The sequence below is a fragment of the Pristiophorus japonicus genome, chromosome 7 (genome assembly GCF_044704955.1).
Source record: "Pristiophorus japonicus isolate sPriJap1 chromosome 7, sPriJap1.hap1, whole genome shotgun sequence".
In the NCBI taxonomy this organism is placed as follows: Eukaryota; Metazoa; Chordata; class Chondrichthyes; family Pristiophoridae; genus Pristiophorus; species Pristiophorus japonicus.
In genome coordinates, this window is record NC_091983.1 from 138188506 (window position 1) to 138310401 (window position 121896).

Consider the following 121896-nt stretch of genomic DNA (forward strand, 5'->3'; position numbering starts at 1 on the left):
TGTTTGCGACATATCTGCCCATTGTTTAGTCTGACCACTATGACCCTATTCCCCTCTTTGCCTATTTCAGTGCCCTCAAGCCACTTGGGTCCCAATGCGTGATTGAGAATGAATACAGGGTCATTGATTTCTATGCATCTCCCCATTGAGTTGCGATCATGGCACTCGATTTGGGACTGGTGCTTGCCCTCAACAATGTCCGACAGAGCAGGATGAATGAGGGACAGCCGCGTTTTAAGCATGCGTTTCATGAGTAGTTCCGCGGGCGGGACTCCCGTGAGCGAATGCGGCCGGGACCTATAGGCCAGCAGGAGGCGCGATAGGCGGTACTGAAGGGAGCGTCCTTGAATCCGGAGCATGCTTTGTTTTATGATTTGAACCGCACGTTCCGCCTGGCCATTGGAAGCTGGCTTGAACGGTGCTGTCCTGACGTGTTTGATACCATTATCCGACATAAACTCCTGGAATTCATAGCTAGTAAAGCACGGGCCATTGTCGCTAACTAGGATGTCTGGCAAGCTGTGGGTCGCAAATACCGTGTGCAGACTCTCCACACTGGTGGATGTCGTGTACGAATTCAATATGATGCACTCGATCCATTTCGAGTATGTATCGACAACAATCAGGAACATTTTTCCCATAAACGGGCCCATGTAGTCTACGTGAATGCGTGACCATGGCTTGGTGGGCCAGGCTACGGGCTGAGGGGGGGGGCCACCCTCGGGGCATTTCCCAGCTGAGCACACGTCGTGCACCTGCGAATTCAGTGTTCCAGGTCTGAGTCAATTCCCGGCCACCATACATGTGACCGGGCAATAGCCTTCATTAGCACGATGCCTGGGTGCTCACTGTGGAGTTCCCTGATGAAAGCTTCCCTTTCTTTCTGGGGCATGATTACCCGGCTGCCCCATAGCAGGCAGTCGGCTTGGATGGAGAGCTCGTCCATCCGTCTATGAAACGGTCTGACCTCCTCGGGGCAGGCTCCGTGTGCGGGCGCCCAATCCCCGGTCAGGACACATTTCTTTATCAGGGATAGGAGGGGATCTCTGTTGGTCCAGATTTTGATCTGGTGAGCTGTGATGGGGGAGCCTGCAGTGTCGAAAGCCTCAACGGCCATGACCATCTCCGCGCTTTGTTCCGACGCCCCCTCGGTGGTCGCCAGTGGGAGCCTGCTGAGCGCATCAGCGCAATTTTCGGTGCCTGGCCGGTGCCGTATGGTGTAGTCATACGCAGCCAGTGTGAGGGCCCATCACTGTATACGAGCTGACGCATTGGCATTGACAGCCTTGTTGTCGGACAACAGGGATGTTAACGGCTTGTGATCCGTTTCTAACTCGAACCTTCTGCCAAAAAGGTACTGGTGCATCTTTTTTACCCCATAGACACATGCGAGTGCTTCCTTTTCAACCATCCCATATCCCCGTTCTGCCTGGGAGAGCGACCTGGAGGCATAAGCCACAGGTTGAAGAAGGCCCTCATCATTACTCTACTGCAACACACACCCAACCCCATAGGACGATGCATCACATGTCAGAACCAGTTTCTTACAGGGGTCATACAAGGTCAACAACTTATTAGAACAAAGCAGGTTCCGCGCCCGATTGAAAGCCCGTTCTTAACAGTCCCCCCAAAACCATTCGCAACCCTTACGCAAGAGCACGTGTAGCTGCTCCAACATTGTACTTAAGTTCGGCAGAAAGTTTCCAATGTAGTTTAAGAGTCCCAGGATTGACCGCAACTCCGATGTGTTGCCGGGCCGGGGCACACGACGGATTGCCACCGTTTTGGTTTCAGTGGGCCGGATCCCGTCTGCGGCAACCCTCCTGCCCAAAAACCCGACCTCTGGGGCCAATAAACACACACTTGGGCTTCTTTAGTCGCAAGCCTACTCGGTCCAGTCGGTGTAGCACCTCCTCCAGGTTGTGGAGGTGTTCCTCGGTGTCTCGACCCATGATAAGGATGTCATCTTGGAATACAATTGTGCCAGGAATGAATTTAAGCAAGCTTTCCATGTTCCTCTGGAAGATAGCGGCTGCTGAACGAATGCCAAACGGACACCTGTTATATACAAATAGCCCCTTTTGCGTAGTGATCATGGTTAGTAGCTTGGATTCTTCAACCAGTTCCTGAGTCATGTAGGCTGAAGTGAGGTCCAACTTGGTGAACAACTTGCCACCTGCCAGCGTGGCAAAAAGTTCCTCCACTCTCGGAAGCAGGTATTGGTCCTGTAGTGACACTTGGTTGATGGTGGCCTTGTAGTCGCCACAAATCTTGACCGAGCCATCTGCTTTAAGGACAGGGACGATGGGGCTTGCCCAGTCACTGAATTCAACAGGCGATATTATGCCCCCTCTTAGCAGCCTGTCCAACTCACTCTCAATTCTCTCACGCATCACATACGGCACGGCTCTGGCTCTGTGGTGCACTGGTCTGGCGTCCGGGGTGATGCGTATCATTACTTTGGTGCCCTTGAAGATCCCGACCCCAGGTTGAAATAGCGATTTGAATTTCTGTAGGACCTGTGAGCATGAACTTCGCTCCACAAATGAAATGGCGTGCACATCCCCCCATTTCCAATTCATCTCGGCTAGCAAGCTCCTCCCCAAAATGTTGGGACCATTCCCTGGGACAATCCAGAGCGGCAGCCGGTTCTCTGATCCATTATGTGTGACCACCAAATTTGCACTGCTGAGCACTGGGATGATCTCTTTGGTGTACATTCGTAATTGCGTCTCAATGCGTTCTAGTTTGAGTCTGCTAGCTTTGAGTGGCCATAGTCTTTCGAATTATTGGACACTCATAAGTGACTGGCTAGCTCCTGTGTCCAGCTCCATGCGTACCGGGATGCCATTTAATAGAACTTTCATCATCATAGGCGGCGTTTTAGTGTATGAACTGTGGATGTCTGCCACGTGAACCCGCTGGACTTCAGCGTCCATGGCTGCGCTCCAAGCATCCAACTGCCTTGCAGACTCTTCGTCTGGTTCCTCTGCCTCGTAAACTAATCTCGCTATGGGTTTTCTGCACATTCTAGCCAAATGTCCCTTGAAATTGCAGCTTCTGCAGATAAAATGTTGAACCCTGCAGGTTTTCACATTGTGTCTGCCCCCGCACCTCCAGCATGAGCTGAGATTGTTGTGGACAAAGGGACTGTTACCAGGCATTCCTCTCTGATTGTTTCTTTGATTACTCCTGAGCGCTCTGTTGCTGTGTGTCAATGGTTCCATCCCGGGATGCATTGTCCCTTGTAATGGTGTGAATTGCCGATCCCCCTGCCATTGTCTCTGTTGCTGTCCCACCCTGGAATCTGTTGCTGTCTGGGCGGTGTCAAATTGCCCTTGCCTGCCTGCGGGGTTCTGTAACGCTTTTACAACATTAACTGCCTGGTTCATCGCCACGTTGAAACCAGGGCTGCTCGCGTAAATTATCTTGATCTCCTCTTCCCCTGCCATGAAGGTCTGAGCTATCAAAGTTGCCCTCTCCAAAGTCAAGTCCTTGGTCTCAATAAGCTTCCTGAAAATCCCAGCATGACCAATGTCCTCAATGAAGAAATCCCTTAACATCTCCCCCCTGCAGGCATCTGTGAACTTACAGAGGCTGGCCAAATGCCGAAGGTACGCAACGAAGTCCGGTATGCTTTGTCCCTCCCAACGTCTGTGTGAATAGAATCTGTGTCGGGCCATGTGTACACTGCTCGCCGGTTTGAGGTGCTCACCGATCAGTTTACTGAGCTCCTCAAAGGTTTTGTCCACCGGCTTCTCAGGTGTGAGCAGATCTTTCATCAGCGCGTATATCTTAGGCCCACAGCTGGTCGGTAGATGCGCCCTTCGCTTGTCAGCCGCTGCAGCTCCCAGCCAGTCCTTCGTAACAAAGCTCTGCTGGAGCCTCTCAACGAAATCGTCCCAGTCGTCACCAACACAGTACCTTTCAACTGTGCTACCGGTGGCCATTCTCGTGAGTCGTTGATTCCCGTTTCCCGTTTCCTGTCGCCAAATGTGGTGTCTCTGCACTGTACTATAAAGTCACACGAGGCATATACTGCAGACAAGGTCACGACATGACCTGCACCTTTATTCCCAGGACCAAGAAGTGCTGAGCCTGCGTGAAACCTCCCTTTAAGTACCTGGCTGACCAGGTGAGGAGTGTCTCCCACAAGTTCACCCCCTGTGGTCAAGGTGTGTATTTCACAGGTGTATACAGTGTACAGTGTTGTTACATATTGGTTACAGTTATGTGAAGGTTACAAACATGACACATTGGGCACTATTTCTTGGTGCAAGTACTAAGCTGAGCCTGCCCTTGATCATTGTCACTGTCATTGCTAAACTTCAAAAGATCTCATGCTTTAAACGTCTTTGACAGGCTAGGGGAGCAGCTGCAGCACCCAGCCCCTACGCACCCCCCACCTCCCTGCCCCCCCCCCCAGGCCCCCCACCGCCCCTCAGCCCAGGCTGCAAAGTATGGGCAAAGAGTCCTGGGCTAGGACATCTTGCAACTGCCTCTTGGCCTTTTTGTTGCCATGCTATCATTACCAGGCTCCAATACCAGCCTGGACCCCCAGGCGGGCCCTACATCCTCCCCTTAATCAACTGGAATGCCTGATCTAAACAGGTGTGCTAGATTCTATCATAAAGTAAGCCCCAACATATGTCCCTGCTTTAGGCTCTGCCCCCTTAAGGCCTTCCTAGAATATTGGGCAAAATATGTCAGCTTTGGCTCACAGTCAGATGGTTGTGGGTTCAAGCCCCATTCCAGAGCCTTGAGCACATAATCTAGACTGACACTTCAGTGAAATACTGAAGGGGTACTGTATGATCAAAGGTGCTGTTTTTCAGATTAGATGTTAAACTGAGGTCTTGCCTGTCATGTCAGGTGGATGTAAAAGATCCCATGGCGCTATTCAAAGAAAAACAGGGGAGTTCTTCTGTTGTCCTGGTTAGCATATATCTCTCAATCAACATCACTACATAGAAATATAGAAACATAGAAAGTAGGTGCCAGAGTAGGCCATTCGGCCCTTCGAGCCTGCACCACCATTCAATATGATCATGGCTGATCATGCAACTTCAGTACCCTATTCTTGCTTTCTCTCCATACCCCTTCATCACTTTAGCCGTAAGGGCGACATCTAACTCCCTTTTGAATATATCTAACGAACTGGCCTCAACAACTTTCTGTGGTAGAGAATTCCACAGGTTCACAATTCTCTGGGTGAAGAAGTTTCTCTTCATCTTGGTCCTAAATGACTTACCTCTTATCCTTAGACTGTGACCCCTGGTTCTGGACTTCCCCAACATCGGGAACATTCTTCCTGCATCTAACCTGTCCAATCCCATCAGAATTTTATATGTTTCTATGAGATCTCCTCTCATTCTTCTAAATCGGATTATCTGGTTATTATTTCATTGCTGTTTGTGGGATCCTGCTCTGTAAAAGTCAGTGATGTATTTCCCTACATTTCAACTGTGACTAGGCTTCAAAAATACTTAATTGGCTGTGAAGTGTTTTGCATGGACCTGAGGTTATGAGAGGCACTATATAAATTGAAGTTGCTTCTTCTCTGTAAAATATCGAGATACCAGCCTAGTTTTGGGCTGCTCTGGCAGATTCCCACCAAAGTTACATCAGGCCAAAGACCGCCCTAAGTGGAGGAAGTGCATCGTGGAGGGCGCTGAGCACCTCAAGTGTCATCGCTGAGAGCATGCAGAAATCAAGCGCAGGCAGCGGAAAGAGCATGCAGCAAACCTGTCCCACCCTCCCTTACCCTCAACGACTATCTGTCCCACCTGTGACAGGGGCTGTGGTTCTCGTATTGGACTGTTCAGCCACCTCAGGACTCATTTTAAGAGTGGAAGCAAGTCTTCCTCAATTCCGAGGGACTGTCTATGATGATGAAGTGGGACTCCACTGGAATGGATGCAGATTTTCAGCGCTCTGGAGTGGGGATTGAACCCACAACATTATGACTTAAAAGTGAGAGTGCTACCAACTGATATTTCCAATTCACCTTTACCATTTCATGTTAACTATTTATCTAAGATGTGGTATGAACAGAACATGTGATGACAAGCTGTGGGACCTGGTGACTCTGACAACAATTCAGATGTGACTTAATTACTGGTGATTTATCAGGTCAACCCACTCATGGGATATAAATCATTTCCCAAGGCTCCACGTCAAGTGTTCGTTCCCAGTTTTGTTTTATTGTAAGATTGTTAATAAAAGTTTGTTGTGTATTGTATTCAATATGACTACATTTGTAATATTTTATAGACCTTGTCATCCAGGACTTCAGATAAAACTGATACTTTTCAGTTGGATTTAGTCTGTACAAAGATTTAAGTGTAAATAAGTTTAAATGACATGTCTGAATAGATTATTTAAATTGTAAATATACTTCTGCTATAATCTGCCCAATTGTATGGCTTACCTCAGTATCCTTCAGTGTACTAAAGTAATTTAACCTAAATTAAAAACAAAACAGCCATTTATACAGAGTTCAGAAGAGTTGGAGAATATCCAAAGTGGCGGTAAAGCTGATAAATGAATCTTTATGTCTTCCAAAATTCCATCACCCAAATTCCTGGAAAATTAACAATTAACCATTGTTCCCACAAAGACGTCTTAATCCAGCATCATTTTTTTAAAGCCTTTTGACTGAGGGTGAATTTTGTGCTCATCAGTGCAAGAGAATTGATAAACTTTTCCACCATTGTCAACAAATGCCACCATTATGCACTTCCAAATCAGCTATCAGCACAGCCAGCTGCAGAGTTAGGGGCCTTGATTTTGATGGGTAAGCGGGTATGGAGCCTCGATGTGGGCGGCACATCTGGGAAGTCCAGTGTCATTGAGGCCCAGCCGATCTTAATAGCCAGACCTCATTTACATAAATGTTCCCGGAGGCCTGCCCACACCCAGCCAAATCAACTATCTGTAGCTAATTTTAGTGGTAGGAGGCCACAGCCGGGGACCCATCGGAAACAGTGCTTGGTAGTCAGTGGCAGGTCTGGAGGCGATCGGGAAGGGTTTTAGCTGCAATTTGGGGCGGGAGCCTCTGGCTGTGGCCTGGGGGAGCCCAGGGCAAGGAACCCTAAAATTAAAATTTTAAAACGTGCTTGCTGGACCTCTTCCGGCTCACAATCTCTCTTTTGGTAGGTCTGTGGAAGCCAGCACTGATCCCCCGCTCAGGCCTCCAGTTAAAATAGCAGATTGGGTGCCGATTACATCATTGGACCTGAGCTGCATATTTAAAGAAGGACTCGCTGCCTTCCTGCGGATGTCCCTCTCACCTTCTTAAAAGAGGTTAAGATCGGGACAGGGCGGGAAGGCAGTGGGATCAGAGGGGGTAAGTAACTGGCTTCATTTTAACTGCCCCATCCGGTCTCCAGGTGCTGATAAAATCGGGGCCCCAGGATTTCTCTACTCTGCCTCAACAACTTGCCTTAGCCTTAGAGAAGACACCTCTCCCAATGATAAATATGAATTTTTCAATTTCCCACATCAGCAAGTCCATGGCTTGCCAGAGTTAGGTTGCTGACTAGTGCCAAGTTAGAGTCAGTTTTGTGCTGTGGATGCTTGCCTCCCAGGAACTGGGTTGTGACTGGCTTAAACTCAGCGGGGATCATTTTGACCTCAGATGATAACGTAAAATGGGCGATAACTGCTCGGTCACTGATTTCAATGGAAGCAAAAGTCTGAAGAGGTCTTTAACGGGTGGCGGAGCCGATAATGTGCCATTTACACGATTGCACAAAGTGAAAATTATCCCCATTAATTTCACTTAATATCTTTGGAGAGAGATTTAGTTGCCAGCTGACTGTACTATTTGGCCTGGAATTGTCCAAGATGGACTAAAATATACTAACAAACAGAATATAGTTTTCACAGTGACAACATTAATTTCCTGTACTTCTTGGTGACAGAATATAATAAAGACGATCAATTCCCTTAGTGTGGAGTTGGGATGAGCATCCTGCTCCTCCTGGCTCCACATTCAGATAAGTTACTTACCTTTATGGTTGTATGCGATCCCAAGGGCTGGTTTCCCTTAGTGCAGCCAGCAATGGCACTGGCTGCATCAGGGCAATCCAATCTTGGAGAGGGGTCTCAAGCAGGCGTTATGCACCTTACTTGCATATGCAAAGGACCTAATGCCTACTTCAGCCATTGGCAAAGTTCATTGCCATGTATTCAACTGTCATTGTAACCCATGTATAAACTTACCTAAGTTGTACACCTTGAGAACACTGACCACAGGGGGCGAACTTGTGGGAGACACTCCTAACCTGGACTTTCCGGCATAAAAGAGGAAGCTCCACCCACCGTCTGCCGCTTGAGGTCTTGGTAATAAAGGTAACTGGTCACAGAATGCTTTTCTCTCAAGTATGGGCCTCGTGTGCATTTATACTGTATAGTAAAGACATATTATTGGCGACGAGAAACTGGAATTTAAACCACGCGAGCATGGCCACTAGCAGCACAGAAGAGAGGTACTGCATTGGTGATGATTGGGACGACTTTATTGAGAGACTACAGCAAAGTTCTGTCACGAAGGAATGGTTGGGACAGGATTCGACCGACAAATGCGGGCCTCATCTCCTGACGGTTTGTGGATCCAGAACGTACTCCCTGATGAAGGACCTTCTAGCGCCAGAGAAGCCGGCGGACAAGATGTTCGAAGAGCTCAGTAAGTTGATCGGGGAACAGCTTAAACCGGCGAGCAGCATGCACATGGCGAGACACCAGTTTTACACGCACCGGCGGTGAGAAGGGCAAAGTGTTCCAGACTTCGTGGCAGACCTCCGGCGACTGGCGAGCCTATGTAAATTCCCAGATGCATGCAGAGTGGAGATGCTGCGAGACTTTTTTATTGAGGGCATCGGGCACGTTGGGGTTTTCAGGAAGCTGATTGAGACCAAATACTTGACCTTGGAAGCGGCGGCTATGATAGCCCAGACAATTATCTCACGGGAGGAAGAGACCAGAATGATGTATGACAAAAATCTTGCTTCAAATGCGGCAAACAACCAGGGAGTCAACATTGTTAACGCGGCACATGGTTCTCTAGACAGACAAGGGCAATCGGACATGCCCCAGCATGCAGTCGAACCCAAAGGGGTAATTCAACAAGACAATGGCTAGCTGAACGGCAATTCATGCCATCGCAATGGCCAATGCGGCCAGTAATGGAGCCATCAACACCTGTTAATGGTGCGCTTAAGGACAGTTACAGAGACAGTCAGAGACGATCGACTGGTAATGGAACTTTTGTTCCAACAATGGGGCCTGAGTTCATGCTGGAGGTGTGGAGGCAAACACTCAGCCAGAGCTTGCAGGTATCAGCAATATACCTGCAGAAAGTGCAATGTCAGCGGTCACTTGGCGCATATCTGCAGGAAGCCTGCAGCCAGGTTGATGTACAAGGAGGACGGGCCCGATGTAAGCCCTACGAGGCCAAATGAATACTGGGGGAAATCGCTGGAAGCTGAAGTTCAGCGAGTTCATGTGGAGCACATATGCAGTTCATATACCAGGATGTCACCGATAATGATGAAAGTGCTCCTCAATGGCATCCCAGTATTAATTGAGCTGGACACGGGGGCCAGCCAGTCACTGATGAGTATCAAACAGTTCGATAGGTTGTGGGTGTCCAAGGCCAGAAGGCTAAAATTATTGCTGATTGATGCACTGCTACGGACATGTACAAAGAAGATCATTCCGGTGCTAGGCAGCGCCACGGTAGTCGTGACCCACAAAGATTCGGAGAACAGGTTGCCACTCTGGATTGTCACGGGGGACAGTTCCGCACTACTGGGGAGGAGTTGGCTTGCTATCATGAACTGGCAATGGGGCGATGTCAATGCAATTTCTTCTGTGGAGTGAGTATCATGCTCACAGGTCCTGGACAAATTTGACTCATTATTTCAACCCGGCATCAGCACTTTCATAGGGACCAAGGTAGTGATTCACATAAACCTGGACGCCAGGCCAGTACACCACAAGGCCAGAGTGGTGCCGTACGTGATGCGGGAAAAGATAGAATGCGAATTGGACCGCCTGCTGAGGGAAGGCATCATCTCGCCAGTCGAATTCAGTGACTGGGCGAGCCCGATCATGCCGGTGCTCAAGACAGATGGGTCGGTCAGGATATGTGGCGATTACAAGGCCACCATCAATCGGGTGTCACTCCAAGACCATTCCCCACTACCGAGAGCGGAGGACCTCTTTGCGACGCTATCCGGTGGCAAACTTTTTTCAAAATTGGACCTGACCTCGGCTTACATGACCCAGGAGCTGGCGAGTGAGTCGAAGAAGCTGACCACCATCACGACACACTAGGGGTTGTTTGAATATAACAGATGTCCGTTAGGGATTCGTTCGGCCTCCTCAAGTCGATTCCAAGGACGGTGGTTTTTCAATAAGACTTCCTCATCACGGGTCGCGATACTGAAGAACACCTCCACAATCTGGAGGAGGTGCTACGCAGACTGGACCGGGTAGGGCTGCGACTGAAAAAGGCAAAGTGCATCTTCTTAGCTCCAGAGGTAGAATTCCTGTGGAGGAGGGTAGCAGCAGACGGGATCAGACCTACTGCATCCAAAATGGAAGCGATTCAGAGAGAACCCAGACCCCATAACACGATGGAGCTGGGTTCGTTCCTGTGGCTCCTGAACTATTTTGGCAACTTTCTTCCCAAATTGAGCATGCTGTTAGAGCACGTGCTCCCACGCAAATGTCGCGATTGGGTCTGGGGAGGACAGCCAGGAAAGGGCTTTTGATAGAGCACGCTATTTGTTATGCTCCAACAAACTGTTAACGTTACATGACCCATGTAAGAAACTAGTTTTAACGTGTGATGTGTTGTCCTATGGGGTCGGGTGTGTGTTGCAGCATGTGAATGCCAATGGTCAGTTACAGTCGGTAGCTTATGCCTCCAAAAGTTTGTCCCGGGCAGAGAGGGGCTACGGGATGGTAGAAAAGAAGCGCTAACATGTGTATATGCAGTAAAAAAATGCACCAGTACCTGTTTGGCAGGAAATTTGAGCTGGAGACAGATCACAAACCCCTAACATCCCTTTTGGCCGACAACAAGGCCATAAATGCGAATGCATCAGCCCGCATACTGAGGTGGGCACTTACGTTAGCCGCCTATGACTACAAAATTCGGCACAGACCGGGCACTGAAAACTGTGCCGATGCACTCAGCTGGCTACCACTCGCCACCACTGAGGGGGCAGCTGAGCATGATGCTGAGATGGTCATGTCTGTTGAAGCTTTCGAAAGTGAAGGCTCACCTGTGACAGCCCGTCAGATTAAAGTCTGGACAAATAAAGACCCGCTACTGTCTTTAGTTAAGAAATGTGTCCTGAATGGGGACTGGTCAGCCACGTATGGGTCATGCCCTGAGGACTTTAAACCGTTACATAGGTGCAAGGATGAAGTCTCGATTCAGGCCAATTGCCTACTGTGGGAAAACTGAGTAGTCATGCCCCAGATGGGCAGAGAGGTGTTTATCAGAGAACGTCACAATGAGCACCCGGGCATTATCATGATGAAGGCAATTGCCAGGTCACACGTTTGGTGGCCAGGGATAGATGCAGACTTGGAACTTCATGTTCGCAGGTGCAACACGTGTGCTCAGCTGGGCAACGCACCCAGGGGAAGCCCCCCTTATCCCCTGGTCCTGGCCCGCCAAGCCATGGTCACGCATCCATGTGCACTTCGCAGGTCCTTTCATGGAAAAAATGTTTTTGGTTGTAGTAGATGCCTACTCCAAATGGATTGAGTGTGTCGTTTTAAATTCAAGCACATCCTCTACCATGGTAGAAAGTCTACGGGCAATGTTCGCCACCCATGGTCTACCGGATGTCTTGGTCAGCGACAATGGCCCGTGCTTCAGAAGCACTGAATTCCAGGACTTCATGGCAGGCAATGGAATCAACCATGTCAGAACGGCACCATTCAAGCCGGCCTCCAACAGCTAGGTGGAACGAGCAGTGCAGATAATGAAACAGGAGATGCTCAGTATCCAAGGGGGTTCCCTACAAAGCCGCTTATCACGCCTCCTGTTGGCCAATAGATCCCGACCACACTCGCTCACAGGGGTTCCACCTGCAGAGCTGCTAATGAAAAGGACGCTCAAAACCAGGTTATCCCTTTTACACCCTACTATGAAAGAAATTGTTGAGGGCAGGCATCAGTCACAATGTGACTACCATGACAGGAATGCGAGGGCGCGATGTATTGATGTCAATGACCCTGTTTTTGTCCTTAATTACAGTCCAGGGCCCAAAAGGTTTGCAGGCACTGTGATTGCCAAAGAGGGGAATAGGGTTTTGGTAGTTAAACTTACCAATAGACAAATCTGCCGCAAACACGTGGGTCAAACTAAAAGGAGGTTCAGCAACCCCATAGAAAAAGCAGAGGAAGAACACGACGTAGAGTTTACTCCACCACAGGTGACCGAACACCGGAACCAAGTGGAGGAGAGCCCAGTCACTGTGGGCAGTCCGGACAGATCTGAGGCACCGCAAACAGCAGATACTCAGGCCTGCGCCCAACAACCGGAGCCCCAACTCAGGCGCTCTACAAGGGAGCGTAAACCACCAGAGAGACTTAACCTGTGATCCCAATAAGACTTTGGGGGGGGGGGGAGGGGGAGGTGATGTCATGTATTCAACTGTCATTGTAATCCATGTATAAGCTGACCTAAGTTGTACACCTTGAGAACACTGACCACAGGGGGTGAACTTGTGGGAGACACTCCTAACCTGGACTTTCCGGTATAAAAGGGGAAGCTTCATCCATCGTCTGCCTCTTGAGGTCTTGGTAATAAAGGTAACTGTTCACAGAGTGACCTTCTCTCAAGTATGGGCCTCGTGTCCATTTATACTCTATAGTAAGGACATATTATTCATATTTTGTTTCCCGGAACTCCATGTTTGAATCCCTTCAATCCGGTTTCCGCCCCTGCCACAATATCGAAACTGCTCTCATCAAAATCACAAATGACATCCTTTGTGACTGTGACAAAGGTAAACTGTCCCTCCGTGTCCTTCTTGATTTGTCTGCAGCCTGTGACACAGTTGACCACTCCATCCTCCTCCAACGGGCCTCTCCACCGTCGTCCAGCTGGGTGGGACTGCATTCGCCTGGTTCCATTCTAATCTATTTAATCGTAGCCAGAAAATCACTTGCAGTGGCTTCTCTTCCCACCCCCGCATCATTACTTCTGATGTCCCCCAAGGATCTATCCTTGGACCCCTTCTATTTCTCATCTATATGCTGCCCGTTGACGACATCATCCGAAAACACGGCGTCAGTTTCCACATGTATGCTAACGACATCCTGCTCTACTTCACCACCACTTCTCTCAACCCTCCATGGTGTCTAAATTATCAGACTGCTTGTCCGTCATCCAATACTGGATGAGCAGAAATTTCCTCCAATTGAATATTGGGAAGACTGAAGCCATTGTTTTCAGTCCCCATCACAAACTGCGTTCCCTAGCCACTGACTCCATCCCTCTCCCCAACTTCTGTCTGAGGCTGAACCAGACAGTTTTCAACCTTGGTGTCATATCTGATTGAGAAATTAACTTTCGACCACATATCCGCTCCATAACTAAGAGCGCCTATTTCCACCTCCGTAACATCGCCCGTCTCCGCCCTTGCCTCAGCTCATCCCCTGCTGAAGCTCTCATCCATGCCTTTGTTACCTCTATACTTGACTATACCAATGCACTCTTGGTTGGCCTCCCACATTCTACACTTTGTAAACAAAAGGTGATCCAAAACTCAGCTGCCCATGTTCTAACTCGAACCTAGTCCCACTCACCCATCACCCCCATGCTCGCTGACTTATATTGGTTTCTGGTTAAGCAACACCTCGATTTCAAAATTCTCATCCTTATTTTCAAATCCCTCCATGGCCTCGCCCCTCCGTATCTCTGTAATCTCCTCCAGCCCCACTACCTGCCCGCCCCCCCCCACCCCCCGCTGTCTGCGCTCCTCTAATTCTGCCCTCTTGAGCATCCCAGATTATAATCGCTCAACCATGGGTGGCTGTGCCTTCTGTTGCCTAGGCCCAAGGTCTGGAACTCCCTGCCTAAACCTCCCCGTGTCTCTACCTCTCTTTTGTCCTTCAAGATGCTGCTTAAAACCTACCTCTTTCACCAAGCTTTTTGGTCACCTGCCCTAATTTCTCCTTGTGTGGCTCGGTGTCAAATTTGTTGATTCATAATACTCCTGTGAAGCATTTTGGGATGTTTCACTACGTTAAAGGCGCTATATAAATACAAGTTGTTGTTGTTCCTCAATATGGCGGCAGGTGCACTTCTGTTCAGAAATCTGTGTGTACTTTCTGCCCACCATACTGGGAGCTTAGTAGGCCTGTTAGTGCCCGAAAAGCAGTTGCTGCATGGCTGAATTTATGCTATCTGTCTTTATTTATTATAGTTTTCTCAGAATAGCTGGTCTCATCCAGTTCAGCTACGCCATAGATACAAATTTCAAACTGATTTGAAACTGCAAGAAGCATAATCTTCTGAAGAGTTGCAGAGTTTCACACTCAGGCACACACAAGTGAGGTGAATTGCAGAGTTTCACACTCAGACACACACACAAGTGAGGTGAATTGCAGAGTTTCACACTCAGGCACACACACAAGTGAGATGAATTGCAGAGTTTCACACTCAGACACACACACAAGTAAGGTGAATTGCAGAGTTTCACACTCAGGCACACTCACACACACATACACTTACTCTTCAAGTTGATCGAAACATCTAGCTGGAGACATGTAATAGAGCCTACTAGGGCCATGGAAAAACAAAACCATAATTATCTGAATGGGCAAAAGAGGAATTTGGGGCTAGACCCAGCTATGCCAGTTCATCAGTTCTTTTTGTGGCAAGTTCAAAATTCTGTCAGAAGTGGGGTTGCGTGGTTTGTGTATCTTCCCTCTTCCATGTGAATGTCACAGAAAGAGATGAGACTGATAGCATGATGTAACATCAGAATTCATGAGCTCTGACCAGTTACATTCCACAAGCTGTGAAAAGCTCTTAATGGCCCATTCCCACTTCTATCTCTTTCACCCCAGAGACACGTCTACACCCAAATCCCCAATTATTAACTCCAGTTGAACACTGGGAAGACAGAAGCTATCAATTTTGACCCCGACATAAAATCCACTCTCTCCTAATCTCTGGATTACTACCTGAGCCACAAGCAAATTTACATAGGATAAATAAGATCAGATAACACGTGGCTCAAAGACTGATGTGGGAGAAATGGGTTTTGGTTCAAAGGGCACTCGCACCAGTACTGAGATAAGAGGGAGCTGTTCCGTTCAGATGGACTCCACTTAGACCGTGCTGGGACTAGAGTCCTGGCGAATCAAATAACTAGGGCTTTAGAGAGGGCTTTAAACTAACTAATGGGGGGAGGGTTCAGGTGAGCAGAAATTTAAAAAGTCAAAGAACAAGGAGCAGGCAATAGAGCAGGGTAACACTCGGGGAAATGATAACCAGAATGTGACAGAAAGGGACAGAATGTATAAGCATAAAAATGCATCAGGAAGTGGGGTCAAAGCAGGAAAAAAAGGTAAAAAAAACAAATTTAAAAGCTCTTTATCTGAATGCACGCAACATTCATAACAAAATAGATGAGTTGACGGCACAAATATTTACAAATGATAGCCATTACAGAGATGTGGCTGTAAGGTGACCAAGACTGGGAACTAAATATTCAGGGATATTTGACAATTCGGAAGGACAGACAGAAAGGAAAAGGAGGCAGGGTAGCTCTGTTAGTAAAAGATGAGATCAGTGCGATAGTGAAAAATGATATTGGCTCAAAAGAGCAAGATGTTAAATCAGTTTGGGTGGAGATAAGGAATAATAATGGAAAAAAGTCACTGGTGGGCATAGTTTATAGGCCCCCTAACAGTAGCTACACTGTTGGACGGAGTATAAATCAGGAAATAATGGAGGCTTGTAAAAAAGAAACGGCAATAATCATGGGCGATATTAACCTTCATATTGATTGGACAAATAAATTGGCCAGGGTAGCCTTGAGGAAGAGTTCATAGAGTGCTTCCGGGATAGTTTTCTTGAACAATATGTTGCGGAACCGACCAGGGAGGAATCAGGGAGCCTTGAGGGGGAATTCATAGAATGCATACGGGATTGTTTCTTAGAACAGTATGTTACAGAACCTACAAGGGAGCAAGCTAAGTTAGATCTGGTCCTGTGTAATGAGACAGGAATAATAAACAATCTCCCAGTAAAGGATTCTCTTGGAATGAATGACCATAGCATGGTTGAATTTCAAATTCTATTGGAGGGTAAGCAAGTTGGATCTCAGTTTAAATAAAGGAGACTAAAAAGATATGAGGGCAGACTTGGCTAAAGTGGACTGGGACAATAGATTAAAGTGTGGGATGGTTGATGAGCAGTTGCAGACATTTAAGGAGGTATTTCATAACTCTCAATAAAAATATATTCCAATGGAAAGAAGGACTGTATAGAAGAGATAACCATCCATTGCTAACAAAGGAAATAAGGGATGGTATCAAATTGAAAACAATTGCATACAAAGTGGTCAAAACTAATGGCAGGCAAGAGGATTGCGAAATGTGTAAAAGCCAACAAAAAATGACTAAAAAAATAATAAGGAAAGTTCCTAACACAGATGAGACTGCACACAGGGAGGTTAAAGTAGCAGTGACCTCAGTCTTTAACAAGACACTCCAGAGTGAGGAACAGGCCTTAGGGGCCGGCTTATATACAGTGTTCCCAAGGGATGCTGGGATCCCTTGGGACTTCAGGAGATGAGCTCCCTGGTGGCGGACAATGGAAGTGCATGCTTTACAGATACACAACATCACTTCCCCCCCCAAAATCAAAGTGAAAACAATTTACAAGGTGAGGTGGTCGGGAGCCGTTCTTTCCCTGGTGGACCGCCTCGGTACAAATGTCTGTTCTGGTGTGTTGGCTGTGCCCTCGCTGGGTTGGCATGTTGTTGGCCCTGCAGGGCTGCCAGGGTAGCCTGGCCTTGCTGCTGGGCTGTTGGGCGTGATGGGTTCGATTTCCTGGTCCAACGTGGTGTCGTTGATCCTTTGGGTGTGTGTTGTGGGCTCGCAAAAGATGGTGTCTGCTGTGGGTTGTTCAGGGCAGTCTGTGAACCGCAGCCTCATTTGGTCCAGGTGCTTTCTGCAAATTTGTCCATTGTCTAGTTTGACTACAAACACCCTACTCCCTTCTTTAGCTATCACCATGCCCGTGATCCACTTGGGACCATGTCCATAGTTTAGCACATACACAGGGTCATTCAGATCAATTTCCCGTGACACAGTGGCGCGACCATCATTTACATTTTGTTGCTGCCGCCTGCTCTCTACCTAATCATGCAGGTTGGGGTGAACCAGCGAGAGTCTGGTTTTAAGTGTCCTTTTGATGAGTAGCTCAGTCGGGGAACCCCTGTGAGCGAGTGGGTCTCGTGCGGTAGCTGAGCAGTACTCGAGACAGGCGGGTTTGGAGTGAGCCTTCCGTGACTCGTTTAAGACTCTGTTTGATGGTTTGTACTGCCCGCTCTGCCTGCCCATTGGAGGCTGATTTAAACGGGGCCGAGGTGACATGTTTGATCCCATTGCAGGTCATGAATTCTTTAAATTCAGCACTGGTGAAACATGGCCCGTTGTCACTGGCCAGAATGTCAGGCAGGCCGTGGGTGGCAAACATGGCCCTCAGGCTTTCAATGGTGGTGGTGGCAGTGCTTCCCGACATTATTTCACATTCAATCCATTTTGAAAAAGCATCCACCACCACCAGGAACACTTTACCGAGAAACGGGCCCGCATAGTCGACATGGATCCTCGACCATGGTCTGGAGGGCCAGGACCACAAACTTAGTGGTGCCTCTCTGGGCACGTTGCTCAACTGAGCACATACGCTGCATTGCCGTACACACGACTCTAAGTCAGAGTCGATACCGGGCCACCACATGTGGGATCTGGCTATCGCTTTCATCATTCCTATACCCGGGTGTGTGCTGTGGAGATCCGAGATGAATGTCTCCCTGCCCTTTTTTGGTAGCACTACATGGTTACCCCACAACAGGCAGTCTGCCTAAATGGACAGTTTGTCCTTTCGCCGCTGGAACGGCTTGATTAGCTCTTGCATTTCAACGGGGATGATGGCCTAGCTCCCATGCAGTACACAGTTTTTTACTAGGGACAGCAGAGGATCTTGGCTGGTCCAAGTCCTAATCTGGCGGGCCGTGACAGAAGATTTATCATTTTCAAACACTTCCATGACCATCAACAAGTCTGCGGGCTGCGCCACCATCAACAAGTTTGCAGGCTGCGCCATTTTCACCCCCGTGGTGGGCAATGGTAGCCGACTGAGAGCATCCACACAGTTCTCGATGCCTGGCCTGTGGCGGATGGTACAGTTATACGCTGATAGCGCGAGTGTCCACCTTTGTATGCGGGCTGAGGCATTAGTATTTATCCCCTTGTTTTCAGCGAACAGGGATGTGAGGGGCTTGTGATCGGTTTCCAGCTCAAATTTGAGGCCAAACAGGTACTGATGCATTTTCTTTACCCCGAACACACACGCTAATGCCTCTTTCTCAATCATGCTGTAGGCCCTCTCGGCCTTAGGCAAGTTCCTGGAAGCATAGGCGACAGATTGCAACTCCCCGCAACGTTAGCTTATTGTAATACACACCCGACTCCATATGACGACGCGTCACATGCTAGCACAAGTCTTTTACATGGGTTATACAATACAAGCAGCTTGTTTGAGCATAAAATGTTTCTGGCTTTCTCAAAAGCAATTATTTGGTATTTTTCCCCATAACCAGTTCTCACCTTTGCGCAATAACACATCTAGGGGCACTAAGAGGGTGCTTAACACCGGTAGGAAGTTCCAAAATAGTTGAGGAGTCCCAGGAACGACCGCAGCTCCATGACATTCTGTGGCCTGGGCGCGTTCCTGATAGCCTCTGTCTTGGCATCTGTGGGCCGAATGCCGTCCGCCGGGATCTTTCTCCTCAAAAACTCCACTTCTGTTGCCATGAAGACGCATTTCGACCTCTTCAGCCGCAGCCCTACATGATCCAGTCGCTGGGGGACCTCCTCCAGGTTTTGTAGGTGCTCGGCGGTGTCCCGACCCGTGACCAATATGTCGTCCTGAAAGACCACCGTGTGTGTTACCGACTTGAGTAGGCTCTCCATGTTTCTCTGGAAGATCGCTGCAGCCGACCGAACTCCAAACGGGCATCTGTTGTGGATGAACAATCCCTTGTATGTGTTGATGCAGGTGAGGCCCTTCGAAGACTCATCCAGCTCCTGCATCATGTAGGCCGAAGCCAGGTCGAGCTTGGTGAACGTCTTGCCTCCTGCCAGCATCGCAAATAGGTCGTCTGCCTTAGGTAGCGGGTATGGGTCCTGTAACGAGAAACGATTAATAGTTACTTTATAATTGCCGCAAATCCTGACCGTGCCATCACTTTTGAGTACTGGAACAATCGGGCTGGCCCACTTGCTAAATTCCATTGGGGAGATGATGCCCTCGCATTGCAGCCTGTCCAGCTCAATTTTCACTCTCTCCCTCATCATATGAGGTACCGCTCGCGCCTTGTGGAGAATGGGTTGTGCCTCTGGGACCAAGTGGATCCGTACCTTCGCCCCGGAAGAGTTTCCAATGCCTGGCTCAAAAAGGGAAGGAAATTTGTTAAGAACCTGGGTACTTGAGGCCTCATTGACATGTGATAGCGCTCGGATGTCATCGCAGTTCCAGCGGATTTTGCCCAGCCAGCTCCTTCCAAGCAGTGTGGGGCCATTGCCTGGGACAATCCAGAGTGACAGTCCGTGCACCATGCCCTCGTAGGTGACCTTAATAATGGCGCTGCCCAGGACAGTGATAAGCTCTTTGGTGTAAATTCTCAGTTTCGTGTGGATGGTCTGAATACCTTGTTGCACCACAGTCTCTTAAACATCTTTTTACTCATGGTGGATTGGCTAGCGCAAGTGTCCAGTTCCATGGCTACGGGTAAGTCATTCAATTTTACGTTTAGCATTATAGGTGGACATTTCGTCGAAAATGTGTGCACCCCGTGTACTTCAGCATCTGCCTCCTCTCTCTGAGACTCGAAATTGCTTTGATCCATCATGGACCAATCTTCCTTTGCCACATGGTGGTTAGCAGGTTTTGCAGAGCTCGTTTGCAAGCTCGTTGGAGATGTCCCATTGTTTCACAGCTCTTGCAAACATACCCTTTGAAGCGGCATGCATAGGCTGAATGGAAGCCTCCACAACGCCAACAAGGTGTGAATTGCCTTGCATTTATCCTTTGTTGGGGACTCTTGAGTCATCTGGGTCACCTGAGGCCTGCTGGCAGTGCAGACTCGTGGTTTCTGCCCTGTACATTTCTGCTTGCAAACACAGTTCCAGTTAATTTATGAACCTTGCTAGCACTTGTGTGCTGAGAGATTTGTTTGGTGTTATCACTGGTGGACATAAACGCCTGTGCTATTGCAATGGCCTTACTGAGGGTCGGTGTCTCTACAGTCAAAAGTTTTCGTAGGATGGTCTCATGGCCAATGTCCAGTACAAAAAAGTCTCTGAGCATTTGCCCCAGGTAGCTATCAAACTCACATTGTCCCGCAAGTCGCCTTAGCTCTGTGACGTAGCTTGCCACTTCCTGACCTTCAGATCGCTGGCACGTGTAAGACCGATACCTCGCCATCAGTACGCTCTCCTTCGGGTTAAGATGCTCCCGCACCAGTGTACACAGCTCTTCATACGACTTCTCTGTGGGTTTCACCAGAGCCAGAAGATTCTTCATGAGGCTGTAGGTCGGTGCCCCGCAGACTGTGAGGAGGACCGCTCTCCTTTTTGCAGCGCTTCCTTCTCCATCCAGCTCATCGGCTACAAAGTACTGGTCTAGCCATTTGACATAGGCTTTCCAGTCCTCACCCTCCGAGAACTTCTCCAGGATGCCCACAGTTTGCTGCATCTTTGCGTTGGATTCGTATTTTCGTCACCAGTTATTGTGTTCCTAACACAGATGAGACTGCACACAGGGAGGTTAAAGTAACAGTGACCTCAGTCATTAACAAGATACTCCAGAGTGAGGAACAGGCCTTAGGGGCCAGCTTGTATACAGTGCTCCCAAGAGATGCTGGGATCCCTTGGGACTTCAGGGGATGAGCTCCCTGGTGGCGGAACATGGGAGTGCATGCTTTACAGATACACAACAAAAGGGAAGATAGATTATGAAAGTAAACTAGCATGAAATATAAAAACAGATAATAAGAGTTTCTACAGGTGAATAAAAACGGAAAGTGTGGCTAAAGTAAATGTAGGTCCCTTAGAGGATGAGACTGGGGAATTAATAATGGGGAACAGGGAAATGGCAGAGACTTTGAACAAATATATTGTATTGGTCTTCAAGGTAGAAGACACTAAAAACATCAAATAGTGGATAATCAAGGAGCTATAGTGAGGAACTTAAAACAATAACTAACACTAAAGAAGTAGTACTCGGCAAAATAATGGAATTAAAGGTGGACAAGTCCCCTGGACCTCATGACTTGCAACCTATGGTCTTAAAAGAAGTGGCTGCAGAGATAGTGGATGCATTTGTTGTAATTTACCAAAATTCCTTGGATTCTGGGAGGTCCCAGCGGATTGGAAAACTGTAAATGTAATACCCCTGTTTAAAAAAGGAGGCAGACGGAAAGCTGGAAACTACAGACCAGTTAGCCTAAAATCTGTCATTTGGAAAATGCTGGAGTCTATTATTAAGGAAACAGTAGCAGGACATTTGGAAAAGCATAGTTTAATCAAGCAGAGTTAGCATGGTTTTATGAAAGTGAAATCGTGTTTGACAAATTTGCTGGAATTCTTTGAGGATGTAACAAGCAGGGTGGATAAAAGGAAAACAGTGGATGTGGTGTATTTGTATTTCCAGAAGGCATTCGAAAGGTGCCACATAAAAGGTTACTGCAAAAGATAAAAGTTCACGGGGTAGGGGGTAATATATTAGCATGGATAGAGCATTGGCTAACCAACAGAAAACAGAGAGTCGGTATAAATGGGTAATTATCCGGTTGGCAAACAGTAACGAGTGGTGTGCTGCAGGGATCTGTGCTGGAGCCTCAACTATTTACAAACTACATTAATTACTTGGATGAAGGGACCAAGTGTAATGTAGCCAAATTCGCTGATGATACAAAAATGGGTGGGAAAGCAAATTGTGAGGAGTACACAAAAATCTGCAAAGGGATATAGACAGGCTAAGTGAGTGGGCAAAAAGTTAGCAGATGGAGTATAATGTGGGAAAATATGTGGTTATTCATTTTGGCTGAAAGAATAGAAAAGCAAATTATTGTTTTAAATGGAGAAAAATTGCAAAGTGCTGCAGTACAGAGGGACCTGGGTATCTTTGTCATGAAACACAAAAAGTTAGTATGCAGATATGGCAAATAATCAGGAAGGCAAAAGGAATGTTGGCCTTTATTGCAAGGGGGATGGAGTATAAAAGCAGAGAATTCCTGCTACAACTGTACAGGGTATTAGTGAGGCCACACTGGAGTACTGCGTACAGTTTTGGTCTCTGTATTTAAGAAAGGACATACTTGCATTGGAGGCTGTTCAGAGAAGGTTCACGAGGTTGATTCCGGAGATGAGGGGCTTGACTTATGAAGATAGGTTGAGTAGGTTGGGCCTGTACACATTGGAGTTCAAAAGAATGAGAAGTGATCTGAACAAAACATAGATGATAATGAGGGAGCTCGACATGGTGGATGCAGTGAGGATATTTCCATTCAAGGGGGAAACTAGGGAGTATAGTCTCAGAATAAGGGACCACCCATTTAAAACTGAGTTGGGGAGGAATTTATTCTCTCAGGGGGATGCATACCAGGTTGTTGAGCGAAGTAAAAGAGAAAATAGCAGAGACCTTGACTATCATTTCCCAGTCCTCTTTGGATTTGGGCATGGTGCCGGACTAGAGGACTGCTAATGGAGTATCCTTGTTTAAAATGCGAGACAGGGATAGGCCGAGTAATTACAAGCCTGTCAGCCTAACCTCAGTGGTGGAAAAATTATTGGAAAAAATCCTGAAAGACAGGATAAATCTACATTTATAAGGCAAGAATTAATTAGGCACAGTCAGCGTGGATTTGTTATGGGAAGATCGTGTTTGACTAACCTGATTGAATTTTTTGAGGAGGTAACCAAGGGGGTCGATGAGGGTATGATGTAGTATATATGGACTTTAGCAAAGCTTTTGAAAAGGTCCCACATGGTAGACTGGTTACGAAGGTTAAAGCACATGGGATCTAAGGCAAAGTGGCAAGTTGGATCCAAAATTGGCTTAGTAGTAGGAAGCAAAGGGTAATGGTTGATGGATGTTTTTGTGACTGGAAGGATGTTTCCAGTTGGGTTCCACAGGGCTCAGTAATGGGTCGCTTGCTTTTTGTGGTATATATCAACGATTTAGATTTGAATATAGGGAGTATGACAGTAAAACAGCGTATTCAAATCACAGATAGATAGATTTTTAACCAATAAGGGAATTAAGGGTTATGGGGAGCGGACGGGTAAGTGGAGCTGAGTCCACGGCCAGATCAGCCATGATCTTGTTGAATGGCGGAGCAGGCTCGAGGGGCTAGATGGCCTACTCCTGTTCCTAATTCTTATGTTCTTATGTTCTTATGACACAGTCCGGTCACTCTGGAACTAGCGTCCTCACCCACCCGCACCAGGGGCAAGACTGTGATACCACGTATGTACCTTACCTGTAAAATGTACTTGTTCCACTACTGCAGAATCCAAACAGTGATGTAATTAATCCTATGTTTTTTTGTTCTTTCTCTCTGTACATGTATGCACATGCAGGTGTTGAGCCACACACATAGTCTATGTATGGGGGTGTGCGGGGAAATGGATGTATGTAGCCATGGACACACATGAAGCACACCCAGTACCCACTCAACCCCCACTGCAACCTCAAATCGTCCACTGTTGACCATTTCCCAATGTTGTGACAATAAGGACTTGGGATTCAACAGGGAGAGAGCCAAGCCAAAGCATAGACAAGATGCAAAGGCTTTGGGCACTCAAGTCTAGGGCCAGAGCACACAATGCAAAGGCCAGTGGCACAAGACTTCGGGGAGAGTGATGTTGTGTATGTATACCATAAGTATACTCCCTGTACACTCAATGTACAGTTACATAAGACTACTGAATGTACCTTCACACTGTATACACTATGCTTGTACCACCAGAGGGTGCAACTGGTGGAGACCTAGGGGTCACCTGTACATGACAGGTAACCAGGTATAAAACTATGCTGTACCCTCACTCAGGAGCTGCAATAAATGGACTAAGGTCACCACAGTTCAAGTACAATATCTTACCTCGTGGAGTCATTACTAGAGTGCTTATAGACACAACAACTTTCCCACCTAGCTTTGTATCATCAGCAAACTTGGATAACTTGCACTTGGTCCTTTCATCTAAGTTATTGATATAAATTGTAAATAGTTGAGACCCAAGCACTGATTGTTGCGGCATCCCACTAGTTGCAGGCCACCAAGCTGAAAATGACTCGTTTATCCCTACTCTCTTTTAAAATTGGGGCTCATAAAAGCGGCGTATTTTCTTGCTATTTGCAGCATTGTATGTTGTAAAAATGTTGCAACAGCCTCGTCGTCTATCTCGGATATTGGGGTGAGACACGATTCTGATGGGTTTCCATATCATTTTACTTTCAGTTCATTTCCAATTCAGCTTGCTGACTCATTTATCTTTATACCCTAACTTTGTGTGAGAGCTCATTTACAGTTATGCAAGTCACAGGGATCGTGTAGTTGGGCCAAATCCCATAATGTGCATTGCCACTGCAGTCAGTGTTAGCGAGATTGGACTGTACAGCCACCTAATGTAAAGAGTGGAAGCAAGTCTTCCTCGATTCCGAGGGACTGCCTATGATGATGATGTTAGCGAGATAAAAGAGGTACGTCTGTTACCAGCATCATCTGATACTGGTGGAAGTGTTTCATTGTATGCAGTCTTCAGCCTGGAGAAGCTACTTAGGGATATATCTAGTTTTGAAAACTTTTTGTGTGTGTTGGTGATTTATGGAGGTAGACTTTCATCTGATAGACTGAGAAACATGACATTTTCACCCTCGCCCAAATCAAGGGCTTCTTGCATATTCATGTGGGTTTCCCTATCACAATTCCTTTGTTTGGCAGAGGAGGAAAACAGAAGGGAGGAAAGAAGACTGGGGCAGCAGCTAAGGAGGATGCAGCCCACCAGATATTAACCCACACGAAGGGGACAAATTGAACCTAACCCACCCATTGGGAAATGTGACAAAATCAGGTACAACGCTGGTTTTGCACCCCGTCTGATTTTAATCCTTCATTGAAGTCAATGGATAGTCAATTGGGCAGAATATGAACCAGCATTCCATCCGATCCCATGGGTTTCCTGCCCGGCATGTTAGGCTAAAATGATCTCAATTGAGTTTATAGGCCACACAAATCTTAACAAGATCCGAGTGAGGAGCTCTGCATGAAAAGATTGAGGTTTAATAGTGTCTACAGCTGATCGTTGCCAGCTGCTGCAAGAAGACCTACTGTCACAAACATCTGCCCAAACAGCTCTGCAACAGTAGCTGTGAATCTCACCACTGCAGTATTTTTTCCACTAATTCATTTTATGCTGAAACAGGGGACTTGGCACCAATACACAGGGTGCTGCCCGGTCATTAATTTGGCAGGTTATAGATACAATCTTCAGGAGAGTTGGGGCATTCATAAAATTCCTGATGATTACAGTTTTCTCATGTTGTGGGTTTCCCACAGTTCAGGGTGCAATAGCTGACAGTAATGGTCCACTGAACTCTCCACCAGGAAAAGATAGCACCCAGTTAATGTGCAAATTGTTTGTGACCAGCTTCAAAAGATTTCAGCATGTGAATGCCAAATATGCAGGTATTTTTCACGATGCTTTTGTGCTCAGGATTTCCATTTCCCTGATCTTTTCAAGGCAGAGAGCGACATGTCCAATGGCTTTTGGATGATAAGGCTTATCCTCTGCTTAAGTGGATCATGACCCCTCTGCACATGGCTAAAACAGAAGATGAAGAGTGCTGCAATGTGGCCCATTCATCAACTGTCAGCTGTGGCTCAGTTGGTAGCATTTTTGCCTCTGAGCCAGAAGCTTGTGGGTTCGAAGTCCCATTCTGGAGACTTAAGCATCCAAATCTAGGCTGCCGCTCCAGTGCAGTACTGAGGGAGTGTGCACTGCTGGAGGTGCTGTCTTTCAGATGAGATGTTAAACCGAGGCCCCATCTGCTCTCTGAGATGGATGTAAAAAATCCCAGGGCACGATTTTGAAGAAGAGCAGGGGAGTTATCCCCTGTGTCCTGGCCAATATTTATCTCTCAATCAACATAACAAAACAGATTATCTGGTCATTATCATATTGCTGTTTGTGGGAGCTTGCTGTGTGCAAATTGGCTGCCGCGTTTCCTATGTTACAACAGTGACTACATTTCAAAAATTACTCCATTGGCTGTAAAGCACTTGGAGACGGCAAATGGTTGTGAAAGGCGGCAAATAAATGCAAGTCTTTCTTTTTTTTCAAGTGGTTATGCAAAGAGGCTTCAAGGGGCTATAGACAGGCTAAGTAGTGAGCAAGAATATGGCAAATAGAATATAATGTGAAGTGTGAAGTTATCCATTTTGGTAGGAAAAATAGAAAGAGATGGTGAGATTGGGAAATGTTGCTGTTCAGAGGGACCTGGGTGTCCTTGTACACTAATTACTGAAAGTTAACATGCGGGTACTGCAAGCAATTTAAAAAGCAAATAGTATGATGGCCTTTATTACAAAAGGATTTGAGTACATGTGCAAAAATGTCTTACTGCAATTATAGAGGGCCCTGGCGAGACCACACCTGGAGTATTGTGTACAGTTTTGGTCTCCTTAACTAAGGAAGGATATACTTGCCTTAGAGGGAGTGCAATAAAAGTTCACCAGACTGAGTCCTGGGATGGGGGGATTGTCCTATGAGGAGAGATCGAGTAGACTAGGTCTATATTCTCCAGAGTTTAGAAGAATGAGAGGTGATCTCATTGAAACAAACAAAATTCATACAGGGCTTGACAGGATAGATGCAGGGAGGATGTTTCCCCTGTCTGAAGAGTCTAGAACCAGGGATTAGAGTCTCAGAATATGGGATCGGCCATTTAGGACTGATATGAGGAGAAATTTCTTCACTCAGAGGGTGGTGAAATCTTTGGAATTCTCTAGCCCGGAGGGCTGTGGAAGATCAGTCTTTCAGTATATTCAAGACAGAGATCAATAGATTTTTGAATATTAAGGGAATCAAGGGATATGGGAATAGTGCAGGAAAGTGGAGTTGAGGTTGAAGATCAGCCTTGATCTTATTGAATGGTGGAGCAGGCTCGAGGGGCCTCCTCCTACTACTAATTCTTGTGTTTTATGTAATTGATTGAACTATGTGGGTCCTGAAGAATAGGATTCCATGCCTGAACAGATTAGGAGCTCCCAAACATATCTCCCGCATAGCGGTCACTTGCTGTGCTCTGCATTGCTTTGTCATTCAGAAAGACTTGAACATGGAGATGACCGCAGTTGCTGTGAAGGCAGAGGAACATAAACTCAGTGATTTCTTTATCACTAGCTGCAAGGAGCATTCATATGCAGATTATTACTGCTGGATTCTTACATGTTTAAATATCTCCATTTGTCACTGTCATGTATGTACTTTTGGGATCACTAGCCACCAGATGGCATCACTGATGGAGGCCATTGGGCAGCCATTTTGTATATTAGTCACTTTGGGCCTTAATAAAGCAGAGCCAAGGGCATCCCTCTTGGAGTTAAACATTACTCAGTCTAACAGTTATTGCATAGGTAGAGTATGAGAGGAAGTTTGCTGGGAACATAAAAACTGACTGCAAAAGCTTCTATGATATGTGAAGAGAAAAAGATTAGTGAAAACAAACGTAGATCCCTTGCAGTCAGATTCAGGTGAATTTATAATGGGGAACAAAGAAATGGCAGACCAGTTAAACAAATACTTTGGTTCTGTCTTCACGAAGGAAGACACAAATAACCTTCCGGAAATACTAGGGGACCGAGGGTCTAGTGAGAAGGAGGAACTGAAGGAAATCTTTATTCGGCGGGAAATTGTGTTCGGGAAATTGATGGGATTGAGGCCGATAAATCCCCGGGGCCTGATAGTCTGCATCCCAGAGTACTTAAGGAAGTAGCTCCAGAAATAGTGGATGCATTGGTGATCATTTTCCAACAGTCTATTGACTCTGGATCGGTTCCTATGGACTGGAGGGTAGCTAATGTAACATCACTTTTTAAGAAAGGAGGGAGAGAGAAAATGGGTAATTATAGACTGGTTGCCTGACATCAGTAGTGGGGAAAATGTTGAAATCAATTATTAAAGATGAAATAGCAGCACATTTGGAAAGCAGTGACGGGATCAGTCCAAGTCAGCATGGATTTATGAAAGGGAAATCCTGCTCGACAAATCTTCTAGAATTTTTTGAGAATGTAACTAGTAGAGTGGACAAAGGAGAACCAGTAGATGTGGTGTATTTGGACTTTCAAAAAGCTTTTGACAAGGTCCCACACAAGAGATTGGTGTGCAAAATTAAATGACATGGTATTGGGGGTAATGTACTGATGTGGATAGAGAATTGGTTGGCAGACAGGAAGCAAAGAGTCGGGATAAATGGATCCATTTCAGAATGGCAGGCAGTGACTAGTGGGGTGCCGCAGGCCTCAGTGCTGGGACCCCAGCTATTTACACTAGATATTAATGATTTGGATGTGGGAATTGAGTGTAATATCTTCAAGTTTGCAGATGACACTAAGCTGAGTGTCGTTGTGAGCTGTGAGGAGGATGCTAAAAGGCTGCAGGGTGACTTGGACAGGTTAGGTGAGTGGGCAAACGTGTGGCAGATGCAGTATAATGTGGATAAATGTGAGGTTACCACTTTGGTGGCAAAAACACGAAGGCAGAATATTATCTGAATGGTGGCAGATTAGGAAAAGGGGAGGTGCAACGAGACCTGGGTGTCATGGTACATCAGTCATTGAAAGTTGGCATGCAGGTACAGCAGGCAGTGAAGAAGGCAAATGGTATGTTGGCCTTCATAGCTAGCGGATTTGAGTATAGGAGTAGGGAGGTCTTACTGCACTTGTACAGGGCCTTAGTGAGGGCTCACCTAGAATATTGTGTTCAGTTTTGGTCTCCTAATCTGAGGAAGGACTTTCTTGCTATTGAGGGAGTGCAGAGAAGGTTCACCAGACTGATTCCCAGGATGGCAGGACTGACATATGAGAAGAGACTGGATCGACTGGGCCTGTATTCACTGGAATTTAGAAGGATGAGAGGGGATCTCATAGAAACATATAAAATTCTGACGGGACTGGACAGGTTAGATACAGGAAGAATGTTCCCGATGTTGGGGAAGTCCAGAATCAGGGGTCACAGTCTAAGGATAAGGGGTAAGCCATTTAGGACTGAGATGAGGAGAAACTTCTTCACTCAGAGAGTTGTTAACCTGTGGAATTCCCTACCGCAGACAGTTGTTGATGCCAGTTCATTGGATTTATTCAAGAGGGAGTTAGATATGGCCCTTACGGCTAAAGGGACCAAAGGGTATGGAAAGAAAGCGGGAAAGGGGTACTGAGTGAATGATCAGCCATGATCTTATTGAATGGTGGTGCAGGCTCGAAGGGCCGAATGGCCTACTCCTGCACCTATTTTCTATGTTTCTATGTTTCTATATTTCTATGAACCCGTAACCTTTTGACTGAGAGCCGAGTGTACTACCCACTGAGCCACAGCTGATACTAGAATTACATACACCCAAAAATTTGCCAATCCACTTTAACGCCTGTGGGAGTCTGTTCTGCTGTCTTTGAATGAGGTCACATTGATGTGGCTAACCCCTCTGACCCATTGGCTCTGATAATAACAGGGAGACTGGAAAGGTGCAGGGGCAAGGTTGAGGGGAGGTTTAGTGACCGAGGTTCTGTTGAATTTAACGGCACAACCTGATTTTTGTTTTAAATTCTGTTTTTCGGCCAGAGCCCGCCATATTGAAGGCTGGCTGATAGTGAGGCGGGTAGTCCTGCGACTCCAGGCCATAGCTCGGCATCTGGCATTGGCAGGGGAGCAGTCATTGAATGAGGGGAAGTGATCGGGAGGGGGTTCAGTCATCGTGCATCGTGAGGAGGTCCAACAAATCGCGGAGGATGGGGGTTCAGACAGATTGTGGGAATTTATCTGTTTCTTTGTGGGGCCAGGGGATAATCACGCCTGCTCCTCCTGGTCTACAGGCAGTGCTGGAAAGGCACTTACCTGATGGAGCTGGCGCTTCACACTTTCCAGCAGGTGTGAAAAATAAAAGTTACATTAAAATGGAGGTATTTTGAACCCCAAGAGCGGGTTGGCTGACCGCCCCCCAAACCGCCTTCGTCAAAACCGAAAATAGGCAGCTTTGGGATTGAGTTGCCTCATTTTTAATTTTTAATCTCCCAGCCGCCCTAGGGGGGTTAAAATTATAACCCCCGCCCTTGTCTCCAACTTCCATCCCAAACCCAAATGATCACCAGCACCAGCATTGGTGGTATGAGCACCACTAAGGTGTATCTGAGGCAGTTTGAGGAGGCCATTTTGTTTGCTGGAACTTGAGGTTGGTTTTACTTTGTCTACATAATCTATTTGGCTCTGTACTTTGAAGGTTTCTGTCGGGACTTTTGTTGCAATTTTTAGTCAGCTGCACACACAGTTCAGTTTTGGATGGGGCAGCATGGATTTCCTGATGGGAATCTTGCTATTTCTATGTTAGGAAGAGGAGGAGGACAAGGAGAAATACAGTGAGACATCACAGAAGAAATATGTAGATTGCCACTCAAAAGGATTTACAGACCAAGAAGGTCTTACTTAGTCTTCTATGCTGGTCACTGCCTTGGAAGACTGCACTTCCTCCAGAGATCAATTAGGGAACTATGCCAGCTGCTTTTCAGCCCACTATCATCAGGAGAGCAGCATTATTTGTGTCTGGGAAAGTCACCACTGCTTTTCGTTTTCACTGGATCCTTCCAGGCAGTGTCTGCAGACTTTTAACATATTATTTAGGCACCGATGCTCTCTTCAGGAATGCTGTACAGTTCATTTCCTTCTCAATGGAACCAAAGAAACAAGAGAGAGACAAGGAGGTTCCCACAGGTGCAAGGTGCAATTACTGGAACGCATGTGACACTCGAAATCCTTTATAACAAACCCTTCAATTTCATGAACAGAAACTGATTTCATTCTGTTAACTAGTGCGTGCTGTCAATTATTTTTTTTATTTGTTCCGGGATGTGGGCGTCGCTGGCTATGCCAACATTTATTGCACATCCCTAATTGCCCTTGACAAGATGGTGGTGAGTCGCATTCTTGAACCACTGCAGTCCGTGTGGTGAAGGTACTCCCATAGTGCTGTTAGGGAGGGAGTTCCAGGATTTTGACCCAGCGACGATGAAAGAAAGGTGATATATTTCCAAGTCAGGATGGTGTGTAACTTGGAGGTGAACTTGAAGGTGATGGTGTTCCCATGTGCCTGCTGCCCTTGTCCTTCCAGGTGATAGAGGTCGAGGGTTTGGGAGGTGCTGCCGAAGAAGCCTTGACGAGTTGTTGCAGGGCATCTTGTAGATGGTACACACTGCAGCCATGGTAGGCCGGTAGAGGAGGGAGTGAATGTTGAAGGTGGTACATGGGGTGCCAATCAAGCGGGGTGCTTTGTCCTGGATGGTGTCGAGCTTCTTCATTGTTGTTGGAACTGCTCTCATCCAGGCAAGTGGAGAGTATTCCATCATAGTCCTGACTTGTGCCTTGTAGATGGTGGAAAGGCTTTGGGGAGTCAGGAGTTTAGTCATGATCTTGTTGAATGGTGGTGCAGGCTTGAAGGGCCAAATGGCCTACTCCTGCACCTATTTTCTATGTTTCTATGTTTCTATACACAACATTTGGCGACAAGAACCTTTGCATGCAAAAATGAGTACAATTGGATTGTTGGAGCAATTTATGGAAGGAGAAGATTGGGCAGACTTTGTGAGCCATTTGAGGCAGTTCTTCATGGCCAACAAAATGGAGGAGGTCGGCGACGCAGACTGGCACCGGGCGGTGTTCCTCACGGTTTGCGGTCCAAATATTTATGGTCTGATAAAGAATCTACTCCTGCCTGTGAGTCCAACAGAGAAGACGTATGAAGAATTGTGTACATCATCATCTCAAGATACAGATTTTACACGCACATTCGCTCAGAGGGCCAGAATGCGGTGGAATTCGTTGCCAACCTGAGATGTCTAACGGGACCGTGTATGTTCGGGGTTGTGTTTGCAGACATGCTGCGGGACTTCTTTGTAATTGGTATCAACCATGAGGTGATCCTGTGTAAACTACTGCCGGTGGAGACATTGGACTTGATCAGGGCCATCATGATCGCTCAGTCATGCATGACGATGGATAGAAGTCTAAAGCAGATATCAGTGAAAAATCAAAACTCAGCAAGTACTGTAAATATGATTGATTCGGCGTTCGGCAGAGCGGCACATGGTAGGGCCTACCCAACTGCATATGCGAAACCTGTGGTTGCCCAAAGTCCGTCAGCGGGAATGCATCCGATTTCTCCGTTTTGGCGTTGTGGGGGAAGTCACCGGCACCAGCGGTGCTGATTTAAGCAATATAGTTGCAAAGGCTGTCTGAGAGTGGGGCATCTCCAGCGCAAGTGTCCGCAGATGAGCAAGCGTGCTGCGACACACCACGTGGAGGATGATTGTCAGACTAGTGTGGATCCGGATAAACAATCCGAGATACCAGAGGAGGAAGTGTATGGACTGTACTCGTTCCTAACTAAGAGCAAACCGATAATGATCAATGTGAAATTTAATGCGGTGCCGGCATCGATGGAACTGGTCATGGGGGAGAGGGCATTCGACAAGCTGTGGGATACTAAGGCTGAGGCCCAGGCTGAGTCCAGTCAATGCGAAGTTGCACATGTACACCAAAGAACTCATAACAGTGATTGGCAGTGCCACAATTAGAATGTTGTATGACGATGAGATTCACGAGTTACCGCTATGGATTGTCCCAGGTAATGGCCCAATGCTGTTCGGCAGGAACTAGCTTGAAAAAATCAGATGTGATTGGAATGACATCAAGGCATTGTCATCGGAGCAAGGTTCATGTGCCCAAGTACTGTGCAAGTTCCCCTCACTGTTCGAACCAGGCATCGACAACTTCACGGGAGCCAAGGTGTAGATCCACGTGGACTAGATGTAAGACCCGTCCATCATAAAGCTTGGGCAGTTCCGTATAAGATGAGGGAAAAAGTCGAAATCAAACTGGACAGACTCCAGCGTTAAGGGATTATATCACCAGTTGAATTTACTGAATGGGCCAGCCCATTGTTCCTGTGCTGAAAAGTGATGGCACAGTCAGAATCTGTGGAGACTACAAGGCTACGATCAACAGAGTTTCGAAACAGGATCAGTACCTGTTACCGAAGGCTGATGACTTGTTTGCAATGCTAGCCGGGGGGAAGTCATTTCCAAACTGGACTTGACATCGGCCTACATGACACAGGAGCTGGTCGAGACGTCGAAGAGATGCTTGAAGTGCGTCTTCATGGCACCAGAGGTCGAATTCCTGGGGAGGAAAATTGCTGCTGACGGCATCAGGCCCATGGACGCAAAAACCAAAGCCATTAAGAATGCACCCAAGCTGCAGAATGTGATGGAGCTGCATTCATTCCTACTTCGGTCATTCCTACCTAAATTGAGCACATTATCAGAACCACTGCACATGCTGCTAAGAAAAGGCGACAACTGGGTGTGGGGTGCGTCTCAAGACAGAGCTTTTGAGAAAGCCACTAATCTGCTTGGCTCTAACAAGCTGCTGGTACATTATGACCCATGTAAACATTTAGTATTGGCTGTGATGCTTCATCATATGGAATTGGTTGCGTATTCCAACAAGCTAATGAGTCGGATAAACTTCAACCAGTCGCGCATGCTTCAAAAAGTTTGTCTAAAGCGGAAAGAGCCTACAGCATGGTAGAGAAAGAAACACTAGCCTCTGTATATGTGGTTAAAAAGATGGTCTTGGGTTTGAATTGGAGACAGATCACAAGCCGCTCATTTCACTGTTCTCTGAAAACAAAGGTATCAATACCAATGCTTCATCCCACATCCAGAGGTGGATGCTGACATTATCCGCTTATGATTATGTCATTCGACTTAGACCTGGCACCGAGAATTGTTCCGATGCTTTGAACCGTCTGCCGTTGCCCACATCGGAGGTGGAAACGCCACAACCGGCGGACCTATTGTTAAGTTATGGATGTTTTTGAGAGTGAAGGAACCCCTGTCACGGCTTGGACCAGCCAGGACCCGATTTTATCGGTGGTCAAGAGTTGCATCCTCAAAGGTGATTGGTCTGCCATACACAAGCAAATGTGTGAGGAGACCAAACCTTATATTCGTCGTAAAGATGAACTGTCTATTCAGTCGGATTGTATCCTGTGGGGCAGTCGTGTTATTATGCCCAAGAAAGGGAGAGAGAAATTTGTACGTGAGCTACATAGCACACATCCTAGCATTGTAATGATGAAAGCCATCGCCAGGTCTCATGTATGGTGAGTGGGAATTGACTCTGAGCTGGAATCACGTCTGCATCAGTGCAACACTTGCATGCAGCTCAGCAAAGCACCAGCGGACTCGCTGCTCAGTCTATGGTCGTGGCCGTCCAAACCATGGTTCAGGATCCACATAGACATTGCAGGTCCCTTCCTGGGGAAGATGTTTTTAGTTGTGGTGGATGCATATTTGAAGTGGATAGAGTGTATAATCATGTTATTCAGCATATCCACAGCTACCATTGAGAATCTCAGTATCATGTTCGCGACACATGGTCTGCCTGACATCGTTGTTAGCGACAACGGATCGTGCTTCACCAGTCAGGAGTTTGAAGAGTTCATGAAACTCAATGTATCAAACATGTAAGGTCAACACCATTCAAACCTGCATCCAATGGGCAAGCAGAATGTGCTGTCCAAATCATAAAGCAGAGTATGAGGCGAGTAACCCAAGGGTCACTGCAGACCCACCTGTCATGCATACTTCTTAGTTACAGGACAAGACCACACATGCTTACCGGGGTCTCGCCTGCTGAACTAATGATGAAGAGAGGTCTTAAGACCAAGCTATCTCTTGTATATCCTAACTTGAATAATCATGTTGAATATAGAAGACAAAGTCAGCAAGGGTATCACGATCGCACAGCTGTGTCACGCGATATTTCTGTAAATGATCCTGTATATGTTCTGAATTATGGTCAGGGTCCCAAGTGGATCGCTGGTACTATCATGGCCAAGGAAGGCAACAGATATTTATTGTCAAGCTCAAAAAAGGGCAAACATGCAGGAAACATATGGATCAGACAAAGCTGCGGCACATAGACGAACCGGAACAGTCGGAGGAAGAGACAATCGACGACCAACCAACCTACCCCCAGTCATCAGAGGACTCAGTGATCATCAGTGAATCGGGACTTTCAATCACTGACACATTCAATGAAAACGGACTTTCAATCCCTGACATGGACATTGCTATTCCCACCAGGTCAGCCACCTAGCCACCAGTCACAACAGACTCTGAACACTCACCCAAGGCTGGAGTTAAATTGAGATGATCAACCCGGGAGCGTAAAACACCGGGCCGTCTCAATTTGTAAAAGACTGTGTTAATATCTCAGAGAGGGGTATTGTCATGTATGTATTTTTGGGATCACTAGCCACTCAATGGCGTCACTGTTAACATAGAAAATAGGTGCAGGAGTAGGCCATTCGGCCCTTCGAGCCTGTACCACCATTCAATAAGATCATGACTGATCATTCACCTCAGTACCCCTTTCCTGCTTTCTCTCCATATCCTTTGATCCCTTTAGCCATAAGGGCCATATCTAACTCCCTCTTGAATATATCCAATGAACTGTCATCAACAACTCTCTGCGGTAGGGAATTCCACAGGTTAACAACTCTCTGAGTGAAGAAGTTTCTTCTCATCTCAGTCCTAAATAGCCGACCCCCTATCCTTAGACTGTGTCCCCTGGTTCTGGATTTCCCCATCATCGGGAACATTCTTCCCACATCTAACCTGTCTAGTCCTGTCAGAATCTTATAAGTTTCTATGAGATCCCCTCTCATCCTTCTAAACTCCAATGTATACAGGCCCAGTGGATCCAGTCTCTCCTCATATGTCAGTCCTGCCATCCTGGGAATCAGTCTGGTGAACCTTCGCTGCATTCTCTCAATAGCAAGAATGTCCTTCCTCAGATTAGGAGACCAAAACTGAACACAATATTCCAGGTGAGGCCTCACCAAGGCCCTGTACAACTGCAGTAAGACCTCCTGCTCCTATACTCATATCCCTTAGCTATGAAAGCCAACATACCATTTGCCTTCTTCACCGTCTGCTGTATCTGCATGCCAACTTTCAATGACTGATGAACCATGACACCCAAGTCTCGTTGCACCTCCCCCTTTCCTCATCTGCCGCCATTCAGATAATATTCTGCCTTCATGTTTCGGCCCCCAAAGTGGATAACCTCACATTTATCCACATTATACTGCATCTGCCATGCATTTGCCCACTCACCTAACCTGTCCAAGTCACCCTGCAGCCTTTTAGCCTCCTCCTTACAGCTCACACCACCACCCAGTTTAGTGTCATCTGCAAACTTGGAGATATTACATACAATTCCTTCATCTAAATCATTAATGTAAATTGTAAAGAGCTGGGGTCTCAGCACTGAGCCCTGTGGCACGCCACGAAAAGGACCCGTTGGAGGTCATTGGGCTGCATGCACGTGTGTGCAGCCCAAGTATAAAAGGCCAGCCATTTTGTATATTAGTCACTTTGAGCCTTAATAAAGCAGAGCTAAGGTCATACCTCTTGGAGTTAAACAGTACTCAGTCTGACAGTTATTGCAAACACAACAGTCACCACCACAATTATTGCAATTCCCCTGCCTTCAGGATAAGTCTAACCCACAGCACTCTTTCTAACCTATCCCTAATGCGTTCAAGACTGCCCTCCGTGCTTCTGTGGATGAGAAGGAGGCATCAGCATCACCAGCACACCGTAGATGCGCCTCGAATCTCGAGCACCTCGAGTCTCATCGCCAAGAGCATGCAGAAACCAAGCGCAGGCAACGGAAGGAGCGTGCAGCAAACCAGTCCCACTCACCCTTTCCCTCAACGAGTGTCTGTGCCACCTGTGACAGGGACTGTGGTTTTCTTATTGGACTGTTCATAGAAACATAGAAATATAGAAAATAAGTGCATGAGTAGGCCATTCGGCCCTTCGAGCCTGTACCGCCATTCAATGAGTTCATGGCTGAACATGCAACTTCAGTACCCCATTCCTGCTTTCTCGCCATACCCCTTGATCCCCCTAATAGTAAGGACTACATCTAACTCCTTTTTGAATATATTTAGTGAATTGGCCTCAACAACTTTCTGTGGTAGAGAATTCCACAGGTTCACCACTCTCTGGGTGAAGAAGTTTCTCCTCATCTCGGTCCTAAATGGCTTACCCCTTATCCTTAGACTGTGACCCCTGGTTCTGGACTTCCCCAACATTGGGAACATTCTTCCTGCATCTAACCTGTCTAAACCCATCAGAATTTTAAACGTTTCTATGAGGTCCCCTCTCATTCTTCTGAACTCCAGTGAATACAAGCCCAGTTGATTCAGTCTTTCTTGATATGTCAGTCCCGCCATCCTGGGAATCAGTCTGGTGAACTTTCGCTGCACTCCCTCAATAGCAAGAATGTCCTTCCTCAAGTTAGGAGACCAAAACTGTACACAATACTCCAGGTGTGGCCTTACCAAGGCACTGTATAACTGTAGTAACACCTCCCTGCCCCTGTACTCAAATCCCCTCGCTATGAAGGCCAACATGCCATTTGCTTTCTTAACCGCCTGCTGTACCTGCATGCCAACCTTCAATGACTGATGTACCATGACACCCAGGTCTCGTTGCACCTCCCCTTTTCCTAATCTGTCACCATTCAGATAATAGTCTGTCTCTTTGTTTTTACCACCAAAGTGGATAACCTCACATTTATCCACATTATACTTCATCTGCCATGCATTTGCTCACTCACCTAACCTATCCAAGACACTCTGCAGCCTCATAGCATCCGCCTTGCAGCTCACACTGCCACCCAACTTAGTGTCATCCGCAAATTTGGAAATATTACATTCAATTCCATCGTCTAAATCATTAATGTACAATGTAAACAGCTGGGGCCCCAGCCCAGAACCTTGCGGTACCCCACTAGTCACTGCCTGCCATTCTGAAAAGTACCCATTTACTCCTACTCTTTGCTTCCTGTCTGCCAACCAGTTCTCAATCCATGTCAGCACACTACCCCCTATCCCATGTGCTTTAACTTCGCACATTAATCTCTTGTGTGGGACCTTGTCGAAAGCCTTCTGAAAGTCTAAATATACCACATCAACTGGTTCTCCCTTGTCCGCTCTACTGGAAACATCCTCAAAAAATTCCAGAAGATTTGTCAAGCATGATTTCCCTTTCACAAATTCATGCTGACTTGGACCTATCATGTCACCTCTTTCCAAATGCGCTGCTATGACATCCTTAATAATTGATTCCATCATTTTACCCACTACCGATGTCAGGCTGACCGGTCTATAATTCCCTGTTTTCTCTCTCCCTCCTTTCTTAAAAAGTGGGGTTACGTTGGCTACCCTCCACTCCATAGGAACTGATCCAAAGTCTATGGAATGTTGGAAAATGACTGTCAATGCATCTGCTATTTCCAAGGGCACCTCCTTAAGTACTCTGGGATGCAGTCCATCAGGCTCTGGGGATTTATCGGCCTTCAATCCCATCAATTTCCCCAAAACAATTTCCCGACTAATAAGGATTTCCCTCAGTTCCTCCTTCTTACTAGACCCTCTGACCCCTTTTATATCCGGAAGGTTGTTTGTGTCCTCCTTAGTGAATACCGAACCAAAGCACTTGTTCAATTGGTCTGCCATTTCTTTGTTCCCCGTTATGACATCCCCTGATTCTGACTGCAGAGGACCTACGTTTGTCTTTACTAACCTTTTTCTCTTTACATATCTATAGAAACTTTTGCAGTCCGTCTTAATGTTCCCTGCAAGCTTCCTCTCGTACTCTATTTTCCCTGCCCTAATCAAACCCTTTGTCCTCCTCTGCTGAGTTCTAAATTTCTCCCAGTCTCCGGGTTCACTGCTATTTCTGGCCAATTTGTATGCCACTTCCTTGGCTTTAATACTATCCCTGATTTCCCTTGATAGCCATGGTTGAGCCACCTTCCCTTTTTTATTTTTATGCCAGACAGGGATGTACAATTGTTGTAGTTCATCCATGCAGTCTCTAAATGTCTACCATTGCCCATCCACTGTCAACCCCTTAAGTATCATTCGCCAATCCATCCCAGCCAATTCACACCTCATACCTTCAAAGTTACCCTTCTTTAAGTTCTGGACCACGGTCTCTGAATTAACTGTTTCATTCTCCATCCTAATGCAGAATTCCACCATATTATGGTCACTCTTCCCCAAGGGGCCTCGCACAACGAGATTGCTAATTAATCCTCTCTCATTACACAACACCCAGTCTAAGATGGCCTCCCCCCTAGTTGGTTCCTCGACATATTGGTCTAAAAAACCATCCCTTATGCACTCCAGGAAATCCTCCTCTACCGTATTGCTTCCAGTTTGGTTAACCCAATCTATGTGCATATTAAAGTCACCCATTATAACTGCTGCACCTTTATTGCATGCACCTCTAATTTCCTGTTTGATGCCCTCCCCAACATCCCTATTATTGTTTGGAGGTCTGTACACAACTCTCACTAACGTTTTTTGCCCTTTGGTGTTCTGCAGCTCTACCCATATAGATTCCACATCATCCAAGCTAATGTCCTTCCGAACTATTGCATTAATCTCCTCTTTAACCAGCAATGCTACCCCACCTCCTCCAGTCACCTAAGAACTCGTTTTTAGAGTGGGAGCAAGGCTTCCTTGATTGCGAGGGACTGCCTATGATGATGAGATGCAGAGAACAACAAAAAACAGTGGTGAGCCTACCAGTCGCTGAGCTGGTAAGTTACAAGTTGTGAATTCCCTCATAGCTGGTCTGGCTCCACTGCCATAACTTGACTGAAATTGTGGTGGAAATCCCGTTTACTGAGTATTCAAGACAACATTTATTTAACTCATGCATTTTTAGTTTGTTTTGAACCAGTTGTATTAGTGGTGTCCTCTTTGTACAAGTAGCAATTGTTCAGTACTGGCTATTGTTTTGTGGCATTGGAGAAACGCCACTCTATTGATTCAATTACTACAAATTAGCTGCATTACAACACCGACTACACTTGAAAATAAGTCATTGGCTGGGAAACGCTTAAAATAGACTATTAATTCAAAGGACAAATGTTATAAATGGTTAATGAGATTTATTTCTTAGCATCAGTATATATTATCCAATGCACCAAATTATTCAATAATGACAGAAGTTAATCACAGTGATAAAAACCCACATTAACATTAGAATATATGATCTATTGAATTTAAACCCGCTACAAAAGAGTACATGCTCAAGTAATTCATTACATATTCATACTATTTCCATTGAGTCTTCAGAGTAAAAGGAAAATGCCCAAAGAGGTCAACCACAAAAAAAAGCTAATGGACCATTTCCCTCAAAATATAGAAAACAATTATTTACATGAAAAAAGTAACAAACCTTATTGTATTTGTTTATAAACATATGCTGGATGATCATAAATCACATCATATCACATTATTGTGTCACTTGCACTGGTGACATTATTTAGGTTCTTTTGCTTCCTCCCCACCTCCAAACAAAATAAATCCTTTCCAAATATAAAAATGTAATTCTTTAAACATTCTTGCTGTGAAACCAAGTGCAGCACCAGGTCCCCTGGCAAAACAGAGATGAATGGGGAACAGATTGGGGAAATCATTCAGTGGCTGGAGTCATGTCTGACACAAAAGAGCTGGGGTTGCTTCACTTGGAAGCTTGTTGGAGATCAATCATAAGAACTGCAGGATATTGCTGCAGGAGATCCTCAGGGAAATGTTTTCAGCCTGACAATCAGCAGTTTCATCAATGACCTTTACTCCATCACAAGGTCAGGAGTGACCTTCTAATTATGATTCTATATTATTCAACAGCATTCACAATTCTCTGTTACTGAAACAGTCCCTGCCAGCCTACAGCAGAACCAGGACAACATCCAGGCTTGGGCTGACCAGGGACAAGTAACATTCACACCATATAAGTGCCAGGTAATGATCGTCTCCAACAAGTAACACCCAATCACCTCCCCTTCACTATCATCACTGAGTCCCCCCTTTATCAATATCTATGGGGGTGATTGGGCATTATTTACCAGATGCTTAATTGAATTAGCGCCATCAGCACAGTGACAACAAAGAAAGAGCAGACATTGGCTACTTTGTGACAAGTGGCTCACTTTCTGATCCCTCAAATCCCCTCCACTATCTACAAGGGTCAAGTCAAGAGCGTGACAGAATACTACTCATGGAAGCTCACTATCATTCAGGGTAAAGTAATTGATCAGTGCCCTGCCACAGGGATCAATATCCACTCACACTATGGCTGGTGTATGTACTATTTATGGGAAGTGCAGGGGGGAAAAAACTGCATACACATCATGACAAAATTATGAAAGCTGCTATTTCATAGGGGAAGTGCTGCAGTACAGAGGGACCTGGGGGTCCTTGTGCATGAAACACAAAAAAGTTAGTATGCAGGTACAGCAAGTAATCAGGAAGGCAAATGGAATGTTGACCTTTATTGCAAAGGGGATAGAGTATAAAAGCAGGGAAATCCTGCTACAACTGTACAGGGTATTGGTGAGGCCACACCTAGAGTACTGCGTACAGTTTTGGCCTCTGTATTTAAGGAAGGATATACTTGCATTGGAGGCTGTTCAGAGAAGGTTCACTTGGTTGATTCCGGAGATGAGGGGGTTGACTTATGAAGATAGATTGAGTAGGTTGGGCCTATTTTCATTGGAGTTCAGAAGGATGAGAGGTGATCTTATTGAAACTTATAAGATAATGAAGGGGCTCGACAAGGTGGATGCAGAGAGGATATTTCCACTCATAGGGGAAACTAAAACTAGGGGACATAGTCTTAGAATAAGATAATGAAGGGGCTCGACAAGGTGGATGAAAGAGGATATTTCCACTCATAGGGGAAACTAAAACTAGGGGACATAGTCTTAGAATAAGGGGCCACCCATTTAAAACTGAGATGAGAAGAAATTTCTTCTCTCAGAGAGTTGTAAATTTATGGAATCTCTGCCCTAGAGAGCTGTGGAGGTTGGGTCATTGGATATATTTAAGGTGGAGAGAGACAGATTTTTGAACGATGCAAGAGTAAAGGGTTATGGGGAGCGGGCAGGAAAGTGGAGCTGAGTCCATGATCAGATCAGCCATGATCTTATTGAATGGCGGAGCAGGCTCGAGGGGCCAAATGGCCTACTCCTGCTACTATTTCCTATTTCTTAAAAGAGGCAAACAGATAGCGAGTCAGTAGTAAATGTGGAACTTGCTACCACATTAAGTAGTTGTGGCGAATATCATAGGTGCATTTAAAAGAAAGCTCGTACATGAGGGAGCAAGGAATAGAATATGTTGAAAAAGGGGAGATGAAGTAAATAGAGAAACGTGTGGTGCATAAACACCGGCATAGTACATAATTGGGCCAAATGGCCTGTTTCCATGCTGTAAATGCAATTCCATATAACTGTCTTTAGTATTTTGTACTGATTATTTTTTAAATTTTACAGCTGAATATCTACATTTATACATCTTTTCATGGAAAAATAAAACAACCACCTGAAAGAACTTCCATTAGAAATGAACACATCCAAACTGTGATGTTAGACTAAAGAATCATTATCATGCATGCTCCATAACTTTCCCACACATGAACTTTGAAAAATACATGACAAAAGTCAAATTTTTAGGAAATAATACATACTTTCTTCTCTAGTTTGTCATTTTTTTGAATATGGTTGACAATCTCCTCTTCACTTTTGAATATCTGCTTCATTACTTTCAAATACAGAAAATACAAATGTATTTAAAGGGCTATTTTCCAACCGTAAAACAAAAAAAATGTCCAAATTGCCAATTTTGTGCCAATCCACAGGATTCGGATGATTAATAGTCATCACATGCTTAAAGCTCACCCTGTACCTAAGCTTTCATACACTGAATGATATAGATGATACTTAAAATGTATAAATTCACCCTTCTTGGTATAATTCACCACAAATAACCTATTTAGAGATACATATATGCATGATCTGCAATCATTTTCTTTCATTTATTTGTAGAATGTCACATTCTGTGAACTGTTGCCTTTTATTTATTCATTATCCCAGATAAACTCTAACGGCACGTCCTTCATTCTTTCTTGGAAAATTCTGTCAAACATCTCAGATTGAGTCACAGTGAAATTATTTTTCCAGTCTCCAATTGAACCTGAAAAGAAAAATGAAAATCAGTGATAAGGATCTTTACAATAAGCAAATGGAATAATAATGAAAAAAGAATTGAGGGGAGAAAAAAGTTAGAAAATAAAACATACTTTTGATAATATCAGCAAGATACAATTCTCAAATTATTCTCCAATTTAACTATCGTCTGACTGCATCCATGCAAGGTAATAGAATTGATTATCGGGAGCAAAATTGAGGATTATCTGTACAATAATAAACAGCTGCCAATATGGATTCAGAATGGTGAGATCCTGTCTGATCAACCTCCTTGGGATGGAAATTCCTTCAGGCCCATTTTCGATCCTGAAATGGGTGCCACGTGTCCCCTAACTGGGAAACTCAAGGCCAGCTCAAAATTGGACACCGGGCCTCATTAACATTACTTGGGTGTGTTGCCTGTCGTGGCTTCACGAGCTGCTCGCCCACTTCAAAAATATGAATGTCGGGCTGCTTGTCTCGCTGGCAACAGCCCAAAAGTATGTTGCGGGAAGGGACATGGAATGGTAATGGGGAGGGGCGGGGGGGGGGGGGGGGGGGCGTATGTCGCAGGAAGGGACATGGAATGGTAACTGGGGAACAAATGTCACAGGAAGGGACATGCAATGGTAACGGGGAAATGAATGTCACAGGAAGGGACATGGCATGGTAATGGGGAAGGGGGGGGGCGTTTGTCGCGGAAAGGGACATGGAATGGTAACCCGGGGCGGGGGGCAAGGAAGGGGGGTGTAATCTCGAGTACTGTGGAGTTGGGACAGGACTCCTGCTCCTCCTGGCTCCACAGGTATGATTTCTGAATTTTTACTTTTTGTTGATGGTTGCTGCTTAGACCGCAGTGAAGAATCCTGAGCAGAGCGAACCCAGCTCCTGCTCTACTCATTGTACTCCAATTACAACAAGGGATCCATAGATGGGCTTTAGGCCCTTCATTTACATCTGGAAGGAGCCCAATGCCTGTTTTAGATGGTTGCCAGGGGTGCCTGAAAAAATGGCCTGCCTCAATAGCGGATCATTTGGGCCTCAAACGTTATCTCCAAAATAGGTCATCATTATGCCCATTTTATGCAATTAAGTGCAATTTTTAACCTCCTCTTCTTCGAGGAAGTGATAGTCCACGTGGACTGTGATATGCCTTATGACATGTTTGTATATAGACTTACAAAAGGTATTTGATAAGGTTCACACAAAGCACAAAGCTGTGGGGATTCAGGTAAATCTTGGGAACAGGTAAACAATTAGCTGAAGGTAGAAAGCAATGGGTACATAGAACAGGAGTTATCTTGGGGTGTAAGTGCTAAGTGTGATATCCCAGGGCTCGTGCTGGAACTGCTAATGTTGCTAATTTGGATAAATGACTTTGATTTATTAACTAAAAGCAAATTGGTCAAATGTGCAGATGATACCACACTAGTATGAGCAGTGGAATCAAAGGAGGCAGCTTAGAAATGACAATGCATTGAACTAAATATGCAAGTTGGCAGATCAATGGCAGATGAAATTTAATGAGGCCAAGTGTAAAGTACTGCACATGGGAAGGAAAAATGGGTGACACATGCACTCCATGAATGGTGTTGAAATAGCTAAGGATGAAGTTGGAAGATACGTAGGAGTTTTAATAACGTCAACAGTCAACATCTCTATCAAAACCAACAGAATCTTGAACTACATTGACAAAATGGTAGAGTACATGTCAGAGAAAGTCATAATCAAACAATGCAGTGTTTTTGATCAGACCAGACCTTGATTGCGATGTCCAGTTCTGGTTAAAGAGTCACAAGGGAGACATTCAAGCATTGGAAGTAGTGCAAGGCTATGTGGGTGATTTGAGTTATAAGGAGAGATTAGAGTAAACTGAGATTTTCAGCCTTAAAAGGAGACATCTGAGAGTTGGGGGCCGATTTTAACTGTTCTCACCAGCTGGGCCAGTCACCCATTTTAAATGGCACCCGATGTTCCATTGGGCAGGATGTAAACAGGGTGGCAGATTCGCTACCTCCTATTTACCACCTGGCAGGAACGACTTAAATAAATTGACCCCGTAACCACATTGAGGTATACAACATAGTAAGTGAAATGGAAAAGGTCATTCCGGAAAATGATTTTAAATGGTGTGAATAGTACAAGGGGACACCAATTCAAACTAGCAACATACATTTAGGACCAATATCAAGATGTTTTTCTACACACAAAGAATTATCAACATGCAGAATGGGCTTCCAGATAGTGTGGTGAAAGTGAAAACCCTGGAATCATTTAATAACTGGATGTCGCAATCGTGAGAATTTTAGGAATTTTCTGGATGGGTGAATGAGAATGGGTTGAATGGCCCTCCTCATCCATAATTACCTTTTAATTTTCTTCCTTTTCATAAAATTAGTTTCAGCTTCTATTGGAGGAGGAAATGCCTTAGAACACAATCCCAGTATAACTGTTGGAATCGTGCCTGGTGGTGCCCTCCAATGGTGACCCCACCAGTGTTTGCAGAGTCAGTGAGAGAGACCTAATTAGCATTGGGAAGGCAAGCACAAGCACAACGGTGGGTGCATCACTGGTGCCTGACTGCACCACGCGGCCAGAACTCCAGCACCAGCTGGCGCAGAGGGGTCACCCAGGCTCCCACCTTCCCCAGACTCCAGCTATGCTCCTCAGCCCCTAAGCAGGAAGGCAGATATCAACATTTAAAAAAAATCATATTCCTTCAAAAATTCATGTCACGTCCATGACCAGAAGCCCGCCAGTGGGGACTATATCTGCCTATGTGGAGGCTGAAAGTTTTATTTTACTGGGCATACCAGCCTTCGCTGATATGTCAGGTCCCAACAAAGCCAGAGAGTAGGATTTCCTAGTGTAGGGGGGAGTCCCCAACTACTTGGCACTGCCCCATTGGCACTCTTTGCCTTGTAAGGAGTGGAAAGAGCTTCTGTCCCATACAAGGCAAACTGGAAACTTCCAGTAACTATGGAGACCAGTTTCCACAAGATTCCACTGTAATTCCAGGAGAAAATGAGTGGGGTCCTTGAGGATTTTTGGCAGCTTGGTCTTAATGTTGTTCATACATTTTAAATTGAACATTTTTCAGTTATATAGTGCTCAATTTTCCCCAGTGATTTGCATTGTTTTTTTGGAGCAAGCTGCTTTTTTTGGCCTAAGTTAAAAATTCACATTTTCCCCAATCAATTTGCACCAGTGTAACTCAGTTAGTTATGAGTTTTTTTAGGTACTTTTTTTTTTCAGCCAAAGGGGTTGAAACCTGTCACCCGTGCCAATTCTGGCTATTTAGGGAAGTTTGGCAGCTGAGAGTTACTCCAGTTTTGCTTAAGCCAGCATATGTGGCCTCTGCAGAAAAACCTTACAGAGAGTTAAAGAAATCGGCGCAGGTAAGGAAATCGGCATGGTAAGTGCAGCAGATGCCCAGACAACAGCAGCAGGAAAGATAAGACAGAGGGGGAGAGAGATAGGTGAGGGGTGAAAGGGGATGTGGGGGTGGGGGGGGAAGCCTTTTGGGTGTAGTTAGGTGCGTGGACTGGGAGGGAGGAGGCCATTCGGCCTGAAATAGGGGTGGGGTAGCCTTCCGGCAAGCCATTTGGCCTGGTCCAGGAGCGGGGAGCGGGTCCAGTAATGCACTCGGGGCCAGGGTCAGGCGGGGAGCAGACCGGGAGGACACTCGGGGCCAGGGTCGGGTGGGGGAGTGGACCAGCAAGCCCTTTGGCCTGGGCTAGGAGCGGGGAGCAGACCGGGAGGACACTCGGGGCCAGGGTCAGGCGGGGAGCGGACCAGGAGGGCACTCGGGGCCAGGGTCAGGCGGGGAGCGGACCAGGAGGGCACTCGGGGCCAGGGTCGGGTGGGGGATGTACCAGCAAGCCCTTCGGCCTTGGCTAGGGGTGGGGTAGCGGACCAGGAGGGCACTTGGGGCCAGGGTCGGGCGGGGGAGCGGACCGGCAAGCCCTTCGGCCTTGGCTAGGGGCACATTGTGTCACTGGTTACCCTGGCAACCTGATCTTTTTGGCGCAGATCAAGGCTCCACCCCCTGAGGAAACTGGACAAGCTGCGCGGCACTAAATTCGAATTATACATCGGGGAAAGTTTGGCAAAATATATCTGCCGCATTTCTGGCCTAGAAAACCCGGCATAACTCTGGCAATATGCCAGAAAACGGGCTTGGGGAAAATTGAGCCCTTTATGTTTAGGGTTTATAAAGAACTTAAAAAAGCAGGAAATGAGAAAAGACCATTTTTTTTCCTTCTGCCAAGATTCCCAATGCTAAATTACATAAACCTCCAGCATACCTATCTCGTCCTTTTATCCTACATGATTCATCCTTGATCAGCTGCCTTCCTGGTCATGAACATGGTCCCATCAGTTCAAAAAAACATCATATTCCACAAAATATTTAATCCTTTCTATCTCCACTCATCCTCATAACTCACAGCAGCTGTTCCGAACCAGATATTCGTCCAGTTCAATTTAAAGAGGTTAACTGATGCAACACTAACTGCTTTACCAGAAACTCTCCTCCATAGGGTCGATGATATACATTCATACTCCAATCACAAAGCTTTGTGCAACAGGAATGATCATCAGGGACTTGGGCACTGAGGTCAGCACACACTGCATGATTTTCCAACCATTAATTTCCTTTTCTTTCAAACCGCCGACCTCTCTGCCCAAATTCCTGATATGTTCCCAAAACCATAAGTGCGGTGCCAGGAGCACGTGCATAAAATCTACCGCTATTCAAACAATTCATACTTGGTACCTTTTCGAAGAAATGCACCGTCTGAGGATTTTTTGGGAATTCCTTCATAGTTCGCCATTGGATTCTTTTTCATAACGTCGAACATACTGTGTTCTATCACGGCATCAAGTTTATCATCATCCAACTGTCTTCCAACGAAGTTGCAAATTTTTTGTATTGATGCTCTAAGATCCTATCGGGCATCAATATAGTAAACAGTTACCTATCCTGGAAGCTTAAGAGTAGCAACAGTTTCTATGACACTTGATAATGAAATACCTCCCATATTATTCACTGATTGCCCTGTAAGAGTACTGAATCATTCTATAATTAATGTTACTAATAACTGGGTAGGTGATGCAACTATTGATATATCATCTAATTTCGACCTGCTTAACCCCAGGTTTTTAAAGAGTTGAACCTGCCAAAGTGCAATAGAAAGTTACTGATTCATCTCCGGTACAATGCTCTGAATACCAGGAACTGATAACACTGGAGGAAGAATTGCTCTGGTTGCTATGTATAACAACATTGCAAATGCTGTTATACATAGCATAAGAAAAGTGTTTATGACTTTACTATACACAAGAATGAAAGGATTTTTTTTTAAACAAGTTTATACTCCCAGCGTGGACCCACACCTGCCAGGATTGCATATCCAATGTCACACAATCTTTCTCTGTTCATTAATGTCCATTATTTGCTTGCAGCTAGTGAGTCTTCGTGCCAGAAGCATGATCTCATGAAACTACCTATAAAGAAACCACAGCAATTCTCCCCCCATCCTGTTCTTATATTACAACAGTGACGACACTTCAAAAGTACTTAATTGGCTGTAAAGTGCTTTGGGAAGTTCTGAGGTCATGAAGGATGCTATATACACACACACACACACACACACACACAAGTATTTTCTTTAGGAGAATAAGTGAGATAAGATCATTTGTCCATTGCCCTTTTCCAGGATTTTAGTCTTGTTTTTGAAAACCTGACTAGAGCAACTTAAATTAGTATGTAGTGCACTCGGGCTAGCACTTGTCAAAATGTTCAATTACTGGAAGGACCATGCTACTGCATCAGTTCAGGTAGTGCAAACAAGAGAGCACAAAAATGCAATACTAGCATAATTGCATTACCTTCTTCAGTGCCTCGTATGTTATGAACAAGAAGTTGAATTCATCCTTGTGAGCATACCACTCCCTGATATGGTCAAACCAGCAGCTAAATTCCACTGTTAGAGAAAACAAATATTAAAGGTTATATTACATTTCAGCTGATTTAACAATTATGGACAATTTAGCAAATACTTTTAGCAATCTGTAAGGATTTTAAGCAATTAAAGGTGATCACATTTCATCCGTAAACCAGGATACAAGTCCACGGTTTATTTTTATAGAAAATATTTTGCAATTATTAATTCACTTTTTAAAGTCATAACGGTGATGAACCTGCACTATCACATCTTACTGTCTCACACTGAGCTTATAAGCATTTTGACTACTTGGGCAGGATTTTCTAAGACTGCACCACTGGTCTGGCCTTGCATGCAACAGACAGTGGGGCCAAAATTCAGGCCCACCAGAAAGCTGGCGCACCTACCTTTTTTTGAATGTTTTTACGATCGGGCCTTATGAGGCCAGCTCTCGATCGATTTTATTATCTTTGCCGTTTTTTTCGAATTGGACCAGAAGCCGGTCATAATGGGATTGGAAGTGCAGCGGTAAGTACTGGTGAGGGGTGGAAGTGGGGGCGGGACGGAGTCTCCACCGCTGTCACTCAACGGCGGAACGGTGGTGACGTCAGTGCGCGTGTGCATCACCACATCTCTCCTCTCATTTAAATGGGAGAGATGGAGCATTCTTTTAGGTTCGGCCACTGGGCCACCAGGGAGGGTTTCGGCTGGGCCAGCGGCCTGGCACCCAAGAGGGGTTGTCAGGCTGCCTGTTGGCGGCCTGGCCGAACTCGGGGCCATAAATGTCCAGCCGATCGGGAAGTCGGCTGGCAAAAAAAAAACATGGCGGCCACGGCAGTACACCCTCCTCTTGAAGGGCCACTGCGCTGCCGTGACTCACTCACAAAAAAACAGGTGCACCAACAGAAAAAGCTGTCGAGGGCACCGCGCGGCGGCTCGTGGATTTGTTGAAGTAAATTTTGCGCGGAGTGGGATGGAGGTGCAGAAGAGCAGCGGAGCGTACTTTGATGACACGTTTGGGGCAGTCAACAGCAGCGGGGCTGAAGTGGGGACCGCCTGAAAAATCCCCGAGGTGAATTTGGATCATGGTGGCCAAAGGACTGCAACGCAGTGGCCACTCAATTCCGCCCCATGGCCACCGCAAAACAGCGGTAACGGACTTTATCTGGACCCAGAATTTCGGCCCCAGTGTATTGGAAAAAACATGACAAATTCTGTAATACTTCAGTTTAGAATGACTAAGATTGGCTTTACAACCCTGTAACTTTCAATTAAAGTATTCCCATTACAAAGTATTTACAGCACAGAAACAGGTCATTCGATCCAACAGTTCCATGCCAGTGCTAATTCACAAGAACGAACAAACTCAACAAATCTACCCAACTTAAATGTTTTTTTTCAACATAACAGCCAATTGCATTTCAAAGCTGTACATTCCTACAATTTCATAACAATAACAACCACCTGCATTTATAAAGTGACCTTAAGGTAGTAAAATAGTCCAAGGTGCTTCACAAGAGGGTAATCAAACAAAATTTGAGACCGAGCTAAAGAAGAAATCATTCAGTCAAAAAGGTACATTTTAAAGAGCGTCTTACAAGAGGAGAACTTTAAGAAGAGAATTGCAGGGCTTATGGCCTAGATGGCTGAAGGCATGGCGGCCAATGGCAGGGCAAAGAAAGTAGGGGATACACAAAAGGCCAGAGATATAGGAACACAGAGATTTTAGCGGGTTGTAGGCCTGGAGGAGGCTACAGAAATAGGGAGGGGCGAGGCCATGGAGAGATTTGAACTTGATGACGAGTTTTAAAATTGAGGCATTATTGGACTGGCAGCCAATGTCGATCAGCGAGCACAGGGGTGATGGGGCAATGGGAGTTGGTGCGAGTTAGGCTACGAGCAGCAAAGTTTTGGATGAGCTTAAGTTTATGGAGGATGGTAGATGGGAGGCCGGCCAGGAAAGAATAATCGAGTCTGGAGGCAACAAAAGCATGGATGAGGGTATCAGCAGCAGATGGGCTGATGCAGGGGTAGAGACATGCAATATTATAGAGGTGGAAGTAGACGGTCTTTGCGATGGAAAGTATATGGGGTTGGAAGCTCAGCTCAGGGTCAAAGAGGTTGCAAACAGTCTGGTTCAGCCTGGGATAGTGGTCAGGGAGGGGAATAGAATTGGTGGCTAACAAATGGAGTTAGTGGCGGGGGCCGAACAACGATTTCAAATTTCTCAATGTATTAATTGGAGGAAATTGCTGGTCATATAGGACTGGATATTGGATAAGCAGTCTGACAACACAGAGGCAGTGAAGGGGTTGAGAGAAGTGATGGTGATGGTGGTAAGGTAGAGGTGGTTGTTGTCAGTGTACATGTGGAACCTGACATTGTGCTTTCAGATATTGTCAAGAAGCAGCATGTTGATGAAAAATAGGAAGAGCTCAAAGATAGATCCTCGTGAACTCCAGAGGTAATGCTGTGGGGGCAGGAAGAGAAGTCATTGCAGGAGATTCTCTGGCTATATCTGGATAGACAAGATTGGAACAAGGTGAGAATAGTCCCACTCGGCTGGACAATGGCGGATAGGCATTGGTCTAGTAGCTTAAACTGGGCATCCATGAGGTGCTATGGGACACCAGCAGCAGCAGAATTGTACTCCACCACAATCTGTAACCTCATAGCCTGGCATATTCCACACTCTAGCATTACCATCAAGCCAGGGGACCAACTCTGGTTCAATATGGAGTGTATAACAGCATGCCAGGTAGTGCACGAGGCATACCTAAAAATGGGGTCCCAACCTGTGGAAGCTGGAGCCCAGCACGTGAGTGCAAAAGACAAAGGCTGAAGCGTTTGCAACCATCTTCAGCCAGAAGTGCCGAGCGGATGATCCATATCGACCTCCTCCTGAGGTCCCCACTATCACAAAAGCCAGTCTTAAGCCAATTCGATTCACTCCACGTGATATCATGAAACAGCCGAGTACAGGAAAGGATATAGGCCCTGACAACATCCCAGCTGTCATGCTGAAGACTTGTGCTCCAGAACGAGTCGTGCCTCTAGCCAAGCTGTTCCAGTACAGCTACAGCACTGGCATCTATCCAACAATGTGGAAAACTGCCCAGCTATGTCCTGTCCACAACATGCAGGACAAATCCAATCCGACCAATTATCGCCCCATTAGTCTACTCTTAATTAGCAAAGTGCTGGAAGGTGTCATCGACAGTGCTATCAAGTGGCACTTACTCCCCAATGAGCTGCTCATTGATGCTCAGTTTGGGTTCTGCCAGGACCACTTGGCTCCAAACCTCACTACAACCTTGGTCCAAACATAGACAAAAGAGCTGAATTCTAGAGGTGAGGTAAGAGTGACTGCCCTTGACATCAAGGCAGCTTTTGACCGAGTATGGCATCAAGGAGCCCCAGTAAAACTGAAGTCAATGGGAATCAGTGGGAAAACTTTCCACAAGCCAAAGCTAACACAAAGGAAGACGGTTATGGGAGTTGGAGGTCAATCATCTCAGCCCCAGAATATCGCCACAGGAATTCTTCACTGCAGTCCTAGGCCCAACCATCTTCAGCTGCTTCATCAATGACCTTCCCTTGGGGTTGTTCGCTGATGACTGGACAGTGTTCAGTGCCATGCGCAACTCCTCCAGTAATGAAGCAGTCCATGCCCGCATGCAGCAAGACCTGGATGACATTCAGGCTTGGGCTGATAAGTGGCAATTAACATTTGCGCCACACATGTGCCAGGCAATGACTATCTTCAACAAGCGAGAGTCTAACCACCACCCCTTGACATTCGACAGCATTACCATCATTGAATCTGTTGTAGAAACATAGAAACATAGAAAATAGGTGCAGGAGTAGGCCATTCGGCCCTTCTAGCCTGCACCGCCATTCAATGAGTTCATGGCTGAACATTCAACTTCAGTACCCCATTCCTGCTTTCTCGCCATACCCCTTGATCCCCCTAGTAGTAAGGACCTCATCTAACTCCTTTTTGAATATATTTAGTGAATTGGCCTCAACAACTTTCTGTGGTAGAGAATTCCACAGGTTCACCACTCTCTGGGTGAAGAAGTTTCTCCGCATCTCAGTCCTAAATGGCTTACCCCTTATCCTTAGACTGTGACCTCTGGTTCTGGACTTCCCCAACATTGGGAACATTCTCCATGCATCTAACCTGTCTAACCCCGTCTGAATTTTAAATGTTTCTATGAGATCCCCTCTCATTCTTCTGAACTCCAGTGAATACAAGCCCAGTTGATCCAGTCTTTCTTGATAGGTCAGTCCCGCCATCCCGGGAATCAGTCTGGTGAACCTTCGCTGCACTCCCTCAATAGCAAGAATGTCCTTCCTCAGGTTAGGAGACCAAAACTGTACACAATACTCCAGGTGTGGCCTCACCAATGCCCTGTACAACTGTAGCAACACCTCCCTGCCCCTGTACTCAAATCCCCTTGCTATGAAGGCCAACATGCCATTTGCTTTCTTAACCGCCTGCTGCACCTGCATGCCAACCTTCAATGACTGATGTACCACGACACCCAGGTCTCTTTGCACCTCCCCTTTTCCTAATCTGTCACCATTCAGATAATAGTCTGTCTCTCTGTTTTTACCACCAAAGTGGATAACCTCACATTTATCCACATTATACTTCATCTGCCATGCATTTGCCCACTCACCTAACCTATCCAAGTCGCTCTGCAGCCTCACAGCATCCTCCTCGCAGCTCACACTGCCACCCAACTTAGTGTCATCCGCAAATTTGGAGATACTACATTTAATTCCCTCATCTAAATCATTAATGTACAGTGTAAACAGCTGGGGCCCCAGCACAGAACCTTGCAGTACCCCACTAGTCACTGCCTGCCATTCTGAAAAGTACCCATTTACTCCTACTCTTTGCTTCCTGTCTGACAACCAGTTCTCAATCCATGTCAGCACACTACCCCCAATCCCATGTGCTCTAACTTTGCACATCAATCTCTTGTGTGGGACCTTGTCGAACGCCTTCTGAAAGTCCAAATATACCACATCAACTGGTTCTCCCTTGTCCACTCTACTGGAAACATCCTCAAAAAATTCCAGATTTGTCAAGCATGATTTTCCTTTCACAAATCCATGCTGACTTGGACCTATCATGTCACCTCTTTCCAAATGCACTGCTATGACATCCTTAATAATTGATTCCATCATTTTACCCACTACCGATGTCAGGCTGACCGGTCTATAATTCCCTGTTTTCTCTCTCCCTCCATTTTTAAAAAGTGGGGTTACATTGGCTACCCTCCACTCTATAGGAACTGATCCAGAATCAATGGAATGTTGGAAAATGACTGTCAATGCATCCACTATTTCCAAGGCCACCTCCTTAAGTACTCTGGGATGCAGTCCATCAGGCCCTGGGGATTTATCGGCCTTTAATCCCATCAATTTCCCCAACACAATTTCCCGGCTAATAAGGATTTCCCTCAGTTCCTCCTCCTTACTAGACCCCCCGACCCCTTTTATAACCGGAAGGTTGTTTGTGTCCTCCTTCGTGAATACCGAACCAAAGTACTTGTTCAATTGGTCTGCCATTTCTTTGTTCCCCGTTATGACTTCCCCTGATTCTGACTGCAGGGGACCTACGTTTGTCTTTACTAACCTTTTTCTCTTTACATATCTATAGAAAGTTTTGCAATCCGTCTTAATGTTCCCTGCAAGCTTCTTCTCATACTCCATTTTCCCTGCCCTAATCAAACCCTTTGTACTCCTCTGCTGAGTTCTAAATTTCTCCCAGTCCCCAGGTTTGCTGCTAGTGCTATTTGTATGCCACTTCCTTGGCTTTAATACTATCCCTGATTTCCCTTGATAGCCACAGTTGAGCCACCTTCCCTTTTTTATTTTTATGCCAGACAGGAATGTACAATTGTTGTGGTTCATCCATGCGGTCTCTAAATGTCTGCCATTGCCCATCCACAGTCAACCCCTTAAGTATCATTCGCCAATCCATCCCAGCCAATTCACGCCTCATACCTTCAAAGTTAGCCTTCTTTAAGTTCTGGACCATGGTCTCTGAATTAACTGTTTCATTCTCCATCCTAATGCAGAATTCCACCATATTATGGTCACTCTTCCCCAAGGGGCCTCGCACAACGAGATTGCTAATTAATCCTCTCTCATTACACAACACCCAGTCTAAGATGGCCTCCCCCCTAGTTGGTTCCTCGACATATTGGTCTAAAAAACCATCCCTTATGCACTCCAGGAAATCCTCCTCCACCGTATTGCTTCCAGTTTGGTTAGCCCAATCTACGTGCATATTAAAGTCACCCATTATAACTGCTGCACCTTTATTGCATGCACCCCTAATTTCCTGTTTGATGCCCTCCCGAACATCACTACTACTGTTTGGAGGTCTGTACACAACTCCCACTAACGTTTTTTGCCCTTTGGTGTTCTGTAGCTCTACCCATATAGATTCCACATCATCCAAGCTAATGTTCTTCCTAACTATTGCCTTAATCTCCTCCTTAATGAGCAATGCTACCCCACCTCCTTTTCCTTTTATTCTATCCTTCCTGAATGTTGAATACCCCTGGATGTTGAGTTCCCAGCCCTGATCATCCTGGAGCCACGTCTCCGTAATCCCAATCACATCATATTTGTTAACATCTATTTGCACAGTTAATTCATCCACCTTATTGCGGATACTCCTTGCATTAAGACACAAAGCCTTTAGGCTTGTTTTTTTAACACCCTTTGTCCTTTTAGAATTTTGCTGTACAATGGTCCTTTTTGTTCTTTGCCTTGGGTTTCTCTGCCCTCCACTTTTCCTCATCTCCTTTCTGTCTTTTGCTTTTGCCTCCTTTTTGTTTCCCTCTATCTCCCTGCATTGGTTCCCATCCCCCTGCCATATTAGTTTAACTCCTCCTCAACAGCACTAGCAAACACTCCCCAGAGGACATTGGTTCCGATTCTGCCCAGGTGCAGACCGTCCGGATTGTACTGGTCCCACCTCCCCCAGAACCGGTTCCAATGCCCCAGGAATTTGAATCCCTCCCTGCTGCACCATTGCTCAAGCCACGTATTCATCTGAGCTATCCTGCGATTCCTATTCTGACTAGCACGTGGCACTGGTAGCAATACCGAGATTACTACTTTTGAGGTCCTACTTTTTAATTTAGCTCCTAGCTCCTTAAATTCATTTCGTAGGACCTCATCCCTTTTTTTACCTATGTCGTTGGTACCAACGTGCACTACGACAACTGGCTGTTCTCCCTCCCTTTTTAGAATGTCCTGCACCCGCTCCGAGACATCCTTGACCCTTGCACCAGGGAGGCAACATACCATCCTGGAGTCTCGGTTACGGCCGCAGAAACGCCTATCTATTCCCCTCACCATCGAATCCCCTATCACTATCGCGCTCCCACTCTTTTTCCTGCCCTCCTGTGCAACAGAGCCAGCCACGGTGCCATGAACTTGGCTGCTGCTGCTCTCTCCTGATGAGTCATCCCCCTCAACAGTACTCAAAGCAGTGTATCTGTTTTGCAGTGGGATGATTATAGGGGACCCCTGCACTACCTTCCTTGCACTACTCTTCCTGCTGGTCTTCCATTCCCTCGCTGGCTGTGGACCCTTCTCCTGCGGTAAGACCAACTCGCTCCACGTGCTACGCACGTCATTCTCAGCATCGTGGATGCTCCAGAGTGAATCCACCCTCAGCTCCAACTCCGCAACGCGGACCGTCAGGAGCCAGAGGTGGACACACTTCCCGCACATGTAGTCGTCAGGGACACTGGTGTTGTCCCCGAGTTCCCACATGGTACAGGAGGAGCATATCACGTGACCGAGCTGTCCTGCCATGACTTAACCCTTAGATACACTTAAATTGGCGACAACAATGTTAAAAGTTACTGACTAATAAAGAAAAAGAAAATCTACTCACCAATCAGCAGCCAATCACTTACCACGTTGGCTGTGACGTCACCTTTTGATTTCTTTCTACTTCTTTTTTGCCTTCTCTCCCAGCTGGAGCTGCACCGGTACGCCTCTCTCGACTCCCGCCTCTCTCGACGCTCCCCGGACTGCTGAGCCTTTTATAGACCGCTGCCTCTCTCGACGCTCCCCGGACTGCTGAGCCTTTTATAGGCCGCTGCCTCTCTCGACGCTCCCCGGACTGCTGAGCCTTTTATAGGCCGCTGCCTCTCTCGACGCTCCCCGGACTGCTGAGCCTTTTATAGGCCGCTGCCTCTCTCGACGCTCCCCGGACTGCTGAGCCTTTTATAGGCCGCTGCCTCTCTTGACGCTCCCCGGACTGCTGAGCCTTTTATAGGCCGCTGCCTCTCTCGACTCCCGCCTTTCTCGACGCTCCCCGGACTGCTGAGCCTTTTATAGGCCGCTGCCTCTCTCGACTCCCGCCTCTCTCGACGCTCCCCGGACTGCTGAGCCTTTTATAGGCCGCTGCCTCTCTCGACGCTCCCCGGACTGCTGAGCCTTTTATAGGCCGCTGCCTCTCTCGACTTCCGGCTCTCTCTGTATCTGTAAAGCATGCACTCCCATATTCCGCCACCAGGGAGTGCATCCCCTGAAGTCCCAAGGGATCACAGCATCCCTTGGGAGCACTGTATATAAGCCGGCCCCTAAGGCCTGTTACTCACTCTGGAGTGTCTTAATAAAGACTGAGGTCATTGTTACTTTAACCTCCCCATGTGCACTCTCACCTGTGTTAGCAACACAACAACTGGCAACGAGTACACAAATCCAAAACAAAGATGCAGCAAACTGTGGGCATCCTGGAGAAGTTCTCGGAGGGTGAGGACTGGGAAGCCTATGTCGAATGGTTAGACCAGTACTATGTAGCCAATGAACTGGACGGAGAAGGAAGCGCTGCAAAAAAGAGAGCGGTCCTCCTCACAGTCTGTGGGGCACCAACCTACAGCCTCATGAAGAATCTTCTGGCTCCGGTGAAACCCACAGACAAGTCATATGAGAAGCTGTGTACACTGGTTCGGGACCATCTTAACCCGAAGGAGAGCGTGCTGATGGCAAGGTATCGGTTCGAGACGGACCAGCGATCTGAAGGTCAGGAAGTGGCGAGCTACGTCGCCGAGCTAAGGCAACTTGCAGGACAATGTGAGTTTGATGGCTACCTGGAGCAAATGCTCAGAGACTTTTTTGTACTGGACATTGGCCACGAGACCATCTTACGAAAACTTTTGACTGTAGAGACACCGACCCTCAGTAATGCCATTGCGATAGCACAAGCGTTTATGTTCACCAAACAAATCTCTCAGCACACAAGTGCTAGCAATGTTCATAAATTAACTGGAACTGTGTTTGCGAGCAGAAATGTACAGGGCAGTAACCACGAGTCTGCAATTGCCAGCAGGCCTCAGGTGACCCAGATGACTCAGAGTCCGCAATAAAGAATGAATGCAAGGCAATTCACACCTTGTTGGCGTTGTGGAGGCTTCCATTCAGCCTATTCATGCTGCTTCAAAGGGTATGTTTGCAAGAGCTGTGGAAGAATGGGGCACCTCCAACGAGCTTGCAGATGAGCTGCAAGCTCTGAAAAACCTACTAACCACCACGTGATAGAGGAAGATCGGTCCATAGTGGACCAAAGCAATTTTGAGCCTCAGAGAGAGGAGGCAGATGCTGAAGTACACAAACTGTTCACCTATAAAGCTAAACGTAAAAGTGAATGGCTTACCCGTAGCCATGGAATTGGACACTGGCGCTAGCCAATCCATCATGAGTAAAAAGATGTTTGAGAGACTGTGGTGCAACAAGGCATTCAGACCAGCCCTGAGCCCCATCCACACGAAACTGATAACGTACACAAAAGAGCTTATCACTGTCCTGGGCAGTGCCATGGTCAAGATCACCTACGAGGGCACGGTGCATGAACTGCCACTCTGGATTGTCCCGGGCGATGGCCCCACACTGCTTGGAAGGAGCTGGCTGGGCAAAATCCGCTGGAACTGCGATGACATCCGAGCGTTATCACATGTCGATGCGGCCTCATGCAGCCAGGTTCTTAACAAATTTCCTTCCTTTTTTGAGCTAGGCATTGGAAACTTTTACAGGGTGAAGGTGCGGATCCACTTGGTCCCAGAGGCACGACCCATTCACCACAAGGCCCGAGCGGTACCTCATATGATGAGGGAGAGAGTGGAAATCGAGCTGGGCAAACTGCAACGCGAGGGCATCATCTCCCCAGTGGAGTTCAGCGAGTGGGCCAATACCCGCTACCTAAGGCAGACGACCTATTTGCGACGCTGGCAGGAGGCAAGACGTTCACCAAGCTCGACCTGACTTTGGCCTACATGACGCAGGAGCTGGAGGAGTCTTCGAAGGGCCTCACCTGCATCAACACATACAAGGGATTGTTCATCCACAACAGATGCCCGTTTGGAGTTCGGTCGGCTGCAGCGATCTTCCAGAGAAACATGGAGCGCCTACTCAAGTCGGTACCATGCACGGTGGTTTTTCAGGACGACATATTGGTCACGGGTCGGGACACCGTTGAGCACCTACAAAACCTGGAGGAGGTCCTCCAGCGACTGGATCGCGTAGGGCTGCGGCTGAAGAGGTCGAAATGCGTCTTCATGGCAACAGAAGTGGAATTTTTGGGGAGAAAGATCGCGGCGGACGGCATTCGGCCCACAGACGCCAAGACAGAGGCTATCAGGAACGCGCCCAGGCCACAGAACGTCACGGAGCTGCGGTCGTTCCTGGGACTCCTCAATTATTTTGGTAACTTCCTACTGGGGTTAAGCACCCTCTTAGAGCCCCTACATGTGTTATTGCGTAAAGGTGAGAACTGGGTATGGGGAAAAAAACAAGTAATTGCTTTTGAGAAAGCCAGAAACATTTTATGCTCCAACAAGCTGCTTGTATTGTATAATCTGTGTAAAAGACTCGTGCTAGCATGTGATGCGTCGTCATACAGAGTCGGGTGTGTATTACAACAAGCTAACATTGCGGGGAAGTTGCAACCTGTCGCCTATGCTTTCAGGAGCTTGTCTAAGGCCGAGAGGGCCTACAGCATGATTGAGAAAGAGGCATTAGCGTGTGCGTTCGGAGTAAAGAAAATGCATCAGTACCTGTTTGGCCTCAAATTTGAGCTGGAAACCGATCACAAGCCCCTCATAATCCCTGTTCGCTGAAAGCAAGGGGATAAATACTAATGCCTCAGCCCGCGTACAAAGGTGGGCACTCGAGCTATCAGCGTATAACTATACCATCTACCACAGGCCAGGCACCGAGAACTGTGCGGCTGCTCTCAGTCGGCTACCATTGCCCACCACAGGGGTGGAAATGGCGCAGCCTGCAAACTTGTTGATGGTGGCGCAGCCCGCAGATTTGTTGATGGTCATGGAAGCATTTGAAAATGATAAATCACCTGTCACGGCCCACCAGATTAGGATTTGGACCAGCCAAGATCCTCTGCTGTCCCTAGTAAAAAAACTGTGTACTACATGGGAGCTGGGCCAGCATCCCCATTGAAATGCAAGTGCTAATCAAGCCGTTCCAGTGGCGAAAGGATGAGCCGTCCATTCAGGCAGAATGCCTGTTGTGGGGTAACCGCGTAGTGCTACCAAAAAAGGGCAGGGAGAGGTTCATCCCGGATCTCCACAGCACACACCCAAGTATAGTAATGATGAAAGCAATAGCCAGATCCCATGTGTGGTGGCCCGGTATCGACTCTGACTTAGAGTCCTGTGTACGACAATGCAGCGTGTGTGCTCAGTTGAGCAATGCGCCCAGATAGGCACCACTAAGTTTGTGGTCCTGGCCCTCCAGACCATGGTCGAGGATCCATGTTGACTATGCGGGCCCGTTTCTCGGTAAAATATTCCTGGTGGTGGTGGATGCTTTTTCAAAATGGATTGAATGTGAAATAATTTCAGGAAGTACCTCTACCGCCACCATTGAAAGCCTGAGGGCCATGTTTGCCACCCACAGCCTGCCTGACATACTGGTCAGTGACAACTGGCCATGTTTCACCAGTGCCGAATTTAAAGAATTCATGACCCGCAATGGGATCAAACATGTCACCTCAGCCCCGTTTAAACCAGCCTCCAATGGGCAGGCAGAACGGGCAGTACAAACAATCAAACAGAGCCTCAAACGAGTCACAGAAGGCTCACTCCAAACTCGCCTGTCCCGAGTACTGCTCAGCTACCGCACAAGACCCCACTCACTCACAGGGGTCTCACCGGCTGAGCTCCTCATGAAAAGGACACTTAAAACCAGACTCTCGCTGGTTCACCCCAACCTGCATGATTAGGTAGAGAGCAGGCGGCAGCAACAAAATGTAAATGATGGTCGCGCCACTGTGTCACGGGAAATTGGTCTGAATGACCCTGTGTATGTGCTAAACTATGGACATGGTCCCAAGTGGATCGCGGGCACGGTGATAGCTAAAGAAGGGAGTAGGGTGTTTGTAGTCAAACTAGACAATGGACAAATTTGCAGAAAGCACCTGGACCAAACGAGGCTGCAGTTCACAGACTGCCCTGAACAATCCACAGCAGACACCATCTTTTTCGAGCTCACAACATACACCCAAAGGATCAACGACACCACGCCGGACGAGGAAATCGAACCCATCACGCCCAACAGCCCAGCAAGGCCAGGCTCACCTAGCAGCCCTGCAGGGCCAACAACACACCAGCACAGCGAGGGCACAGTCAACACACCAGAACAGACATTTGTACCGAGGTGGTCCACCAGGGAAAGAAAGGCTCCCGACCGCCTCACCTTGTAAATAATTTTCACTTTGACTTTGGGGGTGGGGCGGGGGGGGAGGGATGTTGTGTTCCGCCACCAGGGAGCACATCCCCTGAAGTCCCAAGGGATCCCAGCATCCTTTGGGAGCACTGTATATAAGCCGGCCCCTAAGGCCTGTTACTCACTCTGGAGTGTCTTAATAAAGACTGAGGTAACTGTTACTTTAACCTCCCTGTGTGCAGTCTCATGTGTGTTAGGAACACAACAGAATCCCCCACCATCAACATCCTAGGGGTCACCATTGACCAGAAGCTTAACTGGACCAGCCACATAAATATTGTGGCAGCAAGAGCAAGTCAGAGGCTGGGTATTCTGCGGAGAATGTCTCACCTCCTGACTCCCCAAAGCCTTTCCACCCTCTACAAGGCACAAGTCAGGAGTGTGATGGAGTACTCTCCACTTACCTGGATGAGTGCAGCTGCAACAACACTCAAAAAGCTCACCACCATCCAAGACAAAGCAGCCCGCTTGATTAGCACCCTATCCACCACCTTAAACATTCACTCCCTCCACCATCGGCGTACCGTGACTGCAGTGTGTACCATCTACAAGATGCACTGCAGCAACTCACCAAGGCTTCTTTGGCAGCATCTCCTAAACCCACGACCACCTAGAAGAACAAGGGTAGCAGGCACATGGAAACACCACCACTTCCACATTTACCTCCAAGTCACATACCATCCTGACTTGGAAATATATTGCCATTCCTTCATCATCGCTGGTTCAAACTCCTGGAACTCCCTCCCTAACAGCAGTGGGGGAGTTACCTTCACCACACGGACTGCAACGGTTCAAGAAGGCTGCTCACCACCACCTTCGCAAGGGCAATTCGGGATTGGCAATAACTGCTGGCCTTGCCAGCGATGCTCACACCCCGTAAACGAATAAAAAAAAGGCAGCAGACAAGTAGAGAAGGAGGGGGGTTGATAGTGCACCTCGGTCACAGTTACAAAGGGTGTAATTTGTGACTTTGATTAGGCCTGTTTCAGTGCTGTGACGAGGCAGATACCTGGTGGAGAGGCTCAAACATGGAGGTGCAGTAAATATGGGCACAGAATTGGGAGGCAACAACACATTCAAGGACTTGAGGGAAAGGAGATTGGAGTTGGGTTTGTTGTTTGCAAGGACAGAGGAGTCAAGGGTGGATTTTTTCGGGTGGTGATGATGGCAGATTTGAAAGGGAGGGGAACAGCACCTGAGGAGAGGGAACCATTTAGAATATCAGCTAGCATGGGGCCAGGAAGGGAAGTTGGGTGGTCAGCAGTTTAGTGGCAATACGGTGGAGACAGTAGGGGGTGGTTCTCATGGATAAGATGAGCTTGGAGAGGAAGACATTTTGGGGAAGTTTTGCTTGGTGGGGTAATGGGAAGGGAATTAATGGTTATTAATTGTGGAGAAAAACAGTCATTGCCCCATTTTTCTTTAAAAGTCTATTTTTAGTTGATGCAGAATGAAGCTGGGTTAGAGGGTGGGGATAAGTGATTCTGGGTGTACAGACCTGATTCAGTCCCCACTTTATCATATATTCTGTTCTGATTTTGATATAATACACAGATTTTACATTATTTATAGTTAAAAGCAAAACTTATGACAATTTGGGAAGCAGCGAACTACAATTGCTGGAGCAAAATAAAGTTCCTCTGCAGCAAACACGGAGGAGCTGGGAGACACAAAACATAGGTGCCACAGCAAATTTCGTTTCATCTGCAAATGTTGATATTATGCTCCCTATACTCAAGTCCAGATCATTTATGTATCTTGAGAAGAGCAATGATTTCAACATGGACCATTGGGGGACAGCACTGTTTACATCTCTCCATTCCAAAACTACTACTTACTACCTGTTTTCTGACCTTTAATCATCCTTCTATCAACGCTTCCTATCCATCCCATTAACATGTATCTTAATTTTATCAACAAGCTTCCTATGTAGCAACATATCAAATGTATTTTGAAAATCCATATACACAACATCCATGGCATCTACTTTATCAACAACTCCACTATTCTCTCAAATAAACTCTCCTAAATTTGTCAGACGCAATATGCCTTTTACAAATCCACGTTAGCTGTCCTTCATTACCTTGTGTGTTATGATGTCTACCAACTTACCAATGATCAACATTAGGTCAACTAGTCAATAGTTACCTAGTTTAGCCCGTTTTGAATAGAGATGTTACATTGTTAACTCTCCAGTCGTCTGGCATAACTACCAATTCCAAAGGTGCTTGAAAGACTGATCAGAGTCACTGCTACCTCCTCTTTGACCTCCCCTGATAATCTATAATTATCCTAATTGCTCCATGTCCTCCTCTTATATCCTTTTATTTCCCCCACCACACTCTTCTGTGAAAACCGAGGCAAAGTTAACGTTACAGATTTACATAGTGAGTTATAACAATGTCAGCAGACAGGCAGGCACTTAGAAATCCTTATTTTCTGTTGTACGAGATGAATTTTAAAGTAGGTTCCAGCAAATAATTAAGTTATGTAAAACATATTTAACAGACCTGGTTGATTTGCACACATTAAGAAAATCTAGTTTTGTTATGTAATAAAAATCAATATATTAATGAGGTATCAATTTATTGCATCAATATTGCATTGAAATATCTAATTGGCTGGCATATATAAAATATATTGGCCTAAAAACTTGAGCACGCTCAAAAACAGGTGCACAGGAATCGATTTGTGTGCCTGAATGGATAGGCCCGAAGTGCATGTAATATTGGGCCGAAGGCTTTATTATCATCGAGCTGGAAAGCTGTGAACATCTAATAGCTGTCCTGAGACAGATCGCTGGAAAACAGGATTCCAAAATCGGGACGCTCCGACGCTAGCAGCAGCTCTTAGGCAAGTCCCCAAAATGGAAATGGAAGGGGGACAACTAGGAGGTGACCAAAAGGATGGGTAGTGGTGGCCAGAATCAGGAAGGGTAGGTACCGATCGGGGAGGGTAGCAGAGGGATCAGGAGGGTGGCAGCGGCGAATGTGGGGAGTGGGTCAAGGTTGCGATCAGGAGGGGGTCAAGGTTGTGATCGAGGGGTAAGAAGTGGCTGGCAGCGGCCCATGTGGTTTCAATGTGGAGTCTAGAGGAGCACTGCTTTCCCTCCCAGCTCCACATTGAGACAAGTATAGTTTCCTTATTTGTTGCAGCCTGCAGCGCTTCCTTTACGGACCACCTGTTGGGTCACATATAGACCTGGCCTTCTTGAATGCACCCATTATCGGGCCGACTAGATTTAGGGTAACCCAATATTGCAGAGGGCACCTCAAACAATTATTAGGTACCTTATTTGAATATGCAAAGGATCAGGGTGTGCAGATGACATTCAGTCCCTAATTTAAAGTCATATATTCTGTCCTTATAATTCTATCTTCATTTTCAGTATAGAGAGATCGCTCTTCTCTTTACCCACTCCTGTTTACAATTTCAGGAAGACAAATTCACTCTCACCCTGTCTTATTTCTGTTATACTTTCATTTTCATTATATAGAAAAAAAGAAAGAAAGAAAAGTCTATTATATTGATTCCTGAAGCTCTTCAATTGACGCGAATGTGCAATTACAGTATAACAAGTTGACAAGGGCAGAAGCACAGCTTCTGGCAAAGTTCCAAAATTCTTTGTCACACAATATGGCATGCTGCACTTCTGGTACATAAGTCTACTTATCTGATTTTACATCCACTTCTTGCCACTAACAAAGTTTTGTGCTGAGACCAGAGCCTTGCATAATTGGCCCTGAAAAATTGGTCCTTCTGTGTGGGCTCGCGCTGTCACTCTTTTTTTGGGTTGACCATGTCAATCATTTTCCAGAAATACCCAGATTTAGATTACTATAACTATTCCTCCCCCATCATCTAAAAGAAATGTAATAATAATAGTTGGTGTTCAAAAATATCACAGGGTTCCATTCAATCAATCCATTATTACTTAAACATAATAAAAAATAACCAAGTCAATACTATGCAGAAGGATGAAGTTTGATAAAACGGACACATTTACACAAAGTTCATGAAATAATAACCTAAATACTTACCTCTACCATGAATGAACTTTTCTAGAAAGTCTGGAAAATCCTTTGGTGATTCATACATGGCAAGATGCTGATGGAAATAATAGGAAGAGACCAGTACATCCTTAGGATTCCGTGCAACATAAATAATCTGTATGAAAAGTAGCAGAGTGTGAAATGCAGAGCACCTAAAATTATATGAATGAAAAAATTTGGCAAAGTGTGCAAATATATTCTGATATTAGAAATTGCAGCGAATCAGTTCTACACCTTTAAGTTCATATAGTATCGGCCCACATTTGGCTGGAAAAAAATGGTGTCTGAACAATGCCGCAGTTATTAATGCACAAATCGGCAGGCATCGTGTGGTAAGGAAGTGATACCCCATGAATTGCAAATCGCCACAAGTTGCTGGTTAATTTGCGCCGTTCCATCGTTAGCTTCACAAAAACAGAATCTCACCCTTAACATCCTCGTGAGTTTCATGAAGTTGCTGCATTTGCACATTAATTGACCATTAAACTCACCACAGATGGGCAAGTTTAGTAATTTAGTCACCTTTTAACAATGTGATAATTGTTAATGATAGCCAATCAACCTCTCTTGCCCGAAAAGTGAACAATTAGAAGTGTGAAGTCTCATTCCTTCAGGTTGTGAATTGTTTGAGATTTATAAAATGTCAAATTTTAAATTATTTTTCTTACTTTTCCTTTGTCTCTTTTAATCCAATCTTTCTGTACTGGATTCTGACACTAAATTCACCCACTATCTCAGTCCTTCCTCTGTTTATTTCTAAATCCTTTAATCTCATTGGATAAGGAGGCACACTGTCAGTTCCATTATTCACCAAGGTCCCAGATGCCCTGTTGTCCTTGTTGCGCTATTATCAGCTCGCACTTCCAACAACTTTGCGGGCAAATTTTTTTTAAACCTAAATGTGTACCAACAAGTCTAACTAACAGGGCACACCACGAGGTACCCTGTTCCAGAAAAATCTGGGCCAAAGTAACTTTCCTATACTGGTATTTATATCATGAGATAAAAATCTATACAAACTTGTGACTAAAACCTCTGATACACTTTTAGGGGTGATGAACCAACATGGTATTTCAAAGAACACTCAAGGGCTGAAATTCCCTGTCCTCACGCTTTGTGCGCTTTGTATACTTTGACAGATGTAAAAAAACTTTTAATGATTTGGGTTGATTCTTCAAACTATACATTTTGGTTAAATTAATTATTTGTTTTAATTCGAAAGAAAGACTTGCATTTATATAGCGCCTTTCACGTCCTCAGGATGTCCCAAAGTACAGCCAATTAAGTACATTTGAAGAATCAACCCAAATCATTATAGTCACTGTTGTAAGGTAGGAAATGCAGTAGCTCATTGCGCACAGCAAGCTCCCATAAATAGCAATGTGATAATGACCAGATAATCTGTTTTTTTATGTTGAAATATTGTTTGAAATATTGTCCAGGCCACCTGCTCTTCTTCGAAATAGTGACATGGAATCTTTTATGTCCATCTGAGAGAGCAGATTTAACAACTCATCTGAAAGACAGCACCTCCAACAATGCAGCACTCCCTCAACACTGCACTGGAGTATCAGCCTAGATTTTTGTGCTGGATTGGGACTTGAATCAGAGGGGCAAATGGGACAAACGGAGCCACAGCTGACACCTTATATCAATTAATTCTTCAAATTATTGTTCTAGCATATTTTATGAGGATCGATCATCTTCAGTAGAATGATGGATCCCATGTAGTATCATTTGTCAATGTAATATGTTACCCTGGCACTGGAAACAGCAGTTTTGACAGATTCCCAAATACATGATTGGATATTTAGTTGGAACTATCTGATTAGATGATTTAAATATGCACTTCTGGCAGAAAATCAGATAGACGCAAAGACAGGGAGGCACCTCGTGGAATGGATTCCTGACTCCGGTTATATTGGTTTAGCAGTGTAATGAGTATAGTGATCTAGGTGCACACATGAAGAATGGCTACAGAGACCGCCTGCGGAACTGAAACACCACAAGGAGCCAGTGCCTTTAAAGTGGTCAGGTTTGGGAGATGGGCCCAGCTTCTATGCGTGCACTGGACCAGGCAGGCACAAAGATAAGAGATGAATGGGCTGGGTCAGAAAGTGCAGTCCATGCATCACTTTTGAAAGTGAAAGGTAAACAGAAATATGGTGGGATTAACATCAGGAAGGGGGCAGAAATTGTCAAAAGCTCAGAAGTGGAGAGAGGTGGCAGTGGGGAGTGTTGGGCGAGAGGTCCAATTTTCACAGACTTGAGGGTGGTGGGAGCAGAACAGTAAGCCCCACCTAAACTGAAGCCAGAGCTGGGAGGATTCAATCAGAGGCAGGTATAATAAGTACATTTAGGAATCATCAGGGTGTATTTTATGAAATGTCTTATCTTTGTTACAGTTATCTGTAGTCACGCATCCAATATGCAACAAGAAAATTTTTTTAATGCTGACACATAAATAGCTTTGGAAAGCATAGCTACATTATGCAACAAATGATAGTGGAAAGAAAATTCTTACTTTTCCCTTCTTTTCCTTCAATGCTTTTGGAATTAAGTGGTAGGGCAAATGTGTGACATTCAGGCGAGGTGATGGGCGTGCAGAAAAATTTGAGTTTGGCACCTCAATCCAAGGAACACGTTCCAATGCTGGTTTGCCTTGTACGGCAGCTGGGTCACCATCAGAATAAATTAAACTCATTATTTGCTGCATCCAAATAGTGCCTGGTGTGTGACAGAAAAAAATAGTAAATCAAAAGAAGTAGGATCCCTCAACATACAACTCATAACCTTTCACCTCATGGAGGAAATGCTACTCCCCGATTATAGAACTATGGGGCCAATTTTAACTTGCCAAATCAGCGTTAGCGAGGTGGTAATGGCCTCAAAATGGGGTCATTAGACTAACTGCCCATTTATGCAGACGCTCTGGCCACTGTCATTTTTAACGGGGTCTACTGCTGGCGGTAGGCTTTTTAACCAATCTGTTTCTGGCGGTAGGCTTTTTAACATATGAAAATCAGGGACCTATGCTATACATACAACCTCAATTACCATTTTCGGAGACGACATTGTGCTGTGCACACTGAAGTGTTTTACTCCAAAAGGTACGTTTCAAATTATGTGTCCACCTCCTTGTAGTGCAACAGTTCTCAAATGACATCATGAGATGAGGTAAATATTGCATCACAATATTTAATGAACAAATGGACTACAAATAGAACCAACCCCCACAACTTGTAAGGAAAGCACAAAGGTAAATTACTCTAAGGAAAGAGAGAGGGAGGAGTTACAGGGGAAAATATATGGACACATTCGCCTAGATTTTCTGCTCGGTCAAATATCCAAGTGGAAAAAATGGCAAAAAATGATTTGTGCTTGCCAACTAAGAAGTTGGTGTCAGTGTTAGTGTTCTAGTTACTATCAACAAATGTTTGGTAGTTTATAATCTATGCTACAGTCTATTGAAATATTCATTCTACTGCTTTCCAACATCAAAGAAGATAGCAGGAGAACAAGCGATATATCCAGTCATTTGAAATATAGGGCCCAAGTTTCTGCCCCCTGTAAAAACGGCGCACCTCAAGAATAAAAAGGGCGCCGAAAAGTTACCTTCTAATTCTCCGAGCTCCTCAAGACGTCTTCGGCCTCGGTGCTGAAAAAGAGTGTGCGCGCATGTGCAGTAGCTCCTCGCAGCCCGAATCTCCGCGATGCTGCGTGGGACGGGCCCGAAGCATGCCACCCCTAGCCCTGGCCGAATGGGCTCCCCGGGCATTGAAGATGTGCTTAAATAGTTATTGGGACTTGGGCTTCCTAGAAACACCCACACCGAATATCACCGGGATGACAGGGCAGAAAACTCGCACACAACTCCTGTTGACAGACGCAGCTTGTCCCATTTAACAAGACTATGTTCTGGCTGTGAGAAAACACTCCAGGTAAGTGGCTGATACAGACTCGTGACTGAAACGCTCAGATGTGGGACCTGCCCGATATTGACGACTCTGAGCTGGACTCAGGATCCACATCTTTGAACATTCTCCGACAACCACAGATTTCGGCAAAGTAAGGAGATGACACTTCAAGACCGCATCCGCAGGGTGCGTGCCTAGACTGGGGGAGAAATGCCCTGCTTTTATTCCGGTCTGGTTGGAATTCTAAAAGTGGAATCTTGCAATCTGGAAGCACCAAATTAATAAACACCTAAATTAATAAGCGTCCAGGTACAAAATACACCAGTTCCGGTGCGTGCTTCAGTCGCCAAGGTAGGACTTCTAATTTTTATTGCTTGATTTAATGTTCATTTATTGTTATTTAAAAATTATGATGGTTTCTATGCACCTTTATGGTTAAAAGTGGTGTTTAATGCTTTGTAAAATCCCCTAACTTCCCTTCCCCCCCCCCCCCCCCATCCCATCTCTCGCTACCTGTGCCTAATTTATAAAGTGTAGGCAAGGTTTTTCTGAGCGTACAAAAATCTACACTTACTCCATTCTAAGTTAGTTTGGAGTAAGTTTTCGCTGCCTAAACTTGCAAAACAGGTGTAAGTGGCTGATAACGCCCCCTTTTGAAAAAAAACTGTTCTAAAATGAAACTATTCTAACTAACTAGAATTGGAGCAAACTAAATGCCGAGAATTGCAATTTCTAAGTTATTCCATACTAAACTAGTTGCTCCAAAAAAATAGGAGCAACTCGAGCCGAAACTTGAGCCAATACTTACGGGAGTTTGTTTCTTTTCCCTGGGCCCACTACAAATTACCTAGATATTGGACAGGTAAACGCATATTCTGGCCATTAGGAGCAAAAGTGCACCTACGTGAGCATGCTGAGACACTGAACTGGAGAGAATTGTCTAGATTAAAAAAACAAAATATAGCAGTGGTGGATGGGATACGGAATCATTCATAGATGAACAAGCTATACAAGCTTTTAAATTTAAAGTAAGTAGAGCAGCAGCAAATAGCAATGGTTAAAAAATCTGCAAGGGATCAAGGCAGCGTAGAGAACTAGAATTATTCCATTTGGCTGCTGAGGAACAAAACAAAGGAATGTCCCAAAGGCCAACTAATGATTTCTTTAAGCTGCCAGACAATTGTAAAATATTGAGATTGTTTTCAGTGCTCCCATTCGCTTATTTTAATGGAATAGGATGAAGAAAAACAAGAATATGCCGGATATCAGCCGACATCAGAGGCACATGGTTTGCACCTACCAATATGAAAGCTGACAGCGAATGAAGAGCAGGGCTTCCATAATAGGCTCAGGGTCAGCAGGAAAGCAACTTCAGAACCGTGCCACATACTTCAAAAGAAATGTCAAGCCAACTTCCCCCAGAGGGAAAGCTTGCCAGTGGCAGTCGAGGTGACAAGTGTCCTTCAATATTGTGCCTTAATCCTGCCAAGTTGGCACAGGGGAAACAGCAGTTTCTGCCAATTTGTTTTCTAAGGTATATCAAACAGGTGACTGAAGTATTGTTCAAGGGTCAATATTTTTAACTTTTTCCCCACTGAACAGTGACAGTGCGTGACAGGATGTACTGCTGGATTTTCCAAAGTACAGGGGATTATTGGTCTATATATTGCAGGTCAACACAGGCTGCAGCCATTTTAAGACAAATATCTTTGCCAGGCTTATGTGAAGGTGAAGGCAAATTGCGAGGATTTTTCATTGGAAACCGAGGCTACCCTCTTCAACCCTTCTTAGTAGTGGCCAATCAGAAGTAGAGTGCAGATACAACAGGCCCAAACTACCAGGATAATTATGGAGCATATCATTGGCACCTTAAAGCAACAGATATAGGTAAGTTTACAGTATAACCCTGCCATAGTCTCTAAGATTGTCATCTTCTGTATACTCTACAAGTCTGTAATACAAGGAAGCTTACCTATAGAGGAGAATGAAAGCCAAGCCTCAAGGTGAAGGCAATCAGGGCCACAGCAGCACACAGACACTGACCAAGAGTGTGTCACTGCAGAAACACCAGTGCAGCCAGGAAGATTATAATGCCAGGTGCTCATAAAACTGTCATTCAGCTATGCGCCTGAGCTGCTCCTTAGAGGACTCTGCTGTTGACATGGCATGAAGACAGTGGCTCCAGTACCTGTGAAACACTGTCTACTGTACTTCCTCAACTATTATCAATGCCTATCATTTGCTGTGCAGCTACATTATGCTCCACAATCTGAAATTAGCTCTCTGAACATAGGCCAAATACAGTGCAACCAATATATTAGCCTCTTTTCTTCGTTCTTCTCCTTAGGCCTGTTGTGTCAAAACGCCCAACCTTGAACTTCTTATGTTTAATAAATGTGCTGCAAGGCCTGCTGTTTTCAGTGGAAACTGCTTGAGGTGTCCTTGTACCTCCTTGTGCTAGTTCCGGTGATGGTCTTGAAACTCATCAGCCACGTCCACCACTGCTGTGGCTGGCTATCCTGCCCGCTGTCTGGCACATCTATTGTCATTTGCCCCAGGGGCTGCATGGATGTGACAGATGTGGCATTACCCGGAGACACAACAGCCACATCTGTATATTTAGATCCAAGTTTGTTGGGTATTTCTGACTGCAAACATCCTGTTTTCCATCTACTATCAGGTGTGCTACGCAAGTTGTTTATGCAAAGAGCGCTGTAACATTTTTTTAAATTGCCTAGGAGGAATTTTGGTTTAATTTATATCAAGGTATTTATATTAAATTAACAAAGGGGATAAATTCACACAACATATAAGCTTTCTGGGAATGTGTATTCCACCCAGCAGCAGTCTGTAACTAAACTGTGTTTCTCGCAAATTGCATCAGTTTGAGACAATGGAATTTATTAATATAATCCAATAACATTGACAGTCGTGATGTTGGAATAGCCTAATTTAATTGAGCTCAGCAGGAGGTAGCTGCCAGGGATCCAAACCTGAGCGGATGGCAGGTTTTATTGACTGCTCAAGTGGCCAATCTCTAACACGGAGAGCGAGCAGAGGGTAAGAAGTCAAGTCTTTGGCTTCCTGTTAAACTGAAACAAGCACGATTTGCAGGAATTTAAAGTACAGGGTATAAGCAAATAGCCACAAAAAACAGAATCTTCCTTCCCTCTGTTCATTGAATACTGACTTGTTAAAATGACACTTTATCTATAATCAGGGCTTTAGTGTACAAAATGTGCTATTTTTGATGTTACTAAAACAGTTGGAATTAGATTTGATTTCACTGATAATTGTATTCTGTTAATTTAATATACTGCATGCAAAATAAACTAGCTTTTTGGGTTAGAATTGGACTCATCTCACCATAGAAGTGTTTCTAGAATTACATAGAATTTACAGCACAGAAATAGGTCATCTGGCCAAACTGGTGCATGGGTCTCCGCCCGCCTTTATCTTCACCTAAACCCCTCAGCATAACCCGCTATTCCTTTCTCACTCGTGTTTATCTAGCTTCCCCTTAAATGTATCTATGCTATTCCCCTCAACTACTCCTTATGATTGTAAGTTTCATATTCTAACCATCTCTGGTAAAGATGTTTCTCCAGAACCTTTTATTGGATTTATTAGTGTCTCCCCCACAAGTAAAAACATCTCTATGTTTACCCTATCAACCCCTTTCATAACCTTAAAGACTTGTCGTCTATTAGTTTGCCTTCCAAAGATCGGAGAAACGCGCAGGGGGGCACGTCCAAAAATCAGAATATACAGTTCACACAAGGGAATTTGTAATAATTACCTCAGCTCTTGCTGTCATTTGACTAGATATGGACAGTAAATGTAAATTGTTGATTGTAGCAGCCAATGACACTAAACCACAGAGAATGCCTAGTACAGACACACAATTTGTAACAGGTGCCAAAGATAGCAGCCATCCTGGGAAGGTGCTAGCTTAAAATCAAAACTTTGCTACAGGTTTGGTGACAGGGCTAGTGATATTAAAAAAAAGAGCAGTACCAACAGTAATCTCTGAGTTTTTATGCACTTTCAGAAACTAACAAGTTTCTTACCAGATTTAGGGTATGTCACAACGAAGACATCTGTGTCCTGTATTTCAAAATGTTCCAGTTGTTCTAAATGTTCTTTGTTGTAGATAGTGGAAACAAAGTTACAGCCTTTGTACTGAAAGTAGTAACTGCTCGTCGTGGACATTCTTGCACTGTTGAGAAACCTACAAAAAACAACCATCAGTTAATCAACAATCTTCACCCAATTGTCAGGTTTTTAATCTGAGGAAAAAAATGTAATAAAAACACTAGTCAATATAGATTAAACTGAATATATGTGGGTTATTCCTCAATAAGATGTTAGCTGAGAGTAATATTTTGCCATAAATTCTCCCCGGTCACTGTCTCAGGTTAAACCAGACTGTTTGCAACCTCCGTTTCCAATTTGAATCCAATTTGTGCTTCTGATCCCATATTCTCACCACAATAAAAACCACCTACTTTCACCACCATAACATCAACCATCTCTGCCCCGTCTCAGCCCATCTGCTCCTGAAACCCTCATCCATGTTTTTGTTACCTCTAGACTTGACTTATCCAATGCTCTCCTGGCTGGCCTCTCATCCTCCATGAACTTAGTTGATCCAAACTAATGCTGTCTGTATCGTATTCCCCATCAATGTCCCATTCACCCTGTACGCCTGTGTTCACTGGCCTACATTGGTTTCTGGTTCCCAGTCCCCAAATTCCTCCAATTTATATCACCATGGCCTTGCCCCTCGTTATCTCTGTAACCTTCTACAGCCCAGTTAAAGTATTCCTTTAGCTCTGGCCTTTTGTATATCCAAAAATCCCTTTGCCTCACCATTGGTGCCTTGTCTTCAGTCGTCTTGGCACAAAGCACTGGAATTCCATTCCTAAACCACATCCTCCTCCTTAAAACCCATTACTTTGACCAATATTTTAATCACTCTGCCTAATAGCTTCCTGTTTTGCTCAGTGTCAATGTTAGCTTGATTACGCTCCTGTGATGTGCCTTGGGATGTTTTTTCTACATTAAAGACATTTCAAAAATGCTAGTTGATGTTATTTTTGCTGTTTTAGGCAGAACATGGATAAGAAGAATGACTCACATCTGAGCTTAATGAGCAGATTCATAACTTTTTGAAAAAAGATATACTTCAAAGACTATACTAGTTTAATATTAAGAGCCCTGAAATTCTGTGGAGGTCCAACAGTCTCCCTTCACAAACTTAGTGGGAGACAGACAAGAAATGCAGTTACAATGGGTCTCCTGGTTTCCTCAACGCTTTGCAGAAGGCAGAATTTATGACTGTTCCTTAGAAGGCAGATGGCAGGGTCTCTCGATCATCAGTCTCGACCTGGCATTATTGGCAACCAGTGTGCCGAGATAGTAGAGTTGTTCAGCCTCCAAGGGCATATATGGGCCCCACCTATAAAATTTCACCTCAGGAAATGGACTAAAGTTAGGTATTCAGGCAAAAAGTGGGCAACGCCACCTCCTGCTGAAGATCCACTACTGGTTTGGCAAAGAGGGAGATTTAGGTGGAGAGTCAGTGGACCATTTCATCATAGAGGACAGTACAGCCTGATTCTGCCCTCACTTGATGTCTATAAAAAAATATATAGTTTAAGAAAACTGTCCCTTTATTCACTAGACTTAAGAGATTATAGCCGAATTGGCCTATCTTAAGTCATCCATTCACAAAGATCCTACATATCTCCCCTAACCATCCCCCCTTCCCAATTGCAGTTTGTTCTTAAATGGCTTGTTTCTGTGCTGTAAATAATTTCAGTCAGTTTGGGAGTTCATTCCATACATTGATCAGTCTTTGTGTGAAGTAGAACTTCCAGCTGGTGAAGAGGAAAAGCATCATGTGGCAGACAGTATTACCTTTTTCATTAGGAATTATTTGTTATCACTGGCTAAATTTGCAAGGTTTCATCGCAGAGGTGGCCAACAGAATTGTGCACTTTTATTGAAGGGGATGAAGGTAGTTCATGAAAAAAAAGTTTCCTGATTCAGATCAAGTTGAATGCCTTGGAAGTGCTAAAAGGGCATTATGGTGCTTCAACATCTGCCTCCTCTGACTCGCCCAGCAGCTAGTCTTCTGGGAGATTGTCCTGCTGCTGCTCCAGCTAGAGATCTGACTCAGTGGTCAGTTTAAGAAGAATGGAACACATAATGCTGATCCAAGGGGTTTTGCTGATGAACACTGACTGGTCAAGGTGTTGTAAGCACCGCTCCAGGATGCCAATTGTGTTTTCTATGGCTGCACTGGTAGAAGCATAGGACTCATTATATATAGTGACAGTGAGCATATATAAGCTGCAGACTGATGCAATAGAAGCCCTCCTGGTTCATATAGGGGGCTCTCCTTTCAGGAGGAGCATGAAGGGTTACATGAATGCCACTGACCACCCGTGGACTCTGAAATGTTGATGGCTGTTGCTCCCAGAGTTATGTATTGGTTCACTCTTTTGAGCAATGCAACAACAACTTGTATTTACATAGCGACTTTAACGTAGTAAAACATATGAAGGCTTTGTGTCTTAATGCAAGGAGTATCCGCAATAATGTGGATGAATTAACTGTGCAAATAGATGTTAACAAATATGATGTGATTGGGATTACGGAGACGTGGCTCCAGGATGATCAGGGCTGGGAACTCAACATCCAGGGGTATTCAACATTCAGGAAGGATAGAATAAAAGGAAAAGGAGGTGGGGTAGCATTGCTGGTTAAATAGGAGATTAATGCAATAGTTAGGAAAGACATTAGCTTGGATGATGTGGAATCTATATGGGTAGAGCTGCAGAACACCAAAGGGCAAAAAACGTTAGTGGGAGTTGTGTACAGACCTCCAAACAGTAGTTGTGATGTTGGGGAGGGCATCAAACAGGAAATTAGGGGTGCATGCAATAAAGGTTCAGCAGTTATAATGGGTGACTTTAATATGCACATAGATTGGGCTAGCCAAACTGGAAGCAATACGGTGGAGGAGCATTTCCTGGAGTGCATAAGGGATGGTTTTCTAGACCAATATGTCGAGGAACCAACTAGGGGGGAGGCCATCTTAGACTGGGTGTTGTGTAATGAGAGAGGACTAATTAGCAATCTCATTGTGCGAGGCCCCTTGGGGAAGAGTGACCATAATATGGTGGAATTCTGCATTAGGATGGAGAATGATACAGTTAATTCAGAGACCATGGTCCAGAACTTAAGGAAGGGTAACTTTGAAGGTATGAGATGTGAATTGGCTAGGATAGATTGGCAAATGATACTTAAGGGGTTGACTGTGGATGGGCAATGGCAGACATTTAGAGACCGCATGGATGAACTACAACAATTGTACATTCCTGTCTGGCGTAAAAATAAAAAAGGGAAGGTGGCTCAACCGTGGCTATCTAGGGAAATCAGGGATAGTATTAAAGCCAAGGAAGTGGCATACAAATTGGCCAGAATTAGCAGCGAACCTGGGGACTGGGAGAAATTTAGAACTCAGCAGAGGAGGACAAAGGGTTTGATTAGGGCAGGGAAAATGGAGTATGAGAAGAAGCTTGCAGGGAACATTAAGGCGGATTGCAAAAGTTTCTATAGGTATGTAAAGAGAAAAAGGTTAGTAAAGACAAACGTAGGTCCCCTGCAGTCAGAATCAGGGGAAGTCATAACGGGGAACAAAGAAATGGCAGACCAATTGAACAGGTACTTCGGTACAGTATTCACTAAGGAGGACACAAACAACCTTCCGGATATAAAAGGGGTCAGAGCGTCTAGTAAGGAGGAGGAACTGAGGGAAATCTTTATTAGTCGGGAAATTGTGTTAGGGAAATTGATGGGATTGAAGGCCGATAAATCCCCAGGGCCTGATGGACTGCATCCCACAGTACTTAAGGAGGTGGCCTTGGAAATAGCGGATGCATTGACAGTCATTTTCCAACATTCCATTGACTCTGGATCAGTTCCTATCGAGTGGAGGGTGGCCAATGTAACCCCACTTTTTAAAAAAGGAGGGAGAGAGAAAACAGAGAAAACAGCCTGACCTCAGTAGTGGGTAAAATGATGGAATCAATTATTAAGGATGTCATAGCAGCGCATTTGGAAAATGGTGACATGATAGGTCCACGTCAGCATGGATTTGTGAAAGGGAAATCATGCTTGACAAATCTTCTGGAATTTTTTGAGGATGTTTCCAGTAAAGTGGACAAAGGAGAACCAGTTGATGTGGTATATTTGGACTTTCAGAAGGCTTTCGACAAGGTCCCACACAAGAGATTAATGTGCAAAGTTAAAGCACATGGGATTGGGGGTAGTGTGCTGACGTGGATTGAGAACTGTTTGTCAGACAGGAAGCAAAGAGTAGGAGTAAATGGGTACTTTTCAGAATGGCAGGCAGTGACTAGTGGGGTACCGCAAGGTTATGTGCTGGGGCCCCAGCTGTTTACATTGTACATTAATGATTTAGACGAGGGGATTAAATGTAGTATCTCCAAATTTGCGGATGACACTAAGTTGGGTGGCAGTGTGAGCTGCGAGGAGGATGCTATGAGGCTGCAGAGTGACTTGGATAGGTTAGGTGAGTGGGCAAATGCATGGCAGATGAAGTATAATGTGGATAAATGTGAGGTTATCCACTTTGGTGGTAAAAACAGAGAGACAGACTATTATCTCAATGGTGACAGATTAGGAAAAGGGAAGGTGTCATGGTACATCAGTCATTGAAGGTTGGCATGCAGGTACAGCAGGCGGTTAAGAAGGCAAATGGCATGTTGGCCTTCATAGCGAGGGGATTTGAGTACAGGGGCAGGGAGGTGTTGCTACAGTTGTACAGGGCCTTGGTGAGGCCACACCTGGAGTATTGTGTACAGTTTTGGTCTCCTAACCTGAGGAAGGACATTCTTGCTATTGAGGGAGTGCAGCGAAGGTTCACCAGACTGATTCCCGGGATGGCGGGACTGACATATCAAGAAAGACTGAATCAACTGGGCTTGTATTCACTGGAGTTCAGAAGAATGAGAGGGGACCTCATAGAAACGTTTAAAATTCTGACGGGTTTAGACAGGTTAGATGCAGGAACAATGTTCCCAATGTTGGGGAAGTCCAGAACCAGGGGTCACAGTCTAAGGATAAGGGGTAAGCCATTTAGGACGGAGATGAGGAGAAACTTCTTCACCCAGAGAGTGGTGAACCTGTGGAATTCTCTACCACAGAAAGTAGTTGAGGCCAATTCACTGAATATATTCAAAAGGGAGTTAGATGAAGTCCTTACTACTCGGGGGATCAAGGGGTATGGCGAGAAAGCAGGAATGGGGTACTGAAGTTTCATGTTCAGCCATGAACTCATTGAATGGCAGTGCAGGCTAGAAGGGCTGAATGGCCTGCTCCTGCACCTAATTTCTATGTTTCTATGTTTCTATGATTCACAGGAGTTATAAAATTTGACACCAAGCGACGCAAGGAGAAATTAGGGCAGATGACCAAAAGCTTGGTCAAACAGATAGGTTTTAAGGACGATCTTAGAGTAAAGAGAGGTGGCGAGGTTTAGGGAGGGAATTCCAGAGCCTAGGATCTAGCCAGTGGAAGGCACAGCCATCAATGGTTGAACAATTAAAATAAGGGATGCTCACAAGGGAAAGGTTGAAAACAAGGATGAGACTGTTAAAATCAAAGTGTTGCTTAACTGGAAGCCAATGTAGGTCAGTGAGCACAGGGGTGATGGGTAAATGGGAGTTGGTGCGAGTTAGGACTCGGGCTGCCGAGTTTTGGATGAACTTGGGAGGCTAGCCAGGAGTGCATTGATGTAGTCAAGTCTAGGAGGTAACAAAGGCATGAATAAGGGTTTCAGCAGCAGATGAGCTGAGGCAGGGGTGGAGATAGGTGATGTTATGGAGGTGGAAATAGACGTCTTAGTTGTGGTGCAGATATGTGGTCAGAAGCTCATTTCAGGATCAAATATGACATCAAGGTTGCAAACAGTCTAAGTTCAGCCTCAGACAGATGCTAGGGAGAGGGCTGGAGTTGGTGGCTAGGGATATTTAGTTGGAGGAAATTTCTACTCGTCCAGTACTGGATGTCGGACAAGCAATTTATAGACAGTGGAGGGGTCGAGAGAAGTGGTGAGGTAGACCTGGGTGTCGTCAGCGTGCATGTGGAAACAGTATGGGCAATATGTAGATGAGAAATAGGAGTGGGCCAATGATAGATCCTTGGGGGGACACCAGAGATAATGATGCAGGAGTGGGAAGAGAACACATTGCAGCAGCTTCCTTATGCAGCAAAGCCACAGCAGACGGAGTGATATTGCCAATATCCCCAACTGCCCCCTTGATAGATCCTGTGGCAAAGATATTTACTACAGTGGCTATCTTCACCATCACTGGCAGTGGTGTACATGCCATAGAGCATGGCTACAGCTCTTCCTACAGTAGATACCACTGACTTCCCCTCATCTTCCTCAAAATAGAAGACTATTCCGAATGGCACACCCATAGCGCAAAAGGGCCACTGGGCAACAACTAATACCCAGGACCTCCTGGCACTATAGACATTTACAGCACGGAAGGAGGCCATTCTCCATATGATGTTTCTGCCTGCTCTTTTCTAGAGCAATCCAATACTAATCTCAATGCCCACACTCTCCCTATAGCCTTGTACCTTTCTCTATTTTTGACATCTCCAGACAACAGCTAGGTTCCCAGAAAATTGGAAAAGAAAAGTGAGCAGCAAACTTACTGGTAATTTCCAACTTATCCCTTTAAACCAACCATTGAAGCACAACAGTAACCAGGAAGGCTAGCTTTTTATAGGAGGAGCTCAGCAACCAATAGAAGCAAAGAAAAGCTGGTAACAGGCCCAATTGGCATAATTTGGTGTTGATTTAATTATAATTTAAGTTACTGCAGCTCTTAGCGCAATGGATAACAGTATGCATGAAACATCAGAGGATCTCTGAGCACAATGTGTAGCAGGTGTCAGCCCATTTTTTTCTCCACGAGAACCTGTCATTTAGGAACATTCCAGGTATAGTTCAGAGGGAAATAATTTGGCTGAAATTCATAGTAAAGATGAAACTAGAAAAGGCATGGGATATTCTGAGATGGTCAGCATGGATTTGTAGACAGCAGGTTGCGGATTGAACGATTTAAGTGATATTTTTGAGTAATTTATATTGTGTAATGCAGTGAATGCTGTAAATATATGTATTTCCAGAAGGTATTTCATAAAATGGCAAATAAGAAAGCAGCAAGAAAGACTTTCACAACCACTGGGAGTCCCAAAGCGTTTTACAGCCAATGAAGTAGTTTGTGAAGTATAGTCACTGTTGTACTGTAGCAGGGCAGGGATTGTGTAAGAAGTGTAAACAGGTCTATGTAACCTAAGCATTTCCCCAATCCATTTAATGCGCACTTTGGCTGCCGCTCCAGACTGATGACCATTGATGACCTGGCCTCTTCTCCCCCAGCACGTGATGAGCACAATGGCTGTGATCACCCTGACCGCCTCCCACTCTGAACACCAGTGGACCACTGACCCTCCCAATGCCTGTCCCCAACCAAGCCTCGGACCACCTACCATCTCAACGAAGGGCGCTACTCAGCGCCGAGCCTGTGGCTAACATCTCGCCGTAGGCAACTAGACTCATACAGCAGTGCCTGGTCTCCAGTCGTCTTGGACCCCCTTGCCACTGGGCCAAGACCTTGCTCAGCTAAGCCCGTGTGGTAGCTGGTGTGCAACGGCCACCCCATGTTAAAAGAACTCACACACAGAATCTTCCACTCCTTTAACATGAAGTTCGGGACCTGGAACATCAGGGCTCTCATGGACAACTCCAACAGAGACAGCCCAGAACGACACACCGCCATAGTTGTCCAGGAACTGAGACGCTTCGATGTCGACATCGCCGTCCTAAGTGAGACCCGGCGGGCAGGGGAAGACCAGCTCAAGGAACAAGGTGGAGATTACACCTTCTTCTGGAAAGGGAAACCAGAAGAAGAATGCAGCCTCCATGGAGTCGGTTTCGCTATCGAGAATGAGCTGGTCGACCGCCTCAGTGACTCCCCCTGCAGGATTAGCGAACGTCTCATGACTCTCCGACTCACCCTATCCCAGAACCAGTGCGCCACGATCATTTGTGCATACGCCCCAACACTCGATGCGACAGATGAGACCAAAGAGGGTTTTTACTCCAGCCTCGAAAAATCCCTGTCCCGTGTCCCCACGGACGACCAACTGATCCTCCTCAGTGACTTCAACGCCAGAAATCAACTTCAGCAGTACTCTACTCCAAACAAGATGCCTAGAACACGACCTTGTCATCACCAACACCGTGTTCCACCAGAGGGACAAGTACAAGGCATCGTGGCAACACCCTCGCTCCAAACACTGGCACCTGCTCGACTATGTCATCATCTGAGCCAGGGATCGCAAGGATGTGCGCATCACCCACGCCATGACAGGAGTTAATGAATGCTGGACGGACGACTGCCTAATCCGTTCCATCATTGACATCAACATAACTGCAAAGTGCCAACCGCAGCTGAAGCAGTGCCGCAAAAAAGTCAAAGCCAGAGCATTCAAAGACCCAGCTAAGAGAACCATATACAGCCAGCGCCTCACAGCTAATCTGGTGTGCCTTCATGACCACAAGACGCAGAATGCCCACAGCGCTTGGTCTGTCCTCCAGGCCTCCATAACCAGACCCTGCGAAGAGACGCTCGGTCACTCAACCAGGAAACACCAGGACTGGTTTGATGAGAATGACCAGAAGATCCAAGAGCTAATAGATCGCAAGCGCAGAGCATTTCTGAGCCTTAAACAACAATCCAACTCGGGAGCAGCAAAGCAACGTTACAGATGGCTCACAGCTGAGGTCCAACAAAAAACCCGGGACCTAAAGAACAGATGGTGGGTGGAGAAAGCACAGGAAATACTTAACCGAGACTCTGCCTTTGACTCGAGTGTCCTCGACTCCATCCCGCAGCATGCTACCCGTCACCACCTCAATAAAACCCCACCTCAATAAAACCCCAGCCCTGCACGATGTAGAAAAAGCCAGAAGTCAGCTTAAGAACATCAAGGCGACGGGAGCAGATGGAATCCCCGCTGAGGCACTGAAGTATGGTGGAGTGGCACTGTTGGCGTGAATACATGACCTCATCTCTCTCATCTGGAGGGAGGAGAGCATGCCGGGAGATCTCAGAGATGCAGTGATCATGACCATCTTTAAAAAGGGGACAACTCCGACTGCGGCAACTACAGAGGAATTTCCATGTTAACAGCCACTGAGAAAGTCATCGCTAGAGTCCTCTGCAACTGTCTTCTCCCTGTGGCTGAGGAGCTCCTCCCGGAGTCACAGTGCGGATTTCGTCCATTACGGGATACAATGGATATGATTTTTACAGCACGACAGCTGCAAGAAAAATGCAGAAACAGCATCAGCCCTTATACATGGCCTTCTTCGACCTCACAAAGGTCTTTGACACTGTTGTGTATGGAGAAAGAGTCAGACTGAACACTGTGAGCTCAAAGTAAAGTGTGACCTTAGTCTTTTATTGCAGGTCTCCAGAGTGCCTCTCCAACCTGTGAACCTTCCTTAAATACCTGTGCTCCCAAGGGATTATGGGATCCCTTGGGATTTTAGGGGATGAGCCCTCTGGTGGCTGTACAGAGTAAATACGAGTCCACATATATAACAACACTCCCCCACAAAGTCAATAGTGTAACTATTTACAATGTGAGTCGATCTGGGGCCCTTCTTCCCTGGTTGATCATCTCGGTGTGAAAGCTGGTGTTGTTGAATCATTTGTTGGGCCCTCGCTGGGCTGCTGTGCAGCTGGCCTTGCTGGGCTGCCTGGTGTGTTGGGCCCTGCAGGGCTGCTGTGGATGATGGGTTCTGCTTCGTGGTCAACCGTGGTGCCGGTTGCCACTGGTGTGTATGTTGTTGGATCAAAAAAGAGAGAGTCCAAGGTGGGTTGATCAGGATAGTCCGTAAATCAGAGTTTGATTTGGTCCAAGTGTTTCCGGTGAATGAGGCCATTTAAAAGTTTGACTCGAAACACCCTGCTCCCCTCTTTGGCCATGACAGTGCCAGGAAGCCACTTGGGACCTTGTCCATAATTTAATACAAATACAGGATCATTGATTTCAATCTCGCGAGACACAGTTGCGCTATCATGGTTCGCATTTTGTTGAAGCCGTCTGCTCTCTACCTGTTCATGTAGATCAGGGTGAACTAGTGAGAGCCTTATCTTAAGTGCTCTTTTCATGAGCAGTTCAGCAGGTGATATCCCAGTGAGTGAGTGGGGTCTCGTGCTGTAGCTAAGCAGGACTCGGGATAGGCGAGTCTGCAGTGAGCCTTCAGTTACCTTTTTTGATGGTTTGCACTGTTCTCTCTGCCTGACTATTGGATGCTGGTTTAAACAGGGTAGATGTGACATGTTTGATACCGTTACGGGTCATGAATTCTTTGAATTCAACACTGGTAAAACATAGCCCATTGTCACTCACCAGGACATCGGGTAAGCTGTGAGTGGCAAACATGGCCCGCAGACTTTCAGTAGTGGCAGCGGACGTGCTAGCCGACATTATCTCACATTCAATCCATTTAGAGTATGCGTCTATAACCACAAGGAACACTTTACCCAAGAACGGGCCTGCATAGTCGACATGTACCCTAGACCACGGTTTGGAGGGCCAAGACCATAAACTTAGCGGCGTCTCCCTGGGTACATTGCTTAACTGCGAGCATGTATTACATCTGTGAATGCAGGACTCTAAGTCCGCATCGATACCGGGCCACCACACGTGTGATCTGGCTATCGCTTTCATCATCACGATGCCTGGGTGGGTACTGTGGAGATCATTGATGAAGGTGTTTCTGCCCTTCTTGGGGACCACTACTCGATTGCCCCACAGAAGGCAGTCTGCTTGGATAGACATTTAATCTTTGCGCCGCTGGAACGGCTTTATCTCTTCCTGCATTTCCACTGGGACACTGGACCAGCTCCCGTGAAGCACACAGCTTTTGACTAGAGAGAATAAGGGGTCCTGGCTTGTCCAGGTTTTGATCTGCCGGGCAGTGACGGGTGATTGCTCACTCTCAAATGCTTCCATAACCATGGCTAGATCTGCGGGCTGCACCATTTCCATTCTGTGGTGGGCAATGGCAGCCGACTGAGAGCATCGGCGCAGTTTTCTGCGCCTGGCCTGTGGCGGATGGCATCGTTGTATGCGGACAACGTGAGCGCCCATCTCTGGATGCAGGCCGGTGCATTGGTATTTATCCCTTTACTCTCAGAAAGCAGGGATATAAGTGGCCTATGGTCAGTTTCCAATTCGAATTTTAGCCCAAACAGATATTGATGCATTTTCTTTACCCCATAGACACACGCTAAAGCTTCTTTCTCAATCATGCTGTAGGGTCTCTCAGCCTTAGACAGACTCCTGGATGCATAAGCAACCAGTTGCAGTTTCCCGAAATCATTAGCTTGCTGCAATACATACCCGACGCCATATGACGACGCATCACATGCTAGTACCAAACGCTTACATGGATCATACAACACAAGCAATTTGTTTGAGCATAACAATTTTCTCACTTTTACAAAGGCATTTTCTTGGCTTTTGCCCCAAACCCATTCACCTTCTTTTTGTAGTAAGACATGTAGTGGTTCTAGCAGTGTGCTGAGACCCGGTAAGAAGTTACCAAAGTAGTTCAAGAGTCCCAGAAACAACCGCAGCTCCGTCACGTTCTGTGGCCTTGGTGCGTTCTCGATTGCCTCCGTCTTCGCGTTTGTGGGTCTGATGCCATCCGCCGCAATCCTCCTTCCCAAGAATTCCACTTCAGGCGACAGGAAAATGCACTTTGAGCGTTTTAACCTGAGCCCCACGCGGTTGAGTCGATTAAGAACCTCCTCCAGGTTCTGTAGGTGCTCGACTGTGTTCTAACCTGTAATGAAGTTGTCGTCCTGGAACCACGGTGTGCGGGACCGACTTCAGTAAACTTTCCATGTTTCTCTGGAATATCGCCGCTGCTGATCCGATTCCAAATGGGCATCTGTTATAAACAAAAGACCTTTGTGCGTGTTTATGCAGGTGAGGGCCTTCGATGATTCCTCCAGTTCCTGCGTCATGTCGGCTGAAGTCAGCTTCGTGAAGGTCTTTCCTCCCGCCAGCGTTGCAAAGAGGTCGTCGGCCTTTGGTAGTGGGTATTGGCCCTGCGGGGGGAAACGATTGATAGTTACTTTGTAATCGCCACAGATTCTGATGGTGTCATCTCCCTTGAGGACTGGGACAATAGGACTGGCCCACTCGCTGAACTCGATCGGTGAAATGATGCTCTCTTTGCAACTGATCTAGCTTGATCTCTACCCTTTCTCTCATCATGTACGGTACTGCTCTCGCCTTGTGATGGATGGGTCGCGCCCCCGGAATTAGGTGGATCTGCACTTTTGGTCCTTGGAATTTCCCGATGCCTGGTTCGACCAGCGAAGGAAATTTGTTTAAGACCTGGTCAGCGGGTGATAGCGTTAAGACGTCATCTCAGTTCCAGCGCATCTTTCCCAGCCAGCTCCTGCCGAGCAGCGTGGGTCCATCACCCGGCATCACCCAGAGTGGTAACTGTTCCATCGTAAGAACCTTTATGGTAGCACTGCCGATTCTAGGAATCAGTTCTTTAGTGTAAGTTCTTAGTTTCGTGCGAACTGGAATTAAGACTGGCCTTGAAGCCTTGTTGCACCACAACCTTTCGAAAGCTTTTTTCCCCATGATGGACTGGCTCATGCCCGTGTCCAGCTCCATTGACACCGGGAGTCCATTTAGTTCAACATTCAGCATTATCGGGGGACAATTCGTGGTGAATGTGTGCACCCCATGTACCTCTGCCTCCTCTATCTGAGGCTCTGGTTCATCGTGATCCTCCGTAGATCTGTCCTCCTCTGCAACATGGTGGTTTGCAGGTTTAACAGGCTTTGCAGATCGCTTGCACACTCATTGGAGGTGTCCCATTGTTCCGCAGCCCTTGCAAACATACTCTTTGAATCGGCATGAATGGAAACGATGATCACCCCTGCAGCACCAACAAGGTGTTAATGTCCTTGCATTCTTCACCGTTGATGGTGGACTCAGAGTCATCTGCGGATGTGCAGTTGCAGGTATGTGTGACCTGTCCTGTACATTACGATTCGAAAACAACATCACTTTGTTCACAGTATTTGTAGCAGCACTTGTGTGCTGAGAGACTTGCTTCATATTGTCACTGGTGGCAATGAACGCCTGGGCTATCGCTATGGCCTTACTCAAGGTTGAGGTCTCTACAGTCAAAAGTTTGCGAAGTATGGTTTCGTGGCCAATGCCAAGTAGGAAAGGTCTCTGAGCATGTGATCCAAATGCCCTTCAAATTCGCAATGTCCTGCAAGGCATCTCAGCTCGGCGAGATAATTCGCCACTTCCTGGCCATCAGATCTTTTGTAGGTGTAGAACCGGTACCTCGCAATCAGAACACTTTCCTTTGGGTTCAAATGCTCTCGGACCAGTGTGCACAAATCGTCGTATGATTTCTCCGTGGGTTTCATTGGAGTGAGCAGATTCTTCATGAGGCCATACGTTGGTGTCCCACAGACAGTGAGGAGGATCAGCCTTCATTTGGCAGCACTCTCTTCCCCATCTAGCTCGTTGGCCACGAAGTATTGGTCGAGTCGCTCCACAAAAGTTTCCCAATCATCTCCCTCCAAAAATTTCTCCTGGATGCCACTGTTCTCTGCATCTTTGAGTTCGCTATCTGTACCTCGTCGCCAGTTGTTGTGTATGGAGAAAGAGTCGGACTGAACACTGTGAGCTCAAAGTAAAGTGTGACTTTAGTCTTTTATTGCAGGTCTCCAGAGTGCCTCTCCAACCTGTGAAGCCTCCTTAAATACCTGTGCTCCCAAGGGATTATCGGATCCCTTGGGAGGGAATGAGCCCTCTGGTGGCTGTACAGAGTAAATACAGTCCACATATATAATAGACACTGTCAACCACGAGGGTCTATGGAGCGTCCTCCTCCAATCCGGCTGCCCCAAAAAATTCATTACCATCCTCTTCCTGCTCCACGACGACATGCAGGCCGTGATCCTTACCAATGTATCCATTACAGACCCAATCCACGTCCGGATCGGTGTCAAGCAGGGCTGCGTCATCGCGCCAACCCTCTTCTCAATCTTCCTCACTGCCGTGCTCCACCTCAGACTCAACAAACTCCCCGCTGGAGTGGAACTAAATTACAGAACCAGTGGGAACCTGTTCAACCTTCGCCAGATCCAAGACCACCCCAACCTCTGTTGTCAAGCTACAGTACGTAGCCTACGCCTGCGTCTGCACACATACAGAGGCTGAACTCAAAGTCATAGTCAACATCTTCACTGAGCGTACGAAGGCATGGGCCTTATACTAAACATCCATAAGACAAAGGTCCTCCACCAGCCTGTCCCCGCCGCACAGCACTACCCCCTAGTCATCAAGATCCACGGTGCGGCCCTGGACAACATGGACCATTTACCTTACCTCAGGAGCCTCTTATCAACAAAGGCAGACATTGATGATGAGATTCAACACTGCCTCCAGTGTGCCAGCACAGCCGTCAGTGGCCTGAGGAAAAGAGTATTCAAAAACCAGGCCCTCAAAACTGCCACCAAGCTCATGGTCTACAGGGCTGTAGTAATACCTGCCCTCCTGTATGGCTCAGAGACATGGACCATGTACAGTAGACACCTCAAGTCACTGGAGAAATACCACCAATGATGCCTCCGCAAGATCATGCGAATCTACTGGGAGGACAGATGCACCAACATTAGCGTTCTCAACCAGGCCAACATCCCCAGCATTGAAGCGCTGACCACACTTGAACAGCTCCGTTCGGCAGGCCACATTGTTCGCATGCCTGACACGAGACTCCCAAAGCAAGCACTCTACTCGGAACTCCTTCACGGCAAATGAGCCAAAGGTGTGCAGAGGAAACTTTTCAAGGACACCTTCAAAGCCTCCCTGATAAAGTGCTACATCCCACCGACACCTGGGAGTCCCTGGCCAAAGCCTGCCCTAAGTGAAGGAAATGCATCCAGGAAGGCACTGAGCACCTCGAGTCTCATCGCCGAGAGCATGCAGAAATCAAGCGCAGGCAGCAGAAAGAGCGTGATGCAAAGCAGTCCCACCATAACTTCCCATCTGTGACAGGGACTGTGGTTCTCGTATTGGACTGTTCAGTCACCTAAGAACTCATTTTTAGAATGGAAGCAAGTCTTCCTCGATTCCGAGGGACTGCCTATGATGATGATGATGATGATGATGGAATGTAGGAAACACGATAGCGAACTTATGCACAGCAATAAACAACAATGTGATAATGACCAGATAATCTGTTTTTTAGTGATGCTGATGGAGTGATAAATATTAGCCAGGCTACCTAGGATAACTCCCCTGCTCTTCTTCAATATAGTGCCAAGCATCTTTTACGTCCACCTGAGAGTGTTTAACGTCTCATCTGAAAGATGGCAGCTCCGACAGTGAAGCACTCCCTCAGTTCTGCACTGGTGTGTCAGCCGTGATTTTTGTGCTCAAGTCTCTGGAGTGGGACTTGAACCCATAACCTTCTGAATCAGACACAAGTGTGCTATCAAATGAGCCATGGTTGACCCTTAATGAATACATAAGATCAAAAGAAATAGGAGCAGCAGTAGGCCACCTGGTCCCTTGAGCTTGCTCCGCCATTCAATAAGATCATGGCTGATCTGATCATGGACCCAGCTCAACTTCCCTGCCCGCTCCCCATAACCCTTTATTATCTTATCGCTCAAAAATCTATCTATCTCTGCCTTAAATATATTCAATACCCAGCCTCCACAGCTCTCTGGGCAGAGAATTCCATAGATTTACAACCCTCAGAGAAGAAATTCCTCCTCATCTCAGTTTTAAATGGGCAGCCCCTTATTCTGAGACTCTGTCCCCTAGTTCTAGATTCCCCTATGAGTGGAAATATCCTCTCTGCATCCACCTTGTCGAGCCCCCTCATTATCATATGTTTCGATAAGATCACCTCTCATTCTAATGAACTCCAATGAGTACACGCACAACATACTCAACCTATCTTCATAAGTCAACCCCCTCATCTCCGGAATCAACCTAGTGAACCTTCTCTGAACAGCCTCCAATGCAAATATATCCTTCCTTAAATACGGAGACCAAAATTGTACGCAGTACTCTAGGTGTGCCCTCACCAATACCCTGTACAATTGTAGCAGGACTTAATCTGCTTTTTCCACATTATACTCCATCTGCCAAATTTTTGCCCATTCACTTAGCCTGTCCATATTCCATTGCAGATTTTTGTGTCCTCCTCACAATTTGCTTTTCCACCCATCTTTGGATCAGCAGCAAACTTGACAACATTACACTCGGTCCCTTCATCTAAGTCATTAATATAGTTCGTAAATAGTTGAGGCCCCAGCACCGATCCCTGCGTCACCCCACTAGTTACTGTTTGCCAGCCGGAAAATGACCCATTTATCCCGACTCTGTTTTCTGTTCGTTAGCCGATCCTCTATCCATGCTAACATATTACCCCCAACCCCGTGAACTTTTATCTTGTGCAGTAACCTTATCGAATGCCATCTGGAAACCCAAATACACCACATCCACTGGTACCCCCTCATCCACCCTGCTCGTTACATCCTCAAAGAACTCCAGCAAATTTGTCAAACATGATTTTCCTTTCATAAAATCATGCTGACTCTGCTTAATTGAATTATGCTTTTCCAAATGTCCCGCTACTGCTTCCTTAATAATGGACTCGAGCAATTTCCCAACGACAGATGTTAGGCTAACTGATCTAGAGTTTCCTGCTTTTTGTTTGCCTCCTTTTTTAAATAGGGGCGTTACATTTGCAGTTTTCCAATCTGCTGGGACTGCCCCAGAATCCTGGGAATTTTGGTAGATCACAACCAATGCATTCACTATCTCCACCCACTTCTTTTAAGACCATAAGATGTAAGCCATCAGGTCCAGGGGACTTGTTTGCCTTTAGTCTCATTATTTTACCAAGTACTACTTCTTTAATGATAATGATTGTATTAACTTCCTCCCTCCCTATAGCCCTTTGATTATTCACTATTGGGATGTTTTTAGTGTCTTCTACCATGAAGACTGATGCAAAATATTTGTTCAACGTCGCTCCCATTTCCCTGTTCTCCATTATTCATTCCCCAGTTTCATCCTCTAGAGGACCAACATTTACTTTAGCCATTCTTTTCCTTTTTATGTACCTGTAGAAACTCTTACTATCTGTTTTTATATTTCGTGAGAGTTTACTTTCATTATCATTTTTTTGAGTCGTTCTTTGCTGGCTTTTAAAAGTTTCCCAATCCTCTGGCCTCCCACTAGTCTTGGCCATATTGTATGACCTTGTTTTTAAATTTGATACCATCCCTTATTTCCTTAGTTAGCCACGGATGGTTATCCCTTCTCTTACAGTCTTTCCTTCTCATTGGGATATATTTTTGCTGCGTGTTATGAAATATCTCCTTAAAGGTCTACCACTGCTCATCAACCATCCCATACTTTAATCTATTTCCCCAGTATACTTTAGCCAACTCAGCCATCATACCTTTGTAGTTTCCTTTATTTAAGCTTACGCCACTGGTTTGAGATCCAACTTTCTCACCCTCCAACTAAATTTGAAAGTCAACCATGTTATGATCACTCATTCCTAGAAGATCCTTTACTAAGAGATCATTTATTAATCATGTACATGAATAGAGGAATGTTAAGGGACAGAACAGAAAGACTAAGATTAAGTTAAGGTTTTCAATTTGGAAGGACTAGGCTAGGACATTTGATTTATATTTTATAAAGAGAACATTGACAGATTAGTGGGACAATAAGTTGGAATAATGTGTAAAATACTATGAAAAACATGCTGATCTCTGTGCGAAGTTCCTGATGTATGTTATGAGCATGCAACACTGCTGGGAGCATAAATGCATAAAATGTACTTTATAATGTTAAGTTGAAGCATTTTATGCGCTGGTGCCAGGACTACAGCTTCAACCCATTGCATCATCATCATCAGAGACAGTCCCTCGGAATCGAGGAGGATTTGCTTTTACTCTTAAAATGAATTCTTAGGTGGCTGAACAGTCCAATACGAGAACCACAGACTCTGTCACAGATAGGGCAGATAGGCGTTGAGGGAAAGGAAGGGTGGGACTGGTTTTCTGCATGCTCATTCCGCTGACAGCGCTTGTTTTCTGCATGCTCTCGGCGATGAGACTCGAGGTGCTCAGCGCCCTCCCGGATGCACTTCCTCCACTTAGGGTGGTCTTTGGCCAGGGACTCCCAGGTGTCAGTAGGTATGTTACACTTTATCAGGGAGGCTTTGAGGGTGTCCTTGTAACGTTTCCTCTGCCCACCTTTGGCTCGTTTGCTGTGAAGAAGTTCCGAATAGAGCGCTTGCTTTAGGAGTCTTGTGTCAGGCATGCGAACAATGTGGTCTGGCCAGCGGAGCTGATCAAGTGTGGTCAGTGCTTCAATGCTGGGGATGTTGGCCTGGTCGAGGACGCTAACGTTGGTGTGTCTGTCCTCCCAGGGGATTTGTAGGATCTTGCGGAGACATTGTTGGTGATATCTCTCCAACGACTTGAGGTGTCTACTGTCCATGTCTCTAAGCCATACAGGAGGGCGGGTATTACTACTGCCCTGTAGACCATGAGCTTGGTGGCGATTTTGAGGGCTTGGTCTGCAAACACTCTTTTCCTCAGGCAGCCAAAGGCTGCACTGGAGGCGGTGTTGAATCTCGTCGTCAATGCCTGCTCTTGTTGATAAGAGGCTTTTGAGGTATGGAAAATGGTCCACGTTGTCCAGGGCCGTGTCATGGATGTTGATGACTGGGGGGCAGTGCTGTGCGGTGAGGACAGGCTGGTGGAGAACCTCTGACTTACGGATGTTTAGTATAAGGCCTATGCTTTCGTATGCCTCAGTAAATATGTAGACTATGTCCTGGAGTTCAGCCTCTGTATGTGTGCAGACGCAGGCGTCATCTGCGTACTGTAGCTTGACGACAGAGGTTGGGGTGGTCTTGGACCTAGCCTAGAGACGGCGAAGGTTGAACAGGTTCCCACTGGTTTTGTAGTTTAGTTCCACTCCAGCAGGGTGCTTGTTGACTGCGAGGAAGATTGAGAAGATTGAGAAGAGGGTTGGGGCGATGGCGCAGCCCTGTTTGACACGATCCGGACGTGGATTGGGTCTGTAATGAACCCATTGGTAAGGATCACGGCCTGCATTTCGTCGTGCAGCAGGTGGAGGATGGTGACGAACTTTTAGGGGCATCCGAAGCGGAGGCGGACGCTCCATAGACCCTCGCGGTTGACCATTGCGGTTGCAATACGGCAATAACAGCAATTTTATCATATCTAAAATTATTGCCTGATTAAGGACTCAGAGTTCACCAACAGTTCACATTGTTGCTATTTCTGCCTAACATCCACCTGTGATGGCAACGGTAGTTGGGGATCTTCATGCAATGTCCCAGGGTATGAAATGTGCCAGAAAAGCACAACCTTTTAATCATCAAGTCAGCCTCATGCAGAAGCTAATTTTCATTCTATATAAATTGAAATTAGAATCCTCTGAAGTAATGACTCTTATGACATTAATTTTCTTCACGCAAGATTATTGCTTTGCTAGCTTTCAATTGTGCTGTGGAATTCGAGAGGACCAAAGCAAATAACTGTAGTGAAAACTTGTTTGAAAGTTGCCTCAAAAACAAAAAACATTACTTAAGGTGGATCTTGGTGTCTCTGGAAGAAGCACCATCACCTTATTTTTTTCACACTCCTGCCACTGATACTAGAGTTCCTGTTGGCAGGATATCTGTAAAGTGAAAAGGATATTTGTAGATGTACACAAAGTATTGAGCTTTTAGGTGGGTAGGGTAGAAGATCTAGATCAGGGTGTACAGGAACTATAATTATGATAACTGGCTTCAATGACTGGTTATTAAAATGGTGTGAATGGGAAGTAATTAGTTTTGTAGGGACTGGTGAGCTGCCTCAACAAGAACTGTGCAAGGAAAGAATGGGCTAGACATCTGAGCTCTTCGCACAAAACATGCAAATAATAATTGGGATTAATTGAGACTGGGTTTGAAGGTGAAAGGGGTGTCACTTTGGTGAACATAAATGGAAAAATAGTTGGCTGAGAAATTCGCCGAGCCAACGATTCTGGTAATTACACTGCAATCGAGCTCACTGATGACCTCTGCTGCTGATTCTGCCAGAGTTTGTGGGGTCAGGAAGAGGTCACTCCATCAACATATCAATACCTGTGCCATTAAGGGCACATCTAGAATGCCTGCCTGCCCCAGCAACAATCTTTGCCAATATCTTTCTCCTTTTTGGGAGGTCCAAGCCTGGATTGTGACCAGGTGGGCCCCACCATCGCCTTTAGCGGCCGACATGCCGATGAAAATGGGTTGCCGCCAAGGATAAACCAGGCCCTTTTGAGGATCAACATTCTTAAAATAGGGAATCCCTGAAGTCAGGCCTTCTGACGCCACTTACTTTGTAAAAAGCGGGTGAAGGCATAGACACTTACAAGTGGGAGTATACTGGAAGGGCTGAGAATTTTTGGCCCTGTTGTGTTAGTCAAGAAAGACGAGATGACAATGGGGGTAATTTCACAAGTCCATGCTCCTGGCAAAAAGCTTTATCTGTTGGAAACAGATTTTGGAAATTTGGTGTGTATTGCCCATAATGTTCCTACTTGTAACATTACAGACTCAAAATTGCCCCAATATTGTTCAAGTAAAATGTAGAATTACAATTGTAGGTTCCTTTAATTGTCAGTGGCTAAATGCAACACATGGTGTGTTACTGATCAAATATGTATTTTTGTAAATGAGGAAGATCCCGGGCTCAATTCCTAGCCTGTATGGAGTTAATTAATCGCAGCCAGTGTAACAGTGAGGACAGTGCAGTAACCTGAATTCCCTGGTGTAGAGAGCTTATTCCTGATCATTATCCACTAACCCTGCTGGAAAGGGCACTTCTCTAGACATCAGGGGACCAGGCTGTACTGCTCTCTATGATGAAATAATCCACTGACTCTCAGCCTAGATCTCCCTCTTTGCCGCTCCAGTAGTGGATCTTCAGTGGGATGGGATTTCTGCCCACATTTTGCCTGCATCCTTGGCTCTAATCCATTTCCTGACGTGAAAGTCATTTAAATAATTAAGGCAAACACTGGAGCCATTTATGGCTATCTGACAAGCAGCCCTTTAAAATTCAACTCTCCTCCCTCCCTGCCCCCCACTGCCTACAGCTGGACACCACCTGGCATTCCTAGCATCCAGTGATAAGGTATAAATGACAGAGAATACATTACATGACAGCATATTGTAATCTAATTAAAATATGCCTGATTATATTTGACTGGACTTAATGGGGAAGATTTTCCTGTTATTGTGCCTGTGGATGTTAGATCGCCTGAGCACAGCCTGTGGAGAAAACTGGGCAGCGACGATTGCGCACCTTTAATGGAGCCTGCCCAATTTTCTTCCTATTGGGAGATAAATGCAAGAAACCACTCGAAAGAAAACAAGAATCTCCAAAATGTGTAAGAAAGACAGTCAAAGGGACAAAGAGTAAACTAGAATTAAGCACAGCCCATCTAGAAGCTAAATGCAACAGTAGGAAATTCTTCCAGTATTGGAACAGCAAAAGGATCATCAAAAGAAGAATTGTGATCCCTTAGGATGAAAATGGAGTTGAAATTGAGGATATGCACTGGAAGAAGCTGTGATGATTTGCTTCCACTCTTCATTATACAGAAAGCACTGAAGGAGTTGACCCAGGTGCATGGTTTTGTGGTGCAGTAAGGGAGTTAGATATGGCCCTCACAGCTAAAGGGATCAAGGGGTATGGAGAGAAAGCAGGAATTGGGTACTGAAATGCATAATCAGCCATGATCATATTGAATGGTGGTGCAGGCCTGAAGGGCCGAACGGCCTACTCCTGCACCTATTTTCTATGTTTCTATGCCCCTTGAGCCCTTGTTCTCTAGCATTAAGTAGTTGTTATACAGCTCTCAACCAAGCTCAGCATGCATCAATGGAACACACCATCGACCCCTTGGATGTTGCAGTAACAATATGTTTCAAAATCCTTGGCACAAATGCAGCTCCATCAGAGGTGATTATGGGTTGTTTGCTGCAAAAGGCAGAAGGCTTTCTACAACCCCAGAAGCAAAATAAGGACTCTTCGCAGCCACCAAACATAGTATATTCCAGTGGAACATAGCCACTAAAGGCTTCCCTTTCCTTTAGAAGAGCTTGCTAATGTTGGATTGGTGCAGGATGCATGGATCATAGAAACTCCCATGGTATGGATGCCAACTCTGGCTTAACGTATTCCTAGAGGTTTGATCATGTGACATTTGATCACATAGACACCATGCATGTGATGTTTAATCACATGACATTTGCCTGCTGCTTACAGACATTATTGCACTTGCCATATTTGAGTATCACCAAGGCACGAATAAAACATTTGAATTCTTGTTTCAGTGAGATGAATAACATAATTTACAAACCAAAGAACATAAAATAATAGAAACATTTAAGGATAGTGATGTTTAAATAAAAACGTCTCATATAATTTTGCTACACTATTGACGGCAATGGGAACACCAAGTAAATACCACTGATTCAGCAAAAACACAACATAAATAACTTCCAACATAAATTTTTGTACAATTTTACACAGCATGTTGTAAAAATAATAAAACTGAACCAAACTTTAATGTATTTGCTTCATAGGTTCTTGCTTAAGAATTCATAGCAACACATTGGTATTAAGAACATAAGAACATAAGAAATAGGAACGGAGTAGGCCATACGGCCCCATGAGCATGCTCCGCCATTCAATAAGATCATGGCTGATCTGATCATGGACTCAGCTCCATTTCCCCGCACGCTCCCCATAACTCCTTATCCCCTTATTGTTTAAGAAACTGTCTATTTCTGTCTTAAATTTATTCAATGACCCAGCTTCCACAGCTCTCTGTGGTAGCGAATTCCACAGAGTTACAACCCTCTGAGAAATAAATTTCTCCTTATCTCTGTTTTAAATGGGCAGCCCCTTATTCTAAGATCATGCCCACTATTTCTAGTCTCCACCATCAGTGGAAACATCCTCTCTGCATTCACCCTGTCAAGCCTCCTCATAATCTTATACATTTCGATAAGATCACCTCTCATTCTTCTGAATTCCAATGAGTAGAGGCCCAACCTACTCAACCTTTCCTCGTAAGTCAACCCCTCATTCCCGGAATCAACCTTGTGAACCTTCCCTGAACTGCCTCCAAAGCAAGTATATCATAAATATGGAAACCAAAACGCCATGCAGTACTCTAGGTGTGGCCTCACCAATACCTTATATAGCTGTAGCAAGACTTCCTTGTTTTTATACTCCATCCCCTTTGCAATAAAATCCTAGATACCATTGGCCTTCCTGATCACTTGCTGCACCTGCATACTATCCTTTTGTGTTTCATGCGCAAGTACCCCCTGGTCCCACTGTACTGCGACACTTTGTAATCTTTCTCCATTTAAAAAATAACTTGTTCTTTGATTTTTTTCCTGCCAAAGTGCATGACCTCATACTTTCCAACATTATACTCCATCTGCTAAATTTTTGTCCACTCTCTTAGCCTGTATCTGTACTTTTGCAGATTTTTTTGTGTCCTCCTCACACATTGCTTTTCCTCCCATCTTTGTATCGTCAGAAAATTTGGCTACGTTATACTCAGTCCTTTCTTCCAAGTCATTAATATAGATTGTAAATAGTTGGGGTTCCAGCATTGATCCTTGCGGCACCCCACTAGTTACTGGTTGCCAACCAGAGAATGAACCATTTATCCCTACTTTCTGTTTTCTGTTCGTTGAATTGAATGTAATATCTCCACGTTTGCGGATGACACTAAGCTGAGTGGCGGTGTGAGCTGTGAGGAGGATGCTAAGAGGCTACAGGATGACTTGGACAGGTCAGGTGAGTGGGCAAATGTACGACAAATGCAGTAAAATGTGGATAAATGTGAGGTTATCCACTTTGGTGGGAAAAACAGGAAGGCAGATTATCTGAATCGTGACAGATTAGTGCCACAAGACCTGGGTGTCATTGAAAGTAGGCATGCAGGTACAGCAGGCAGTAAAGAAAACAAATGGCATGTTGGCCTTCATAGCGAGAAGATTCAACAAGCAGGGAGGTCTTACTGCAGTATTCAGGGCCTTGGTGAGACCACATCTTGAGTATTGTGTGCAGTGTTGGTCACCTAATATGAGGAAGGACATTCTTGCTATTGAGGGAGTGCAGCAAAGGTTCACCAGACTGATTCCTGGGATGGCAGGACTGACATATCAAGAAAGATTGGATCGACTAGGCTTATATTCACTGGAATTTAGAAGAATGAGAGGGGATCTCATAAAGCATATAAAATTCTGATGAGATTAGACAGGTTAGATGCAGGAAGAATGTTCCCGATGTTGGGGAAGTTCATAACCAGGGATCACAGTCTAAGGATAAGGGGTAAGCCATCTAGGATCGAGATGAGGAGAAACTTTTTCACCCAGAGAAATTTGAACCTATGGAATTCTCTACCACAATTGAGTCAAGTTCGTTGGATATATTCAAAAGGGAGTTAAATGTGGCCCTTACGCTAAAGGGATCAGGGGGTATGGAGAGAAGGCAGGAGTGGGGTACAGAAGTTGCATGATTAGCCATGATCATATTGAATGATGGTGCATGCTCGAAGGGCCGAATGGCCTGTTCCTGCACCTATTTTCTATGTTTCTATGTTAGCCAATCCTCTATCCATGCTAATATATTACCCCCAAGCCAGTGAATTTTATTTTGTGCAGTAACCTTTTATGTGGCACCTTGTCAAATGCCTTCTGGAAGTCCAAATACACCACATCCACTGGTTCCCCTTTATCCACCCTGTTCTTTACATCCTCAAAGAATTCCAGCAAATTTGTCAAAGAAGACTTCCCCTTCATAAATCCATGTTGACTCTGCCTGACCGAATTATGCTTTTCCAAATGTCCTGCTACTGCTTCTTTAATAATGGACTTCAACATTCTCCCAATCACAGATATTAGGCTAACTGGTCTATAGGGTTGAAGTTTCTGACTGCCGAGAACGGCGCAGCCCCGAGCTGGACGCCTGTTCTTCGCGCCCAAAAGTGCGCAGGAAAAAAACTGCGAGATTCTCGGCTTCCCGGAGCTCTAAGTCAGCTTGGTGCGGCACGCAGATCACAGCGGGGGGCTGAGCCAGACACTCGCACCGATTCTGAAAGCAGTGGGGACGAGTCTAATTCAAATGAGGCAATGTCGTGCCGGCAACCCTGCACGTGCGCGTTGGAGCGTGCGCGCACGCGCAGTGTGAAACAAACATTGGCACTTGGCCATTTTTAAAGGGACTGGAGGAAAAGTGAAGATTTGTCTCTTGGACCCCTGGCAAGGCTTGTGATTTAATTTTTGAGATATTTTTGTGTGTGAGGGAGTGCTTTTAGCAGCACTGTTGAATAAATCACCTGCTGAAACCAGTGAGTGCAGCTTTTCACTGCTAAACTTGCAGAACCGGTGTTGCATTGGTACATGCAAATTAAGGACTGTGTGTTTTGAGAAATAAGAGTGTCAATTCAACTTTGCAATGGATCAAGGTCCACGAAGAACAAAGAATTTCTTGCATGAGGAAGTGGAGATTTTAGTCAACGTAATTGATCAGAGATGGCAGGAGCTAGATACCAGCAACAGAGGTCGCATAAAAGTGGCACCAAAAGAAATTAAGAAACGGTGGAACCAAGTTGCAGAAGATTACTGCGCAGTGGTGCATACCATGAGATCTTGAAGCCAGTGTAAAAAGAAATGGCACGACCTTGGTCAAGTAGTTAGTGTAAGTAATATTTCCCATTTTTAATTTAATCGTAATTGTAACCTGGCTATCTGTATGTCCCACCCTGCAGAAAGACACACTCAGTAAAAAGTTATATTTTACTCTTTGCAGAAGAAATTGGCCCAGAACAAAAGGGAGGCAACTCAGACAGGAGGAGGCGTGCCCAATCTGCATCCACTGACACCCTTGGAACAAAAGGTAGCTGCTATGATGAGTCGTACATGGAGAAAAGCAATCAGTACAGCACAAGCTGGGCCCACACGCGAGGAAGAGGGTAAGTCCTGAAAATGCATCGTGGCCCTTTAAATCAACCTGCTGCCTGGCCTGCTGTGTGTGAGAGTACTCATGCCACCCATCCGGCCCCCTCCCTTGCTGTTAAGCATTTGACTGTCCTGATGTATTTTGCAGAACATGATGATGATGATGATGATGATGTTGATGATGATGCTGCTGATGCTGCTGCTGCTGCCAACTCTGAGGGTCCTGAGGGTACAGAACAAGAACCAGTACAACCAGATGCGGACGAACCAGACTGGATGATGGCAGCGATGACTGAAATGTCTACAGGGGAGAGCTTCCAAATTAATGTTTATGAGCCCCCATCAAGGGGCATCAGAGTTTCAACCCCTAGCATCGGTCTTGGTTCCACCTTCCATGGTTTCGCTTCCGATGTTGCAGGTCCCAGTGGTGCTGCTGGTATAATGCAGCATTCTACAATCAGTGCACTACCGTCCCAGCCTGCGCCTCCCTCTCGCATAGGTTCTGGTTCCGCCTACTATGGTTTTGATTCCGACGCTTCGGGTCCCAGTGTTGCTGCTGATATCATGGAGCAGTTTACACCCATTCGTCCAACATCCCAGCCCATGGCTCGCACTCGAGTGCTGTCGTCTGGAACACCGAGTGTCCTACCGTTCCAGCCCGAGCCTCTCCCTCTAGTTCTGCCGTCTGCAACACAGAGCGTCCCACAGTCCCAGCCCGCGTCTCCCTGTGTAGTGGTGCCGCTTGCAACACCGAGCGTCCCACCGTCCGTGCCCGTGCCTCCCAGTGTAGTGGTGCCACAAGGCAGACCCAGGCAGAGGAGGAGATTGGAGACACGCTCTCCTGAGATGTAGCGTGCAACAGATGCGGCTCAGGTTGTGGCATTGGGTATGGAGACCAATGAGCTTACCCGATCACTCATCGGTGGCATCAATGCAGTAGGTGAAAAGTTGACAGTCCTCACGGGAGAAATAGCAGTAATGACACGGGAACTTAGGGAGGGAATGTCCGAGGGAGTGCAATTGACGGCACAGGCTGTCAGGGAGGGCATGCAAATGACGGCACAGGCTGAGGTAGCTGCTGCAATAAGGGCACACAGCCCAGCCAATCAAATGACACCCTCATGAAGAAGTGAACATTCACTGAGATATGGATGAGACATGGTTGCAGCCTTTATTTGCTGCTTTTGTTCTTGTTCTTGATGTAACTGTCGTAGCGTTTTTCAAATTGAAATTGTTTTGTAAGTTTTGTAACTTTACAACTTATAAGTGATCTTATGGTTTTTAAGTGATCTTATAGTGTAAATGCTCTCACATTTTGTATCTTATTTAATTTTGCATCTAAAAAGTGATCTTGAAGTTTAAGTGATCTTAAGAGTGTAAGATTTTTCACATTGCGATTGTTTTGTAACTTTTGTAACTTTACAAGTTTATAAGTGATCTTAAAGTTTTTAAGTGATCTTCAAGAGTCATAAAAAAAAGTATAGTTTGATACAACAAATATTTTATTACAGTGACGTTAACTTTTCAATAAAATGTTTTTTCATTAAAACTGTTTCATGTTCCATTAACACAACACAACGTAGGAACAACTGCAAAGAATAAACATGTCCATGCGCAACAGTGGTCGCAGAGCCCTCAGGCATCAGTAGTTGAAACATTCATGAATGAGCTGCTGGCGCAAGGCTCGAGCAATCGTTAAAGGGGCACGATGGACGGCCTTCCTCCGACCTCGTGCTCCGGCATCAGGCACTTGCATGCTTTCCTGATCGTCGTCATCATCCACATCCTGCTGTTCTGTAATATTATCATCATGCACTGGACCCTCACGTAGGTCTTCTGGTTCCACTAGCAGCTTCTGCTGCCTCATGATGGCTAAGTTATGAAGCATGCAGCACACAACAGTGAAGTGACCGACAATCTGAGGAGAGTATTGCAACTGTCCTCCGGAATGCTCCAGGCATCGGAATCGCTGTTTCAATATGCCAATGGTCCCCTCAATGATGCTGCGCGTCGCAATGTACGCCATGTTGTATTGACGGTCAGCTTCCGTCCTGTCACGCGTAGGGGTGTCATGAGCCAGGTGGTCAGGCCGTACCCTTTGTCTCCCAGTAGCCAGCTCTGCCCTTCTGGCTGCTGCTCAAACATGTCAGATAGAACGCTGTCGCGTAGGATGAACGCATCGTGGGTGCTGCCAGGTATCTCGCATCGACTGACATGATGCTTGTCGTCACACACGAGCTGCACATTGACAGAGTGGAAACTTTTCCTATTTCGGTACTGCTTAGAATCCTCCACAGGTGCTCTCAAGCCTATGTGGGTACAATCAATGCAGCCCTGTACCTTTGGGAAGCCGGCAATCCTGAAGAAGCCCACAGCCCTCTCATGGATCGCTTGTGCGGTCATTGGAAAATTGATGAAGTCACTCCTTTGCTCATAAGGTGCAGCCGTGACCTGGTATATGCAGGCATGTATTGCACGTTGAGAGATGGCACACACATCTCCAGTTGTAGCCTGAAACGATCCCGAGGCATAGAAAGAAAGTGCAGCTGTTACCTTCACTGCAACAGACAGGGCAGTTAGCGTTCTGCTTCTGGGCTGAAAATCTGCTCTCAGCATATCACAGATCTCAGCGACAACTTCTCTGCAAAAATGCAGCCTTTTCACACAAGCAGCCTCGCTCATGTCCAGGTACGAGCGCCTGGCTCGATATTGTCGATGTGGGTAAGGTCTCCTGCCCATCAACCTATGGGCTACGACGTTCCTGGTGTGGTGAGCTCTAATCAATTCTCTCCTATGCAGTGAATTGATGGCGAACCATTGCATAATACGTGGAGTTGACAATGCAGCACCCATTCTGCAAATTTAAGTATAAAACTGTCTATGTGGCTGCCTCTCCCTGTCCCTGGCCAAATGGCCTCAGTCCCCCTCACAGCTCAAAGGCTGCTTGATTGCTGTGTCTTTGCCTGCCGTCCAGTCACTGACGATGCCCCTATCCCGTGGCCAAATGGCCTCAGCCCCTCACAGCTCGAAGGCTGCGTGCGTGTTGCTTCTTCGGCTGCCGGCCAGCTACTGACGCTGCCCCGATCACGTGGTCGAATGGCCTCAACCCCCCTTCGAAAGCTGTGTGCGTGTTGATTCTTCGGCTGCCGGCCAGCCACTGATGCCGCCCCTATCGCATGGCTGAATGGCCTCAACCCCCTTCGAAAGCTTCGTGCGTGTTGCTTCCTCGGCTGCCGGCCAGCCACTGATGGAAGGAATGCCTGCCTGAAGCACCGCAGCTCAAAGGCAGCTTGCTGCCGCTGTTGGGGCTGCCGTCGAGACACTGATGCCACCCCTGCCTGCCTCCAACATGAAAAGCCTGCCTGAAGCACAGCAGCTCGAAGGCTGCTGCTGTTTCACACAGGTAGGAACATGGATTATTTAATCTTTGCTTATAAATTTTTATTCAGGTTGGATCTTTATTTGTATAAGTATGACTGCTGAATGATTGTAGAATTTAATGACTTCCCTTCCTCCCCCCCCACCCCCGCCCTCGTTCCCCACGCCCAATTTATAACCTACGCCTGATTTTCTAAGTGTGGACAAGGTTTTTTTGAGCGTACAAAAATCTACACTTACTCCATTCTAAGTTAGTTTGGAGTAAGTTTTCACTGCCTAAACTTTGAAAACAGGCGTAAGTAGACGGACACGCCCCCTTTTGAAAAATAATTCTGTTTCAAAGTGAAACTGTTCCAACTGACTAGAACTGGAGCAAACTAAATGCCGAGAATTCCAATTTCTAAGATACTCCATTCTAAACCAGTTGCTCCAAAAAAACAGGAGCAACTCAGGCCGAAACTTGGCCCCATAGTTTCCTGCTTTTTGTCTGTCTCCTTTTATTAAAAAGGGGCGTTACAATTGTAGTTTTCCAATCTGCTGAGACTTCCCCAGAATCCAGAGAATTTTGGTAAATTACAACCAATGCATCCACAATTCCTGCTGCTACTTGTCTTAAGACCCGAGGATGCAAGCCAACAGATCCAGGAGATTTATCTGCCTTTAGTCATTACCAGTTCATCCATTAGGCTCACAACCACATGCCTCATCGTGGATCCCCTAAAAAATACTGACTGTGTTTTATTAAGTGTTGTGAACATCACGTGACTGGCTAAACCACTCACAATTCAACAGCTCTACCAACCTCTGAGCATACTCACAGGTGCATACATTATACAAACCTATTTCAATTCACCGACTCCCATACTCCACCACAGAAACTCTGCTTCAGGGAAGTGAGGATCAGAATTCAGTGAGAAGCAGAACAGCTGCCTGACCCCAAAACCAAAACACATGATGTACACATTAAACCACAGTGTACATCATCACAGGCCAACATAAACTTTCCCCTCCCTCCAGTTTGTGTTTCTTTTTCTCACCCTCCCCAAGAAATTATAGACCAGTTAGCCTAACATCTGTCGTTGGGAAAATGTTGCAGTCCATTATTAAGGAAGTAGTAGCAGGACATTTGGAAAAGCATAATTTAGTCAAGCAGAGTCAGCATGGTTTTATGAAAGGGAATCATGTTTGACAAATTTGTTAGAGTTCTTTGAGGATGTAACGAACAGGGTGGATAAGGGGGAACCAGTGGATGTGATGTATTTGGATTTCCAGAAGTCATTCGGTAAGATGCCACATAAAAGGTTACTGCACAAGATGAAAGTTCATGGGATTGGGGGTAATATATTAGCATGGATAGAGGATTGGGTAACTAATAGAAAACAGAGAGTCGGGATAAATGGGTCATTTTACGGTTGGCAAACAGCAACTAGTGAGTGCAACAGGGATCGGTACTGGGAACTCAACTATTTATGATCTGTATTAATGGGCCCAAGTTTCGGGCCGTGCCTAGAACGGCGCAGCCCCGACCTGGACGGACGTTTTTCGTGCCACAAAGTGCGCCTAAAAAAAACTTCCAGATTCTCCGGCTCCCTGCAGGTCGTTTGCAGCTGGGCGCGGCGCAGCACGAGTTGTAGGGGGCGGAGCCAGGTCCCTGCGCTGAAAACAGTGCCGGGACATCTGCACATGCGCGCTACAGTGGGCGCGCATGTGCAGTAGCTCCAGGCGCCCAAAACTGTGTGGGAGGGGCCTCACTGGGGCTGCGTGCATAAGGCTCCTCCCATGCCCAGCTCCTGCTTCCTCCGGACCAGACCCGACCTGACTTGACTCCCGCTCCCACCCCCCTGCCCCCCCGACTCGACCTCCGCTTCCCCCGCTCCTGACCTTGCCCCCCCCTCCCCGACCGACCTCCGCTCCCGACCGATCTCCGCCCCCCCCGACCGATCTCCCCCACCCCCGACCGATCTCCGCCCCCCCCCCCAGACTGATCTCCGCCCCCCCCCCCCCGACCCGCGCTCCCCCCGATCCATGCTCCCAACCCCCCCGGACCCCGGACCCGACGCCACCTACCTGTCAATCCGGTAAGTCTAAGCTCGAAGTCTTGGGCCCGGCCGGGCCCAGCCCGTTCAGCCTCCCTCTCCTTTCTTTCTCTCTCTCTCTCTCTCTTTCCCTCTTCTCTTCCCCTCTCCCCTCCCTTCTCTCACCCCCCCTCCCCTCCCTCCCTCCCTTCTCTCACCCCCCTCTCCTCCCTCCCTTCTCACCCCCCCTCCCTTCCTTCTCTCCCCCCCTCCATTCCTTCTCTCCCCCTCCCCTCCCTCCTCCTACCTCTCCTCCCCCCTCCCCTCTCACCCCCTTCTCACCCCCTCCCCTCCCTCCCTTCCCAACCCCCCCTCCCCTCACTCCCTTCTCACCCCCCCTCCCCCCCACACCTCTTCCCCCCCACCCCCTCTTCTCCCCCCACCCCCTCTCCCCCACTACACCACCCCTCCACCCCATCCTCCCCCCCACCCCATCCCCTCCATCGCTGTCAGAAACACAGACACTGACAGACAGAGAGTGAGAGAGACACACACAGGCAGACAGAGAGATAGAGACACTAACAGAGACACACGGGGGGGGGGCGGGGGGGGGGGGCGTGTCCCAGCACGCTGCTGGAGGACTCCCGGTGCTGCAGTCAGTAAGTAGAAAATGTTTTATTTATTGATTTTTAAAAAAAATTATTAATTTTTTTTGATTGATTTATTGGTTGATTTATTGATGTATTTATCATTTATTATTGATGATGACTCTTTTTGTAAAATTGAAGTGTTTAATGTTTGTAAACTTCCCTTTAAACCCCCCCCCCCACACCATTCCCTACGCCTGATTTGTAACCTATGCCTGATTTTCTAAAGTGTAGACAAGGTTTTTTCGAGCGTACAAAAATCTTCACTTACTCCATTCTAAGTTAGTTTGGAGTAAGTTTTCACTGCCGAAAATTTGAAAACAGGTGTAAGTGGCCAGACACGCCCCCTTTTGAAAAAAAAATTCTGTTCCAAAGTGAAACTGTTCTAACTGACTAGAACTGGAGCAAACTAAATGCCGAGAATTTGAATTTCTAAGATACTCCGTTCTACACCAGTTGCTCCAAAAAATCAGGAGCAACTGAGGCCGAAACTTGGGCCCATAGTTTGGGATGACGAGACCGAGTGTAATATAGCCAAGTTTGCTGATGATACAAAGATGGTTGGGAAAGCAAGTTGTGAGGAGGACACAAAAAATCTGCAAAGGGTTATATAAGTGAGTGGGCAAAAATTTGGCAGATGGAGTATGATGTGGAAAAGTGTGAGGTTATCCACTTTGGCAGAAAAAATAAAAAAGCAAATTATTATTTAAATGGAGAAAAATTACAAAATGCTGCGGCACAGAGGATCCTAGGGGTCCTTGTGCATGAAACGCAAAAAGTTAGTATGCAGGTACAGCAAGTGATCAGGAAGTCAAATGGACTGAACAACAGATTCTGCCTGAGGAAAGTGATCATCTGTCTGGTGGGAGTTTTTGATGCTGTCAAGTAATCAGCAGGAGCAATGGCCATGGATCTCCCGCCTCAGGTTGACAGACATGGTTCCCGAGCTGCGTGAATCCCATGGCTATGCAGGGAAATTTAAAAAGTAAGTGTAAAAAAGGCTCTTAAGTGACTGTGATCTACCTGATGATCATCTCAATTGGGTCGCCCGCCGATGCTGGTCGGGTCGGCTCCGCGATGACAGATGCGCCTGAGGGAAAGACACGTGGGAGCGAGATGACAGCAGCTTCCTGTCCCACTGTCAAAGATAACAACTTTCTCACCTGACCCACCACCGATCTCGCCCACTATCACCCTGGAAAATTCAGCCCATAGTATGTACAGCACAGAAACAGTCCATTCAGCTCGACAGGGCCACGCTGGTATTTATGTGCCACACGAGCCTACTCCACCCCTCTTCCCTACTCATTGTGGTAACGAGTTCCACATTCCAACCACTCTCTGGGTAAAGAGGCTTCCCCTGAATTCCCTATTGTATTTATCAGTGACTATCTTATATTTATAGCCCGTAGTTCTGGTCTCAGTCGCAAGTGTAAACATCTTCTTTACCTCTATCTTATTAAGCACTTTTATTATCTCAAAGATCTCCATCAGGTCACCCATCAGTCTTCTCTTTTCTAGAAAGAAGAGCCGCAGGTTGTTTAATCTTTACTAATATGTATAACCTCTCAGTTCTGGTTTCATGCTAGTAAATCTTTTTTGCACTTTCTCCTTTAGTTTGTGTTTTTCCTTACCCCCAATTTGTTTCTCTCTCTCTCTCTCCCTCCCTCCCAGTTTGTGTGTCTCTCTCCCCCTCCCTCCCCAGCACACACCCCCTCCCCCGTTTGTGTTTCTCTCCCCCTCCCTCCCACAGTTGCTCTCTCTGGACTCAAGTTTCCAGGCGATTTTTGTTGGCCCTGATGCTATCATCCTCACAACCAGCAATGAAGCGTGTGTTTCCGAATAGCGGGGAGGCCAGAAGGACTCAGACAATGGGGTTTGGTTGCAAACCCCGACAGCCAAGGACCTTTTCGCCTGGGTGATCAGTAGCAGTGCTCGCGAGACTAATCGTCCATTCTGGTGGACCCTCGCCCAAAGTGGGAGGGTTGGGAATGCTATCCTAAGAAAACAGCATTAATGTACACAATTAGAGATTTGTAATTGCAGTAAAAAAGACTTGCATTTATATCGGACCTTTCATGACCTAAGGACATCCCAAAATGCTTTATAGACAATGAAGTACTTTTGAAGTGCAGTCACTGTTGTAAATGTAAAAACGTGGCAGCCAATTTGTGCACAGCAATGAGATAAATGACCAGGTGATTTTTTTTTTTAAGTGATGTTGGTTTAGGGATAGATATTGGCCAGGACACGGGGGAGAATTTCCATTGCTCTTCTTTGAAATAGTGCCATGCGATCTTTTACATCCACCCGAGAGGGTAGACAGGGCCTCGGTTAACGTCTCATTATTGGGCACCTCCAACAGTGCAGCACTCCCTCAGTGCAGTACTGAATCTTTGCCTAGATTTTGGATTTAAACCCACTTAGAGGCAAGAGTGCTACCAACTGAGCCACGCCTAATACCTATACTTAAATGGTACAATTTTAAAGCGGTTGCAGGAACAGAGAAACCTGGGGATTTACATTTCAATTCTTTGAAGGTGGCAGGACAAGTTGATAAGGCCGATAAATAAACATAGAGGATCCTTGGCTTTATAAATAGAGGCATAGAGTACAAAAGCAAGGAAGTTATGCTAAACCTTTATAAATCACTGGTTAGGCCTCAGCTGGAGTATTGTGTCCAATTCTTGGCGCAACACTTTTGGGAAGGATGTCAAGGCCTTGGACAGGGTGCAGAGGCAATTTACTAGATTGATACCAGGGATGAGGGACTTTAATTACGTTTTGAGAGACTAGAGAATCTGGGATTGTTTTCCTTAGAGTAGGGAAAGTTAAAGGGAGGAACATCGGAATAGGAGTAGGCCATTCAGCCACTCTAGACTATTCTGCCATTTAATTAAATTATGGCTAAACTGAATCTTAACTCCATCTACTCACCTTGGTTCTGTAACCCTCAATACCCTCACCTAGCAAAAAACAATCTCAGTTTTAAATTTCCAATTAACCTAGCCTCAACAGCTTTTTGGGGCAGAGTGTTCCAGATTTCTACTCTTTGGTGTGAACAAGTCCTTCCTGACATCACCTCTGAATTGCATAGCTCTAATTTTAAGATTATGGCCCCTTGTTCTGAACTCCCCGCCAAAGAAAATAGTTTCTCTCTATCTATCCTATTAAATCCTTTCATCATCTTAAACACTTCAATTAGATCACCTCTTAATCTTCTGTACTCAAGGGAATACAAGCCTAGTCTACTTAAATCTTTTAGCCCTGGTACCATGTTAGTGAATCTACGCAGCACCACCACCTCAAAGGCCAATATATCCTTCCTGAGGGGTGGTTTCCAGAACTGAACACAGTAATCCAGGTGGTATCTAATCCAATAGCCTTTTTAATTATTTTTATACCTGTCCACTAGCATTTAATGAGGGCCTGTAACCAGAGGACACAGATTTAAGGTATTTGGCAAAAGAACCAGGAGGGGAGAGGAAACTTTTACGCAGCAAGTTATGATCTGGATTGCACTGCCTGAAAGGGCGGTGGAAGCAGATTCAATAGTAACTTTCAAAAGGGAACTGGATAAATACTTGAAAGCGGGAATTTTGTCAGGCTATTGAGATAGGGCAAGGGTAGGAAGGAACTGGGACGAATTGGATAGCTCTTTCAAATGGGCCGAATGGCCTCCTTCTGCACTGTATCTTTCTATGATTCCAATTATAGGTTTTGAAACTTCAATCCATTGGCAAGATGTTCTTGAATAGTTTTGCATCATTTGAAAATCTGATCAATTTGCATCAGGTTTGAGTCAAAAGCATCAAGGCAAATTAGCCTTCATACCCTTGATTCACCAGTTTTGAACTGAAGTACTAGCCTTTCATGTGAAACTTCATCAAATGCCTTCAGGAAGTCATGAATGTCTCTGTGAACTGAATAACAGCTCACCCTATGATTTTGCCCATTGGGGGCATATTAGAAAATAATGGTGACTCAAAGGAGGGTAGCCATGAACACATTAGCACCATGGAGCAAAGCGCCACCTAAATGGAGAAGGAAAATAATAGGACAACAGGAATGTAGTAGTTAAAGTGGGCTTTAATATTAAAAGGGCTAGTTAGCCTTTTTCTGCGGTCATGACCAGGAGTCCAATATGGTATGATGCCTCCCTGATGCAAGGGTAAGGGATAAAACTGAGCGGGTGGAAAAACTTCCAAATGGAGGGTAAACAGCCAGAGATTATGGGTCACATGGGAACTAATAATATAGGAAAGATCGGGTTCAAGGTCTTACAATGTCAGTTTCAAAAGCTAGGTAACAGATTGAGGCACAAGATGTCCAGGTAGACTAGTGGACTAGTAATCCAGAAGTCATGAGTTCAAATACCACCATGGCAAATTGTGAAATTGAATTCATTAGAAAATGACTGAAAGCTGCTGGATTTTTGTAAAAAGCCCAACTGGTTCACTAATGTCCTACAGGTGACTCCATTCCCACACAATGTGGTTGACTCTTCATAACTTCAAAGCAACCAGGGATAAGCAATAAATATCATCTTGCTAGTGTTATCCACATGGCGACAATAATTTTTAAAAAAAATTTCAAAATTGTCACAGATTCTACAAGAGCCTCAGCCTTAAATAGGGAGATGGGCAGTTCAGGTTTAACTACTTTATGTAGCGTGCGTTGAATGTATCGAATAGACTGCTCAGGGAGGCAGTGGCGACTGATGATCAGAGTTTGATAAGCACTTGATGAAAAATTCAAGAGGGATATAGCAAGTATCACGAAATATGAGATTTCCTAGACATGGCGATTGGACAGATGGACTGCAATGTTCTTTTCTTGTCCTGTACATTCATATGTTCCTTCTCAGTGCCACAGACATTGAGAGCTCTCCCTACAATGACCTCTAAGAAATAATACAATCCTGTAATCAACTCCCTAGAAACTCTCAGCCTTTGCATGTATCGCTTTTCCATTTGGGACAGTTAGATGCTTCTTAGCTACGAGACATGCTCCCAGGATAATTAGTGTAGACTATTATGAAGTCTTTGCTCTCAGTCTGTCCTCTGTCTCCTACAGAAATGCAGGACAGCATATATTGTAAATATTGTGCGCACCAGCGCATTTAAATATCCTGGAGAAACAGCCTAGATTTTCCACTTTTGGTTTAGTTTTGACCTGATTTGCTATTGCATGTTTTAGACAGACTCAGCTGGAAGTGCAGTGTTCACACTCAATTTTCTGCAATCAACTCGGGTTCAGATTCAGATTCGGATGACTGTAAGGAGCACTATGACAACTGATTGCCCCGTTTTGATTGAACACTTTTTGGGGACTTTTAAAATTTAAAACCCCTCCCACCTGCCATAGCAACACTAGATGCCGGTTGAAAGTTGCTGTTTCTTATGCCCAGTGATACTATGGCAGAAATTATGAAAAGTGAGATGTATAGGGTTATTCCGTTATCAAAAAATTTAGCTGGACATACACAATGGCCGCCATCATTTCTGACAGAAAATTCTGGAAGTGAAGTGACCAAGAGGGATTTGCTATCCCTGCCCACTCCAGCCCTGTCCACTCCAGCCCTGTCCACTCCTACATTTCCAGCAGAAAGTTGGGGCTAGCAGATTGTGCTCAACAAATCTACTGAAATTATTTGGGGAGGTAATTAAATTGATTGATGTAAACAAGTACATGAGGTTTCTAAAGGAGTTTACTCCTTAGGTGCTCACTTCAGTTATATGATCAGATTAAACTTTAATATTCAATCTAGATGTTTGGTTAGAAAACTGATCTTTGGTAAAATTTTCACCCATTGAGGTATTTTAGTTATATGGACTTGGCTGCAGAAGAAATGACAAGACAGCAGAGGCACTGAAAAACAGGTAAGATTTTTTTTTTTAATGGAATTTAAAAGAGATAACAGCTCCAGTGCTTACTAAGCACTACTCGCTGTAGTGCTTAGTGAATGATCAGTTCCAAAGCACAATGGAAAAGAAAAAGAGGTGGAGGCCTATTATGTTGTCTTGAGATTTCCAAGGCTTCAACAAACAGGCACCTGTAACAGGTGCAGGAGTAGGATAACCATGAAAATGAGACAAATGGGGGACTTTCCCAGCCCTCCCACCTTACTTTGCTCTTAAGGCTCTCCAAAGAAATTGAAGGTGTGTTTTGTGTCTGGGACCCTCAGATTGTCAGATCTGAGGGAGCTAGGTAGTAAGTAAAAGGAGACTGGAAAGGTAAGTACTAGCTTCTTTCTGGCTTTTATTATCCAACAGCAGCTGTACATGTGTCCCCACCATTTTCTGGGGCAAAGGCCTGCCAGGGATGAGCCGGTGCTGGGGATGTGACCACGCTATGCTGATGACCAAATTTGGCCCTCAGAGGTCTGAACATGTACAGTGCAGTTCGGGTGCCCAGTGACTGGACAAGTTGGGGAGGTGGGAGAAGCCATACCAAAGCAAATAAAATTTACAAAGTTGCATTCCTAGTGTGGATCTAAATATACCAGAAGCCTGAACTTATAAAACATACCAACATAAAAACAAATTTGAAGTATAAATATTGTAGAAAGGTAGAAATTTGAAGAAAAGAGGAGAATGAAAGGGGTTCGGGTTTGTCTCGTTGGGTTAGCCCAGCGTAAGGGGGCTGGAGCAGAAAAATTGGGTGGGAAGCCTGTTGCCTGGTTCCCTGCCAGTCAATTTCACTTCTCTGATTATCTGATGTTGGAATGATAACATCTCTGGCAAAATGCGAGTCAACATATTTTAAATAAGGCACATATGATAGAGAAGTCAAATGCTGTTTTCCCCACCAATTGCTCCAGAGCAACACTTGACAGCTAGGTTCATGCCTGCTGAAATCCAAAGCTCATTTTGTTTAACGATTAGACTGGATGACCGTAACACAGAGTGATCGCCTTGTACAAAACTGGCATAACAGTGAGAACTATTGGCAAATCTTTTACGAGTTACAGTGACTTTGTTTCCTAAAGCAGTTAGGTGGGTTAAACAACAAACATTGCTCTTGTAAAGATGCAGTTGTACTTACTGGCCTGAGCTTGCCGCCCCGCAGTGAAATCCACCCCGGTTCCAAAGTAAACTCACTTCTCTCAAATATTCAGAAGTAAAACCTACTCCTGCGCCCGAACTGTTGCTTATGAGTACAATCGGGATAACAAAATCAATTTCTACCGCCCCGCTGAGTTTATTGGTCAGTTTTATCTCCGCCTTCCCCACTCCACCCCATCCGGAAGCATGTTTCAGCGCACTCAGAAATATTGCTCCATCCCCTCAGGGTATGCCACTTACTGTCCCGTTGCTAGTTTGTGGCAACCTACTTTGAAAATAACAATGACCCATTGGATATGTTTCTAACAGGAACGACAAGGATTACACCGGGACTGAGAAGATTTAGAGGAAATATTAATCAAGATCCTAAAACACCTTTTCTTCGACCACTGTTATGTTCTTATCCAGATAGTTCATCATTAACCAATGATTAGCAGATTGAGCAGGGAAGTGCATCTCTTAATATTAGCCTATGGCAGGCCAGCCCCTATTAAGGTAAATTGTAAAGTGGACACTTAGATCAATCTGAAGTTTCTTCTTCTCAATGTCTTTTGCAAGAACTTGGAATAATGTGAATGTTTTCACCAAAAATTATTTACTAATTTCATGAAATTATATTGTGAGATACTAGAAAACGCTTACCATGATCATCTGAAATTACTCTCTGCTATTTTAGCAGATGGGTTAGCCTGAATCTGCCAGAATGATACTGGGGCTCAGAAGGTTAAATTATCAGGACAGGTTGCGTAAACTTGGTTTGTATTCCCTTGAGTATAGAAGATTGAATGATCTGATTGAGGTCTTTACAATGTTAAAAGGATAAGGTCGATACAAATAAACTATTTCCTCTGATGGGGAATCAAGAACAAGGAGACATTGTCTTAAAATTAGAGCTAGGCCATTTAAGAGGGAAATCAGGAAGTACTTTTTCCACACAAAAGGGTAGTAGAAATCTGGAATTCTCTCCCTCAAAAACTGTGGATGCTGTTAGAACTTTCAAGTCTCTTTGTTCTAACCAGAACTCTGTTAAAATAAGAGAGGAATTTCAAAAGATTGCATTACTAATACACAACAATGTAACTTCAGCACCCTGATTTTTTTTGCAATGTTTATAGACCACTGCTAACAGCTATTTATACAAATCAACAATTATCAAGAACAAACAAACTAATTGTGCACAAAATATATAGTATATAAAAATGTTTTACCTGAGGAAGAAACAGCTGTGAGTGTGAATCGACTTCCTTGCACCAGTTTCACAGGCAGTAACCCTGAAAGGTGACAGGAAGCATTTAATTTCAATTCAAATGGTAATCCATACTGATCAGAAAGAAAGAACTTGCATTTAAATAGCACTTTATCACGTCCTCCGGATGTTGAAAAGCACTTCACATCCAATGATTCCTTCTGAATTGGGATCTCTGTTCTTATACAGGCAAATTCTGGAGCAAGTGTGTGTACAGCAGAGTCCCACAAACAGCATGAGACGAATAACAATTTAACTCAGTTAAAGTGGTTCTGCTTGAAAGAGAATGTTGGCCAGGATCTGGAAAATTGACTGCCCTTCTGGAAATGGGTGCTTTAATATCTACCTGAATAGGAAAAGGGAGCCTTAGTTTAATACACTATCCAAATAAAAATCAGTGCAATATTCCTTTGGTAATGCACTAAATTATTGTACAGAGCTTTTATGGGGGTTGAAAATGTCACACTTTCGGGGAAAAAAAATGCAGTCTTGTGAATCAGCTTCCCTATCATTATAGTGGCAGGTAAACCTTGTCAAGTAATAGCAAGTATTAACACCAAGGTTTCCACCAATCTTCCACTGAAATTACAACAACCATTCAGGAAAAGAGAGGAGATGCCTCGGTTTTGATTAGTGAGTTATCAGTACCTGAAAAAACAACTAAAGCAAGTAAATAGTTTAATGCATATTTTCATTTCACATCCATTTTGTCCTTACAGAGTTATTATTTTGTAAATGGAACTTTTTTTATAGCAGCACTTCTTATCAAAGTTGAAAACATAGAAAATGTAAATACATATCTTACGAACATATTTCATTTGGATTTTCTTTTCCCATTCCCAAAACCTACCTTTTCTGCTGCTGTTGCCCTTTCTTTTAATGAAACTCCAGGAAACAATCCTCCCTACAGAACACATAATAAATCAACACTGCTTCACTGTACTTTGCTGAATATACTTTGCTGAATGTATGTTATATTACGTATTTCAGCCTTGTTATCGTGTGTACTAAAGCTTATCTTTATTTGTAGCGGGCGGAAATCACACCACATAATACAGTAATTGAATGTTTTCCAAAATTCCTCATGCTGAAAAAATCCTTTCCGATCAAATTTCGCAAAATTATGCTTGAACTGTAAATATGTTTTTTGTTTTGATGCGATTAGTCACATAAACTAATAATTTAATCACACCACCTGGAAATGATGGGTAGATTAATATATTCCTGCACCTGAAGGTATTGGATCACCTAGGCGCAGCACACAGGGCAAAATTAGGCGGTGGGTGGGGCGGAGAGATATGCATTTGTAAGGCAGTCAGCATGATTTTCCATCCGTTTAAATGGGGAGGAAATTGGTCTTGTAAAGTCCTGACCCTGCAGTACAGACTTACACGAGGCACATGCTGAAGTCAAGGTCACGCTGGACCTGCACCTTTATTTCACAGCTCTCGAGTGCCACACTTGCCTGAGACCTGCCTTTATATACCTGTGTGGAACAGGTATGCAGTGTCTCCTGCAAGTGCACCTCTGGTGGTAAAGTATGCTTGTGGTTACAGGTCATATACAGGGGGCAGACAAAAGGCAGGTAACTATAGGCCAGTTAGTTTAACATCTGTAGTGGGGAAAATGCTTGAAACTATCATTAAGGAAGAAATAGCGGGACATCTAGATAGGAATAGTGCAATCAAGCAGACACAGCATGGATTCATGAAGAGGAAATCATGTTTAACTAATTTACTGGAATTCTTTGAGGATATAACGAGCATGGTGGATAGAGGTGTACCGATGGATATGGTGTATTTAGATTTTCAAAAGGCATTCGATAAGGTGCCACACAAAAGGTTACTGCAGAGGATAGAGGTACACGGAGTCAGAGGAAATGTATTAGAATGGATAGAGAATTGGCTGGCTAAAAGAAAGCAGAGAGTCGGGATAAATGGGTCCTTTTCGGGTTGGAAATCGGTGGTTAGTGGTGTGTCACAGGGATCGGTGCTGGGACCACAACTGTTTACAATATACATAGATGACCTGCAAGAGGGGACAGAGTGTAGTGTAACAAAATTTGCAGATGACACAAAGATTAGTGGGAAAGCGGGTTGTGTAGAGGACACAGAGAGGCTGCAAAGAGATTTAGATAGGTTAAGCAAATGGGCTAAGGTTTGGCAGATGGAATACAATGTCGGAAAGTGTGAGGTCATCCACCTTGGGAAAAAAAACAGAAAAAGGGAATACTATTTGAAAGGGGAGAAATTACAACATGCTGCGGTGCAGAGGGACCTGGGGGTCCTTGTGCATGAATCCCAAAATGTTAGTTTGCAGGTGCAGCAGGTAATCAGGAAGGCGAATGGAATGTTGGCCTTCATTGCGAGAGGGATGGAGTACAAAAGCAGGGAAGTCCTTCTGCAACTGTATAGGGTATTGGTGAGGCCGCACCTGGAGTACTGCGTGCAGTTTTGGTCGCCTTACTTAAGGAAGGATATACTAGCTTTGGAGGGGGTACAGAGACGATTCACTAGGCTGATTCCGGAGATGAGGGGGTTACCTTATGATGATAGATTGAGTAGACTGGGTCTTTACTCGTTGGAGTTCAGAAGGATGAGGGGTGATCTTATAGAAACATTTAAAATAATGAAAGGGATAGACAAGATAGAGGCAGAGAGGTTGTTTCCACTGGTCAGGGAGACTAGAACTAGGGGGCACAGCCTCAAAATATGGGGGAGCCAATTTAAAACCGAGTTGAGAAGGAATTTCTTCTCCCAGAGGGTTGTGAATCTATGGAATTCTCTGCCCAAGGAAGCAGTTGAGGCTAGCTCATTGAATGTATTCAAGTCACAGATAGATAGATTTTTAACCAATAAGGGAATTAAGGGTTATGGGGAGCGGGCGGGTAAGTGGAGCTGAGTCCACGGCCAGATCAGCCATGATTTTGTTGAATGGCGGAGCAGACTCAAGAGGCTAGATGGCCTACTCCTGTTCCTAATTCTTATGTTCTTATGTTCTTATATCTAGTTACAGTCATGTATAGCATGGTAAGATACAGTTATATACAGTAGTGTGAGATACATGACAGGTTTTCACTGATGCTACGTAAATGAGAACAGAAAAACATAAGAAATAGGAGCAGGAGTAGGCCATACAGCCCCTCGAGCCTGCTCCGCCACTTAATAGGATCATAGCTGATACAATTATGGACTCAGGTCCACTTCCCTGACTGCTTCCCATAACCCCTTATTCCCTTATCAGAAACTGTCTATCTCTGCCTTAAATGTATTCAATGACCCAGCAGCCACAGTTCTCTGAGGCACTGAATTCCACAGATTTACAACCCTAAGAGAAGAAATTCCTCCTCATCTCTGTTTTAAATGGACGGCCCCTTATTCTAAGATTATGCCCCTAGTTCTAATCTCCCCTATCAGTGGAAACATCCTCCCTGCATCCACCTTGTCAAGCCCCCTCATAATCTTATACGTTTCGATAAGATCACCTCTTATTCTTCTGAATTCCAATGAGTAGAGGCCCAACCTACTCAACCTTTCCTCATAAGTCAACTCCCTCATCCCCAGAATCAACCTAGTGAACTTTCTCTGAACTGCCTCCAAAGTAAGTATATATTTCTTAAATATGGAAGCCAAAACTGTACACAATATTCCAGGTGTGGCCTCACCAATACCCTGTATAACTGTAGAAAGACTTCCTTGCTTTTATACTCCATCCCCTTTGCAATAAAGGCCAAGATGCCATTGGCCTTCCTGATCACTTGCTGTACCTGCATACTAACCTTTTGTGTTTCATGCACAAGTACCCCCAGGTCCCGCTGTGCTGCCATACTTTGCAATTTTAATAATAACTTCCTCTTCGATTATTTCTGCCAAAGTGCATAACCTCACACTTTCTAACATTATACTCCTTGTGCCAAATTTTTGGCCACTCACTTAGCCTGTCTATGTCCTTTTGCAGGTTTTCGTGTCCTCCTCACATATTGCTTTTCCTCCCATCTTTGTATCGTTAGCAAACTTGGCTACGTTACACTCAGTCCCTTCATCCAAGTAATTAATATAGTTTGTAAATAGTTGGGGTCCCAGCACTGATCCCTGCGGCACCCCACTAGTTACTGATTGCCAACCCGAGAATGAACCATTTATCCCGACTCTCTGTTTTCTGTAAGTTAGCCAATCCTCTATCCATGCTAATATATTACCCCCAACCCCGTGACCTTTCATCTTGTGCAGTAACCTTTTATGTGGCACCTTGTCAAATGCCTTCTGGAAGTCCAAATACACCACATCCACTGGTTCCTTTTTATCCACCCTGTTCGTGACACCCTCAAAGAACTCCAGCAAATTTCTCAAACATGTCTTTCACTTCATAAATCCATGCTGGCTCTGCCTGACTGAATTATGCTTTTCCAAATCTCCTGCTACTGCTTCCTTAATAATGGCCTCCAACATTTTTCCAACTACAGATGTTAGGCTAACTGGTCTATAGTTTCCTGCTTTTTATATGCCTCCTTTTTTAAATGGGGGCGTTACATTTGCAGTTTTCCAATCTGCTGGGACCTCCCCAGAATCCAGGGAATTTTGGTAAATTACAACCAATATATCCATTATCCCTGCCGCTACTTCTCTTAAGACCCTAGGATGCAAGCCATCAGGTCCAGGAGATTTATCCGCCTTTAGTCCCATTATCTTACTGAGTACCACCTCCTTAGTGATTGTGATTGCGGTAAGTTCCTCTCCCCCTATAGCCTCTTGACTATCCACTGGTGGGCCAATGCCTTTTAAAGGGGAGATGCACTATGTCTGCAGATAGCAGGGAGATGCTGTGAAAATTTAAAATGTCTGGAAGAGGTAGGGAGAGAGCATTCAGGTTCTCAGAGGCAGCTTTGGAGGTCCTAGTCCAGGTTATACACAGGAGTAGAGAGATTCTGTTCCCCCTGGTGGTGGAGTGGTGCCACGCCACCAGTAGGAAGAGGCTGTCGAGGAGTTTACTGCCACAGAGCTTAGCAATCCAGGAAAAAGTTCAGTGACCTCAATGAAGTTGTCACGGTAAGAATCCTGCTGTCTTACTTTCTGCTCACACCTGCACCATCTGTACCCTCAGTACTCACAATACTTCCCCTCATTCTCCTTCAATGACTGCATCACATGTCACGTCTCCTCCTACTCAAAGATAAGGGCCATGGTGACCTTGACAGCAACCGTCAGTGCCGTCCATAGCAGGTTTAAGGCTCCAGCTGTGGCAGTAGCAGCTAACAACTCGATGACAGCTTCCCTGGTGAAACAAAAGGACCTGACACATTGTGTCTTCTTCACCGCTCTCCTCATCTTCCAGCCTCAAAGGCAGACTTACTAGACCACCCATGACTGCTATTAAACTGTTTTGAAAGTCAGACAGCACCATCAACAAGTTGTTAACTGAAGTCACAAATCAGTTGTAGAAGCATAAAATAGGCAAAATTAACACCCAGCAGTTACCCAGCTTAAACGGACAAACCAGCAACTAACCTGTATGGAGTTGATGAGCCCTTTAAATAGCGCTGCTGCAGGGACAATTGAGCAAATACTGAATTACAGTGCAGATCGTCCTTTAGAACTTCTGATTCTTATTCCATTCAGTAACATATGTCTATTAATTATTTACTAATCAAACTGCTAGGTCCTTCCTGCCTGTTAGCGTCACGAGATGCTGAGTGAATTTATCATGTGGCGAATCAGGCACTGGGACAGACCAATTTCACAAAAAGGCCCTACAACAAATGAAGGACCCTTATTCAAATATTGTGTTTTTCAAAAAAAAACTTATGTCACTTTCCCTGGACATACCAGCCTAATCCAATATGCTGGGAGGTGTACTTCTGCTTAAAATTCCACAAACCTCAGTAACGACATACCTAAAAAAACGTACTGCCTAAGTTTGGTCGATTAGTGCCGCCGTACTCGCTTCGCAAAACCCCGTTTTGAAAAACCTTGCATTGCAGCTTCAAGAATGCCGGTAAGTAAGAAGGTCTACAAAAAAGGTTAAGTTGAATTTTTTTTTAAATTTCATCGATTCTGTTGTTAATGCTTTTGTGAATGTTTTCTCAATTTAAATTTTTTTTATTTTTGACATTTTTTGGGGGTGTTTTGTCCCCTGTATTTTTCACGATATTGGCCTCGCAGTAAAGTTGTAAAGGACGGCGTTTTCCAACACAATTCCCCCAGCAACGCCACTTTTTTAACGACGGGGGTATCTTTTAGCAAAAACTTACCCCATTAAAAAATATCAAAATTTTTCTTCTATTTTTTCACAAAAATGCCGTTATTTGTCAAACAACAGTCTGGTGAAATTCTAGCCCTTAGCCACTTAGTTTTATGCCTGTAGAATAGGTGCTGTGTGATCGAACTTCTAGATTATCAAGCCTTATCTGGTCCCGTGTGTGTTCCCTTGTTAAGAAAAGACTGAGTAGTTAGAGGAGTAAAAGTGAAACTTGGCATGCCTAGTTTTCGTGCCTCATTAACTTCGGGGTTTTTTAGGTCTAACATGGCTGTTAGAAATGTTTGAAGCCAAAAGAGGTAAAACCTGACACACATTGCTCAGATTGGTCAACTGAATGGAAAGGGGTTTTTCTTTTAACTTTAGTTATATAAGAGGATGCTTGGCACACCTCCCAGTAGATTCAGATTCTCTTGGATTTTTAAAAATTAGAATAATATTCACCGTCTTTGATGTAGATTCTCTTTGTTTTCTCTATTCTTTTATAGCAATCTTTACCTTGCAGATATAGGACCGTTCCTTCACAGGTATAAAACATATCCAGGACAGAGAGTAAGAGGTTGTAGGTCAAATTGGGCGGCTATACTAGTAGTCACAG

General features: G+C 45.5%; 1 protein-coding gene across 3 annotated transcripts; it reads right to left on the reverse strand.

Moving 5' to 3' along the window:
* Nucleotides 1-40624: 40624 nt before the first annotated feature.
* On the reverse strand, nt 40625-115998 carry LOC139267285 (amine sulfotransferase-like). 3 transcript variants are annotated; one of them, XM_070885340.1, is made up of 8 exons: nt 115897-115998; nt 115009-115071; nt 74499-74659; nt 69036-69238; nt 66500-66626; nt 49618-49712; nt 48503-48674; nt 40625-43732 (listed from the first exon to the last, which is right to left on the reverse strand). In XM_070885340.1, the coding sequence occupies exons 3-8, from the start codon at nt 74638-74640 to the stop codon at nt 43617-43619; spliced, it is 855 nt and encodes a 284-aa protein (XP_070741441.1). In that variant the 5' UTR covers nt 74641-74659; nt 115009-115071; nt 115897-115998; the 3' UTR covers nt 40625-43616. The 3 variants fall into 3 exon arrangements, with proteins under 3 accessions (XP_070741441.1, XP_070741442.1, XP_070741443.1); XM_070885341.1 differs by lacking the exons at nt 115009-115071; nt 115897-115998 and adding an exon at nt 113781-113881; XM_070885342.1 differs by lacking the exons at nt 115009-115071; nt 115897-115998 and adding an exon at nt 75016-75140.
* Between the last annotated feature and the right edge of the window lie 5898 nt (nt 115999-121896).

What these genes read in the sequence shown, in the direction of transcription:
- LOC139267285 (XM_070885340.1), bottom strand. Translation starts at nt 74,640, where the DNA reads ATGTCCACGACGAGCAGTTACTACTTTCAGTACAAAGGCTGTAACTTT. An exon ending in AAAGTTCATTCATGGTAGAG is followed by an intron (nt 49,713 to 66,499) that starts GTAAGTATTTAG and finishes TTTCTCTAACAG; the next exon opens with TGGAATTTAGCTGCTGGTTT. An exon ending in CATACGAGGCACTGAAGAAG is followed by an intron (nt 48,675 to 49,617) that starts GTAATGCAATTA and finishes GATGCCCGATAG; the next exon opens with GATCTTAGAGCATCAATACA.